Below are 144179 nucleotides of genomic sequence, written 5' to 3'. Positions count from 1 at the left end.
TACTGAACAGAACACTGATGGAGACTGTCGTGTAAAGCCCTGTCTCACAGTGCATTCAGGTGCATCTTTTTTTGTTATTAACTATTCCTTAATATATATACATCTATATATATATATATATACAATTATATTACATCAAAAATATGCTGTGCTGCCTGTATTTGCATTTGGATGTAAATGGTAGAAAACAGTGTTGGAAAGCATACCATGTGTGACTTCTGGGCAGGACCCTCAATATGCATTTAAAAAAAAATGCATAAATGATATATGCTGTAAAATGTCTATTAGTCATGTATGCCTTCCTATGTAATATTTGTCATTCAATAATTCAATAATTATTGAATGAAAATAATTATTCAATAAAAATCCAGTATTTGTCAATGATAAAACATGCACAGTGTTTTAATAAATGTTAATGATAAAACAGAAACCACTGGCACTGGTAAAGCCAGCAAGTAAAGAAAACACCTGCAAGGACTCACTCTTTAGCATAACACCCACCTACACTATTACTTACCAGCAAAGCCAGAGATGAGCTGATAGCAGGCATACACCAGTATGGGTTCAGCATGGGCTGTTATGAAAGCCTGATTATAAAATATCTTGATCATCTATTACTGACACAGTAGTTACAGGCTAAACAAGGGTATCAGATGATAAATCCAAAAATTCACCTTTTCAAAAGGCCTCCATTTCAAAGGGACCAATGACGTTTAGAGTTTTAGCTACAGTTTGTAGGGGTATGTGTCTTGTGGGCAACCAAAACTTTTGTCTAGGCATGTAGCCCGGAGCTGGGGTTCAACAACGTCTGCCAGATGTTTATTATGGTCCTTAACAGGGCAGCTTGAGATGGTTTCTACAGCCGGTGACAGCGATGAAGATAATGCTGCTCAAATGGAACAGAGCTCTCATCTTAACTGTGGGGAGCAATGATGGTTGATAGCCCAGGGATGCCTCAAATGGGGAGAGACCAGGGGAGGTGGTCATGGTGTTATGGGCATACTCAATCCAGTTAAGTTGCATGCACCAGGTGGATTGGTTGGCAGAAGCTACACAACGGAGAAATGCCTCCAACTCCTGATTGGTCCTCTCAGCTTGCCCATTAGTCTGGGGATGGAAAATGGATGATAAACCAACCCGGATGCCAAGCATGGGACAGTATTCTCTCCAGACACGGGACTTGAATTCAGGACCTCGCGTGGAAATGACATCTTGAGGAATCCATGAAGGCGGAAGAAGTGGTCAATCAGCAACTGGGCTGTCTCTAGGGCAAAAGGGAGTTTGAGAGCGATGGTTAGGTGGTCTGTTACCTGGGTCGGATTCATCTTTCTTGACATTCCTGACCCACGTGAGAGCCGATGATGCAGGATATTGGTGTTCTTGGAGATTACGTGAGAGGTGGAGAATTGGCATGATACAGTATCTAGTTTGACATTACGGGAGCCAGGCCTGTAAGTGATTGTGAGGTTTACACACAAACAAACAGCCCACCCGGCTTGATGAGTGTTGAATCTTCTGACTACTTTCAGGTAGGCAAGGCTTATGTGGTCTGTTGATGCCACAAATGGGCGCTCAGCTCCCTCCAGCCAATGACCCCATTCTTCAAGGGCCAGCTTGACTGCTAACAGCTCATGGTCCCCTATGTCATAGTTACACTCTGCAGGGAAGACACTTTGAGAGAAGAGAAACAGGGATGCAGTTTAACTTCCTTTTGTTGAAACAACACAGCTTCAATGCCTGAATCTGAGACATCCACTTTGATAATAAACTGCTTTGAGGTAACAGACTGGATCAGAACAGGTGCAAAGACAAACATTTCTTTTTAAGTGTTGAAAGCTTTCTGGGCAGAGTCATTCTAGTCAAAGGGGACCTTACATGTGACAGTTGTTAGTGGTAAAGCAATCTTGTTGTAAACTTCTATTGAAGGGGCAATAGAAGTTTGCGACTCAAAGGACTCGCTAGAGGAGTTTCTGAGTTGCAGGAATGGGCCAATTCACCACAGCTTGGACCGTTGCTGGGTCTGCTTAGATTTTTTCCCCTCTCTGATGTAACTAAGGAATAAAACAGTCAACATGAAATTCACACTTCTCACCTTTGACATAGAGTTTGTTTTTCCAACAGGCATTTCAGAACTTGATGACTGGTGCTTAGAGAGGTTCCTGGAAAAGATGAGTATATTGTCTTTGTTTATCTTGACGAATTGGTTCAGGTAATCATGGACATTATGAACTAAGGCCTGGAAAACTGCAGGGGCACTGGTGAGACTGAATAGCATTACTAGGTATTTGAAATGGCCAAAGTGGGTGTTGAAGGCCATTTGCCATTCGTCTCCCTTTTTAATTGAGACATCTTTGTCAAGTTTGGAAAAGATGGTGGCTCCCCGCAAAAGTTCAAAGATGGCAGAAGAGGTAATGGATACTTTTTTTTAAAATAGTGATGTCATTCAAACCTCAGTAGTTGATGCATGGAGGAAAGGTCTTGTCTCTCTTTTCTAAGAAGAAAAATCCTTCTCCGAGAGAGGAGTATGATAGCCGAATTATTCCTGCTGTTTTCCATGGATTCTTGTTACAGCTTGGTTAGGCTATATAATCTGCTAGTGGGGAGAGGAGCACCAGAAACCAGGTCAGTAGTGTAGTCAAAAGGGATGCTGAGGAGGGAGTGAGAGAACTAAGTCCTTTCTAAATGCTCCAAGATCATGATAAACCCGGGGAACAGATGACAACTCAGGTGGTTTTGGATGACAGACGGTGAAAGAATCTCCAGGAGGTGAAGCTGGCTTTAAGCAGTTCTGGTGGCAATGGCTGCTCCAACCTGAGACCAGTCTATGTGGATTGTTCTGACTTAAGCCAGGGGTAACCTAGGATCAGAGGAGTGTTTGGAGCTATGAACACATAATTGAATCAATTCAGACTGATTACCAGAGAGGGAGAGAATTACAGGCTCAATTTGGTGGGTGATGTCCAACATTCCACTGAATAATCAGTTACCTTGTTGCAGCATGAAGAGCCACATTGTCAGGGTTTGAGCTTCTATCAAAAAAAACTCCTGAATTTGGCCATAAAGTCAACATAGGAAAGATTAGGGTTATAGCTCAAAACTGTGCCCAACTCAGAGCACATCCCTGCGAGAACTCAGCCTGAAAAGTAATCTCACCACTGTCAGACGCGTATGCTTGGCTCTGTTGTCTGACCAAAACATATTAAATTAAGAATTCTCCAGTCTTATCTAACTCAACAGATAACACTACAGGTGTGGGGAGAGCTCTCTCCGGAGGTTCAGGAGGCGAAGATGGCAACAGCGAAGCCACAGGCTGGGGCTGGGAAATGACAGGTGAAGGGTTAGAAGACTGAGGAGGCTGAAAGGGAGAGGAAGTAAACATTCCATCGAGTTAAGTGATCTGAAACATCACATCCTGTTGTCCTGAGATGTATTCATGTCTGTCTGGGCTTCTTAGAGGCCTAAGTAGTCTGCTGAGTCCATTATTTGGCCTGATCGTTCTGTCATACTTTATAGATCAGATGGAACCCAGAAACAGACTGAATAAAAGCTGACGGGTTTATTTACAAAGACACAAAGACAAGATTTTGACAGCTTCCGGTTAACAAATCCAAGACTCCAATACAACAGATCCATAGTTAAATCTCTCCATGGGGAAAACTCTCAGTAACTCACTCAGAGTCAATGCTGAATTCCTGCGCAGAGGAGAACAAACAGGTGAGGCGAAGGCACAGAGTAAACATTCTGATAGAAGGAACCAACTTCACTGTTTCCAGATTAATGATCAGGCATAGACTGAAGGTCTTCCTTCCTCTAAAATAGCACACCGCAAATCAGACAATTACCATCAGGGGAGTTCATTAATCCCAGGTGTGCAGGACTGCAAGGCGAAGGCAGAGGTAGGGCCCACCCCGAAACACAAGGTGGGATTAACTCAAACACCCACACTCAGACACACATAGACAGAAGGAGGGGAGAGAGAAAAATTAAAGACCGAGGAGAAAGAAAGAATGGGTGAGCCAGAGCGGGAGGACTGGAGGGCCATGAACTACATATAGATTAATAATTTATGTCACATTTGCAGTGTAATTCAAGAAGTTCAGTTATTTTTCAACATTTCCTGTGTGCTTAACTGCTAAAACTATAAACTATTCTGGACCATTCTTTTTATTTTTTTATTTTTAACATTGCTTGTAAGCTGTGATTAAAATCTCCTTTTGCCAGTCAAACATAAAATACAGCCAAGAGGAGCCTATAGAGAATTTATAGAGCTCGTCTGGGAAAAGCACACTTGTTTGGTACAACAGTGCATTCAGATCATGACTCTGATTGCAAACGCTGCGAGAAAAGACAAGCTTATAAAAAAAAAATACAGATTTGTTTACACCAAAAAATACAACATTCTTCATCATTTTGTCCTTGTGAAAAGCCCCAGTGGAGTTTTTTTTTTTTTTTTTTTTTTCCTGATCAGGATTGTCAGCTTTCTCACCGTACCTGGTGGTGTAAGAGATTTTTGAAGCTAACTAAGCAGTCTTGCTTGGTGCAATACCCTCTGCTTGGCTGGAGTGTCTGGTCTGCTTGCTTGCTTGTTTTCTTAGTTTTGCTTTGTAACTCAACTGAGTGACATGTTTTTAATGGTGTTTATGTATTGTATTTGGATTATTTTCTTACAAAATAGTCTGAACTAGTTTTTCCATGTGGTTTTATCTGACCAAATTAAATTTCTCCCCTGTGTAGTTTTGCTGTTGTTTAAACTCAGTGTGAAGTGCCAAAAATGTTGACTTTTTCACAGTCGTTTTTTTTTCCCCTTTGTTTTTCTTTTTTTCTTTCTTTCTTTTTTTTTTTTTTGGCTTTTTCTCTTTTTGCCTTTTTGCATGCCACAGATGTTGCAATGGCCTGTCAAATTTCTGCTTTGTTGTTGTGCTTTTATGTTTTTGGCTTTCTCTACGCTACTGGACTTCACAAGCGCTAAATGACAGCACCAGGTACAAACCTAACAAGATGAACATGATGTGATGGTCTTTCATGTCATTTTCCACTAAGGATTGAAATTAACATTGCTGGTCCATCCAAACATCAGGCATTGTTAGTGAGCCTAATGTGGCTTGGATCATTCTAGTCCTCCAAATGATTCAGCTGACAACATCCAAGTTAGGGGTGTCAGAATAACACATTTTTCACAAAACAATTATTGTGGTCAAAGAACTTCACAATAGTGATGCCATCTTGACATCTATAGAATTTTAAAAATATGATAGCATAAGCACTAACAGTGAGAGTCATCTATAACTTTGTTTATTGTATCTGTTGTCTTTTTTGGCAAATTAAATCAGAATACAAGTGCAAGGATGTAGCAAAACAGTGTAACAATAACTGTACAAAAGCATGCAAAAAGAGTAATTACAGTCATTTATGAAATCAGATGAATATCACATTTATTGTCAACACATGGTTAATCCATCCCTAATACAAGTAAGACTCCGCTCAAAATATGTTCTTGTAGTGTCAAAGTTTAAGCTGACTTGAGCTTAAAAAGATTACTTTTGGAAATTCAACTTGAATTCATGTGTTCTACGAAGCTCTGAAATAGTCACAGGAAAAATACAAAAGAGAAAAATATTGTCATGCTTTTCACTTCAGTGGACACACTACTGAAAAAAGTGGGGGCTGTGTAGTAGACTATGTATCCCACATGTTCTTTGTCAGGGTCAAATTGAAAAAGGTGAATTTTTTCTTACAGTAAACTTAATCCATGTCGATCGCCCTTTTGATTCCACCTGAATTTGCACCTGGAACAAAGACAGTACACAATAACAGTCTAAAATTACTTGTGAATCACATTAAATTATCACAGATTTATCCTTTATACTTATTATAGCTGACAGTGATACTCAGAGGGGAACATTCTTCATGGAGGGTTTTGATATATCAGTTCTTGTTGTGTGGTATCCACATGTGGAGTGGGTCTTATTGCTTTTCCCCTCCTACATGGTTTGAGGGTTATTGGTTTAAATGATTCTCTTTTTGGAAAATGGCAAGCAGCCATTATTGCCTAAAGTGGAATCTTAGCCCATTCTCTTTAAGTTTATTTCATATACTGTGGCAGTCTTCATTTGAATAATTTAATAACAAAAATGCCTTTCAGTGGAAAGTAAATTAGAATGTGAGTAGGATACTACCAAGGGGCAGATAAGAACAGCCGCAGTCAAACACAATGTTCCTGTTCAGTGAGCACATTAAACTGGCAGATTTTTGCTGTATGCCTGACGAGCCCTGGACACTGGATACACTCGAAAAAACACAGCCTTGAACATTTGAGCCTGTGCTGTGAGTCTTTTCCAAACAGATTGTAAACTGAAGCAAATACCACAGAGACTCACACACCTCCCTAACCTCATCAGCCGCTACCCCCTCACCCCTTTCGCTCAAGCACACGTGTCAGCATCGATTCTCGGATGCAGTTTTAATTGATGATAAGCAGTGTACTCGCTCTGAACAGCTCAGGATATGTTGCTGATTTTGTGTAGCGCTAAACAAACAAAATCAGGCTGTTGGAAATGTTGATTTTTCAGAAAACACACTTGTTTGTGTTTATTAAAGAACAAAGGGAAAAATGTCATGGAGTAATTTCATGTAATTGTGCAGTATTTTAATAACTTCAGTAGCATTCAGTAATTAAGCTTCATTCTTACAGGCCTGGACCAGCTGGTGAGTGGTTACTGGGTGTTGCTGGGTGAAAATCTCCTTGTGATTGCTTTGGTCATTAGCTGATTGGCACGGTCACCTGTAGTTTGCATTGAAAACACCAGCTTGTCTGCAAACACTTCCAAACAACTGACTGAGCAGTAGTGAAATTCAAAAAAGTTCAATGCAAACCACAAATAGAAAATGTTAGCCTTCAAACTGTCTGCAGACAGGTAGTCATCTTCCATACAAACTACAGGCAAATGCAGCAGTCTGCTAGCCATCAAAGCAACTGCAAAGAAGATTTATTTGTAACATGTTATACCGCTTTGTGACAGTTTCACCAAGGGGATCGCTGGCAATTTCACTGCCAGCAACCTTCATCAACCATTCACCAACCGGTCAGGGAATATACATTTTTCTCCAGGGACTGGAGGTTGCCAAGGGGCTGCTGACAGGTCTCTAGATCTGTGTGAATGGGACCTCACTGAGACTTGGAGTGACGATAAGGAATGCACGATATGCAGTAAATAGTTTATTAACTAATTTATCTAATTTATCTGACCTTTAAATGTTCAAAGTGTTAAATTGGTGATACAGAACCTTTTTTTTTTTTTTGAGGTGGTCCACATCATCATCAGTGATGCTGAAGTCCAAACCACATAAAATATGTTAGGATTATGAGGGGTTTTTTGGTAGGGTTTCTCCCCTGTCAGAGGTCCCAGTTCATAGAACGTTTCAGAATGCCTACTCTGGAGAACTAAAGTAGTAAGAAAACCTTTTTCAGAATCACACCCGCATCTATTGAGACACAGCACCTCAAATCCAATAGCCCTTATTAACAGAATTTTGTGTGGTTAAATCCATTATCCCCCTTATTTTAGAGTTGAACAAATGAATTAAAGAGAGCATTAGGGAATATAATGGACACTGACAAAACCTGACACGTGTACTTACAAGGATGTGACCATGCTCCTTAATGGTGCATTTTAAAGAGGTTGTTTGAACTTCACAGACCCAAATAACAGCAACAGGTGTAAGTTTAAAAAGCTGAATATGATGTGGTAGCTTTTCATGTCATTCTCTACAAAAGGAGTAAAAATCACTTAGCTCCCCCAGCACATGCAGTATCAGGCAACCCACATCTTTTTTCTTTTTTTTTTTTTAACCAAATATAATGCAATCCCTAAATTAATAAATATCAAGCTTTCTGGTCCTCCATATGATCCAGTTGACAAGTTGAGATGTTCTGTACTACGTAAATGGAAAAATAGAATGCAATGATTTGTAAGTCTCATAAACCCATACTGTATTATATTCACAACAGAACACAGAAAACATATCAAATGCTTCAGGAGAGGATATGTACCATCTTAAGGAAAATATTAGCTCATTTTGAATTCACTGACAGCAGTACATCTCAAAAAAAAGGTGGGACAGGGCCATGTTGAGTAGCATCCCCTCTTCTTTTAACAACAGTCTGTAAGATTCTAGCTACTCAACAATCCTGGGTCATCTTTGTCATATTTATCATGTCATGACGTGCCAAATATTTTTGATTAGTGAAAGATCTGGGTTTCAGGCAGGCAAGTTTAGCACCTGGACTCTTCTACTATGAAGCCATTTAGTAGTTACAGTATGCACTTTAGCATTGTCTTGCTGAAATACACAAAGCCTTCCCTGACAAAGACATTGTCTGTTGCTCTAAAGCCTGCATGTACCTTTCATCACTGATGGTGCCTTGTGCAACCTGCCAGTTCCATAAGTGCTGATGCATACACATCCCATCACAGACCACAGAACCACAGAACAGTGGTATGTGGTCAGCCTCAGTCCATTTTAAATGAGCTGTGGCCCAGACAAGACAAGGGCGTTTCTGGATCACCTTCACATGTGGCTTCTTCTTTGCGTGATTGAGCTTAAACCTGCATTTGTGGATGTCACATGTTCACAGACAGTGATTTCTGGAAGTGTTCCTGAGTCCATGCAGTGATTTCCATGACAGAATCATGTCTGGTTTTAATGCAGTGATGCCTGAGGGCCCAGAGATCACGGGCATCTAGTATTGATTTTCAGCCTTGTCCCTTGTGCAGATGAATTTCTGCAGATTGACTGAATCTTTTGATGATATTATGTACTGTAGATCATGAGATATTGAAAGTCTTTCCAATTTTACTTTGAGGAACATTATTCTGAAATTGTTCCACAATTTGTAGATACAGAGTTTTGCAGATTGATGAAGCTCTGCCCAACTTTACTTCTGAAAAACTCTTCTTCTCTGAGATGTTCTTTTTACACCCGATCATGTTACTGACCAATTGCCAGTTGCCAATTAACTAGCTGCAAAATGTTCCTCCAGCTGTTTCTTTTTTCTTTAGTTGCTCCATCCCAACTTCTTTTGAGATGTTTTTCTGCCATCAAATTCAAATGGAGCAGATATTTTTCTTCAAATGTTGCATTTTCTCATTTCAAACATTTGATATGTTTTCTATGCTGTATTATGAATAAAATGTGGGGTTATGAAATACACAGTGTCCTAACTGTTACATGTTTGGGTCTGTATAACACTGATACATTTTACAGTAATTTGTTTCAGTAGGAATACTAAAATAATGCCCAACAGCTGACACTTCATACCTTAAACCATATATTCTATTCAACACAGAACCTAAATGCTTTTATAGAAAGAAACTATTGTTACAGCAGTAATCTAGATTACAGCACTGTAAACAAAACAGTTTGCTAGCAAATCTGGTTGCCAGTAATTTACTTTGAAATAACATAACTTGAAATAGTGAAACCAGAATCCAAGAACATGTCACGAGTTCATTTCTCTGTGCAGACAAGACAGATGCAAATTTGCAATTTTGAGACAGAGTAGCAATATTATGTAAATGGCGAGATAATGAGCAGATCAGTTGAAGCAAAAACAGTGCTCTACAATATACATATTGTGCATAAATGCAAATGTCTTTGATTACAGTGTTTTTCCATTGTGTTAAATATGAGAGATGTTCAAATCATTTGAGGTACCACAGCCTTTCATGAACTCTGTGCGTTTTTCTGATCTGTCATGAAGATACATTTTATTACCAAAAGTATTCACTCACCCATCCAAATCATTGAATTCAGGTGTTCCAATCACTTCCATGGTCACAGATGTATAAAGTCAAGCACCTAGGCATGCAGACTGCTTCTACAAACATTTGTGAAAGAACTGGTGCCTCTCAGGAGCTCAGTGAATTCCAGCGTGGTGCCGTGATAGGATGCCACCTGTGCAGCAAGTCCAGTTATGAAATTTCCTCGCTACTAAATATTCCACAGTCAACTGCTAGCGGTATTATAACAAAGTGGAAGCAATTCAGAATGACAGCAACTCAGCCACGAAGTAGTAGGCCATGTAAAATGACAGAGCACGGTCAGTGGATGCTGAGGCTCACGTGAGGTCACCAACTTTTTGTAGAGTCAGTCACTACTTCATGTGGCCTTCAGATTAGCTCAAGAACAGTGGGCAGAGAGCTTCATGGAATGGGTTTCCATGGCCGAGCAGCTGCATCCATGCGCAATGCAAAGCGTCAGATGCGGTGTGTAAAGCACACCGCCACTGACTCTAGAGCAGTGGAGACTTGTTCACTGGAGTGCTGAAACACACTTCTCCATCTGGCAATCTGATGGTTGAATCTGAGTTTGGCAGTAGCCAGGAGAACGGTACTTGTCTGACTGCATTGTGCAAAGTATAAAGTTTGGTGGATGGGGTATTATTATGTTTTGATTATTGGGTTTTTTTCTCTGTAATTATTGTATGTTTTTACCTTACAATAAAAAGTGCCTTGAGGTGACTGTTTGTTGTAATTTGGTGCTATATCAATAAAATGGAATTTAATTGAATGGTGTGGAGTTGTCTTTCAGGAGTTAGTTCCCATGAAAGGAACTCTTAATGCTTCAGCATACAAGACATTTTGAAAAACTTCATGCTCCCAACTTTGTGGGAACGGTTTGGTAATGGCCTCTTCCTGTTCCAACATGACTGTGCACCAGTGCACAAAGCAAGGTCCATAAAGACATGGATGAGAATTTTAGAAGAATGGTCAAGAATTCCCATAATTACACACCTAAACCTTGTGGAAAGCCTTCCCAGAAGAGTTGAAGTTGTTAGAGCTGCAAATAGTGGGCCGGCATCACATTAAACCCTGTGGATTGAGAATGGGATGTCACTCAAGTGCATATGTGTGTGAAGGTGGATGAGCGAATCCTTTTGGCAGTATAATGCATCACATCCTCATTCACAGACCAGATGTGCAACTGTTAGTCAGAAGCTTCAGGAATGAATGGAAAAAAATATTTCTTTTTTGCAACTGCAATTTCTTGTGAATCATTTATGACACTTTTTCATCATTTATTTCAAAGCAAAAATAAACAAAGAAATAACTGCACAACTTTTCTCAAAAGCAAAAAAAAAAAAAAACAGCCTTAGGGTTTCTGGAGTAAATTCAACTCACTGGAATCGTCTCATATTCATAAATTAAATGTCACACTTCAAGCCACCGTTATCAGTACAACCACACTTTGGTTTTAGGTAATTATGCAGTCAAACGTTAAACATTGCAAACATTCTAAATAATTTCATTTCCTTTTTTTCCCCCTTTTTCACCTGAGTAAGTCAAACAAGAAAACAGATTGTGTCGACTGGACGGAAACACCTAGACTAGATTAACTTGTTCTTGTCCTAAGTCAGAGCTAGTAGTTCACATTGGCCCTCCAGCATGCCAAACCGGGTAACATATTGTGGTAAGAAAAAGCAGTAATGGGCTGGAGAGGCAATTTGCTGCTGTTCTCCATTTTTCTCTGTGACCTTTTCTTACGTGTGCGCAGTGTCTCTTTGAGCCTTCTGTTCTAAATAACGCCAGTCAGAATCACAGACTAGACACCATTCCTGCACTCAGTCTTCACCAAATGCCAACCAGTCGTCAAACATAAGGACCGAGATTGATGAATGAATTTAGGGTGGCCCGCCTACAAAGACATTGCCATGTCATTGTAAAATATTGTGCACATTATGTCTAAATGAAAAACAATACCCAGTGGTCTCATGTATTCATCAACAAACTGAATAGCAGCCAAATGTGAGATTAATATTGCTACTGAAATCAGAAATGTTGGGTAAGTATAAGGCTGAGGTTCTTTTACATTTCAAACACAGATGCCATATACTGAAGAAGAAATAGGACTATTTTTTTGTTCTTTTTTTAAAAAAGATTTTTATTTTTAATTTTGTTTTTTAGCTTTGTTTCAGTCAGCTCCTCCAGATGCCATTATCATTCTCATCAAAGTGGAAATAAATCATAAAAAAATGACACACAGCAGCGCTGAAACACACAACCCAAAAAAACAAAAACGCAAGGCAGCTCTCAAAAGAAGGTCTGTCCTGAGATGAAGAATGCTAGTTGAGACCGTTTGTAGATTACAGATTTAATTTCCCTGGCTCAGCCTAAAATCTCTTCACAGTTTTTTCCCCCCTTTAGGAATATTAGATAAAGACCTCCAGCAACCCACATATTAAGAACCTGCTGCTCTGGCTGTCTTTTGGGGCCCTATCTGTGATTAAAAGGTTTCTTTGTCTGCTGACAAAACCTTTCTCAGTTGCTCTGCCATCATACACACAAGGACAGGCGACAGACAACAGAGCTCTGCTTGACAGGCTTCCTCCCAGGCAGCAATACTGATAGGCTACTGAAAAATTCAGTGCTGCTCAGAGACTGCTCTGAGCAGGAAAATTAAAAGCACCCATTCTCACAGTTGCCACAAGTGCTGTTTTATTCATTTATTGTTTTGAGGTTCAGCTCATGCTAGCTGCACATCTGGGATGAGAATGTATGTGTACTCACAAATGGGATCACTTTGTCACATCAAGTATTATTAGGACGCGAATCCCCTCTTAACAGTAGCGCATGGGTGACAACTCTCGGCTCTGTAAAATATGCACATCTTGTATGTTTCGATTGAACTTGAAATACAACCCTTTCTACCATTTGGATGTGGGAGATCTTACAAGCAGCGCTATCCTGTATAATGCAAATCATTAACTTACATTGTTTGTGGGGAGATGCGTAAATTAATCACGGCAAATTATCCTTTCAGAGTTTCGCTCCTCAGCACATTTTAAAGCTCCTACCTCTTTAGTGGAAATGTCGCAGCATGTTCAGTTAGGACCAAGTCATTAAATATGTAGTCGCCTTCGTATTTCTCCAGATTAAATGAGCTCCTTTGGATTTGCCTGGTGTTTAGGTGTACACAAATCAAAGCACTGCCGCTTTAATTGTCCAGGTTTTAAAGAATATCTGCAGAAAAGAACTAGAAATAATAACAATTTATACAGAGGCTTTGGGTATTTTGAGCCTTAGAAAGCGGTGACTAATAAGAACAGTCTCAAGCAAATGAAGGACATGGAAGCAGTTTAAATATGAGGCTACACTATGAATATAAAATTACACCAAGATTACAAAAAGCTGTAATGACTTCAAATGTGTGGAAAGTGCAAATCACCTGAACCGAAAGTTAGAAAATTATCAGGAGTTTCAAGGATGTTTTCTTCCTTCTGGATACAGTATAAGGCACACTATAATAACAGCAATTTCAATAGTTCTGCAATTAATTAATAACAGCTTTAACGTAAAAAAAAGTCATGATTGTGAAACGAAGTAGGTGCATCAACTGTAATTAAAATTAATTTGAAGGGCCCATAATTAAGTATTTCCTCAACTCTACTGTTTGATCAAAAGTACCATTTACACAACTAATCGTGGAAGATTAGCATGTGAAAGTGTCAAAACATCTGAATTTCACAGCAGTGAGCAATGAAATCCCATAAATCCATTTTATCCAATATTTTCTATAACATTTCTAGAGCAGGCACATGTTTTCTACACATGACAGATGACTGCTTTCATGGGAACTTATGGGGAATCTGAATCACATACTTGTAAACAGTTTGTTTTTCTAACTGCAGATGTGAGTTGGAAGATGTACTCCATAGGGTGTGTGTGTGTTTTCCAGGTGGCCTTGAGTTTGTTGGCTTCAATGGAGTTTGAAGGTGTGGGGTTATTTCTCCATGGACCACAAAGCAACACTGTAGAAAACTAATGGATGCCATTGAGTCCAGCTCCTGAGGCATCGAGGAAAAAATAACTCTCTCATTACCATTTGTTTAAAAAAATAATTAATAAATAACACAGGATGTACTTTTTATACTTTCTCCTCTGCAGTTTTCCCATTGTCCTTCAGAATAAATAAAGTGCACTTAAGTAGTTCAGCTGTGATGACTGAAGGACTAAATTATATCTTGAATTTTTCTTCTCATCTTGATCGTTTTACTTGAGAAGTGACTTGAAGTGTGTTTCAGTATATATTTAATAACTCTACATTTAATTATGTTGTCTTACACCATACCTCTGAATATCAATATTAATTGTTTAGAATATTTAATTCCTTAGCTGGGGTGCTACGAATGCCTTCTGGCTATTCTGATCTAATGAGGTGCTACATCACAGACCGGGCAGACAATCAGTGGCAAAAATTAACAAAGTTATTTGAATTAATCAGGTGATGTATTTGCGTGAAAATTTAAACAACACTAAAGGGCATGCTGCTTTTTTGTTTCATTTCAGTGTACGTGGCAAGAGCCAGCTGAAACTTATTACCGTTAATGAATTCATCAACCAAATATGCTCAACTATTTAGAAGGCCTTGCTGAGACCCATCAATATCCCTGACTTTAGTGACATTAATTCCATCTTGTATTAACTATTATATATACATAATTGGCCAAGTCTGCTCTCAGCCAGCACAGCAAACATGCATGGACTTAGATAGAATAAGTTAAATACTAATGAAGGTCATTAGTGATGATTAATGTTCACAAATACAAGACTGAAGACCATAATACAGCACCTTAATGTGTGAGAACAAAGAAAATGTGAAGCACTTAATATGTTAAGCACCCCTGAGATGAGAGCAATTTGTTAAAAGTGAGCCTTCTTTGCTGCTAATTATTCAAATTTTCTTGCTCAAGAGGTGAAGGGTCTTTCCAAAAAGACAAAATAATGCAGGAAGACTTGAGAGTGTGTTGGTGAGTGTAATCTAACAAGGGCGAGCAGAGCATACATGCACTGTTGAACACTGAATGCTGAGGAACCTGAAGGTGCTGAACGGTTACCAGTTATGTAACCTCTTACGACTTTCAACCAAAGGATGATGTTTCACTTTCAACCTGATGGAAATATTAATATTGCACAAAGTTCCCACCTTCACTCTGGTCTGATTTATTCTATCCTTCTTTTCTGTATGGCTATTTCATGAAATGATTCACACGACCATCTTTTGAAAAAGAAAAAGATCATTTAGTATGTATCAGTACACTTCATATATCATTGATTTAGAAATTGATTTGTTTTTTATTTGTTAAAACAGACTTTGTTTCCAGCACAAAGCTATTCTATAAACATAAAAGGGAAATTTGTCATTAAAAATAATGTACTGTGAATGTGTGATGTGGTATTTTTTGTGAAAATACTTCTTAAAATGCATATAATCAGCTAAAACTACTAAAAACTGCAATATACAGTATTATGTAAATAAGCACTGATTGTACTTTGAAAACCATTGAGGTTTATCTTTTTTTTTTTTTTTTTATTCATTTTTTATAAATCATATAGTTAAGCAGTCATTAAAAAAACAAGTGCATCGTTATACTCCTTATGAGCTAGTCAGACCACAGGTTGATTACACAATTTCATTAGCATGCTGAGTTTGTGTTACCTCCAAAGTATCAGTGGCGACTGTATATCAGCCTTGGGGGAGGCTTTTATGGGCTAACTATTGATTTGAATCTTTATAGGCACAGTACTACTGCCCTCTGTGTCTCTGCCAATCACAAAGAAGTGGAGAAGGAGCTTGTATTTGCTTCAAATTTCTGACATGAACAACTTCAACCAAGAACTTGTGTACTTCAGATGAACATCAGCACTTCAAAGACACTTGAATCAGTCCTTATGCAGTAAAGGTTGTTATGCATTTGTTAGAAATCTTTCTAATCGTTTACAAGCAAATTTCCTATGTATTGTTTATTTTTGTATGATTTCAGTAATAGGGAACAATTTAATCAAAAATGTTTACGGACTACAATTATAATTGAATGCACTTCTGGAGCACAGAAAGAAGTTCAGTGAGACAGAGTGGGGCGTGTCTTTAATTAATCTCTGCTTTATTTTCTTTGGAAAATATTTGAATCCCATGTCTTTCATAGAAAATAAAGCTATACAAACTACTATACATGGTGCCTTTGACTAGGATGTGTGGAACAAATCAGTGACCTCTTTCATTAGTCAAAAAAACAGAAAAACATAAAAGATTTTGTCAAACACTTTATAGCCTTGATAAATAAATGTCTTGCATTGGCGAACAGTTGCTTGGTGTATTGGCTGCTGTTATTGAGAAGTTAAATATAAATGGGAAATGGATGGGACTCTGGTCAAGCATGGGACTGCAGGCAGAGATTTTTATTTTATTTTATTTTATTTTATTTTATTTTATTAAGAGGGCTTTGATTTGAGAGTGATCTTTCAAATCCAGAAACTGCGGCTGGTGAATTAATCCTTAATTATTAATAAACAGTTCCAATCCTCCCAGATTACAGTCATCCTCTGCTGCTTTTGCAAAGTACCAGTTTCCCACTGCTATTTTACCATGGTCTTATTAAATAAACCATGAAGAAATCATTTAATCAACTATAGTAACTGGGTGGTCCTAACACACATGAGGTAAATCACAGGCCGTCTGACATTTTTCCAGAACATATGCTTTTTTGTTTGTTTGTTTGCTTGCTTGCTTGCTTTTTTCTCACTGTGATTTGTTTTTTGCCTCTGCTTCCAAAACACTTAATGGATAATGAATCGTAGCCCCAGCGGTCAATCCCACATAGCAGTGGTGCAACTTTAAAATGTCATGATAAAGACGCTTTTGAGCCCTATCTGTAATACAGCACAGCACTCTAGTGGCCACCAGGGTAATAATTGTATGTGTGTGTGTGTGTGTGTGTATACTTCTACAGCTAGCATTCTGAGTTTGACTGAGTCTTAGAGTGAGCAGAGTTTTGAACATTTAGGCTGGTACCACTTTGGGACAGACCTTTAAAGGCCTGTTTGCAGTTAATGAGTTGTTATTTTGTTTAGTTATTAGGGAATGCATTATGTTAATTAGTGTCTCTGGATATATAGATGTACAAACTTACAGTATGTGTGTATTTGTGATTCACACTGAGGCACAAAGGGTTCACGATTTGCTGCTCATCTTTTCAGATTTTACAAAGCACAACTGAGGAAAATGTTTGTCTGGCAGTACTGACGGCTGAATATTACCGTTTTTGAATAATAAATTCAAAAACTGTGCAAAGAGGGGGGGAACATATTAGTGTGTATATGCATTCAGTCTGCATTGAAGAGATTTGTTGAGACACACATGGAACAGTTTAAATGTGAAGATGAAATGCAGGATGGTGATGGACGGCCACTGCATCATTCAGCAAAGATGTTTTTATGTGGGGTGACATTTTGACACAGAGCGTCTGTGTGTGATACAGAAAAAACACTTGACTAGTCATACAGACAGAAGGATGGGATGTGTGTGTAAAACTGAGAACACTTAAGCACCAGTAACTCTTTCAGAAATGTACCACGGTCAAGCTTCACTTTTCTCTCTCTTATGCCAAATCTCAACTTGTTTACCCAGTGATTTTGAGCTTTTGGAACTTTTTTTTATTTTTTCTTTATTTAAATCTGTGATTCTTGGGTTTTTTTCTTGGGGTTGATATTCTTTCTTGTACTCATTTCCCTTGGTGTATCAGTTCTGTTCTTGGTCTCTAGTTTTGAGTATTAATTTCCCCCCCAGTGTTCTGTCTTCTCGTGCTAAGTCTCTGTCAGTGATGTTTGCCTTGTTTGGTTATTTCCTGTTTTGTTTTGATAACCTGTTTCTTGTGTGTTTGGTACTTCGTTTACTTCCCTTATCTGGTCTTTCGTGAGTAATTTCAGCTGTGTTCCCCTCCTGTTTCCTCTTCCTTTGTCACCTCTTGTATTTATTGTCACAGTCTCCCCTTGCCCTTTGGTGAGTTGTCTGACATAGCTGCGCCATTCCTAGTGGTTTTCCCAGTGATCCCTTGTGACTTTTGGATTTTGTTACCTGTTTTAGGACTGTAGGTTACTTGGTCATTTCATGCAAATTAATGCTCAACTTTATGTTCCCCAATTCCTCCATTGCATTCTGCATTTGGGTCCTCAGTCTACCACCAAACCTTGCATAGCTAAATCTGACACAAATTTCAGCTACAGCTGGTTTTGTGTTTTTATTGTCCAAAAAGAGATCATGAAACAACACGTTTTTAGTACAACTAAAAGGACACCTTATTCCTAAATGTAGCCATCTGAAAACATGGAGGGCAAATTCATATACACAGCTAGCAACAAAAAAAAAAAAAAAAAGAAATACTCACACTTATGTGATTTAGAATCAAAAACCTTGCTTTCAAGGACCTGCAGAGCATGTTCATTTAGTGCAGGTGCAAGGCTACTTTTAGTGACATCTTTGTGAAAAGGGAGCAAGTATAAAAATGAACGAAGAGAAGAATACAAAACAGAAAAATACACTGATAACATTATGACCCCAGACTGGTGAAGTGGATAACATTGATTCTCTTCATCATGGCACCTGTTAGTGGGTGGGATATTAAGGAGCAAATGAACATTTCGTTCTCAAAGTTGATGTGTTAGAAGCAGGAAAAATGTAGCAATTGAGCAAGTTTGACAAAGGCCAAATTGTGATGGCTAAACAACTGGGTCAGAGCATCTCCAAAACTGGATCTCTTGTGGGATGTTCCTGGTCTGCAGTGGTCAGTATCTATCAAAATTGGTCCAAGGAATGAACAGTGGTGAACCAGCAACAGGGTCATGAATGGGGAGAAAAGGTTGGCCTGTGTTGTCTGATTCAACAGATGAGACACTGTAGCTCAAACTGACAAAAAAGTTAATCCTGGTTCTGATGGAGTGCATTGCAGTTTGCTGTGTATGGAGCTGCATAGCTGCAGACCAGTCATGGTGTCCATGCTGACCACTGTCCATCACTGAAAGCACCAAAAATGGCACGCAAACATCAGAACTGGACCACGAAGCAATGGAAGAAGGTGGCCTGTTCTGATGAATCACATTTTCTTTTACATCACGAGGATTCCCGGTGCATATGCATGGCTTACTTGGGGAACACCTAGCTCCAGGATGTACTATGGAAAAAAGGCAAGCCAGTGGAGGAAGTGTGAAGCTTTGGGCAAAGTTCTGCTGGGAAACATTGGTTTCTGCCAGCCGTGTGGATGTTACTTTGACATGCACTACCTACCTAAGCACTGATACAGACCATGTACACCTTTTCATGGAAACAGTATTCCCTGATGGCTGTGACCTCTTTCAGCAGGATAATGCTCCCTACAACAAAGCAAACATGAGGAGCACAACAACAAGTTTGAGGTGTTGACTTGGCCTCCAAATTCCCCAGATCTCAATCCAATCGAGCATCTGTGGGATGGGTTAGACAAACGAGTCTGATCCATGGAGGCCCCACCTCACAACTTACAGGACTTAAAGGATCTGTTGCTAACATCTTGGTGCCAGATACCACAGCACACCTTCAGGGATCTAGTGGGGTCCATGCCTCAATGGGTCAGGGCTGTTTTAGCAGCAAAAGTGGGACCAACACAATATTAGGCAGGTGCGCATAATGTTATCCAGTGTATGCATAATGAGTGCTATCTTCACATGAATTTTATTGAACATGAATGAACAAAATGATTCCTCATTTTATCTGGAAACAGAAAGAGCCCTTAAACCCCTGGAAAAACCACTGTAGATATTAGTGTGTCTAAAACTCATTATTCAAAGCAATGGCTTTAGTAAGTCACATTTTAATATTACATGGACTGAGCAACTTGAGATCAGAACTCATTTCTTAGTGGCATTTTTTATCATTTAAAAAGCCACATCCCAAAATGCTAGAAACCTGTTGAGAGCTTCCTTTACTTTCCTTTTTCTTAATTTCTCTGGGCATTTACATTTGAAAATTTGGAGATAAAGTTAAAATCAATGATGTGGAAAAAACACAGTAGGCAAAGATTTCAGAAACAGCTTGGCAACACATGCCCGTGTTTTTATGACATAACTGTTGGTAATTAAAATAACAAGGACCCTGAGGACATATTTGAACTGATTAAAGACTGAAGAAACATTGCTGATGTGGCTCACTTAAAGACAAAAATAGACAAAACTAAAGCACAAAAAAATATCATTTGGATGCTAAAACAGAGACATTTATGAGAATCTTCAGTGACGGCACCATGTAGCTCAGGGGTAGGCAACTCCAGGCCTCGAGGGCCGGTGTCCTGCATCTTTTAGATGTGTTCCTGAGCCAACACGCCTGAATCACATATAGAAGTCATTAGCAGGACTCTGGAGAACTTGACTGCATACTGAGGAGGTAATTCAGCCATTTGATTCAGGTGTGTTGGATCAGGGACACATCTAAAACCTGCAGGACACTGGCCCTCGAGGCCTGGAGTTGCCCACCCCTGATGTAGCTGGTGCAAAATTGTTTTTTTGTGTGTTGATATTGAATGTATAAAGAACTTCCATTATGAAAGTGCAGATTTCTCCAAGCCAGTGGAAATACTAATGTTTAACAAGTAATGTAAAAGTAATGGAATCCACTGGTTTCTATGTAAACATATTCATTTATCTTGCTCTTGTCCTTTTTTTAATCTCCCCTTTGAAACACAACCTTATAGAGTCTGACCTTTATAAAAGAGAAGAACATTAAAGGACTTCTCACAGATGTGCTATCTTACTGCATTAGTCATGAAAAATGCAAACACATTGTTTCTGAGTTTCAGGAAAGGCAAACTCTCAGGAAATCATAAAGCTGAAAGCTTTATTTTGAAGCAGCCTTATTACCACATGAGGATGAATTTTAACATTCATCTTTTTAAGTCACGTATGAAAGTAGCACTGTCAATTTTCAACAAGGACATGTTCCTCTATTGAATGTTCAAAGTTTTCAAAAACCTGCACATGGCCATTTGACACTCGCTGCACTTGATGGCTCACAAACTGCCTTCTATTCATGCTGTGGAAACACAGCAGGTGATTTTTAACTCATAAATTTGACAGACAGGCTCCGCTGATTCCATACATTCATGTAGCAATCCTATGTATTGATATTTGCATTACATTTTTGTTTAGATCAGAATGATCAGTCAAGGACACAGATGGTCAGTCAGGGAGTATAGGGAACGGTCCAACCAATTTCATACCTAATGCTGCCTACTCAGAGTGCATAGCAATTCTGCTGAGCCCGTTCTATTTGACATTGTGAATGTGTCATGTTCATAGGGATGGCTCCTTTCGAATCAGCCTGATGCAGCACTCGCAAACTTCAGTCGAGCCTCACATCCACTTGAAAAAAAAAGTAATGCAAGCATTTTTGCCAACAGTGAAAATTCCTCGTCTGCCTGTATCTCCTTTAGCTGTATTAGCAAATCTGACTGCAGTGGTTGGCCAATCTGTAGTCTAAATGTAAAGGGCCAACTTAACTGTGCTTGCATGGCCTGCATGCAAGCACTAGAATACTTGTTAAATGTCAAGGCAATACATTTGCAGGTGGTTTTCATCCCACGTGTGGTAGCTATTTACAAAGAAAATTATGAAGTGTTAATACCACTTCTTGTATGTGACAAATAAAGCTCTTTCTTCTTCTTCTTATATTCTACTGTCCAGCCCTACCTATTGTTTTCATCTCCATGTTATAGTGCCATGGACATCCTTCTCATCAAACAAAGGGATTATTCACTGAATTACAGTGTAAAGTACCACTTTTTAATGAAATCCACTGCAAAGATAAATAAATAAATAAAATGAAAAATGAAAAGCACAACTTTATCTGCTTCTTTAAAGCTCCATTGACAGCTAATTAAAAACATCGTGCTTCTGTGCTTTCTTGCTTTTGAAAAGCTGTTTCTGTTGGCTAATATTGATTGAAATGTGCCAGGCCAGGGGATCCGATTTAATTTGAACTCAAACATATTCCTTTTCGAAAGTTCGGCTACATCATCCTGACTTCATCACTGTCATTTCTGCGAAAATGACTCCACAGATTAAGTATAATCATGCAAAGTGAACAGTGATTTATGAGAAAAACAAAACCCAAAGATCTCTTTAGGCATTAAGTGCTTTGATCCGTGAGTCTGTGGGAAACTAAACCTCACTTGTCCACAACATATTTGAGGGGAATTTCCAAGGAACTATTTTGTGAGAACAGTGCCAAGGACATGAAAAGGTAGTTCTTCTAAACCAAACCAGTCACAACATTCCTTGATGATAGCTTTTATTGTGAGACATATATTTGTTATAGCTATTCATTTTAGTTAAACACATATCTTTGCAGGACTTTCAAAACTATTCATCATGTTGATGGTAACAGCTGTGAACTTGGACAGCCAATAAATGGGGAAAGCATGTCTGTGAAGAATTTTATTCATCATCATAACGTTAGACATAGTCACAGCAGGTACGAAGTTATAAAACTTTTATTCGAACCTATTCCTAATATTCATGCCACAGCCAGTGCGTGAATGTCACGTTTTACTTATTAACAATTATTAAAAACTAGCGACTTACTTTACAACGACAAATAGTGTGAACCAAAAAATGAATTAGAATCAAGTCTCTGCACTGTATGCCAACTAACACTGTCTTCCATCCAACTGGACTAGGAGCGTTTCCTCTTTGCTGATCTGTTGCTTTTGCGTCCGCGGAGGGCCAGAGTATCAACCGGTTTATAGTAGTCTGTGCTAGGAGGTAGTGGCGATGAACGTGACGTCAAATACGTCATCACGCAGAGCGCTCGCCTTCAGCAAAACGAGGCACGTTCGTTTCGGTTTGCTTTCACGGTGGAGGCTGAATGACAAAGCGCAGCTGAAGTTGAGTTAAAAGTGTAGGGATTCTGTGAAGAATAAACTTTAAACCGTGGACAGCCGAAGATACAGGGTGAAGACTTTTTGGTTTTTTTACGGGCGCGGAAAAGGGGTGTTTAGTGCTATGTTGACACACGGTCTGAGCTCACAGCAGCTCTGCAGCTAACGTTAGCATCTGAGCATGGAGCATCCTTTCTGGGGGTGTTTATCTATCACGACTCGGTGGGGAAATAATAGATACGGTCGATGTTAAAATCTCGACTTAAGTGGTGGGATGTGGATTGTAGTAAGGGCATAATTCTTAAATTTGTCTGGAGTTTCCTGGCTGTACTTAGAAGCTAGCAGGGTGCTCCACAGTATCCGAAAACTCCAATAGCTTATTACTTTGAAAACGTGATTTACTTTTGAATCATGTGTATGGATGTACAGTTTAAAAACGAGCATGCACACAAAAGTAGCAGGGATGATGCGACACAGTATAAACCCTTTTAATTCTAAAGAAAATCTAAAGCTGACTGGAGTGGAGAGGGTTACACTTGCACAAAACTTGCAGAACTCCACAGTCCACACTAAATAAATACGTGACTGTATATATGGTAGATGAATCAATGACTTGATTGACAACATTAATATGTACTTACAGTATTTGAATAGTGATAAGAAAAAGTCCAGTTTGTCTTATGTGATTATAAACTGTAGGATTAATAGAAAATTCAATTCTAAGTCGTCATCATAGGCTTATGGAAAATTTTATACTTGGATGGTGTGTAGACTTTCAGGTCAGTAACGTGGCTGCAGGAAACTAAATGTATTGTGGACAAATGAAGTTTATTGTTTGGCAGATAACCAGTAATTTGTTACTGCTAAATGCTGGAATTTAAATATTTCAAAACTCTGCGACAGCAAATACACCTGTATTGTGTCATTCTGTAATCTGTTTTTGTCTTTCTTTTTTTCTGTGCAGGATTAAGAAAATGTCTGAGCCTGTCATCAAAACGAAACAAGCTCAGAGAGAAGTCAATGGAATTCCAACAGAAGTCATCTGTACAGAGTTCAGTAATTACATATTTGTAGTTCTCACTCAGTATGGCAAAATTGGGACATTGATCTCTGTCACACCCGACTCCAGATCTAATGATATCAGCACCCCAACATTCTCCACTAAAGTACTGCTGGGCAGAGATGAGGTACGCTGGCTGAAATTGTTCAGATAAATATTGTCAGTGTGATACAGACTTGTTCACGGGACATCAGGCAGACTTGTTGCAACACAGGGTATCTCATTTCATGCTGTTAAAGGGCAAATGAGATTGATTCTGGACTGCTCAGGCGGATTGTGGCGAAATTAGATGTGTGCGGTCCTGGAGCTCAGTGGTCTGTTAAGATTTACACAAGGAAACCTATTTCATCTCTGCATGAGCATGTCATTTTCTAGCAGTCGTACACTGCAGGAGATGTGTCATCAGTGCCTGAATGGATTAATACAAAGTTTGTTTGCTTCTGAATACTTTTTCATTATTTTTTTTCCCCCTCCGGTCATTTAAAAAGGCAACACTTGTAATACTTGTTTCTTGTAAAGTCAATAACTGTTTTATGGTGAAGGGCGCAGTATAGAGAGGTCATTACACAGGCTTTCTCTGCGTTCTGAATTTTACAGTCATTAAAAAAAGCATGTTGTGTGATTTCCCTAAAAGGGAACCTCAAAAAAATACATTTGTTTTAGTCATAATATGTGTGGTTAGAGTAAGCTCAATGAATAATCCTTCACAGCAGAAAAGGCAGATCTAATTGTTTACCACACACTGAATCGCAACAGCACAAAATTTAATTGGAAAAGTCTTTTTTTCAGACCACGATTGAAAGGTAATGTAATTCTTGTTAAAACTGTTAATGTTTGAAAACACTACTAAAACGATTTGCCGTAAGCTTTAAGCACTTCAGTGATGTGCAGTAAGATTCCACTGCATAGGAAAAAAACAAGTTGCTTGTTTATTACATTTATTCAAATGTAGACATGTTAAAGTGTTTTTTTGCAATAATCTAATTCCTGATTTGTTTTCTCTTTCCAGCCTCTGACACATGTCTGTGCCAAAAACCTGGCAATGTTCGTGTCACAGGAATCTGGCAACCGGCCTGTCTTACTGGGACTGGCACTGAAAGATTCCACCATAGATGCAATAAAACAAATTAAAGAGATCATCAAAAGCTGTCAAGTCTGGTAGGAAGTAATTAAAAGGGACACGAAGCCTGTAGGCGGGGTAAAATATCGTTCGTCTGGATGCTCTCAGTGTCACGTTTTATCTTTGCATCTTTTTTCCAAATCAAACTCCTCCAAAAATTAATCTGGTTTAAAAAAAAATGTATAGCTCCAAGACAGAAATTTATTAATCCAAATTAATCTCCTCTAATCTTTTTTTTTTTATTTCATCAGCACAGGCTGTCTTCCACAAAACATAATTTATGAGACATATAATTTACTGTTTGTAAAGAAAGATTTCTGCACGCCACATTGCTCTCAGAAGCTGAATGCGTGCTGACTAAGTGATGGTTTGCAAAATGATGGCCAGTGATGTCACCACTGTGTATTTTGGAAATCTTTTATTCTGTGCTTTATTATTTTTGTTTACAATACAAGTATTCAAGCTTGTTTCATGAGAAGCATCTAGCAGAACAATATATTTCTTAAAGAGCACCTCGAACCAGGCCCTTCTGAAATGTGTTTTCTTTAACAAACGCAGCTGAATTATTTCAGGCCGACTGAAGCGAGATATTGCTTTACATGTTATCATCCTCACAACTTTGTACTTTTGTAAAAGAAAAGCATTTGTAGAGCACATGATTCATTTGGATTTTTTTAACTGAACTGAAAGATGTATATGAGCTTGGTTATGATAAAAGCCATGGGGTTGTCATGTACAGTTTGTTACTTATTTGTTTCTATAACATCTTGCTACAGGAGCTGTTATATTTATTAAGTCTAATAAATATGGTTATTATTTTTGATTGGTCAGTTATTTGGTTTAAATGTCAGAGAGCAGTGAGAAAAGTCACATGAGTTCTGCCTTCAGATTTCTATGGACCAAACCCCTGAAATATTATTTTAATACCAGAGAAAAACAACCGGCAAATTTGGGAATTGGGGCTTTTTCTTAAAAGATTTTTTTGATTTTAATTGATTTTATGACAGTAACATATAAATACTGCATCTTTTTACATTGGTAATGCTTCTACATTTAAGTCCATACATTTTTGGACGCTGACACATTTTCTATCATTTTGCCACCACAGAGGATTTTAAATCAAGCAGTCAAGTTGTGACTGAAGTGCAGACTTGCAGCTTTAATTCAAGTGGTTTTATGAAAAGAAAAGGAAAAAAAAAATTGCATGAACTGTTTCAGTTATGGACATTTTTCTACAGTCTCTTGTTTTCAGAGGCTCAAAATTAGAGGATTTTTCCAAAGATTGTTTTAAAGTTTACATGAAGATGACTGCCTGCTGCTTTGAACTCATGGACGTCGCCAAATGTGTTTCCTCCCTTGAGATGCTTCATCAGGCCTTTACTGTAGCCACCTTCAGCTGCTGCCTGCTTGTGGGACTCTTTATTCAGTTTTGTCTTCACTGATGAAAAGAAAGCTCTGTTGGGTTGAAATCAGGTGACTGGCCATTGAAGAATATCCCATTTCTTTGCTTTGAGATACTCTTGGGTTGCTTTTTTCAGTATGCTTTGGGTGTTTATCTATTTGCACTATCTGATCAGTTTTGCAGCATTTGGCTGATTCTGAGCAGAGTACACCGAGCAGCCCACTACATAGAATAATAAACGGGCTTTAACTGGCATGAAAACTGCGTGTTAGTTATTGTCCAGTTACTCTGAGCTTCTGAAAATGGGGGACTATGTATAACATTGGCTACAGTTCTGCAGTTAATGTAATACTTTTGTTAATACCTCTTAAATTAAAACCAAAAGTCTGCACTTCAATCATATCTTGACTGTTAAAAATCAACTGTGGTGTACAGAGGCAAAAATACATGTTCTGTCACAGTTAAAACAGCTAAAATTTAAACATTCCAGATTTAAGAGCATCGATTTAACAACATTTGCATGTTTCTTATAACCAAAAAAACTTGGCAGCTTAATCCAAATCCTGTCCTAAGACCTGAACCCAAACTTAAATGGACTTAAATGGTTAATGATTAAATGTGTAATAAAGTGCATGCTGCATTCCTTTTATTTCTTATGATTCTAAATTTTCTTGTTTATATTTTTCTCTTTGTTTTTAAGTTCTAAGGCATCCTGGTAACGCTGTGTTTAACATCACAGTGCTATGACCTTCAGGCAGTTTCCTTGTACAAAGTCTGCATAAATGGGGACATAAATATCTGCCAGAGAACCCTCATGCACTTGGTTTCATGTGGTCTGTGGGGACTTACCTTAAAAATTTGTGGTTGTATAGTAGAGAAAAAAAAGACTGTCATTGAAATCAATGGTTGATGTGAGTTAGAATTCAAGACTTAAAATAAGTAAAACGTTTGCTGCACTTGCACTTAATAATATTGTGTTGAAACTGCATAGTCCAGAAGATGAACTACAAAAGGTGCATCTGAGAAATCCCAACCCATGTCTTCTCACTGTTTTGTTTTATGCCTGTTGCATATTTGTAGACAACTCAGTGAACTATATCACTTGATGGGATTTTCCTGATGTTTCACTCAACCCTAGTAGCACTCTGCCTAAGTCTGTGTGAGTGCATTTTGCAGTTGTGCCACACTTTCCATCACTTAAGCAGTGTGATGACAACATACTTTGAACCCAAGTCCCCTGTACCCTCCACCTGTACCCAGCCTTTTTATTGCCAGTTTCTCACTCGCCACCCGGGAATGCATTCAAAGCTCTGCTGTTTATACTAAAGGTTTGTAGTTTTAGTGCTATTGTGCAGTTAATTCCAAGGTCCACTTGTTTTCTTGAAGCAAGATTAACTATCTGATCCCCAGTGGTGTGGATTATGACCTCTGTGAGACACTTGCCTTAAATAAAGAAGTCTAGCCTGTTGAATGCATCATGAGTGAATTTATGAGCAGTATCTTGCACTTCCCTAAGCCCACATTACAAAGTGCTTCATACAGAGTAACATCATAACCTGCAGAATAGTGCTTGTAGTTTGCCTGTGGGTTAAACAACTTGCTGCAAGTTAAAAAAAAAAACTTTATGGTAAATATTATTGTTGTATTTTATTTGCATCCAAAATATAGCACAACAGAAGCACAAAGCCTCACAAGTTTGCACATGGACACTGGGATTAGGCTTTAGATACTCCTCGGTGAGAAACATAAGCATGTTAGCAGAGCTTTGTTTACAACTGCCACATCCCTGCTGTGAGTATATCAGGCCAAGTAAAGGATCAAACCCATTAAGTGCACTTTGAACCTTCAGCATTTGTTTAAATGCCTCTAAAATTGATATGAATTTACGAGGGGAAAACTGGCTTGTAATGTTTAGCAAAGCAGAAGGCAGAGCCCGTAGAAATGCAAAATTATTAACCAAACCGGACAGTGACATCCGAACTGCATCATCATACTTCTATGAACAATATCGAGGGGGGTATGAGACCAGGCCAGCAATCGCTGTCAGTACAATCCTCCAGCTCATCGTGGGTGTTCTTGGGGTCTGGAAGCTTTGTCAGCGGTGTCATAGATGCCAAAATACGCAGCGCTGTAGTTAAGGACGCACTGCAAAGACATGCTGAAGGCCCGGTACAAGCCTCTCACACCATCAGACTTCAGTCACCCAGACCCGTGAACTCTCCCACATCAGCAGCCAGAAAGGTACGCGCAATGTCTAGGGAGTACACGAAACAAGGACCACCAGAGGCCACGTTACGGCGTGCGCTTGTCAACGCCAACTAGGAAGAGCTTCTTGTACTTGACTTTGAACGCAAAGTTGAGGGCCCGAGTATGAAAATGCCTGATAACATTTATAAGGTTCCCTCTCCAGAAGGAAAGAATTCACTGCTCTTTGATGATACGAACAACATAGTCGGTGATGCCCTTTTACTGCTTGTCTGCTGTGATCTGCTTGCTGTCACGCTGGACCTGAAGGAGGCGCTTTAACTTCTCGATTGTGGTGACGGCTGTTTTAGAGATGGCAGTGGGGATGCCACCAGCCAAAAAATCTTTGACAAATGAAATAATTTCTTCACTCACGGTATGACGCTCCCGGTGTGCCTTCTAAATAACCAGTGAACCCTATGCAGCTCTCTGCCCAAGCCAGCGTATGTGCACTTTGCGGATGCGCCGCACTTTCTATCATTGAAGTTACGTGATGACGACTTGCGTGGAACCCAGGTCACGTGTACCATCCACCTGTGCCCAACCTGCTTATTTGTACCGTCGCCACCCGAGGATATATTCAAGTCTTTCCTGTTTATAGTAAAAGTTAGATTTTTTTTTTCTAGTGGCATTGCGCAGTAAATTCCAGGGTCTACTGCAGTATTTGCGTATTTTATTGAAACAAGATTTGTCTTTTATTCCCTGACTGTGTGGACTTCGACCTCTGTGAGACACCTACCTCAAACAAGGAAGTCTAGCCTGTTGAATGCGTCGCGGATGAAGTCGCCGAGCAGTTTGTTAATGGGACTAAATTGCTATGTTTAGCTTTTCTGAAAATATAATTCAGCGTTAAAGCTCGTCATATAACTTTGGCTTGTGAACGGTGACTTCTAAACGCAATACAGCTACTTCCGCTCCCTCCGGGACAAGGAGAGCTCTTTGTTGTCAGTAAAGAAGGTACGAGACGACAAGATCAATTGAACACTTGTTTCTTTTTCTTTACAAATAGCACTTCTAGTACAGTGTCTGCTAAACAAATAAATTATTGCCTATTTTGTTTTGTGCGCAATGGGCAGCATAAAATCACTCAGACAACCCCCCAGGGAAAGTGTGCCCTTAACTATCTGTATAAACTGTACCGATGTTTGTCGTTTTCTTTCTGTTTCAGATGAATATTTCTTCGGGAGAAATGACTTCATCAACCGAAAATAATTCAGTTGTTCACCTGGATGCACCAATTCTCCCAGACAAGTCAGACGTCTCCAATATGACCATTATTAGAACAGGCAACGGATCAATCATAGAGGATGGGATGTTTTTAAACACAGTGATTGCCCAGGTCCTTTCAGGGATATTCGTCTGGTCTGCCTTGCTCATAACATGTCACCAGGTGAGTTTGCACCATTTCACAAAAGGCTTTGATGTAAATCATTGTAAATACCAATGTGAGAAGAGCTAAAATCGCTGCATCACAAAGCACCGCACTCTTGCAAATGCGTAAGAAGAGTCCAGCTCACTTGCTCTCCGTGTAGCCAACATTGTAATGTAACATTAGCAACAGACAGGTTGGACTTCCCTGCCTGGAGGATAGAAACAGATTATTCTGTTCCTAAAGGCTTATTAGTGCAGTGAGTTCAGTGTCTCTGCTTACAGTGTTTATTTGTTTTTATTCTCACAGTTTTCTCATCTAATTTTAAAGTATTACTTTATTCCCAGGCAAATACTAAGGCCCCTAACTTGCTTGCACTCCCTCACTTCTTTGTGTGAGTGTTTACCTTTTAGTTTGTGAGTGACTATTAGATTAAAACTGACAAAAATCCTCTAGCTTATTACAGGACAGAGAATGAGTAGTGAGCCCTCTCTGTATGGGTGAAGGACATGGCCAGGATGAATAAATGGCTCACCACAGATTACCTTTACCTAGAAACCATTTTATCGCTGTTGTAAATAAGTGCTTCCACATGTGTGGTTGATGTACCCACTGTGCTGAGATGATAGCTAATCATTATGTTTTTTTTTTCCATTTACAGTGAATGTCAAAGGCTGCTGTGTTCCATCAGCAGGGAAATCAATTGATTTTTTTTTTTTTTTTATAACATTTACAGCATTATAAAGGAACAGTGTTGTTCCTGTTCACTGTAGCTGTAATAGTACCTCATATGATGATTTTATAGCTTAAGTAATGATTATCCCTCCATCCGGAATCCTTGGACTGTAATTTATACCGTGTCATATTTAAATTAGCTAGTGTAATTAATTAAAGACTTATTATTTACATAGATAAATAAGTTTGACATAGAGAGCAGTAAAAAATGTTCCATCCAGTGATCCAAAAACAATCTGTGTTTAGGGATTTGTGACTCAGTATTGAGCCACTTGGTTTTCTATCTTTTTAATATAGTACATGTTTGGCCAAACATTTGCCAGCAAGACATCTTAATTGAACAAATAAACAACAAGTGTTCCGCAGGGAGGATGCTGGCTTGTAACAGACATCCTCTGTGTCGCACAGGAGGGAATAAAACGGTCTGCAGGAGTTGTGTTGCAATGCTGGTGGTGTTTCGTCTGACTCGGCACCAGAGGATTGCTATAGACTCTTAAAGTCTCATTCTGAATACTAAGCACATATCGACAGTGACCTTAGATCCTCTGCTATAATGTTTCCAGTGCATTTTGGAGTAGCAATCTGGGGACTATGGCTCGTTTTTTTTTTTTTTTTTTTTTTTGTAGTGGGCTTATTGGTCCCTTTGCAGCTTGAAGCTTTTGGGATTAAGACCATCAGACTGAATTTATCTCATGCTTTACAACTGTATTATGTGTTGCAAGTGGCACTCTCCTTTAGCTACAATATATCCTTCGGATTCAGTCCTGTTTTACGTTATTTGTGTATTCCTTTTACCCTTACATATACTGTGGCCTGAAGCCAGTTTTCATCATTCAACTATTATTTATTTGCAGAATCAGAAAGGAAATGTGTTTTTCTATGTTTTAAAGCAAATTTAGAGCATCAGTTCACTACAAAAGATGACCACCACCCTCACAGTAATCAGGCTTTAATGTGTAGCCTCTAATGGGCATCTGTTGCGTAAAATGCTAGAAGTGAGTTTTAAACATTCAGACCAGTTCATGCTGTGTTTTGCGTTGATATGCCAAGAATTTAAATTAGTAACAATTTGCTCAGTTTCTCACAGCACTGCCAAATGCCTTTAAACACACCCATTACAATGATGAAAAATTAGTGCTGTCAATAGAGCACTCATCTCTTGACTTTGCATAAATTTGTGATAAAAGCATTCTTGGTTATGTTTTTTTGCAAAGGGTTATGGCTAATTTAAAGTAGAGAGAGAACTGGATTAATCTAGTTGTGTGCTTGTCTAAGGTGAGGTTGAAATTATTTTCTTTAGCAGTTAATTTATCAGTTATTTTCTTGAGTGACTGGAATTAATTTGTCTTTAAAATGTCACAAAATTGTGAACAATTCTCATCACAGTTTTCTCACGTCCATGGGTGTTGTCTCATGAGCGAGTTTTTATGCTAAACTGACTCGAGCTTGGTGTGATTTATTGGATTGCCTCTCATACACAGTTAGTTGTCATCAGTGTCTGGGTTGACCAAGGAAATATAAGTTGCCAGTCCTTTAAATAGTCGTTTTTTTTATGAAGAATTAATCTTGAATTGTTACTAGAAAAGGATCTTGGTCTTTGTTCTTTAATAAACACTGCATTTTAAGAGCTCTTTGTATGTGACTGTCTCCATTTTCAGCAGGAGTACAGCGATACTGGGGAGATAATTTGACTGATTTTTCAATTAAATGTGACAATTGTTTAGCTGATGAGACCCTTTGAGGATGAATTGAGCTCTTCCATATTTCCCAGCAGCTTTGCTGTAGATTTGTTAATGCTGACAGTATTAGCCACTACAGTTAAATGGTAGCATTTCATTACCCAAGACCCCTGAAAGGAAGAAGTTTCTTCAGACTTTTCTATACTTACCGAACACATCCGTGCTTTATTTGCTTGAGTGGTGACTGAAAAAGCCAACCCTTTTCATAACCTCATTACCAATAGTAATCAGTCAATGTGATTCACCGTTTGAATGGGACTCGTCGGTGCAATGACTGTTCTGTCAGGTGTTAGTTTTCTGTAAAGCTTTGCCTAAAGGCTACTGGTCACTAATAAGAATGATAATTAAATTTTCTGGGATATGGTGCATATGTTGGTTTACATGTTGTCAGCTGCCGTTGTCCGAGGCCACTCTGTGTGCATATGTGCGTGTGTGTGTGTGCGCGCACATGCATGTTAAAAGTACTGGTTATGACTTTTATCAGTTCATTGAAACAAAGTCCAGTTACTGATCATATTAAGTGTACATTGTAAGGTGTGGTTAGTAATTTTGAAGCAGGAATGTTCTGGGAGGTTGAGTGGGGTTGGGTAATCTCTCTTTATTCTAGACAACATGCTTCTTTACTTCTGTGTTTCATTGTGGCAGACAGAACAGTCAGGGCAAGATAAAATGTGGCAAGAAATAATACCACCCAGATTAAAAAGAAAAGGATGATATGGTTGCACTCAGGAGATGTTTCTGTATTCACTCTTTGCGATCTGTCATTTCTGTACTGTAGGAACACAGCTTAGTTATTATCAGTAAAAGAGTGTCTGATAGACGGAAAGAGTTGGCACTCGCAGCTCACCCACTCACTTTTTTTCAGACATTTTTTTTTAAATAAAGCAAGTTACAGTTTTATTAAGTTTGTTATCAGTATACATGACACATGACAAGATAAAGTATGTGAGCTCTATGGAATTACCCGGATTTCTGTAATAACTGGGCATAAAACGTGATATGATCTTCATCTGTGTCACAAATATAGACAAACACAATGAATTTAGGCCAATAACATACACCATACATTAGTACTTTTGTAATGTGGGACTCACTTCTAGTTAGAGTACCCACAGTACTAAATGGTCTCCATCTAGAGACAATCTGTCTAACTGGGCTGATAAGTAAATCTTAACTTTGTCCATGTTCATGCAAATGCAGTTTATGACCATAAGTCAAGTGACTAACCTGATAAAGAAATATCAACAGATGCTGTTTATTATTGCAAATTGGTTTTTTTGTGTCTCTTTTTTTTTTAGTTGGAGTAGCTCTTATCCACACCTGCAATCTCGTTTCGTTGATTGGACTCCAAGTTTGCACTTGGAGTCTCCTCACTCCACTATGCTAATGTGGATGTCACTAACCCCAGCTATTCGCACGCTTTTTAAGTGAACCGTGTAAATGTTTAAATGAGACTTTTAAACAAGAGGAGCTTTTTTTTTTGTTTTGTTTTGCTCCAAATTGTTGCTTATAGTTGATTAATTACAATAATTTTAACTTAAAATGACAAAATACAGATTTTCAGATTTTATTTTAAAACTATGAACGTGCAAAACTGTCAAATTAAAAGCTGAAATGATTTACTGAAAAAAATTTTATTGTGAAAAGTAAAAAATTATTGTATTTTTTTGCTCTAGACTTGCAGCATAGATAATTTTCTTTTTTATATTTGCTTCAAATGAACGTTAACTGAATGTCTTTTGTTTTTGCCTGTTGTCTGTGTACAAGGTAATTTTGAATATGGCACCACGGGTGCTTTCTAGTTATATTACATTGAGAAAATGATCCGTGTGTTAATCAAAAGTTAAGTGTCTTAATGTTGCAGCCTTACTAAAGTTATATTAGTCCTAACAGCCATTGTTTAGCTACACATTTAAGGCAGTGTATAAAGTATTCCATGTAGACTGAAGAAGATCATTTTAATCTCATATTATGAGTGTAAATGCTGGGATTTGTTTGGTTGATTTGCTCCTGTGAGTTCAATAAGAACACGTTAATTTGTGCAGTAATACAAAGTGTTGTAATATATCTTCTCCATATTTCCCAACTGCTTTATGTTGCAGTAGCTTTGCTGTGGATTTCTTAATCTTGTACTAGACAATACTTGCGTGGTAGGATTGCATTACCTTAGAGTCCTAAAGGGAACAATTTAACTGAACTTTCCTCACACATTTATGAACATATATCCAATTTACATATAGGTCATACTGCACTTTGTTTTCTTGACAGTAGAATAAAAAAGCCAATCACTTTCTTAGCCTTGTTGCCGGTACTACATTATAGTAGTAATTCAAGAAAGCGATTCGCTGTTTTAACACGACTCACTGGTGTAAAACTCTCCTGTCGGATGATGTTCTTATATAAAGCCTGAAAACTTCAGCTGGATTGTCTGCCATGTGATGTGTGTGTGTTGACCTGCATGTTGCCAGTTGCACTATGTCACGTTTGTTTATGTGTGTACATGTGTTAAAACTATAGGACTTTAAACAAACTCCAGCTACTGATCATATTGTTAAGGGCTGTACAATGTAAGGTGGGGTCAGTAACATTGAAGCAGGGATATTTTTGGAAATCATTAAAATGGGAGTTGGGTAATCTCTCTCTTTATTCCAGACAAGAATGCTTCTCGTATTTCATTGTGGTAGACGGAACAGTCAGGGCAAGATAAAATGTGGCAAGAAATAATACCATCCAGATTAAAAATAAAATGATATGGTTGCACTCAGGAGGCTGACATTTTAGTATTTACACTCTTGTGGTTTATATTGTTTCTCTTCCATAGAAAAACAAATTAGTTATCACCACTGTAGTCCCGTTCTGTACCAAGGGTATCTGATAACCTGAAAAAGTTGACACTTAAACCTGAAGTAATAACTTCAAAATCCAAAGACATTCAAAAATGGTGAGTTACAGATTTATTGTTTATTATTATTGTTTATTATCAGTATACAGTGATTAAAGTATGTAAGCTCTATAGAATTACCTGGATTCCTGCAATGATCTTCATCTGCGTCACTGGCATACACAAAAATAATGAATCTAAGCTCGTAACATACAGACATTTAGCATTCAAAACTTAGTTGTGTTTTTGAATCTTGGCAACCACTTCTAAGGAAAGTAACGACAATACCAAATCATCTCCACTTAAAGATGACCTATTGTGAAAAATGCAGTTCACAATCACGAGTCTAGTGACTGTTCTGATCAACAGATGTTGTTTGTGATTAGCAAATGTTTTGACGGTCTCTCCTTTTCATGAGTCAGAGCTCTGATTCATATCTCCAGTCTTGATTCATTGATTGGACTCTAGCTTTGCTCCTCTCTCCTTTTGCGGTTGCCATTAGCCTGGTTGTTCACACACTTTTCAAGCATAGTATGAGAGTGTTTAAATGATGCATTCAATATGGACGAGACCTTTTTCTTTTCCCTCAGTGTCTTTGCTGCTTTTTTAGTAGGACCATCATGAAACAAGTGAACGCTTTTTCACATGTAGGCCCACGTCACTTGTAAAAGTGTATTGCCAAAAAAGATATTGAATTCATAACCTTACTGTGAAGTTCTGTAACAGCGCTCACCAGGAAAGGGTCATTTATTTCCTAATGACTCTCACATGCTTTGTCTGTGTTTTTATTGTAGATCTATACACACCTTCGATCCTACACCGTCCCAAATGAGCAGCGCTACATCATCCGCATCCTGTTTATTGTGCCAGTCTATGCCTTTGATTCTTGGCTTAGCCTTCTTTTTATCAGCAACGACCAGTACTATGTCTACTTTGATTCTATTCGGGACTGCTATGAAGGTATGTATAACTACTACTACTACTCTGGCTGAGGATGTCCCTAATAGAGAGCCTTTGTTGTCTCCCTACCCTCATGTTTTATAAGGCTGACAGGACTAGAAACATAAGGAAGTGACCATACTAGTTTTTCACAGCAGTCATTGTTCTTATGCGGGTGGACCTCATTATTTCAGGTGTTACATTTCTAGGATGAGTAGGAGTATCCTTTTTTTTTTTTTTTTTTTTTTTTTTTTTTTTTTTTTTTTAATACCCTGGTTTGCAGCGTTTGTATTTTTTAGGCAGGATAATTTATTTTAGTGTGATATTGAAAATCCTGCAGCAACTTCCAATATGCAAATATAATGTAAACCATGTTCTCTTGTTGGTAGTTAGGTAGAGTAGCCGCTTTTTACAGTGGGACTATAATTATGAATTGAAGTCTTGAGACTAAAACACTTCACCGGTGGCAAAGGTGAATCATATGCAAAATGGATTACAAGTAATTTGAGAAAGCGAAAAAGTAGGAAATGCATTATTCAAGAGATTAGTTTCCAGTTTGCAGGCCAATTTTGTGGCTGATTGATAGTGCAGTGCATCAGGAAGCAGGAAGACTGGAATACCACCAGCGGCTACGGCTAAAACATAATGAACCTTCTCTTGACTGGACACCATCTGCATTAGCTTCATTTAATCCCTCTTTAAATAGCAACAAAGGATTAGGAAGGGATTTCTAAGACACAGAACCCTTAGAAGCTTCTTAATGTAAGGACTAAAACATTTATTGTTACAAAATGTAGGACTAATTATTTTTTATCATGTGAAAGTTTTTTTTTTTGCACTAAAATGATTTGACCTTTTCAGTGAAGTTATACTTGAAGGTGATGGAAAATTATCCTGCAGTTTAAATTATTCAGTGAAATATGTTTGATATATCAAAAGAAACATAACTTTTCTTTTTGTGTTACAGCGTTTGTCATTTACAATTTCCTGAGCCTGTCCTTTGAGTATCTGGGTGGAGAGAGTGCAATCATGTCAGAGATTCGAGGGAAGCCAATACAGTGAGTGCTCCAAGTCCTATGTTACATGCGCATGACGGAAAGCTTTTCAGTGTTAAATATTATGTCGACCTAGACGTAATAAATACATTAGCTTAACAGGAGCCAATTATGCTTTATTTAATGATCCCAAAAGGTGCAAAGTGCATTTTCTGGCCTTGAATTAGCATTTACTTTGAACAGCACAGTGAAAGTGCTGCCAGTATACTGCTGTGTTGTTCACAGGTGAGGGTTCGCTTTATCCCTCTGCTTTTACCCAGTCTTTACAAGCTGTGTTTATGGCTGACTCAGACATAAGGCAGCTGGTCTTAGCCAGCTTCTCGAGAGTACATGTTGAGCTGTTAAATAGTTCCCCATGACCCTAGGTCACATCTTCAAATGTCTTCTTCTGACAAAAATCTGCTCATTTAAGAAGCTTGAACAAACAAGTCTCGAGATTTTGCTTGAAAAATATCTTTGTACACTCTTTTGTTATCTGACATTTCGTTATTAAAAGCGCCTCATGTTCTGTTGACTTGACAGATCAAGTTGTATGTATGGTACCTGCTGCCTCAGTGGAATGAGCTACTCCATTGGCTTTTTAAGATTCTGCAAACAGGTGAGCTTCAATCATCCTTTTTATCTCCTTTGATCTAAAAATGCTCCTTCAGGCCTCTGAAATAAACTCACACAAAGTGAAAACAAGAATACATCAAAAAAAAAGAGAGAAAGCCTTCACTGTGAGTTATTATTCTCTTCAAATCTGGAGACTGCTTAAAAAATGACAGCTGTTATAATTGGCTATGTGTTTTTTTCAGAGGATAACATCCATTGGTTACAAAAAGGAAAACAAAAGCAATCGAGGCCAGGTGAAAACAGCTTGATAATAAACACAGAGAGATGATGAGCTGTCAGCGCAGCGCTTCATCCCAGTGTCTTGGGATGCTGCACAAGCTTCCTTTGTAACACTGATGGATATGAAAAGTGAAAGTTACATCCTCAAAACAAAATGCATAAAATGAACTTCTTTTTTTTTTTTTTTTTTTTTTATAAGAAGCAAGTGATACACACATTGTGCCTTGACGGAAGACATGTTTTTAAAGGAAAAGCTCTATGAGAGGGCAATTAAGACAAACAGCAAGAACATTTCATATATATATATATATTAGGGGTGGGACTCGATTAAAAAAATTAATTGAATTAATTACAAGCTTTGTAATTAATTAATCGAAATTAATCGCATTTTAATCGCATTTCAATATTTGACATGAGAAATATTAATTTAAGTGTAGTTGATGAATAAATCAATATACATAAGCTTAAACTTCAAAATTTTGTTTATTTTCCCACCAGTCTACTACACAGACCAACGAAGGGTGGAAGTGCTCCTGTGATAAGCAAACACCTGAAATTAAAGTTAAGCATCATACTGTAACTGGATAGTTTTATTCAACATTAATGTCTCACTTGTTATAGTTGGAAATTAATCATTCACTCAGCTGTATTCCTTGATGTTGAAATGTGTTATGCTTGTTTTAACAGCTTATTTTGAATTAAAGACTTAAAATTAAACCACAAAAAGGAGAAAAAGTTCGTTCTCCATTTAACCAGCTGCTCTTACACAGCTGTGCTTCGCACTCACGGTTGCTAGGCGACATGAGCTACGAAGAGGTGACGGCAGCTGATATGCAGGCTAGCTGCTCACTTCCGGCCTTTGTGGTGTTCGTGGGCTGCGAAAGACGTGGGCCGGGTCCTTCGCAGGATGCGGCCCCTAATTTGGACATTGTGCGTCGATATAATCTGTATGCCGGGAACTCGCGCACTGAGAAACGTTCCACGGTGCAAAGTGCGATTAAAATGCGTTAAAATTTTTAGCGCGTTAATTTCCCCATAATTAATTAATCGAAATTAACGCGTTAAAGTCCCACCCCTAATATATATATATATATATATATATATATATATATATATATATATATATATATATATATATATATATATATATATATATATATATATATATATATATATATATATATATATATATATATATATATATATATATATATATAATTAACGCGTTAAAGTCCCACCCCTAATATATATATATATATAGCCCAGAAATTATGAAATGCTCCTTTACTCATGCACACCAAAGCAAAGTGATAGGCAGCTGGATTCCAAACAGCCCTTAGTGACTGCCATACATATTAATTTATTTGAACTACATTACTGAAGCGCTTCATATTGATCACAGAATAAGAAAACACTAGTGTTCTCCTGTTGGGCAAGAACTTCAGGTTTCTTCGCGAGAAAGTAGTTAAACTGGCAGAACAGGAGATCTGATAGGCCTTGATCTGTGTTTGCGGGGGTGAAGAGCATTAAAATTCTTTGCACATTTTTGAGAAAGCGTCGGTGTGATTATAAGGGGGCTTAACAAATGAAACACTGATATGAAAAAGCAGCCCGGAGTTATGGTGTTTCTTGAAGATAAGGTTAGAGGATAAGCTACTCTTACATCCTAAACTCTTCATTGACATTTCAGTTTAAGGTCATTTATCTTATTGTTAGGATGCTTTGGGGAATCATTTTCTTCTAACTGAGCATAAGTGGATGCAAAGGGCAGCTGCTTTGGATCTAAATAAACAGTAAATAAAACTTTTTGTGACCTACAACATTTCACAGTTTTACTTTAATCGCATTGCTGTACATAACTATATCACATGTGTGAATTTGGAAGTGGAATTATGCTTATACTAAGTGATCCTCCACCACAGCCCTATTATAGAATTTTAAATATCTGGATCTGCTCCGAAATTAAATATTCTTCCTTGGCCCATTGTCATCCTCTGTACCAAGATTTATCAAATTCAGCTAGTAGTTGTTGTGTAATCCTGCTGACAAAACATCCTGCTGACAAAACATCCTGCTGAGGTATGTTTTCAGAACAAAAAGCTCTGAAAACATGCCTCCATCGCAGCTCTCGCCTTGGCAGAGGAATAGCATAAATCTTCAGCTTCCCTTGACTTTGCAGAGCTACACAACATATTTCACCGCACTGTATTTTTGTGTCTACAGCTTTACTGGTTGGATTCATTCTTGTCGCACTTGTCTTGTGTAGTATGAAATCTACATGGTCAGCACCAAACAGCAAATAGACTCGCTGTCGCTAGCTGCACGGGATAGTGGAATCATGTGAAGACTGCACGACTGTAAAGAAGCAGCACTAACTACAGTAATAATGCGTTCACATCTTGCTCATGCTTTCTTTGTTTTGAAGAGATCGGTATTTGAGGTCTGATCGTAATACGCTAAAAAGATGGAGACTGCTGTTATTGAGAATCAGTCATGTCCATGAAACATGATTTAATACTGTCTTGGAAAAGGTTGCTATTAAAATGGGAAGAGTGAAATGGAAAAAGATTGGCACGTTATCCTAAAATTACACAACCATTTGATGCCCCAGTTTGAACTAGAGTTGTTAGTCGAGCTGAAAAAACATGCAGAATTACAATATTCTCTTATCTCATGTATCATGGAGTGCACTCTGACATGTATCTGAGCTTAGTATTTAAGTTTATGACAAGATGTGGGAAGTCTCTGGATTGCATGGATGCTGGTACTGACTGAATTCATTTGAAGCAGAAACCATGGTTGACTTTTAATCTGCTGCAAACTATGGGCATGCGTTTTGTTTTGAATATCAAGCATATCAGGAAGTATCATGCAAATTATTTGCTTTGAGGATATTCTGAGTGACAGGGTAAGTGAAAGCTGCTGGTACTTCAAAGCTTCAAAGTAAATCAGTGTTATAAATGATTGTCAGTGTCATTTTGCCAAGCCGACTGTTGTCACTGGTCATTCTAAAAATGCCTGAAGTTGGAAAATACCTGGTCCGTTGGTTTCAAGCGTAGCAGCAGTAATGGGAATTTAGAGCAACCTCTGTCAAAATGGTTTGTTTTGGCTTCAATACACAACACAGAGAGCACCCGTCCTCCACTCTTATATTGCATGCGGGTCTTCGTCCTCTGTCTTCTTTGTTCTTCCATCCACCTCCCACCCACATCAACAGTAAAACATATGTATCCTGTAAGTTAATTTAAACAAAGACAGAAAGGTGTTTTAAGTCTTTTTAATAATTACTCCAATGATTCATTTTATGAAATATGCCTGTCCGTTTTCTTGCTGAGAGTCACTTATCAGTCATTTTAATGTGCGGCAGTTAGCTTAGCTCAAAAACTGGAAATGATAAATCTGTACAGAAAGTGATGTTTAAAGAAATTGCTTTTTTATGGGAGGATGTTGTAGGACCATTTCTTGGATCTGAGTAATTGCCCAGCAACCGTAAGACATTCCAGGAAGTTATTTTTCAGAGCCAAGAAATGGTCCAGAGCATAACCCTTCATAAAACGGTCATTTGTCTTTTAACCTGTTTATTACCATGTCAGGAGATGGATTTTCTTGTTGTTGGACAGCTTAGCTCTTTTTTTGCAATGATATTACATCATACATTTAATAGGTGCTCTAAATAGGTATGACATAATGATTATGAATGTGTATACAATATATAATGAAAATAAATACCTGGTTTAGGTGAGAAAATTACTGCTGACAACACTGAGGAGATTGTTTTCATCTATCAGACGTGTGAACAGATTCTGATGTCCTCCTTCATGGTATCCCTGTTTGTTGTTTTTTGATGTTTCATTCTGAATTAAAATTTCTTCTTCAGGCGACTCTCCAGTTCTGTGTTGTCAAACCCATCATGGCAGTCATCACCATCATCCTGCAGGCCTTTGGCAAATATCATGATGGAGATTTTAAGTGAGCACCACCTCTCTTTGCATTTCCTCCTCCATGTATCATATGCTTCCACATCATTGCCAGAAGGCCTTTTTTTGCTGTTTATGTGCATGGGGACAATTTGGAAATGGAGATAATTATATCACCTCTTCACAGTTGGCACGATGAAAATAACTAAATTAAAAGGTTTTCTTTTTAGGTTGAAAGTGATGGGTTGAAACATTCCAGGTGCCCTGTCCATTTGTCCCAGTTGTGTCACCTGTGTCGCCTCACAGTTTCCTGGTTATTGTTGATAATGCAACGAGTAAAGTTTTTGCTTATTTGTACTAAAGAGACCGCATTGCAACATCCCCCCCCAGATGCAGTGTTTTAAAATGGAAAGCCCTTCGTTCTTTTTCGGTTACACTTAGAGGAGAAGCATCGCTTCGTTTCATATTTTTACTTTGTCTGTCAAGTGGTACAAAAGCTGGGGATAAATTGCCGGCAGACAGATTTAATTACAGCATACTTCAGTGCCTCATATGTGACAATAAGTTTTTTCAACAAAGTAAGGAGAGGGTGATATATTCAATAAAATTAGCTTTAGCATGTAATCAAAAGCTATAAAATCCGCAGGCCATAAATTCTGCCTGACTTATTTTCAGGTGCTCTTCTGCGCCTCTTTGTCTCTTTCTGAAGATTCAGCTGTGACAACACTTGCTTCAAAATGAAGTACAGTGTTCAATGGGGGCTTTATATAGAAGTATCCAGTCAGCTTTATATCATCACCCACTTTTTGTGAAGCTTTAAGATAGACTTAATTAAATTCTTCTTATTATTTCTTCATATACTTCAGCAGGAGAAATAGCAGTCAGAAATAAGTGTCTTTCTTCACATCTTTCTTTAGGCTCTGCAGCAAGGCCGTAATGATTCGCAGATTGTTTACTTATACGCTTTCAGCCAACCGTGCACGATATACTGCATGGGAGTAATTAGTGTAGTCACAGCTGAGTCCTCAGAGAGGCTCTCTAGAATGCAAAAAAGGATTAAAAAAAAAAAAAAGGCAGGCTGACAATCAAAAATGCCTGTTTACTGGATGCATCCTAGAAATAAGAAGGCTGTGTAATATACAAGCCTTAACTTCTTGTTCAAAGAAGAGGACCAAAAGATGTGATCCAGCTAAAATGTCCTCAAATTTAGGTTGCTTCTTTTCAGTCAGCTCAAAGACACTATCGAAAAACTCCCAACAGTGGAAATATGTTTGGAAATTTACTATGAGGTTCTTCCAATTCTCTTTCTGTGCAGTGTGAATGGAGGATACCTGTACATCACAATCATCTACAACTTCTCAGTCAGCCTGGCCCTCTACGCTCTATTCCTCTTCTACTTTGCAACAAGTGACCTGCTCAGGCCGTATGAGCCGGTGCTCAAATTTCTCACAATTAAATCTGTTATCTTCTTATCCTTCTGGCAAGGTAGGTTCATTGTGTGGCTTCTTCTTTTATTTTTTTTTAAGTCTTTACCAGCACATAGAAGTATATAAATTCATAATAAAAATGTTGTGTCTTCTTGAAGGAATGGTCCTCGCTATCCTGGAACGCTGTGGTGTCATTCCCAATGCGCTTTTCATCGAGGGACACGAGGTCGGAGCCGGCACGGTGGCGGCAGGCTGGCAGAACTTTATTATCTGCATTGAAATGTTCTTTGCAGCCATTGCCCTCAAATACGCCTTCGCCTGCACTGTCTACCAGGAGAAAAAAAATGAGGTGCCAGGTGAGTGATTTGTACAGAGAGCAGAGGAAACCAGTTGAACTGATTGTTAGCCCTTGTCTGCACCTTGAAAATCTGTTGACATGTTCCCAGGCTAATTGCCTTTCTTCCATACAGAATAAGGACTGACACTGGCCTAAAAGTGTGAGAAATGAACGTAATTGCATTGCCCTGCACCCTTGTACACCAGTGACTTAGAGGAGTCTCAGTACCTCTGATTTAAGCAATATAGAAACTGAGCTGTGTGGCTGTATAGTTGCACATTTGTACTTGAGTTATATCTAGTGCCAACATGAACTATGTGCCAGATGGATTGTACGAGTTGCCGTCAGCCTGAAAGACTAAGAGCATATAATTTGACTAATAAGTTGGAGAACATTTGCCTTTGGAGCAAACCAGAAGAAGATGAGGGAAAAGCCACTGTACTTTCAAAAGCATGCAGTGAGTGATGCTACATCCAAGCTGCTTGCAAGAAAATTGCAAATAGGAACTAAGAGTAGTGCCTTCTGTCATTCTGCCATGTTTCCTGATATAGGAAGTCCTTCGTTCCTTAAAACGCTTCGCACACAGAATTACTGGAAATGCTGATGAAATGGGATATTTGAATTTCAAATGAACTTTTTTTTTTTATTTATTCAAAGAAAACTTGTTTCTCCTCATGCACAAAGGAAAGAAATCTGCTCCTCTTGGATATAACAGTGCTTCTCAGTTTTGAGTATCTGATTATTAAATTGCATTTTTATGTTTTGCTTAATTTATGAAGTCGGCCTGTTTAAGCTTAGAGCTGAATTTTTGGACAATAGCATTCATATTCCCTCAATTATTGATGTCTGTGTGATTGCAGGAGTTGCCTCTGGTTCACAGTTTCACTGAAACTCAGTCAACTATGCCTTAGACTGTAGCCCCCCCCAAAAAAATAAATAAATAAAACAATAATGAAAAGAATCTTGCCTATTAAGTTATTTTCTACATGCTGTATTTTGATATTATTGCTCTCTCGACAGACAGGAGCAATTAGATATTTCAATTCTTTGATAGGTCAAAACTATATTTTCACTTAACCAGATTGAAAAAGTTTTTTTGTCTCAACAACTCAGTCAAAATTCTGTGATCAAGCAGTCCTGATTGCACTGAATGGCTGATGTACCTCTGTCTTTATTCCTGCTTTTCTGCAGAAAACCTCCCTCCAATGCAGAGCATCTCCAGCGGTCTGAAGGAAACGATAAACCCGGGAGACATGGTGCAGGATGCCATACACAACTTCTCTCCAGCCTACCAGCAGTACACCCAGCAATCCACACAGGAGGTGACCCTGTCCAGCACAAATGGAAAAGTGGCCACAGGCACCAAGAGCTCCCGCAAGTCTGACAAAATCATGCTGATTACATCTGATGATGAGTTCTAGGCATTTTTCCAGCAAGATCCAGGTGTTTGAGCCCTTTCTACCCCTATCACTGACCCCCTGGAGAAACAACTTGATCCTATAGTGCACTGAACCCAGGTGTTTAATTTTCAGTATCCGAGTACTGGAGTTCCTGCTTCTATCCTGTTTTTAATGCTAACTTAAGGAAGGAGAAGGATTACATGTTAAAATGAATAGCTTAATATCCATAAATCTGATCTGTGTTCATATCGGCAGCAATAATCACAGGAAAACAACATGTCACCTTCACTATCAAAGAAGACTGGAGCTGTGTTTTATTTAAATCAAGCTGCTGGATTTTCAGCCGTATCCCTGATGCTGATTCTGTCATTATGTCACTGCTCGCTCTCTGGTCGTCTCAAGTGCGTTCCCTCTGATTCATGTCAGTTTCAAAGAGGAGATGATTAATATGTGACTCCAGGTTGGAAGCAGGGAAGCCAGCGATGGCTGGGAGTGGCACTTCATGGACCGTTTCCTGCATCTGCTTGTTTGAAGTATTTGCTGAGTGTTCCTCTGCACGGTTTCCTGACAAATGGAAGGATTCGTTCAAAGACACATTAGTTTTGGAGCAGGCACTTCACAATCCTTTGTGTCTACCGTAAGCAGGGACAAATTGGATAAACTTGCCTCCTACAGTGTGGAGTTACATTATTCTCATTAATTTCCTCTGTGTGCTAAAGAGTAAAACTCAGTGCAACTAGACAGCCGTTTACCAGATTCTAAGAGATTCTCTGTTTTTTGGGGGGGTTTTTTTGCAGTTGCTCCATCATTGTAAATACTTTAAGCAGAGCTTCTTTTTTTTTTCTTTTTGACTTACATGCAGATATCACTCATATTATGATTCCATGTTCCAGGGATTGTGAAATATGTACAAAATTTGATCAATTCAAATTTTGATGTTTTTAATATGTTCAGTTTCTCATTTTTCTATGTTTGGAGTATAATTTGAAAGATCTTACTGTATTTATTGTGTATGTATTGCTCAGGCCTAGATGAAACCAAAATGTATGTTTGAAGAAGAGGAACACAAAATGTATTTTTTTTCCACTCTGGCACACATGGGAGTTGTAACTTTTTGAAACAATAGTAGTCTTTTTTTTTTCTTAAGTTTTATACCCTCTTGTGCCAATGATAGCTCCCTTTCTGGGAAAGCAGAAATTAACAAACATTTGGGTATAAAACCATTCAAAATTGTTTAAAAATATTTTATCCTTGTTTCTTCATCAGACAAATAAAATAAGAGTTTTGCTTCTGTACCTCATGCTTGCTAATCTGAGGAGCTCATTTTTTTGTGTGTGTGTGTGTGTGTGGAAGAAGCTTTATTTGAAAAAGCAGACACAGCAACCCTTATTTATAGGAATAATTGACCATACTTTAAATCAGAGCAGAAACACAGATTTTATTTGTACATGAGGGTAGTTCATTAAGAAAACATGTAAATGAATGCAAAAAATAATTTAGGTGTTTCTTTTTTAATAAAATTACACAAATCATTGAAATAAATATAAAATATGAGCAGAGTAATGACAAGTCATGAAGGGGACGCACTCAGTTTATGCTGCCTTTTTAACCGTTACGCGACAGTCACTCTAAGCCTCAAGACATTTATCTCATACTCACAAACGCAGATGTTGCTGCTGTTAAACTAACCTTCAACGCATTTCATCCATAATTTCATCCACATCTAATCTGCATACATGCGCCATTCCTTCTATAACATTAAAATGACTTTCTACATGGCTAAAGCTAAATACTACAGCTTGTAGGACTGGCAAAGCTTGTGTGTCAAAGCTTATTTAATCAAAGACAGATTTTTAAACCGATCACCTTGAACGCTCACTCAAGCTATAGAAGCATGCACGTCTCTGTACATACATTTGCACTGCAATAATTAATGTGTGAAAGGTAAGAAAATATCTCAGTTCTATTACTGCTCCTTGGTATCACAAGTGCTGTTTTTCACTGTAGAAAGAAAGCTGTTCAGACCGAGTTTCGTATTCATCCATGGCAGGTTTTGGATTTTTCACCCATTAACACGTCTACATTAATCTATGCAAATTTTTTTTTTTTTTTTGAATAATTTTTTTTAAAATGTGTGTGCCTTCAAGACATTATGTTTTGGGTAGCTTAAGAAAACTTGTGTCTAAGAGCATGAATAGACACTGCTAGGTCATTCTGAAATGTAGAACTTAATTCACCCAGAGAAAGGTTTGTCCTTTTATTAGGCACTTTACATAAATATATACGTTAACATCTGAAAATGATTTTTTCCAGGTAATTATTATTTAGGTGTGCTTATTAAAAAAAAACAAAACAAAAAGTATTCACCTCAGACTCAAATACAGTAATAAGTGCTAAAATTAAAGCAGGCCTGATGTAGCTTAGTTTGGATTTTAAACTAAACCACAAGAGGTCACTGTAATGCTATGCAAGACATGCTTTTAGCCACACTGCCTTTTAAGTGAATGTGCTCAAGAAATAATTTATGTAAACAGGTAACATGTACTCATTTGCCCAAGACTTGACACATTCATTATCTGTAAAGAAGCCTGGGTGAACAGTCTTAAAACAGCTTTGGGTTTGGTTGGTTTGTTTAGCAGTTACAAAAGCATTGCAGTCATTTTAAACTACTGACTGACCATCTTTAGAAAAGGATATCAGGCTTAGTGGCCGCAGTGGCCGACTAGGTTTGCATGCAGGTTGATCTGTTTTAAGAGCAATTTTTCCTCCCATATGAAATATTCTTAACTCCACAGTTAATGCTGCCCAAAAGCCTATTTGCTGAACATTTTTGATAAAATTAGGCACTTTAAGTTTTTGGCAGTGTTGAATTATTCACTCATTTTAAGTGACAAAGTGTGACGCGTCTTGCTAGTAACAGCGAGCTGGCAGACTCATTTCCCTGTTCTTAAATGTCTAGTTCTTGCAGATGATTAGCTGCAGCCTGCATGTAACCCTAGTTACTGTCCAAGTTGTGCATTAGATACATAGTGAATGTGCTGAGAAGAACTATTCTTGGGCTATAAATACTCACAAGGCTTAAGTTATGAGAATAGCTGTCTCATTGTAAATGTGAATACAACTTCTTTTTTTCCTTTTTTTTTTCTTTTTTATAAAAAGGTCAGCATCCATATAATTAGACTTCAAAGACTGATTACATAATCACACCACTCCCGGCATAGTAAAAGACATAAATATAGAAAAATATGTACTATATACTGTATATTTATATAATGTATATGCTTATAAAACTAAGTATCAGAAAAAAAGAACATGGGCTGTATTGACACAAACCAAGTGAAAATATAAAATGAGAGTAAGAACACAGCAATGCCCCTGCTTAAAAAACAAAATAAAAATCACAGCAGGTTGTACAGCAGCAAAGTTCCCCATACTGTTCTGTTTGCAGCTATGGAACAGGGGAAGAACAGTCATGTCCTCTTAGCCAAGAGAAAATCCTGACATGAGCAATCTCTACTGACTTCACTCCAAATTGGGAATGGATTCTCGGTAAGAACGGCTTGATTTCAAGTGAATTTCATATTTAAATATCACAAAATGTACAATGAGAGCAAGGTCTTTACTGCATTTAGTTATCACGACACCACTGTTTCTAGAGATGGGTGTCAGGAGTTCTCTTGTAGAAGAGTGTGTCAAAAGAAAAGTAAATGGTTACTGTTTCAGAAACACCAACACCGGCGGCGGCACTTCTTGTGACCCAGCATTAGGAATGATTTCTATTTGGACGGAAATCTCAATCTGAGGGACAACAGAAGCAGTTGGAGCTTTGTCATCTCTAGTCTGTAATATACAGTAAGTAATGTGAATTGCATCATACTTATAAGGTCTGCTCTCATATCCAATATGGATTACCTACCAAGAGTTGCATTCAAAGAAAGAGAGGTTAAACATCACCCAATAAGTGCCTTAGTAGACTGTACATATCAGAGTTCACCATCATTAGTTACTTTAGGCATGACTTTCCTGTAAGTGGTTAAACCACATTTTATTTTCACTTAGTTAACTTCCTTCTTTAAACAAGTGGCCCTGTCAGGGTTTGTTTTTTTTTTATCCTGTATCTTAACAGTTTTCTCTAAGTGCTATTCAATGAAAGGCACCATTGTCAAACCTTCTGAATCCAAACGAATGTCCCAAAATGTTCCTTAATCACTTTGCAATTTTACAATTTAGTCTTACCAAGTCTACCATTTAAATAGAATTAAAATTTGTTACGCCTATATATTAAGAAACTTATGAGTCAAGGGGCTACACACATCAGCAGAATCACATGCAACCGCTCCAACTGCCTCTACTGTCTTCAACAACATAACAGCCCGACTCAGCTCTCTCTCTACAAGAATGTAGTATAATGGCAACTTCAGGATGCATCAAGTATGCCTTTTTGAAATCTGATGTGACATGGACATGCCTTTTCTCAATGCCAATAGGAGACAAGAAGGCACATTTTCAATATTTCACAAGGGAACTCAGTGTAGTCCAGCAAAGACTTACAAATACAGATTCCATCATAATGGTCAAGTTTGAAACTTTCCAAATATTTAAGGTGTTTCCCCAAAACTGCCAAATTAGAACACTTTGAGCTGTTCTGTAAAAGACTCTCGGATTCTTCAAACTGCTAATCTCTGGTATTGCTTTCTAAAAACTAAATAGGTTATTTGGCATGAGGGATGTTGAAATTTTTTTGACCAAGAAAGACATACAGGGCCTTTTAGGTAAACGTTGGTCAATTATCAAAGGTATAATGCAAAGATCCCACAGAGAACCATTTCTAGGCAAGATTTCATTTTAATCAAACACCCAATCAGGTGACTTTACCGCTTAGCACCTCTGAAATGTGAAGAGGAGCATATGAGTAAAACCATCTGGTGCATCATTTGGCCACCTCTCAAAGGCATCTGATAACTGTGGCCTTGAAGAGGCGTCCATTTGACCTCACAGCTGGAAAGATAACGCCTCTATGTGTTAAACTACATGTGAGATATAGTGTAGATCACGTGTTGTACTGTTCGAGCCAACAGACTCAGAGGCTCATTAATATTTATACAAAGAAAACATGATTTGGCAAAGGCTTTAAAAATATCTGTACTGTCTCATATGCATTACTTAAACCTCATGTTGTATGCTTTACAGCACTGAGTATCAGAGGTGCCCTAGACCATGTGCTGCCACATTAAGGCACGTCAAATACTTAAAATTGGAGATAAAAGCAAATCTCTGCTTTCAGTTATGGAGGTCGGGTCACAGAGGCCCAATAACCTGCCGGTGCTGGGGGTCAGGGAGGGGGTTTGCACAGTGCACAGACAAAGATTGTGTGAAAGAGACACAAAGAGGGAGACAGAATTGTGAACGCAGCATAACATCACATAGAGCTTGCCACCCCAGCCATCCCTCAGTCTAACTACTGAGCCTCCTCTCAGTGTGGGATGAGTGGGTTCAGACCAGGTCAGAAACAGGAAGGACCAGGCAGGCAAAGGAGAGCCCAGTCCTGTCAACACTAGGAAGGTGCTGAGAAAGGAGATGGGCTGGAGTTGTTTTGGCTGGCAGATTTGACGATGGTGATGACGCTGGTGGGGGCAACTTTGCCTGGTGAGAGAGGTCCCCGGGTCACAGTCCGGGCGAAACACTGCAAAGCCTCATACTTGGCTCGCAGGGCATCCAACTCCAATCTCATGCTGGCATTCTCACGGGCCAGCTTGTCCACCTCCTGCTGCAACTCGATCTTTTGTCTCTCCAGCTCCTCCTTTTGGGTAACACGTTTGATGCGGCAGCTGGCGGCATAGCCGCGGTTTTTCAGGGTCCGTCGTCGCTGCTTCAATCGCACAACATCCTCCTTGGTGAGCCCACGCAGGTGCTGGTTGAGCTCCCGCACAGACATGGCAACCAACTCATCATCACTGAGCACTGGGGCATTCTCACCTACTTCCTTCTTGACCTGTGGGACATTGATTGATTGATTAGAACTTTATTGATCCCACAATGGGGAAATTACATGAGCAGTGAATGAAGAACCATATGTGGACGTGAACCAATAAAACATTTCTCTCATGCTTACCTTTAAAGCATTGCTTGGTTTAAAATTAGTCGTCATTCCCTGCATGAAGACAAATGACCAGAATCTCACAGAAGACACTGAAAAGCAAAAAGTATGACCTCAATTAAGTGAAACACAACATAATTATATGTGGTTGAAAATAACTAGAAATACATAAATTTACTCAGCTACATAATTAGACAAATATAGACGGCTACAGTTACTTTTTATTTTATTTTATTTAGTATATTTAAAAAATGTGATACTGCTATTTTTGTTCAAGAGTACACATTATTCTATATTTCAAATATGCCAGGTGAGCGGAAATGATACCTCTACTGGCACTCCTCTGTAAGACACCATAACATCCCAGGGTTACATCACATGTGAGTACTCATGTTTGTTTGTTTGTTAGTGACATAAATACCAGCAGATGGCAGCATGACTCTATTAATTAGCAGCACTGTGGCCTGTCCGTCTTCACATATTAAAAGAGGAGGGTCCTGACAATGTAGTTCACTAGACCAGGCAAAATTAGAAACAGGCAACCTCTCTCCTGCTCATCACAGAACTTTGCATTTAAGCTCTCAGCCTCAGTGATTTTGCCAGGGCAGTATTTAGAAAAGCCTCTCTGTACTCATTACAGTGAGCCACATGCTTTCCAGACTGCTGCAATGGCCAAAAAAAGCGAGAGCGCTGAGCTGCGATCCTGTGAGAGGCACACATCCCCCCAAGGCTCCATTTCAGGACCTACAGACCAGCTTGAGTACGAGTGCACTGTTCCATGCTCAACAGCTACCATGGAAACGCCCTGCAAATGGGCGTGGGAGTGTGAGTCACATGGTCACCAAAAGGGTAAACAAGTCTCATTCATAACCGCAACACAGCCCATGCATAGTACAAACTAAAAGCACCAACTTGTGCTGGTAACTTCAAGGCAACCTGCGGACAAAATGCCTCAATTCTCCTCTAAAATCCAGCCCGTGTCCCATCATTTATCTCCCGATCTGACATCTCTGGATTTACAGGGAAAACAGTCCACAGCACTCTGCCTCCTCATCAAAGCAGATCATCCCATCAGTATAACATTTATAGTTATGCTGAACTTTACAGGGCAGCATGTGGAAAATTCCTGAAGATAGAGTGTCACAGAGAAATACTTTCCTTTATAGTCACTGATGTATTTTTGCTGGGAGACAATGTAGTCTATCGATTTAGCGCCGTCTCTCTGTGGTTGGATCTGCTTACATTGGGCTTTCCTGAGCTGCCCTGTGCCCTTACTTAATGCCGGTGGATATATTTAGCTTGCAGTGCTGACACAAATTTCTGCCAACTAAACAATTTAAAGGGAGCATGCGATAAGTGATACCCTCGGTAAGAGGGGAAATATTCTCTGTAGACCTATTAGCTGAAGCATTCATGGAAGAAAATACTCTGGGCGTGGCTGTTCATTTTGTGATGTTTATCAAGTTTTTACATCTTTGGCTATATATCTGTTAATGGGGGGCTCCAGGGGATTCTAACTAAAAGCAATAGAGCAGTGAAAATAAAATTTAAAAAAAAATGCTTTCTTACTTTCAAACATTAGTCATTGTCCTGAAATAGAAAAGCAAGTCAGAATCCTGACTTGGAAAATAAACAGTCGACAAATGCGTGTAGTGAGCACACAGCTACAAACAGAATCCACATAAACTTTGGTGATTTAAAGAACATCTGGTGCGCTCTCTGGTGTCCTTTATTCATTTGCAAAACATGCTGCAAAGAATTACATAACTGAGATTTTAGAAGCATCAAATAAAGATGAAGGACTAAAATAAAACATTCCTCAAAAGCAAGTTGGCCCAAACAGTCTAATTTAAGTGGTATTGCGTCAGAGGGGGGTCCCTGGGTATGTTCCTTACAAAAAAAAAAAATATCAAGGAAAAGCAGTGTGGGCCTCCCCGATCTTTATAAAAGAGGCCCCCAGTCTGAACCAATACACCAAATTGTTTCCCTGAAAGTTTTTAGACATGCGCTTATGTTTTTGCAACTTGCACAGGGACACGGCTCTCTTGATTAAGACACCAAAGTTTTCTCAGGAGAAAAACAGCAATCACGCAGCCAAATTGCACCACACAGAGAAGACGGACAAACAAAACACGTCCTCTCTCAGTATAGTCAAGAAAACAACTCATGTTAGGGTTTTTTTTTTCTTTTCTTTTTCATAACAGTAAGAAAAGGAGTCTGGGAAAATACCTCAAAGAAAAACCACAGTTGGCGGGTAAAGAACAAAACCACATTCCTGAGTGAACACACATGTGCAAACCCTCACATGCACACAGGCAAACCTTCACTGAAGAGGGAACGTGGAGTCTGAATATATCCTGCGATGCGCTCGGCGGCGGGGGTGTAGTGGAGACAAACCCACTTGTAAAACAATGGCTGCAAATTTCACAAAATGTCTGGAATTCTGAAGTGTTGCACATCTGTCACTTGGCCAAATAAATGGAAAACAGCCTGTGCGTGCCTGTGTGGAAGTGTCTTTCTTCCTTGTTGCTGTCTTTCTTTGTGGGACAAATTGCAAACACAGTGCTCCACTTTTCAATTCACTTTCCTCCTTTTAATACGCAACAGGCAATACTGTTTCGTTCCTAATGATGCTCTGATGACTGATAACCAAATACATGCTCACTAGAGTAAATGCTCCACTGTCTGTCCATTATAAACACAAACATTTCATTGCTCTGTTTATTTGCTGGGGGAGTTTAGGAAAGCAAAATGTTGCCTGCTGCATTCCTCGCGTGTTATTTGAAGATGAATAGATGCATTCTTTGAATGCTTTTAACAAATTCAAAAGCAAAGCAATCCACACCAGAAGTGAGCAAACTATGTAAATCACCTCTAGGCAAAGAACTGTAGAAGAAGAAATTAATTACAATCTTACACCTTTGAGACCAAACTAGTTAAATAAATCTGTGTATCTTTTCTTCACCGATGTCTAGTGATTAAAGTATAGTTTACTGTTTTTGAAGCCAGGGATCAGGTCAAGTTCATGGCTGCTCTTCAGTTACAGCAGGTAACTGTGGGGCCCAGCCTTTCCCTACAATAAACAGCGTATCAAAGACTTACACTTCACTAATAAATGCAGAGCTGGCTTGTCTAGACTTTCTGCTTTTCTTCTCTTTTTGTGTCCGTTTGGGAGGGAGGGGGTTCAGTGGAAAGCAGACTTACTGCTGCCCTTGACATTCAGCTTTACTCCTCATGAGAAAGCTTTTCTTGCACTTTTCTGAGGGGAGGTGGAAGAGATTTCTTCACAGACTGAGGAACGCAGCACTCTGCTCTTTCTCCAGCGCAGCACATTTGGTGGGATATTATGTGAAGGAAATGGAGAGCATAGCTGAGCAGTGAGTCATGCTGTTTACTGGTAAAAGCGACAACCAGCAGCAGGGAATCACACCCTCCTGATCTGACATTTCCTGGAAAATCCCGTTGTTTCATGGAGAGGAAGGAAAAGTACAGAGAACCTCAGAAATGGCTGGCATGACCAGCGGAACTTTCTTGCGGAAAGGGAGGAGATCTCACCGAATATCTGTGAGAAGATATTCTCCCAGCCATGGACACTGGTTTTCAGAGAAATGTCAAGAATGAAAAAAATGGACACACCAGTCCAATTTTTAATTAGAACTAATAATTGGTGAATAAAAGGAGACATATTAATATTCTGTCACTGCTAATAATAATCCAGAAGACACAACTGAGACAGACAGGATATGACAGAAAAGCAAATGCTTGATATGACACTAAGTTTGAATCGCATCAGAATCAACAAGCTGCATCCAGCTCCATTAAGAATCAACTAAGAATTCCCAACAACACAATCCCACAGTATAAATAAAGGAGTATGTCTCACACTTGCCACACCTCTGACCATAATGAGGCAGAAGCAGTGGTTTGAGATCCAGTCATTCTAACAAAAAAGACGGAAAACACTGGATGCAAACCACTGCCGGTGACAGAGGGAGCAATCTCAAACACTACATAACTGTCAGGGAGTCACGTTTGACAGATGCAAGGAAGACCTGTTCAAGCAACTGCCTCTTATTGCCTGTATCCGCTCTGGCTGGCATGTTTGCCTGTGTACATAAAAAAAATAAATAAATCACTTGCTTCCAAAGTCAATAATCAAAACTTGACATCCTTTTTCCAGTAAGAGGAGCAAAACACATCATAGCGAACGTGCTCCCTGTGAGTCATAGCATCACTAACCACAAACATTTCACTTTCACAATGCTCCACCAAAAAGGTTTTGCATTCTGCACTGCTTTCATCCATCACCACTGTCCAGTAAAATGAAAAATCAAGTGAAGCCAATTCGACCACATGCTGTGTGTCTTCAGGGGAATTTTTTTTACCCCCCATTGTGCCATATTGGTAGGATGAGTCAGCTGCTGTAACTTCTCCATCCCAAAAAGATATCATCACTTTGGTGATTGAACCACATGTTAACCTCATGACAGGAGCACACCCGCTCCCACTGCTTCAGTCTGAAAGTCACTGTGCACCCACCTGATACAACACTGAATCACAACCCCCACCCACCCACCCCGTCTCCGACACAAATCTGTGACCATCTAAGTGGAACAAGTTACTCAGAGACAAATATTTTCCATACATTAATCACAAAAGGTCACAAGTTATTAAGAAAATGACAAAGGGCAAACTGAGAGGTGGACATAGAAGACTGTGAAGAAAATAATTATGAGATAATTTTGGGCCATGGTCAAAAATTCAATTAGGTCATTGTAATTCCAGGACATGGTTTTCTTATCTTTACCCGCCATTAAGAATTATGCAGAGCAGAAATAATGGCTGAACACGGTGATAAGATAAAGTCCTTTTCGTCCTCCAAAGTGATTTATTGTTTTTGGAAATGTGGGTTCCTCCTGCTGTTTCTCCCGTGTAGGCTAGTCAACCCTGGTGGTCTACCTCCACTCCACATCGTGCCCTTTGTCCCACATGTCTAAAATGCAGACCACGTGTTGATTCCAATGTCAAAAGCAGGCTGGTATTTTTGCGTTTTTAGCAGCCTATATCAAATGCCACCTTGAACTGAACAAGAGCGCTAAAATTAAAGAGGATGTGAAACTGTTTTAAATTAGTTTGTTTCAATGGGCCAGTGAGGGAGTTTATTTCACTTCCATTTTTCCGAAAAACTCATTCAAGTCACAGAAATAAGGCTATAAATAAAAATAAACAACAAAAAGGTGTTTTCACCCTAAAAATAAAAGTTTTAATTTAAAGCCTTAAAGTTAATGGGTGCTCAGTAATAATATATGAACCGATTTTGTAACTTTAGTTTTATGTTTAATGTGCGGTGCGAAGAAATAGTCTGTGATTTTTATAGCGTTAAATAAATTCCCCACGATCCTGGTGGAAAATGTCTCTACTGTGTGTTAGTTATACACTTTATTCAATTTATTAGCTGTAATTTGTTAAAGGGACCGTATTCAGTAGGTATCATAATTACATAATTTATTTTTAAAGCGATATTTCAATCTCAGGAAAGCGGCAAATGAGAAGTTTAAAAAAAATACAAATTTTATTTCCTTTACACATTTTTACATATTTCATAAGTTCCTATATGCAACTACTCGGAGGTCTGCGCCACTTTTGGGGGGCACTGGATTCTGTATCACCAGCACAACACGTGTCCGCCCGAAAGCAACAATCTCCGAAATCAACATGAGATTTCATAACTGGGATCCAAACTTATCCTATAAGATGGATGCGTGTGGACAACACAAGCCTGTTTGCGTGCGCCAATATGTCACCGTGAGAACTCGAGTAATTTAGAAAGGAATGTCAAAACATCTTCCCGAAAAAAAGGAAAAAAAAAAAAAACTCACCTCTGTGGACGCAGATATCTGTGGACCGGAGTGCGTAAAACTGACAGAGTACGTTTCCTCAGCAGCCGGCGAAGTAACTTGACAAAGTTGGTATAAACCGTCCAGCGCAGGCGGGCAGCGGCGTATCCTCGTACTAAATTAACTACAAAACAACAACAATGTACCAACATTCCACGCTCTGCTTCCGCAAGCACTCACGTCACCGATTCCTCGTGACCGCCCCCTCCATTCATGAAAATAACTTTGTGCTGACGTCAGTCTGGGAAAGGTGGAGGGGGGGCGAGAGGCCATAAATAGAAGACAGATACTGCTGGCGACTGCTTTTGCTTACTTTACAAAACTAATCTGCACAAAGTCAAATCACGTTGCCAGCATTAGCCAGGAAAAACTTTACATTTCTAAAGGAAGTCATAAACCTGTTGCTCTCCAAGCCTGCTCACCACCACTCTCTCCTCCTCCTCCTCCTCCTCCTCCTCCTCCTGCTATAAGTGCGCTCTTTGAGAGTCAGCTCTGCACTACAAGGTATTTCAAAAAAATACCTTAAGTAAGGGAAAAACAGCGACCTCCTCCCTCAGACTTTGGGAGCAGCAGCAGCAGCATTCCATTCCTGGGGAAAATATGTAGTGTAGCAGCTCAGCGGTCCCAGGATTTCTCTTATTTTAACTGCACTGCTGCCAATAACGTCACCGTTCATTCTGGGTAATTAAGTACTGAATGTAAATATGTTAAGTCAGTAGCCTTTTAAGGCCTCTGCTTCTATGGCTTTCCCTCTTCAGTTATATGGCCCTGGAAGATCTCAGCTTTGACCTAGACTACGGTGCCTGTTAAAATCAGATGCTGTGTGCTGACACTATAAACACTGGGAGCCGAGCAGCTGAAACTGCATGGAATCTTTTCTCTTTTTTTTTTTTTTTTTTTTTTGCTGGCTGGACCAGCATGTTTTGGATGTTTTTAGATTACACTTGTTAGACACAACAGAACAAAAGCCTGGGGAAGGTAAACATCGGGCTCTGAAGCCTCTGTGGCAGCACAGATGAAATGAAGACACAGCGTAGAGTCTGGTTGCTTTTACTGAAGTGCATACTCAGCCATTTGTGGGTTTTCTTTTTTTAATGGTCTACCTAGCAAAAACATCAAGCTGTATTGTGCGTTTAGCAGACATGTTTTCGAAATCTAAGCGTGGACATGCTGCTGCTGAAAGTCTGCTGAGCCTTTTTTTTTTTTTTTGCTTTTTCTTTGACCATTTTAGGCCAAAAGCAGCGTCATTATTGAATCATTTTTTTATTCATGATGTTTTAATGGTGCTATGTTTAGCAAGCGGTGAGACAATTGAGGAAACAGAGAAGCGCGCACGCATAGCGTCAGATGCATGATGAAAGTGTGACCTTTAGATGAAAAATGAGTTGTAGTTTATCAGTAAATAGGTAAGAAATGCTGAACTGGGCTCTGACGGTGCGATTCAGTCAGCTGACGTCTTTCTGTTGGGAGGAACGTTTTAGCATTTACAGTTTTTCCATAGTACCGGACAAAAACACTGGATACTGACAATTGTGAGTCAGAGAGGAGTAGTCCCTTATACAGTCTGCAAAGGCCTGCGTCCAGAAAAACTGACTAACTCCTTAGAATCCATTTTTTCTAACCCTGGGTTTGTGCCAGAGAAGCAGGCCGGCATAGATTTAGAGTGAGTGTCATCATTTATGGCAAATGACTCAACAAATCAACATTTCCCCAGAATCACATATGGAATTAATTGTTTACTGAAGCTGGTTGCCTGAGTTCTTTCATCTGCGCTGGATCCTTGCTTCGGGTAAAAAGCAAATAAACCAGATGAGTAACCGGCTTTGTGTACAGGTTACTTGCATCACAAACGACAGCACAGATTAAAGATGAGACGAGCAGCAGATGAGCTATTAGAATAACTGTTATTAAAGAGGAGCTTAAATAAACAGGGTTACATATTAGGTGAAATGAGATGCTAAAGATGGGATATGGCGCAGAAAATATAAATGAAGTAGAAAAATGTGATATGTTGTTTGTTTTCTAGAGAATGTGCCAGCAGACAGAGACAAAAAAAAAAAAAAAAGAAGACAGAAACTGGTGAGACAAAGTCTCTGCAGGACCACCGCGAATATTCTGCATCAGACTGACATCCAGCTGCTCAGTCAATGCCACAACCCTCAGTCACTGTCCATCTGGCAGCAGCGTACGCCGATGACCTGAAATACACCCGTTGTGTGAAACAAAACAAAAACAGCAAACCATGTGCGGCAGACTTGTCGGGGGTTTTGTTAGATCGACATGCTGTGGGGTCCGGGTCCTTGCAGGCGGTTTTGAATTACAGGAAGTAGCCCTGACTCACTAATCTGGGTTCTTTCTGACTCAGACTCCTGAACTCCTCAGAAATGTGATCTGGTACGAAGAGGCCCCCTGTTGTAAGGGGATCGTTCCTTTTCTTCCAAATGCTCCAAATGATTTGTTAGCCGAAGAAAGATTTTGAGCTATTTACAGGATATTTTAAACTCAGTTAACTCACACGGCATGAGCATATTAATCCTGTTTTTCTCCCACTAGACGCTTCCACATTGTCCAGGCACAGCTTGCTGAAAATACTTGACACATTAGACAGTCGCCTCTGGCACAGTTTGAGCTGTACGTAATTTCAAATGCTGAAAAAAAAAAAAACTGTTTTTTGCACATTTGTAGACTTTACATGTGACACAAGATTTAATTTGGAGCATTTACTGAACATTCCACTGACTTCACCGAAATGTGTTTCATATGAAAACACTTTACGTAACCAGCTGGCAGCTTAGAGCAGCATGGGAATGACTATGGAGAGGTTACAGTGATGGCAGTACTAGCTGGAGCAATCATTGGTGAACTGTTTAAAGCCTAATTGTAAGATTCTCTTTTACGCTTTCAATGGCAAAAAAAAAAAAAAAAAATCAAGTTTTGTAATGTGGAGACAGCAAGCAGAGAGAAGTCTTTTTAGTCTTGTCACAGCTGAGTAATGCTCCAGGAATGAGCAAATCACAGCTGCTGACTATGGGAGGGACTAAATATGGGCATTACAAAGTGTGGTAAAGCTTTGATGCTCTCATTTTGTTTTCCTTAAGCCATTGATAGTTGTAAATAATAATAGTAACAATAATAAAAACCAAAAATATGGAGGGTAAAAACACATAAAATGGACATTTTGAATCCTTCAAATTTAACTATATGCAAAGGAGATCAGCGCCTCTGCAAGTGTCCATAAGCATAAAATCAGACTCTCCTTGAAGTGACAGGTGGAACCTGTCTCATTTAAACCCACGACATCTGGAGTTTGCTGAGGCAGGTGTTTGGTCAAACTAACAGTAGACATAGGCAAGATTTTCAAATGAACTGTGACGTGTACTTTATGGCAGAAATGGTATGGTTTGGGGTTGCTTCCCTTCTCTTGGTGACTGGGTATTTATTCATTCAACTATGAATTCTGCACCATAATTAAGATTACCTGAATATGAAATAAGGCCACTTGTCTGAAAGGTGAATCAGAAGGGGACCTTTCAGCGGTGTAATAATTAACCACCAGTCCACCACAGAATGACTCAAATGTAAGGTTACTGGATGGCCTTAAAGCCCAGAATTAAAAGAGAATTTGATGGAGGAAGTACTTCTTGAAAACCCTCCCGCCTATGGCCATCTGGCAACTGAAGGAATTTTGCATGGAAGAGTGGTTCAGAATTTCAACGGGCCAGTGCCAGATAGTAAACAATTATGCAAAAACTCTTACAAAAGGTTATTTTGGGGGCAAAACAAGCTCCTGCAGCCCTCCACAGAAGAACATTTCATCTACTCGTATTTTTGTTGAACAAGTGATTGACCTGCATCTCATTCTAGACCTGTGGCTCCTCTGTTTTTGAATGGCTATGTATTCATTCCATTCTGCTTAAAAGCAGCCAAAGTTTTGCTAGAATTTAATTTTTTTTAATTAATTTGCACAAAGGCTGAAAGTAATTAAAGACATGATGAGAATCAAATTAGTGGATGAGAGCCATCATGCCATTCAATTCAGAGTAAAGCTCTTAAACCCCCAGTTCAAATGCAATGTTTACCTTTTTGTCTTCATACACAAATGGGACTAAAAATGAAGGTTAAATGATAAAGTAGATGGGTAATTTTTCTCAAGCTGGACCAGTCTGAAACTGTGGGAAAGAACAGTGTGCAGAAATAATGATGACTATGATTATGAGATGGCAAAATATCTGCAGACACTGGCACAAGCAGTGATGAAAATGCTTTCCAAATGCCAAAGTGATTCACAGTTTTGCAGCATTTCAGAGTCAAAGTGATGACATCTGCTGGCCATTTCTTGATCTTGCACTTGGAATTATAGGAAAGCCCTTATGAAAAAGCTGAGTCAAACTATAAATCATTATAGAAAACAGGGAGATTCTGTTTTAAAAAGCTATATTTAAATATTGTAGACAGTTGTGAAGTGGTTATTTCTGTCTCTTTGAGAGATGCTGAATTGAGCCTAATTTTACCATAAACCATTTCAATTAACAATTATACACTGGACTTTTTGTATAAGTTAACAATCAATAATTTTAGTAAAAAAAAAATCTATATTCACATAATTTATTCATTATTTGTTATTTATTTTTACGTTCATATCACAAAGGCAGGATACAAAAAGTATGAGACCTTAGCGCCCTCTATCGGTCATAAGGCGTAATTACACCACAATTTGTTTTTTAGTTTTTTACTTAGGAGGTGTTTTATTCTTTAAAACAGTACACACACACACACACACACACACACACACACACACACACACACACACACACACACACACACACACACACACACACACACACACACACGTTTAACATCAACAACACTTTATCTAAATAAAATTACACAGCAAAAAAATATGTGGTAAATTCACTTTCTACGACACTCTTCATTTTTGAACTTTTTGTTTTGTTTTGTTTGTATCTCCCTGTGGTTTAACAATCGGAGGAACATATCACATCTACGGTAGCTATGAGAAACTGGAGAGAGCAAAACGTAGTTTTGTTGTGAATATTATCCAGGAGTGTTAAAGATCACTGGAACACTTCACCATTTTAATCTAGAAAAGTCATCAAACACCAACGTTTGCTGCATGGATAATTAACGATATAATGTACTATTTTATTTTGAGCAGATTACTCTGCATCTCGCCCTATGACCGCTGGGATAGGCTCCAGGCCCCCCGCGCAGCTGAACAGGATAAGCGGAAGAGAAGGGATGGATGGATGGATGGATGGATGGATCATAATTGGAAATGCATTAAATATTAAAATATTAGGAGAAGGAGAAGGAGAGCCAGCTAGTCCGCAGCCCGACGAGCAAAGAAAACTCTCTGTCGCTGTTTCGACTGTACTTGACCCTCCCTGTCGCTCGGTGGCGCTATGTGGTTCCTTAACTAATAATTTCAGTCTAGAGAGTAAGAGGTCACAATGGCTCAGTCCGTCTGATGGCTTGGAGGTGGTGAATGTCTTTTTTTTTTTGTCTGTGTTTGAAGTACATCATTCAAATTAATCAGTAGGACTTTTATTGAACATGTTAATCAAGCGACCTAAGCGGCATTTAAATTAAATGAAACCTAACGCCTGTTAGTGTTAACGTTTACTGTCGTGCTAATAGCCATATTAGCCAAACTTTGGGTTGTTAGCCTAGCATTTTTGGCTTGTGTGTTGCAAAAATGTAATTAACATGATGCAGAGTGCTAAATGACGTCGAAGACAGACTTTCTTCTGCAATGATTTATTATTTGTAGAGATTTAGGATCCTAAACTGCTATTTTTTGTTAGCTGTATTTACGAACTTTGTTTTTATTTATTGTTTTGTTCTACAGGCTACGCTTATGTCTCCCTTTCCACTTTGTTTGTGATTGTGCCTCTAAGTAAATATGAATCGTCCAAAGCCTACAACTCTTAGGCGCCCCAGTGCTGCAAAGCCATCAGGTATGACTACCTACAGCCAAATCCATTTTTATCTGAGCGCTGAAGAGAACCTAAGCAGAAGAATATAAAACTTACATTTGCATTTTTGCAGGCCATCCTCCTACAGGGGATTTCATTGCTCTCGGGTCTAAGAGCCAGGGAGGAGAGCCAAAACCCCCTGCTGTCCTCCTGAAGGCAACATCCTCAGGTTTACCTGCTGACCGAAAGAGAGAGACTTCCTCCACTCTGCCATCGTCATCAGGGCTGGCCAACCTCACCAAGCGGCCCAAACTATCCACTACCCCTCCAGTCAGTGCCCTTGGGCGACTAGCTGATGTTGCTGCAGTGGACAAGAGGGCTATATCGCCTTCGATAAAGGAGCCATCAGTAGTACCTATTGAAGGTAAGGTTGACGTCTATATTTCTGAAAGTGTTGTAAAGGTTGTGATAGAAATGGCAGCAGATCCGGGAACTGACAAGGAAAGTAAAAATTTCTGTTTCTTTATGGCAGTTTCTCCGGCGGTGCTGCTGGATGAGATTGAAGCTGCAGAATCAGAAGGAAATGATGATCGCATTGAGGGGTTGCTGTGTGGAGCAGTGAAACAGCTCAAGATGAACAGAGCCAAGCCTGACATTACACTTTACCTTAGCCTCATGTTTCTGGCCAAAATCAAGCCCAATGTTTTTGCCACTGAAGGAATTATTGAGGTAATCATTTTAACACAGTCATTCTCCAATACATATACCCAGAGCAATAATGTATAAATGTTTTTTGTTTTTTTTTTAAAGTTAACCTCACAGATTTAATAAAAAAAAATTCCTGTAACTTTCTACGTGCCACACTCTTGTTACCAGGCCTTGTGCAGCCTACTGCGTAGGGATGCTTCTATCAACTTTAAAGCAAAAGGCAACAGTCTGGTCTCTGTTCTGGCTTGCAATCTGCTGATGGCAGCATACGAGGAGGACGAGAACTGGCCAGAGATATTTGTCAAAGTGAGAATGTTTACAAAGTTCAAACACATTTCTGTCATGCATAAGCTTTTATTATAATTTGTCCTTCTAACTTGTACTTTCAGGTGTACATTGAGGACTCACTGGGGGAAAGAATTTGGGTAGACAGCTCTCACTGTAAAAATTTTGTTGATAACATTCAAACTGCTTTTGGAACAAAGATGCCCCCAAAGAGTATGTTGCTGCAGGCTGATACTGGCCGCACTGCTGGAGATCTGAGTGCAGGTATAGTACATTTAAATTACCCCCTGGCCTTCTGGGAGCCAGGATTGCTGATGTCAGAAATAAGTGCTGATTAATCATGCTGCTTTTGGGTCTTTAGGTAGCAGCCCTCATCCTTCAACGCCAGATGAGGATGACAGCCAGACTGAATTGCTGATAGCAGAAGAGAAACTCAGTCCTGAGGATGAAGGGCAGGTTATGCCAAGGTATGACAGCTACCAATACAGATGTGACAGCCATTGCGTACAGTCTGTATTCTCAGATTTACAGTTGGTGTAGATGACATAGTTACATTTTCGCAGCTGAACTATGCAAAATGCTCCTTGCAAAAATCCACAGAGTTCTTTGATCATTTTTTTGTATTTGTTTTTTGTTCATTGGAAATCTATAGGTATGAAGAACTTGCAGAGAGTGTGGAGGACTATGTGCTCGAAGTCCTCAGGGATCAGTTGAACCGCAGGCAGCCGATGGACAACGTGTCCCGAAACCTGCTGCGTCTGCTCACAGCCACGTGTGGCTACAAAGAGGCGAGACTCATGGCGGTGCAAAGGCTGGAAATGTGGCTCCAGAACCCAAAGGTGAGACATTTAATACTGGTAGGTGTGTTAAATACATTTCTAGTGTGTTAATTTGTAAAATAATACTACTAATAATGTGTCACAGGATTTGTTTGAATAAGAAGTGAAATGTAGCCTCTAAAAATCACAAATATTGCGATACATACGTGACTGTGAGCATTAACTTTCTTTTTTGTGTGCTCAGCTGACTCGACCAGCTCAGGACCTCCTCATGTCTTTGTGTATGAACTGCAACACCCACGGAGCTGATGACATGGAGGTGATCTCCAACTTGATTAAGATCCGACTCAAACCTAAAGTCCTTCTTAACCACTACATGCTGTGTGTCAGGTCTGCGAAGTCATACTTTTTCTCACACAGCTGTCTTGTCATCACAGTTAGTAATTCACACTAATTGGAGCTTTGGATATATCTTTGCAGGGAGCTGCTAAATGCACACAGAGACAACCTGGGAACTATGGTGAAGCTGGTGATCTTTAATGAGCTGTCTAATGCCAGGAATCCCAACAACATGCAAGTTCTCCATACAGTGCTGCAGCACAGCCCAGAGCAAGCTCCAAAGGTGAGACTAGATAGTTGTGCAACATTTCAACAGAAATCACATTCATTTTTAATAAACTCCGCATTTGTTTTTCAGCATTTTATCAAAATCAACTTTCTACTTTATATCTTTGTGTCTGCAGTTCTTGGCAATGGTGTTCCAGGACTTGCTGACGAATAAGGATGATTACCTCCGTGCCTCAAGAGCTTTGCTGAGAGAAATCATCAAACAGACCAAGCATGAGATCAACTTCCAGTCCTTTTGCTTTGGTTTGATGCAGGAGAGAAAAGAGGCCAGCTACGTGGACATGGAGTTCAAAGTAAGCGGATATAAACATTCAACAGGCCTACTTCATTTCAGCTGTTTCCTTCATGTATTTAAACTTGGTTATTTCTCCCATAGGAGCGATTTGTCATCCAGGTGACAGATTTACTGACCGTCTCCATGATGTTGGGCATCACTGCTCAGGTCAAGGAAGCTGGCATTGCATGGGACAAAGGAGAGAAGAAGAGTGCGTGATGTGTATTTGTCCTCAGGCTGTGTTTATAGTAACTGGACTTGACTTGGGTTAAACATTGTTCTGGTTTGTTTCAGATCTGGAGGTCCTGAGATCATTTCAAAATCAGATTGCCGCCATCCAGAGAGATGCTGTGTGGTGGCTTCATACTGTTGTTCCTACCATCAGCAAACTTGGTGCAAAAGACTACGTTCACTGGTCAGCATCTGTATCTGATGTGTTCATTATCCACATGGAAATATTTTCTGCTACTTTATAAATGAGGTATCTTTTTCACATCTGCAGCCTTCACAAAGTGCTTTTCACAGAGCAGCCTGAGACATATTACAAGTGGGACAACTGGCCTCCAGAGAGTGACAGAAAGTGAGCAATCCTTATGTAATCACAAATAATTTGCTCTCTTTTTTTTTTTTCAAAGCTTTTGTAACTTTCTGCACTTTTTTGTTCCCTAGTTTCTTCCTTCGCCTTTGTTCTGAGGTTCCTCTCTTGGAGGACACACTGATGCGTATCCTGGTGATTGGGCTGTCACGTGATTTGCCTCTGGGCCCGGCGGATGCAATGGAGCTTGCAGATCACTTGGTTAAGAGAGCTGCTGGAGTTCAGTCAGATGGTGTGTGAAGACCCATTTTGGCTGTAAAAGTTAAAGTTGTTTTGATAAACTGTATCAGAATGTTTGTACATTTGTTAAGTGCTCATGCCTCACTTTGATTAGCTGCCTTAAATCATTATAATAAGTAATACTAGGAACAACGGCGATACTATTTTCGTTGTTATAGTTTTCTTGGCATGGTTCTTCCTCATAGCTCTGAGCTCTCTGCCTGTTTCTTGTTAAGCAGATCTCGAGGTCCTGAGAGTGGAAAGGATCCAGCTCATTGATGCTGTGCTGAATCTGTGTACATACCACCACCCAGAGAACATTCAGCTGCCAGCTGGGTATGTCACTTCTCCTTAATGGCTTTTAAAAACACATAAAGGTCATACTGTTTGCAGACTTGAGTAACAAATGAGTGCTTTTGTTTAAGGTACCAACCACCAAATTTGGCAATATCTACACTCTATTGGAAGGCATGGCTCTTGTTGCTTGTTGTGGCTGCATTTAATCCACAGAAAATAGGTACAGCTATCATATTTATATACATGTATACGTAAGATAAATTGTTATGTGTATTTTTTGACAGATAGGGTGTCTAACTTTTTTTTTCTTTTAGGGTTGGCTGCTTGGGATGGATATCCCACCCTAAAAATGCTCATGGAGATGGTTATGACAAAGTAAGTAAAGGTTTATCAATAAAAATTAAACAATTTAAATGTAATAACACTGATCATCTAACACACTTGTCTCTCTGGTTTCATAGTAACTATACATACCCTCCCTGCACCATTGCGGATGAGGACACAAAGACAGAGATGATCAATAGGGAGTTACAGATCTCCCAGAGAGAGAAACAGGAGATTTTGGCCTTTGAGAGTCACTTGGCAGCAGCTTCGACCAAACAGACCATCACGGAGAGCAACAGCTTGCTCTTGTCTCAGCTTACCAGTCTGGACCCACAGTAAGATACCAAGAGAAGCTACTTGAGAATGGACATCCATACTAGCGAGAAAGATTTGTGCTCATATATTAGGACCTTTGAAATTACAGATTTCATTGAAAAAAGAGCATTATACAAACTCAGTATATTCCCATCATGGTTAGCTCTTCTATATAAAGTCATGTTTATCACAGTAAAATGCAAAACATGTTAATAATAATTGTGATTGTGTTAAGGGGCCCTCCTCGTAGACCTCCTCCTCAGGTCCAGGAGCAGGTTAAAAGTCTCAACCAGTCTCTGCGTCTTGGTCATCTCCTCTGCCGCAGCCGCAACCCTGACTTTCTTCTCAACATCATCCAGAGACAGGTAATGGCCATTTACACAGCTGTCCTAAACTCAGCGTCCCCCCGTCTCCTTAAAAATAAAACTATTTCCTGAATTTTCAGTTTTTTTTGTTGTAGTCCCAGCGGTTCAGCCATGGAATAGAAATAGAGCCACTGTTCATGTTGCATTTTCAGTTAAATATGTCTGTTACTGCTCACCTTTCTTCAAACTCATCTTCAATTATTGCCAAACATTTACCAGGTTAAAGGTATTGCATATGAACAGTTCTGCTTTAAAATGTCCAAAATGACCTGACCACTGTTATGTATTTAGTCTCCTTGAGTATTTACCTAATGTGTCCAAGAACATCCAATGTTTTTGTCTGCAATTAACATTACATTACTAAAAATGGCAAGATGTTTGTCTCTCCCCAGAGAGTGCACCAGACTCTCTCTAACTCCCTCAAAAACTGTCTTCATAACACAGATTAAGCCGCAACAAACATGATGTGCGTATTAGCTATATTAGCCTGGCTTGGGGCTTACAGCCATATCACCCTGACCATGCCCAATCTTGTCTGATCTCAGGAGCTAAGTAGGGCTGGGCCTGGTTTGTAGGATGGGAGACCACCTGGGAATACTAGGTGCTGTAAGCTTCAGCTTAAAAAGTGCTGGTGGTTAGCACCGTTGCCTCTGGGTTCAAATCCTCTGGCTGCCTGGGGCCTTTCTGAGTGGAGCTTGCCAAAGACATGCCTGCTGCATTCATTTATGATCCTAAATTGTCCGTAGGTGTGAATGTGAGTGTGAATGGTTGTCTGTCTCTTTGGGTTAGCCCTGCAAGCTGTCCAGGGTGCGCCCCACCTCTCACATCCAGTCCAATTGGATGGATGGGCCTGGCTTGGATAGCAGGAAATGTGAATTCATTCATGTTGCTGTTGTAATGTCAGCATGGGTCCTTTTACATTTTCAATCCTTGACAGGCTTCTTCTCAGTCCATGCCCTGGTTGGCTGACTTGGTCCAGTCCAGTGAGGGGTCCTTGGATGTGCTTCCAGTGCAGTGCCTGTGTGAATTCCTTCTGCATGATGCTGCAGATGACAGCTTGCTCATAGAGGATGACGAAGAAGGAGAAAGCAAAGAGCAGAAAGCCAAGAAGAGACAAGTATTTTCACTAGTTTTTGTTTTTTTTTTTAATTACAAGGCTTTATCTCAAATGAACATCTTACATGTAAACTTTATACATGTGCTTAGTAATACATATTTACATCTTGGTACAAACTAGGACTTGATGACTAATCATGATTTATGATCTTTGTTCTTGTCAGAGACAACAAAAGCAGAGGCAGTTACTTGGGCGCCTCCAGGATCTTTTGTTAGGTCCTAAGGCTGATGAACAGACAACATGTGAAGTGCTGGATTACTTCCTGCGCCGTCTCAGCTCTTCTCAGGTGGCATCAAGAGTCTTAGCCATGAAGGTATGTACAGAAAGAAGAACAAATGTTTTTTTTAGGTTACAGGTAAAGCATTGTTTCATTATTTCATTTACATTACATATTTGTATGTAGGGTTTGTCTTTGGTGCTGACTGAAGGAGGCTTGAAAGATGGAGAGGAACGAGACCAGCCCATGGAAGAAGACTCTGCAGATGCTGAACTCTTGCCAGGATACCAGTGGCTGCTGCAAGACCTCCCTAAGCTCCCGTTGTTTGACAGTGTCAGGGGCATGACATCCACTGCTCTGCAGCAGGTCAGTCTGTCTCAACAGCGGACTGGAAATAAATATAAAACCTTAATGAGAATTAATAAGTAAGAGTTTTGAAGAGTGTTATTCCTGTCTGCTCTTTAAAGGCCATTCACATGGAGACAGATCCACAGACGATCAGTGCCTATCTCATCTACCTATCCCAGCATGCACCAGTGGAGGAGCAGGCTTCTCATAATGACCTGTCTTTGGTAACCACAACGTATTGCTTGAGTTTTGACACTGCATTCTTTTCTTCACCCAGTTTTGTTATCTCTGAGCAGCGCTGACATGTATTTGGTCTTCCTCTTGCTCTCTGTAGGACATTGCCCGGCTCATTGTTGAGCGTTCCACCATCATGAACAGCCTCTTTTCCAAACACTCCAGCAGACCTGAGTCTGATGCCGTGCTCTTTGCTTTTCTCAGCATCTTCTCTACCTATATCAAGAGGATGAGAAAGACCAAGGAGGGCGAGGATCTTTATAGCTGGGTGAGCACTGGCAAGAGATACTGTTCTCTTTGTCTTCTCGCTAGCTCATAATAATTTCAGCTTTTAAATTTAGACCATCCCTTATTTTCTGTCATCTAAACACTGTTACAGTGATGGATTCTCATCAAAGATTAAAGATGGTCTGAATTTCAAATAATGATGTGCAAATAATCCCTGTGATCCAACAGCTCAGGTTATTGACTTATCTAAACACACTGTTTTAAAGGGAGGGGAGCTAAAACCACCCAGTATAAGGCTGCAGTTTACATAAATAGGGATTATTTCTATAACTGTGAATCATGCAAAACTGGCATAATAATAATAAAAATATGACTAGAAATTTTCAAAATCAGTTCCCTTTAAAAAAAAAAAAAAAAAGCTTATATCCTAAAATTTTGGCCCTAGTAAACTGGGTATTTTGCTGTGTTCATTGAACAGTCTTGAGTGAAGGAAAAACTAAATATTGTAATAAATGAGCAGGTAAAGAAAATATTGAGCTTCCAACTCAAAGTCTTTCTAAACTGATGAGTAATTCACATCTTATAAATCTAAGTATTCACCAGGGGTGGTGGATTTATTTTGTAACTTCATTCTTTGTTGTGTGTTTTCCAGTCAGAATCTCAGGACCAGGTGTTTCTGCGTTGGACTACAGGGGAGACTGCTACAATGCACATTCTTGTAGTCCATGCCATTGTTATCTTGCTGACTCTGGGTCCACCCAAAGGTAGCGCTGTTCACTTGAAAGTTGTTTTTTTTTTAGCACTGTTAAAGGGCTGTAAGAACAAGTTCACCATTCTGTATCTTTACAGGAGAGAGTGATTTCCACATGCTTTTGGACATTTGGTTTCCTGACAAGAAACCTCTGCCCACTGCCTTCCTGGTTGACACCTCAGAGGAAGCTCTGCTGCTGCCTGATTGGTTGAAATTGAGGATGATCCGTTCTGAGGTCTCACGGCTGGTCGATGCAGGTACAACTGCTCGTGTAAATAGAAATCGTTGTTTCTCACCAAATAATTCATTTTTTTCTTTTTAATGGATCTGTGCATGCCCTTTCCTCAGCTTTACAAGACCTCGAGTCTCAGCAGTTGCTGCTGTTTGTTCAGTCTTTTGGGATTCCAGTCTCCAGCATGAGTAAACTTCTGCAGTACCTGGATCAGGCCGTCTCCCATGATCCACAGGCTCTGGAGCAAAACATCATGGACAAGCGTAAGACTTGTTTTCTTTCCACATTCTACTTTTTGCAGGATTTTCTTTTATTTGATTAACTTAAATTCTTTAACATTGACCTTACTGTGTATTTCCTTTTTCACAGACTACATGGCTCACTTAGTTGAGGTGCAGCATGAACGAGGGGCCACTGGGGGGCATACTTTCCATGCTTTACTTAGTTCTTCTCTTCCTCCACGCAGAGGTCAGTGACTTTATCCTGCAAAAGTAAACATTTAAATGGATAGACCAAATGTTTCTCCACATTATGCTTTGAATTCTGACAATAGATAGACCTGGGCTTTATTGTGACGTAGATCACAAAAGTATACAGGGAATGTGTTACATTTTCTTAATTACTGTTTGGTTTCTGATTGCGTTGTTCCCGACAGATTCGTCTGAAACGAGCAAGGCCAAAGTTACAGTGGAAACTCCTCACAGCTCCGTGAAGATGAAGGCAGCCACTCAGCTTCCTGCAGTCGGGCCTGACGATGACCTCACTGGCATGTTGCTTCAGGTATGATGTACTAGCCATTTATTTCTCCAGTCCACAAAAATTATTTGACCACACAATAGACAAATCACAATTTTGGGGGCTAAATTTCATTATTAATTACAGTTTTGTATCCAAATAAAAAGTTGCAGAATTGATCTGTTTTGAGACTTTTGCATCACCTGTTTTTTTTTTTGTTTTTTTTTTTTTTTTCCTTCTTAATCTCTACAGATTTTCCCTTTGAAAGTTGACCCCCGCTGGCATGGTCCTCCTCCCAGTCAGGTCTCCCTGGCCCTGCAGCAGGCCTTAGCTAAAGAGTTAATGCGAGCTAAGCAGGGCCAGATTCAGCAGGGTGGTTTGGCATTTCGACTCCTGCAGGCCATCGCAGCCCTACTCGCTTCTGCTCATGCAGGGCCTATAGTCATATCAATGCACCGGAGCCATGCTTTATCCTGTCCTCTTATGCGGCAACTTCACCTCTATCAGGTAGAATGCACACACACACACACACACACACACACACACACACACAGTCACATATTTCTGTGCTTCTTTGTAAAGCTTCTAATTACAATGTTCCTGTCTTTTGCTTTATGCATGTTCTTTGCAGCGTCTCGTTTCCCAGGACATCACTTTCTCGTCACTGTTCCTCAAAGTTATTGTTGAGATGTTAATCTGGTTAGACAACCCAACGGTAGAGGCCGGACCACTGAAGACTCTGCTCAGATCCTTTGCTGGACAGAACTCTCACAAGCACAGGATGAGTGATGGTGAGGATGCCAATAATTTCTTTTCAGATGCCGGTTTATTCATTTTCTATAAACTATGAGTAATACGGTCTCTGCTGTGCAGTGCGTACAGGTTTCCTTCACCTGGCTGAAGCTTTGGCGTATCGCAGAGATACCGAAGTTACACTGAGAGCTATCATAGCGATGCTGAAAGCTGGAGAGAGATGTAATGCAGAACCTGAACTTGTTGGCAAAGGTAATAATGGAGTCATTGTTTGGATTTGAATGCACAAAGTGGGTTGATCAGGTGTTCCAAATATTAAGCAATAAATTTGATTTAAAAAAGGAAGTTAATTTTTCTTCAGCGATTAATGACTTTAGTAAACTAATAAAATATTTATAGTAGCACACTCTGTTTTATTTCTTCACTTTAAAAAGTGCTGAATCATCTTATCTAAATGAGAAAAGATTGGAATGTCCACTTGAAATTCCAAAGTATTTGCTGATTGATTGATTGATTTAATTGAATTCAAAATTTAAATGCAGGTCAAAAATAATACCAAGATTTTTAGTGGATGGACTTTATGTTGCCAGCAGGGGGCCAGTGTTGTGACTAAAATTGTTAGTGAAACTGTCTGGACCAAATGTAAGGATGTCAAATTTCAAATTAGGTATATAAAAGTAATAGGAAAGACTCGTGTTACCATTTTTTTGACATGTGACAAAAGACAAAATAAGTGCAATACAATAAAAGAAAACAACAGCAGTGTTGTGACAAAAGCAGCAGCTGCTGCTGTCGTGTTTAACATTTGGTTATGTCTTATAGCAGTGCTGTAAAGTCCAAATCCTAAATGTCCCAATTATTATTATTATTATTATCTTTCAGTGCTACAAGGGCTGATGGAGGTGAAGTCACCATATTTGGAGGAACTGCTGTCTCTGCTGATGACTGTTGGTACACAGAATGGGACGGCGGGCTCTGTTGCCATAGTGATTTCTTTGCTCCTTCAGGAAAGCGAGGAGCGAGCTGTGAAAAAGGAAGTGGATTCTAATAAGTGAGCGCTGCAATTCTATTTTCCTCTCAAGTCATGCAAGAAACATTTATATTTGACAGGACTAAATGGCAAACGTGTCTGCCTGGGTCAACAATTACAGAACAGCGCCTGCTGCTTGTGGTTTTGGACTCGTAAACTCCATTTGGATTTTTCATTCAGGAAGGTTGAATTAGCTTTGCAGCTTTATGGTAGTTTTTGAGATTCACGTGCTGTGAAAATGAAAGAAAATTGCATTCAATTTTTTTCTGCCACTGAGACGTTGCTTACTGTCTTGGGCATTGGCTGATCCAAGGAGTACAAGTAGAATAGCACTGTTGAATGCTGTCTCTAAATTACCAGAAAAGGGAGCTTCTGTATGTGTAAAAGCAATGTTTACCAGTATTAATTGTGATTGATGTGATTGTTGAGGCTAAAAATCATAATTGAAGGTGACAAAGACAGGTTCCGTGTGGCCTAACCTATTTAAAAATGGATTTGTTGGTTGTAATTGAACTCTGAACATAGCATGTTATAGTATTATAGACATATTGTTCTTTGTTTTTGTCTGAGGTTGTTAGTAGTTAACAGATGCTGAGTTGCATTTATTAAAATAATCCTTCGGTTTGATCTTTGCCAGTGGCTCCGAGGTGACAAAGTCAGGCCTTAGCTCTGGGCTGCTGGTTGATTGGCTGGAGCATCTTGACCCTGAGGTTACTTCAGTGTGTCCAGACCTTCAACAGAAGCTGCTGTTTGCCCTCAACAAGGTAAGATAAGGCTTATGTGCAGGTAGTATTCTTGTTTTATCACAGCAGAGTAGGTGTTTGCCTGGCATTAGTGATGCATCCTTTCTTACTGTTGATCTGTTTCAGGCACGAGGCACCCCAGCTTACAGACCTTATCTTTTGGCCTTGCTTACACATCAGTCAAACTGGTCCACCCTGCTGCAGTGTATCAGTGCTCTTCTCAGCAAGCGTAGAGACTACAAGTATGTAATTTTATCAAAACATTTCTCTGCCCACAGTCTTGAGGTTTTATTGAAGATTATCTTTCCTCTGTTTAGAGAATTCAAATTTTCACTTTGCTGCTATTTTTTAGACTGGACCCATCATCAGCCTTGGACTTCCTGTGGGCGTGCAGCCACATTCCTCGTATCTGGCAAGGACGTGACCAGAAGATCCCTCAAGTAGGATAAAAAGCTTGCATAGTTACCACCTTTTTTTTTTCTTTTCTCCGTAATTTTTCTGCTGAAGTCGGCGCTCTCCTTTTGGTCTGTTTAGAAGAAAACTGAGAAGTTTGTGCTCCGACTGAGTTCAGAGGAACTCATCAGCCTGGTGGACCTGATATTGTCAGAATCAGAGCTCAACAGCCACGACTCATCCCATGATGACAAAAGCAGCATGGACCAGGCTTCCTGCTCCCTCATCCAATCCAGACTGCCCCTCCTTCACTCCTACTGTAATGGAGATTTAGAAGATATCAAGAAAGTATCAGACTACCTCATCAACTGCTCAAAGAAATGGGAGGACAGGTAAGGTTTATATTAGTTGAAATCTGCTGTATCAATTAGCAATTTCTGCTCCATTTTTTTTAAATCTTTTTGTTCTTTTCAGATTTTTTTTTTTTCATCCATTCTCAGTTGGTGATACATATGTTTATTACTTTTAGCTGTGGCTATTTTACCACAGTGCTCAACCAGTTTCTTATTGTGACACATTGTATTGCTCTCACTAATTGGCCCCAATACTGAAAGTCATTTTTTTCCCTCTTATGCTGTGCTGATAAACTTGGGGTAAATCGCACAAGATTTTCCTTCTCAGTGCAGATGAACTTTTCAGACTTCCTCTGTCAGCCACAATGCTGTGGACCAGGGAAAACTTGATAATTAGGTCTATTGGTGTGAAATTAAAACCAGCAGAAGTCGTCTGTACTGTGATCTCTTTAAAAGCTCAGTGTATTATAATGAAGGCAAGAGGATTAAGGCTGAAGCTCTAAACTTGCCTGTGTTGTGAATTCCTGCACTGACTTAGCTGTCAGAGATCAGGGTGCAACTCTTTGTGGAGGCAAGCCCTCCTTTCATGAATATGTCTCTGGTTATTAAACCACTTTAATGAGGAAACTTTGGCCAAGGTCAAGGAAAATTAGCTTCAGAATTACAGTAATTTAAGTGCAGCTAAGCTGTTTGGTGAAATGGTTGCTGGTGAAAATATGGCAGGATAAAAAGATTTTGAAAGCAGAGGGTTTTGGCCTTGTGTTGAGTAAATACTTGATTGTATGTTAAGCATTCTTCTGGCGAGAGTTTGCTGGCAGATAAGCTGGTGTTTATTCCGATTACACACAAACTATTGAACACCGAGCCGATGCTTTACTCTTGGTCAAGGTCGCTCTGATTTGCTTAATGCATAGTTGTAATAAACTGCTCATTTAATAGAAGTGCATCATTTGAGCCTGACAAGAGCCTTAGCAAGTAAGCGGATTTTAGGAAACTGCAGTGACTCGAAGGTGAATACCTCTGAATTGCATAAAGTTATTCATGTCCCTAGCTTGTATTAATATGCATTAATTATTGTTGCTTATACACATAAATGATGGGCAAGTACTATATCGTGCGGTCTTAACTCATATCATACCAGCTCTGTTTATAATCACTTGAAAAAAGATTAGTAAGTGAATTTGATAAAACTTTTTTTATGAAATTACATTATAATGTTAGAGTGACTCTAGCTCACTTGAGCAGAAAAGCTGAGACAAGTTTTCTGTGACTGCATAATAGTAGGCACCCATTTACTGTCAATTAAAAAGATTCAAGCTACACAGCTCCATAACATCAGGGATTAAAGTCTTGATTATTTTCTCGCTAAGCTTGTGGCTTTTGGATGGACAGCTCAACTGTCCTAAGCCAATAATATAATAATGTTTTTTTTCCGAAAGTGAACCATGGTCGATTGCCCGTAAACCATAACATACAGCATGCTTAGCTTTTTGTTTATTTTGGATTTCAGTGCAATGAGCAAGAGGTGCCAGAACCTGCTGCTGCAGATCTATCTGCACTTCCCTGAGGTCATCCAGCACGTTACGCTGCCCGAGGGCACTTTCAGCAGTGGAGGGGCTGCAGATGGCAGCAGCTGCAAGGTAAAGATGTCTTGCCTGTGTCATAGATCACATACACTAATCAGCCACAACATTAAAACCTCCTGCCTAATCTTGTGTAGGCTCCCTTTGTAATGTTTGCATGCAACAGTGTAGGTGGAATAAGATAATATGAATAATATCATATGAGTCCCAGGACCCAGCAGTCTTCCAGCATAGTCTCAAGATGTTATTCACTTAAACCTTTTGTGGACCTGAATGCTTAGGCTGATTGGTGTAGTTCTTACTAAATATTTGTGATTGCATTGTATCTTTTAATTGATATATTTATTTCTGTTTTTGCTTCCACTGGTGAATATTATTATGGATATTATGCCAAAGGCTCCCCTAATGTGCAGAACACATGGCTACATTTAGTAGCATACTGCATAATTGATGGATGTTATTGAGGATTTTGTTTTTTTTTTAGGGCTGTATAATTAAACAGAAGCAGTAGAATGCAATGATTTATTACATTGTGTACTAGAAATATATCACACTTCACAACCTGCAGCTTTTATTAAAGGTTAAACCATCTCAGATGCCCCCACTGAAAGTTCTCATAGTGCTGAGTCATGTTTTTGTAAAATATTTTGTCTCTGTCACCTTAATAAATAATCTTTTCTGAATTCTGCCAGTAATACCATTCTTAAAACCACGATTTTACCATACCGCTTACTGCATAATTTTGTGTTTCTCAGCTTGATGTCCTGGTCCATCGCCTGGTCACACTGCTTGCTGATATAGGAGACTCAAAGTCTGCTGAGAGCCGCGTATCTGATGCCAACCTCGCTTGCAGGAAGTTGGCTGTGTCGCACCCTGTACTGTTACTCAGGTGAAAAAGAAAGATTATAATGCAGTTTTTGGTTCACGAGCTTGTAGGTTATCTGCCACTGCAGATGAGTGTTGAAGCTGATTACTGATTTTACTTTCTTTCTTTCTTTTCGCCTCCCAGACACCTGCCCATGATTGCAGGCCTCCTACACGGTCGCATGCACCTGAACATGCAGGAGTTTCGGCAGCAAAACCACATGACATTCTTCAGCAATGTACTTGCTATTCTGGAGCTGCTGCAGCCACTTGTTTTCCACAGCAATCACCAGAGGGCGCTTCAAGACTGCCTTCTGTCCTTTATGAAGGTCCTTCAGGTGGGCAGCGCCACATGTTTTCAAATCTTCATTAGAGGATTTAGGATCGGGATCCTACTTAACAGCTTCTTATAAGTAGCTACAAATCAGATTTTAATAGTGTCTTTTTATGTTTCTGCCTCTCTCTTGTCTTGTAGAACTTCCAGAGGACTCGTTTGCCATTGGTCTTCATTAACAAGTTTCTTCAGTTTACACAGAAGTACATAACACACGATGCAGCAGCTGCCATTCCTTATCTACAGAAGCACTCTGACATCTTACAGTAAGCGGCAGCAGTACCTTTAAAATACATTTCTGATGGTTAAACACCGTGAAAAAAGTCGCACTTAAAATCTGTACATTTTGCTAATTTTTTATGTTCTCATTTCAGGAGTTTGTGTGCAGAAAATCCAGACTTGGTCCAGCTGAAATCTTTGCTAGCCGGACTCACGTTGCCTGTAAAAAGCTTGTCTGCAGAGGTATCTACAGAAGAGAGAGATGGTAATTATCAGCATTTTATCCTCATCTAATTAAAATTGTTTATACATTTAAGCTACAAGTGATCACCTTGTGCCCGCTGGTGTAGTGAACGTCTGAATACATTGTTTCGTTTTCAGTGATACACCTTAAGAGCGGGTTTTGTGCTTTGGCCATGCAATTATGGTTTCTACAAAGGCATGTGTTTTGTAAAATAATTTGTTTGCTCTTCAACAGATGATTTGGCTGCAGGTTCTCTGCCCCTAGTCAACATATCAGCCTCATTTTCACTGAGTGCTGCAGACATGACAATGTACCTGAAAAAGATGTCGAAGGGAGAGGCAGTTGAGGGTAACTAAAACACTTTTGTAGCAGTTACTCCTCTGTGTCCCAAATCATACTGAGTAATGTACTGTTTTTATACCTATAGTGAGTAAGATTTTTTTTTTTTTTTTTTTTACCCCTCATACTGTTATAGATGTGTTGGAAGTGTTGACAGAGGTGGATGAGAAGTCAAGGAGGAGCCCAGAGATCATACAATACTTCACTGTGAGTCACAGACAATGGACACAAAAAAAAGGTCAAGTGCAGGATGTGTCAGCGTGAAGCACGTCAGTCACCACTTTGCGTTTCTTTTGGTAGAATGATCTGCAGAGACTCATGACTTCGCCCGAGGAGTTGTGTCGGAACATGGCCTTCAGTCTTGCCCTGCGCTGCATTCAGAATAATCCCTGGTAGGTTCAAAGCACTACAGGACAAACCACTTAAAAGAAACTTATATGATAGAAACTGATATCACAAGAAAATGTGCAGCAATAACTGAGAGAAACAAGGTAATAGTCGTTTAAAAAGCTGTCTATCATCGTTCTTTAGTTCACATATTTCTATAATTAGTTACCGTTTACTTTTCTCATGTTAGCGCGTATGTTTTCTGTGCTGTAGCCTGGCAACAGACTTCCTGCCAACTTTCATGTACTGCATGGGCAGTGGTAACTTTGACGTGGTGCAGACCGCCTTGAGGAATCTTCCAGAATATGTGCTTCTCTGTCAAGGTAAGCAGATACTTCTGTGCCCGTTTAATATTACAGTCAACCCACGAATGTAAAATTTTAAATGGTGTGTTTGTAATATTTTCGGTAATTTATCGACGCATGCAACAGAAATCTTTGTGTTTAAGAGTCACACGTTTGTAGTTTCACGATGCCGTGTACACCCCCCCCCCTCTCCAGAACATGCAGATATCTTGCTCTACAAGGCGTTTTTGGTGGGCATCTATGGACAAATCGACACCAGTTCAATGATCTCAGAGTCCATGAAGGTCCTTCACATGGAAGCAACAACCTAACGATGAAGCGTACGACTCCACATCTGCACATCTGACTGAAAACGGTGTCAGCCATTCTTTACATTCCAGACCTTGATTTTATTTTTTAAATCCCTTTAGTTCAGTACAGCAGTGTGACTTCTGGATAATTTCTAAACTTCAAGGAATGCATTAAAGATACCCCCAAAAAAGTTGAAAATATAACAAAATGGTAAAATCTGTGTAATTGTAATAATGCAACAGGTAGTGCTGTGTTATATTTTAAAAGATGTGGATTATTTTAACTGTTTCAATAATACATTCACATTTTTAATAGTTTGGAAAAAGAAATCCTGAAATATTATTTAGCTCCTGCTTTATTTTTGAGTTTCCAGAATTTGCAAGAAACAGTTTAACTTATTTTCTTGACTGTCGGTTGAGTTCAAGAAGAGCTTTTCATTCATTAACTGGTTATTAAAGTTTTCAAACAGCCAAAAGTGTTGTTGCTTAAAGAGTGCTGTGAATTCCTCACAAGTCTGAGCACCAGTTGTAAGCATCCTTAGTGTGAACTTAATAAAAGAACTTTTGGAAAAATACTTTTTATTTCTCATTCAACTCAACCCGACAGAAAGTGAGTAGTGTAACATTTCAGTAGTTTCAATGCAACTTAATATGGAAGGCAGTTTAAAGTTTAAAATGTAACAACAGAAATTTCACAAGAACCCATTATAAGCTTTCAAAATAATATTTTTGCACCTCAAAAAAAGATTGAAGGGGGAAAAAATTAATGCTGTAAGGTTTCATTTCATTCCAATATTTCTGTGATCCTGATAAAACTGGAAACAGCTGTCACATGTGCGCTTGCTCTTCACTGGGGTGTAACAGACAAATTAAAGGCGTGATGCACATGCTGTGATAGAAACCATTTTGCCATGAAAGTGTGAGTTGTTTTGCCCAGTGCCAGTGACTTCATCTGGAACCCTCTTGATGGAGTCAAAGGGACAAGTTAAACAATGTGCAGGCATGCCGGTAAACTACGAAAGTGGACGTCTCCATTTATGGTAAATTAACCATGGTGGTAATTGTTCAATCACACAGACCAAAGGCTTCTTTGAAAATGGGATGTGGGTAGACCGTTTTGCAACGTAGAGTGCTCCTGGTGTTTTGTTACATAGTAGGACATGGAAATGAAGCCACAGCGTGGTTGAGGATCCTCAGTGATTGTGAGACATGCCCACACTGGCGGGTCAGTGGAATCTGTCATTCAGAAATGTTCAGTCATCCAGTGAGATACGTGGGTCAGGCAGCTGAAAGCTGCTTTTCTTCAGACCACAATAATGCCTTTTTTCTTCTAAAATATATAACAACCAAAAATATTAGAGAAGTTCTTTAAAATGTTTATTTTACCTATTTGGGAAGAGTAACTGGTAACAGGCTAACTTGTGACAACAGTCATGTACTTAATTCACAACTTTCAATTCACTCATTTATATGGAAATGCAATCATTTCTTTCCCATTATGCGCCTACTCGTCTTTTGCTGTGTGATGTGTTAATTGCACCTGTATGGTGTCCTATAACTCACCAAAAATTCTGTTTATGGTCATCAATCAACGTACTACACAAGTCCAAGCAGCTTGGGCTCTTGGTCCGGCGCCAGCATCCCATTGGCTGGACAGCAGTGAGGCGGAACAGAGATGAGTGACAGCGAATGAGGAAGTGGGGGGGGGGGACCTATTGCTGAATAGCCTGATGGACCACTGACAAGTTAACAACCTCTGTCTTTATTTGTCATACCAGCCCAGATGCCCTCAAAGGCAGCTGCAAAGAGCTAAATGCTTGTGTGATGATGGTTAACGTTTTGCTTTATGGTAAAATAAAGAATACTTTATTAGGAAATATCCACTACAGGAAGTAATTATGCACTAAATGTAATTTTGCACCATCTCTAAATATTGTTTTGAGGGTAAAGAATTCAGAATTAAAGTAAATGTTATTCTTATTTAATGCAATAAATGCCAGCTTTGACTTAGGGTCACGACCCCTTACAAAAAAAACCCCCAAAAAACCTAGTGGCTACTTGGGGCCCCTTGTCACATTTCAGATTTCTCTCAAGTTGTTTGCAGTTCCTACAGCGAGACTTCTAATATGGTCTCCAGCCCCCCAACACACTCACCCTTGTGTTTAGCTCCTGACCTTGTAGAGGGGGGGGCTTATACATATGTTAGGGACTGCTGGACTAATCTACCAAACAGTATAAAGAGTAGTGGTTAAAACAGGCTCTATCTCAACCTGCTGTACACATTTTTATAACAAGTACTTCTTGTATTTACAGAACATTTTGCTGATAATTATTTGGTCGGTATTTTCATTTGAATATAGACTCTTAATACTTCTTCCTGACTATGTAAGTGTTCAAAAAAAAAAAAATCGTTGGTTCCTCCTGCCCATGTCAAAGTGGACAGTAAATGAACAGCGAGCAGGAATGCCGACCAGTGGAGGCCTCTTGGTCTCCCTCTCAGCTGCAGGAGGGGCCCTGATGTGCCACTACCTGCCCTTGCACATCTGTCTGCTCTCCATCTTCCTCTCAATGGCACCCTCGTCTTAGATCATCTCCTTTTACTCCACGCTTGAGTTGCACTTGGCTTGCATGGAAAAAATGTGGACCGTCTCTCGCCTCTCTTCTCCCTGGCACTTTGATGTCTCAAGTGTGATTGCTTTTGGATTGTGGCTGCTTTCTCTTGAAGGTTTTGACATGAAAAGCAGGCTGGGCTCTCAGGTTTATCCCATGGCCAGTGATCCAGGACTAAAACAATCAACCTGCTCGCTGTGGGATACTATTACCAGAGAGAGTGAGGCACCAAGCATGGGGGCTTCCTCAGCCATAAAATACAGGTTTTTCCTAAGTAACAAACATTTCAGGTGTGTTGATTGAATTAAACAAATCCATGCTTCCATTAATAGATTTTAGTCTTAAGTTTATGCTGGCAGTTGACACTAAAATATATATTCAAGCAAACAGAGACTATATTAGAATACATTACCAATGTGTTTGCAGAGGTAGACAACTGAAATGATCCAACATTTTTAATGAATTAAAAAGAAATGAGGCTCGTAATTGCAGTTAAAATTGACCCAATCAGATAAGTATGATAATGTGACATGTCATTAACAGCAGAGGCATAAGTGACAACCCTTAAGCTTCACTTATACTTTCATTAAATATTGAATCTGTGCTCATTGCTGCTCCAGCCTGCAAATTACACCAGATAGATAAATTCCCATGACAGCGGAGCTGACGATAATCATCCATCTTCACATGACATTTGGCAGAACTCTTATTTTATGAGCTAAAGTGCCACTGGAGTGGATCAGAAAAAATAATAATGTGCAGTGTTCACAATCTCTATTATAGCAGATGGTATCTTATGACACTGAGGGCAGAGCGTGACAGTTAATCCACTTCAGCCATGTCTGTCAAGGAAAAAAGTGGGTAAATAGCCTGCTTGATTTAATTTAAATTTCGGCTCAGTGGACGTGTTTATTATGCAACAAATTTGAAGATAAAGTTTCCTGCATCAGTGAATGAATCTTGTTAATAGTTTTATATAAAGTAGTCATGTATTATATGGATATTCAGATTATCTCATACATTCTTATTGTTAGCCTTATTTGGAAGTATTCAGATTCTTATTTTCCTCTGCTGATATTAGAAATGCATCAGATGATGGTGTGAAAGGGGTTTCTCATAGTGAACCTACAGAGAATTGTTACCTAGAAAAGCAGCTCCTGTTCATTGATAGGTTTCACGTGGCTCACATAGTGTTATTTTTGGCTGCAGCCAGGAGCCGGATTCAGTTGTAAAGCTTAAAAAAAAAAAAAAAAAAGGTTTACTAAGAACAAACCGCAGACAGTCACAGCTAGCAACTTCCTGGTGTGGCTGCCATAGAAAATTTATCTAGACGCTTTCTGTAAGAGCTGGAGCAGACCAAAACTGAACACTAAGAGAGTTAATTTGAGACCCAGATTTATCAGGTGGCTGAAAATGCAATTCATAACTACTGACAATGTCTCTTTTTAACTGGATGTACTGAGAAGCAGCTGCTTGTTAAAATGTTTGCCAAAAAGAGCTACATCTCAGACTCTACAGAGCTCAGTGAGCATCTTAAGTGTTAAAAGTTCATGACAGTACAGTTAGAAAAAAGACTGAACATGGTTTGTTCAAAAGGGTTGCCAGCAGAAAGCCTCTTCTCTTTTAAAAGAGCATGGAAGCACAGCTTAGGTTTGCAAAGCTGAACAAACCAAGACTTCTGGAACAATGTCCATTGGACAAATGAGACCAAAGTGGAGACGTTTGGCCATAATGCACAGCGCCACATTTGGAGGAAACCAAACACAGCATATCAGCACAAAAACCTCAGACCAACTGTCAAGCATGATGGTGGAGGGGTGATGATGTGGGCTTGTTTTTGCAGCCACAGGACCTGGGCACCTTGCAGTCATTGAGTCGACCATGAACAACTCTGTTCAAAGTACTCTAGAGTCAAATATGAGGCCATCTGTTCAACAGCTGAAGCTTGGCCGAAATTGGGTCATGAAACAGGACAATGATCCCAAGCATAGCAGCACATCTGCAACAGGTGTTGCAGTGGCCAAAGTCAAAGTACAGAATTCAACCCGAATAAAATGCTGTGGTGGGACTTTAAGAGAGCTCTGCCCAAACAAATGTCCGTAAACCTACATGAACTGAAACAGCGTTTTAAAGAAAAGCCACCCAAAGTCCTCCACAACAATGAGAGAGACTGATGAAGTCACACAGGAAATGATTATTTCAAGTTACTGAATCATGAGGTGTACTTAGTTTTTCACACACTTTTGCATTTTGGTTCAGTTTTTGTTAAAAATAAATAATAACATGGTATATAATATGTCATTTGTTGTTCATTTAAGGTTATATTTACCTAATTTAAGACCTGATAATGATAAGATAATTTTATATTATGTCCTGATATATCAAACCTTAGAACTGACAGAGGGTGTAGTTTCTCTGTAACATGATTGTACAGTACCAGTACCAAATTTGGACTTCATTTAATGTTTTTATTTTTTTTTTCTACCTTGTAAATTAATACTGAAGTCATGAAGGAACACATAAGGAACCATCTAGTAAATGTAAAAGATTTTAGATTCTTCAAAGTTGGCACCTTTTGCTTTGATCACAGCTTTGCACACTCTTAGCATTCCCTCGTTCATGAAGTAATCACCTGAAATGGTTTTCCAACAGTCTTGAAGGAGTTCCCAGAGGTGCTGAGCACTTGTTGGCTGCTTTGCCTTCGCTCTGCTGTCCAACTCATCCCAAACCATCTCAGTCAGGTGACTGTGGAGACCAGGTCATCTGACGCAACACCCCATCACCCTCTTTCTTGGTCAAATAGCCCTTACACAGCCTGGAGGGGTCATTGTCCTGTTGAAAAACAAACGATGGTCCCACTAAGCACAAACCTGATGGGATGGCACGTCGCTGCAGAATGCTGTGGTAGTCATGCTGGTTAAGTGTGCCTTGGATTTTGAACAAATTGCACACAGTGTCACCAGCAAAGCACTGCGTCTTCCAAAGCCATGGTGTCTGGAAGCAAAAATCTCGGTAACTCTGAAGCATTTAGGTGGGCTCTTATCTGGGGTGCTGTTAACTTGCCGTTTCTGAGGCTGGTAACTCTGATGAACTTATCCTGTACAACAGAGGAAACTCTTCCTTTCCTGAGGTAGTCTTAAGATCCAGTTTCATCATAACCTTTGATGGTCTTTGTGACCGCACATGAGGATACTTTCAAAGTTCTTGAAATTTTTCAGATTGACCGACCTTCATTTGTTAAAGTAATGATGGACTGTCATTTTTCTTTACTTGGTTCAGTGGTTCTTGCCATAATGTGGATTAGTCTGTAGGTCTCAGTCATCCAGGTCATAGTAGTCTCTGGAGCTTAGAAAAAAAAGGCGACTGGACTTTGTTTCACCTCTCATCCGAAAGGTTTCTTCAGTTCTCCGATTAGATTAGAACATTACTCAAATAGAGCTGTTCACTGTATACCAATTCTGCCTCTTCACAACACAACTGATGGTCTCGAACACATTAAGAGGGCAAGAAATCAAGAAATTAACTTTGAGAAGGCACAGCTGTTAACTGAAAGCCATTCCAGGTGACTACCTCACAAAGCTGAGAAAATGCCAAAGCTGTCATTTAAGCAAGAGGTGCTTACTTTTTTAAGAATCTAAAATCTAAAACATATGCTGGTTACTTTAACACTTTTTTCTTTGCTAAATAATTCCATATGTATTTCTTCATAGTCTGAATGACTTTACTATTAATCTACAATGGAGAAAAACCACTGAATGAAGTGTCCAAACTTTTGACTGGTACTGGTAATTTATTTCCACTGCTGCCGGGTGGCTAAATAACAGTTACGCCCACTTTTATGTATATGCAAAAAATCAGATCTGAATAATAATTTTTGTCTAATATGGTTTCTCTACTTGTTTGTTGGCTATAGGTGATGATTGGTTTAAAACTGAAGTGTGACAGAAGTAGAAGAAGCAAAACAATTTTCTTCACTTCATGAGACCAAAAAACAGATTTTATTACTTTTTTTTTTTTTTTTTTTTACTTTTACAATGAATAATTTCAAGCTCAAACATGTCCATTACAAGCTAGAGACACATGAGGAGCATCCCACTGGTGTCTTCCTAAAACTTCAGATAATATGCATTATGTCCCCTGACTTGAAGGTCTGCTAATTACACAATGATTGCCACTTTAGCTGTGGCTCTCCAGTGTTGTCATTCAAGAAGCTGGAGCTCCAATACAGGCTGGCATTAGCCATTACTATTGTTGTCTTAATGCCTCCTTCAATTATCCACTATCAGGCTTTTTGAGCAACTACTGTCAGAACCTCCCCCACTGGTTTTTCACCAATCTTGTCCCTGATTATCTGGATCAATGGGCATTAAAGGACCCAGGAACAGACAAACACAAGTAGTTTGAGGGTGAGGAAAGGGGGTCTACTTTCAGACAAACCAGAAATCCCTGTAACTGTCTGTGTGCCAGGGACAAACGAAATGGCTATTCAGTCATCAGTCCCGCCACACACAGTGTTTGTTTAGCCACAGCTCAAACCAGACACTTCTAATCTATTTTCTTTTCCCTGCAAACCCAAGAAATTATTTCTTTCAATCTCTCTCTGTCCTTTCCCCCTCCTCCCCATATGCGTATGCTTCCACACATACAGAAAGTAGTGCTAAAATGTGTTATTCACGTCTCTGACTCACTTAAAACTGTAGATCACTGATTTTAATTCATTATACATTTACAGAAATGTTCATTTTTATGTAATAGTGAAGTTAGAACTGCTTTTTCCTGAAGTCAGAGGGATTTGATCATTAAAGAGATGCCAAACGCTTTGTTAGCTGAAGTTTCACTGATGTTGGGTTTTTGTCATTAAACCTTACTCCAGGGAAAACAGGCAATCTTTGTCCGCAACTCGATACAAGACACTCCACTTTCCCTAAACATTGGCTTTCAGATACAACTCAGGCTTTAAAGACATCCGAATTGCTCAACCCCTAATCCTGCCTCCTAATTTAGTGTTTGAACAGGTGCAGATGAAAGGGCCACACAGGTGACGGACTTTCCGTCCTCACTCCGTGTATAGAAATGACCATCCTGTGACTCACCTCAGCTCTGACCAGCTGCCTCTTGCAGAAATCCCGGGCTGATCAAAGCCACCTCAGCCTGCCAGCTCTGTGGTGACAACACTGACAGCTGAGTGTTTTCACCACCATTTGAGCTGATGAGCAGTTAGTGAGATATGTTGTTAGGTGATGTGTAACTTTGGATTAATTGACACACCTGGGTTTAATTCACACAGACAGTGCTGGAGATCATCTCATCAGAGAGCCATCAACACTAAGCTACAGCTGCCTTGCTTAAAAAAAAAAAAGTGTTAATAATCTTCGTGCCTTGGCTGTTAATGTGTTGATGTGTAAGCTTTGATCTGAGATGGAAGAATCCCATGAGCGTTTGACTACTGACTACATACTTTACAGCTGTGGAAGTAAGATTATCATTACCAAACACATGTGACAAAATTATTTTACTGCAACTGCATGAAATGTTAAGATTTATGTCTCACTTGTTAGCATCTAGCACGAGTTTCAAAAAAAAAAAGTGACAATACAAATATACAAATAAAAAGTGCCTCCTCTTTTTTTTTTTTTAGAAGATTTGCCATCGGGGATGTATCCTTTTGATGCAGTGTCTTTTTAACATATCTTTGGCTGCTCTCTCAAACATGTATTTCATTATATTTGAAAAAAGTGCCAATATATGATTCTGGGCTAGTGAAAAAAAGTGTTGGTTTTATCATTACTAGCGTTGTCCATGTCCATAGGCAGGTAACCCTGACACAGTGAGTTACGGTACTCATGATCACCATCTAAAGTGTGCTAGTATTTCAGCCATCCATGAGGGACCATTAATGTGTAGTAGTCTGATAAAATTTGATGGCAATTCATGGAGCAGTTGATGGTGCACTTTGAAAAGCTGTAAACTTTTAAGTTTACCATCTTAAATGTGAACTGTCATATATAGATTACATTCTTATTTTCTGTCATATATATTCAGTTTCTATGCCAGATATTCATATTAAAGAGATTCATATTCAACAAATATTCAAGTAATGAGGTCAGTGCATGTACACGTAATCCCTATGAGCGTAAAGCTCAGACTTCAGATGGATCTAAATACTCTGTTTCAGACTTCTTCTTTTTGTTCTAATCTTGGGTCTGATATCAGTGAGCACGTGTATCCTTACTATGGTCATCTCAGGCAGGGACACTCCCCCCACCTGCTGATGAAACCTGATGTTTATTAAGGGGCCGCCAATCAGAATATGGGCTATACAAATAAGGATTGTTTTTGAACCATGAATCATGCAAAGCAACTTGAGTGAGTCCAAGAATCAAAGTATAAAGCAAGAAATGAGTATAATATATCCCTTTTAACATTTCTTAACTCAGCAGAGTGCAGAGTTCAGCAAAAACAAGTTATTATTTTGATCTTTGACCATCCACAGGGAACCATTTGTACATTTTCATGAGATTTCATGGCAACCTGCCTAGCTATAAATTAGGAAATCAATACAAATAATTAAAAAAAAAGACCACCAGATTAAAAAAAAAAAAATTGACACCCATGACCTATTTTTAATATTTAAATAGTGGATTTTATTGTCATGTAAAATGGATTTGTGATACGCTGCTTAAACTGGGTATGTGGAATGACATGACATACAGCTATCCTTGGTGTTGTAAATTAAATAAATAAATAATGATACCATTAATTTACTAAAAAACAATCAAATCAAATCAGCATGGCTGCAGATGATCCACTGTGGAGAGCCCTAAAGGGAGCAGCTGAAAGTAGAAGTAGAAAATCAAATCAGCAATAAAAACAAAGAGTTATCAGAAGAGATTAAAACAGAAACAGTGGAACCTGCTATTCAGGTTCAACTACCTTTGTATTTACTTCAATTCCACAGAACCGAACAACTGCTTTTATTATGTCCCCTTTACAGTAATTTGTTGCTATTATATCTGACAACCGTTCAACTAGTTGTCTGAGGTGGATGCGCCTAAATGAACATAAACATCTTTGCTACTTACTGAGCTGCCATTTGTCTCACTCACTGAAATTTCTGGAGCCAAAGATGTTGCAACTTGTCCCGGGTAGGCATAGAGAGAGAGAGAGAGAGAGAGAGAGGTTTGGGGCATGTCTGAAAAAGATTGCAGGATCCATGTGGTTGGGAAAGACATGACAAATGCAGTAAACAGTGATACTATTAATTCTCTGAGAAACAAATCATAGGTTAGATTTTTTTTTTTTTAGATGTCATGTGACTGGGAAAAGAGGGGGAGATGATTGGAGGAGAAGGGAAGAAAGCTAAGGTAAGCCCACCTCCACCACTCAAGTCTTACCTTTCCTCTTCAGGCAACACCTTGTACCTGAGCTGAGCACCTCAGCAGCAAACAGCAGCTTTAACAACCAAGTGGATGCATCTACTGGACTGTCATAGATCTTTAATTTTCTCTTCTTCTTTTATACTCCGGACCTTGGAATGCATTTCACATTCTAGCAGCATACCTCTAGAAGTCAACCAGGCCTTTTTTTCAGTGGATTGACATTAAATATTGGACTCGGACATGTTTGGTACAGGGCAACTGGTGTCCTCTCTCCTTCCTGCAGTTTTCCATTCACCTGCAGCTCATTTTTTTCCTGCGTTCCCAACCAGACTGGGCTCTCAACCTCAGTTCCTGATCCCGGGGCCTTTTATCAGCTACGAATCCCTGAGGAATTATCTGCATCCAGAGCCATGCAAGGAAGCTTTGCTCCTGGCCACACAAGCAGTCGGGATTGGGCCACTCACAGAGAGCATAGGTGAGTTCAAACCACAGCTGCTGCAGCCAAAATGGGACTGATTGTATCATACTGGACTTGTTCAGATAGAGCGAAGCCAAACTGGCACAGTACAACCAATCTCAAAGACAGTCTGTGAGCACCATCTGATTGCAGTGTAAATGTTTACAAAAGACCGAGTAACAGCTCGTAACTAACAATCAATTATCAAGCAGTGTTAATTTGGGCATAATGATTGCTGCACTAATTATCCAATCTAGAGCCATTAGTTCCTTGTCACCCATTGGCGATTGTGTAATTGGTGCTTGTGCTACGCTTTCCAGATGAACAGAGGCCAGTGAAGCAGCGTCGTGCACGGGCCAACTACAGCAGCTGGCAGCTGGAGGAACTGGAGAAAGCGTTCGAGACCACCCATTACCCGGACATCTTCATGAGGGAAGCCCTGGCCCTCAGACTGGATCTCATTGAGGCCAGAGTCCAGGTAATTGGCATGCCGAACTCCTGCTGGAGTTGCTAACTTCATACTCATTTAGCCTATATTAATTTTTATGTACAGTGTGAAAATTTGCCTTCAGACCTACTGTTTATTTTCCATCATAGACATCAATTATTTTCAAGATTTCAGAGTTTTTGACAGTAATAATAATTTACAGTAAAGGGTATCATCTTGTGACATGCCAAATAAAGGAAAATGTCTGGGGAAAAGTATTTTTTGCGTATGTAAATACAATTAAAGTATTATTATTTTTTTAATTTATAGGACAGGTTTGTATTTATCTAGGCTTAAAACAACTCACATTATTATACATTTTTACTGACAGACTTAGAGATTGATCTGTACTTCTTTTCACCATCATAAAGCCAATGAAAGGATTCCTTTCTCTCCCAGCAAAAGTATAATCACAATTTCAGCTGAAACTAACATGAAAGCAATTCTTGCATAAAGATGTCTCTTCCAGTGCCTTTTTAATGTAGTTACACTGCAACTGCACCAATAGAAAGTCATATATATATTTATTCCCTCATCATTTACATTGATATATTGCATCTCTTCCATTTGTTTCAAGGTTTGGTTTCAAAACCGCCGTGCAAAAATGAGGCGGCAACTGAAACTCCAAGGCCAGTCTGCAGGGCCTTATGTGAAAAGGGACAATGATGAAGCATCTGCAAACGCGAGCAAAAGTTTTAAACACACAGAGAGTTCAGATGGTGAGCACTGGGAGAAACAACAGGAAGCTGACAGTTACCCACGGACAAAAGCTCCAAGTACTGTGCTGAGTGTACGCATGCAGCCCACAACCCAGAAGCTGGGGAAGTGGGAGAGGCCGGAGGGGCAGAGCTCAGAGGAGCTCCGCTCTTGCAGCATTGCCAAGTTGCGGGCCAAAGCCAGGGAGCACGAGGCTGAGATCCACAGCAATGTAACCATGTCAGGAGGCACCACACAATCACAAACACAGGAAACTGATGCCACGCACAATGACTGATCATTTTCATTCTTCCTGTTTGTACATGATAATAAAAAAACATCGTAGACACTATTTATATATAGGAACATACTTTTGGAACTTTTTGGGGGAAAGAGGAGCTTAATAATTTAGCCATATTAGCTGAATATGTATGTCTATATATTCTGTAAGATTTTCTATTGGAAAATAAATGTTGCATAATCTCATTGCACCATAATCAGTTTTCAGAGTTTAGGTTTTATCTTTAAAGTACATTCCAAATAACTTGTTTTAAACATCTTTTAATATATTTTATAGAGGATTTTTTTTTTTTGGTATTGAAAATAATAATTTTGTTTGTTTTGACGCAAATGTAGAAACTCTTCATTTAGTGACTGGTGGTTTATCTCATGTGCACTGATCGTGTGTTTTTATGTGCTGAACACAGTTTTCAGTACACTTTAAAAATGCCTGATGGCATCGACTCACAGCGAATGATACACGCTCTGTGGCGGGGCTTTACTGTGTAACAATGGCAAAGGATAAATTTGGACATCTTATTGTGTCAGTCAGGGCGAGGCTGAAATGGGATACACTCAAGTAATCTGTAAATGATTTCAGTATGACAGCCATCCCTGACCTCTTGGGTTACTCCACAGACAGGCAGGATGTCTACATGCAGCCACACGTCCTCGCAGGAAACAATGGAAATAGCTAAAAAATGAAATCATGAAGACTGACTGCAGTATTTACACTCATTCATTAGGCATCTAATACAATCTAATACAACAATTCTGATGTGCATTTTGAATTTTAAAAAATCTACATTTATTAGTTTCTGATGTCAAAAATGTCATGATTTTACCTCATGTTTATTATTGGGGTTATAGCAGATAGCAGTGGCCTACAATACATTTAAAAGCTTTGCCTATATTTGCTTTTTAGTGCTCATGAGGGGGGTGGAATAGTTTGGTTTGCTTTGAAAGATCCCTGAGGTGTTTTTGGAACAACAAACGCTGTTGTTTATACTAATTCCTCTGTACTATAATTACAGCCTATTTATTTTGAATTATGAAAATTGTGCGCTGATATGCTGAATCACACACACAAGTGTAGACAGGTATATGCTAGGCGCCATGTGCTCCACGCTGCCTTAATTGTAGTATAAGAGAATGTCCAAACTTCCACATTTAAAAGATACTAATTCTGTTGTGTGTGCATTGTTTATGGGTTTGACCACAGGTTGAAAGTGGTACGACAGTTTTCTAACAGTGCAGCGTGTCACTGCCCCCTTCTGGGCACGGAGACGTCTTTAGACAGGACAAAAGAACATGCAGTTTTTTGTGCTTTTTTCCCCCTCACATGCACAAACTGAAAGCATTTCTTTATTTCACTGGATTGTAGTGAAACGTCTTTTATTTGTTGTCTACAATAATTTTAGACTTTGCTTTAATTTTCTGAGCCCCCCCCCCGTGACAGTTAATAAACAATTCATGTCTTACAGTAATTGTGGCCTGCATCGATGATGAGGTCAGTGTGGGTTCCTCACATTTCAAAGACTCAGTTACAGCTCCGGTCTCACACTAATTACTTTCTCCGTGTCAGAGGTTTGAATCCACACGGATGAGGTCTGTGGGTCAAATTTGATTTGGAACTACTTTTCAAAATGGGTCAGAGAAGCACACCGAGTTATGTTGTTTCCAGCTGAGGTGGAAGGACTCTGCAAGCTGTATTTGTAAATCTTGTATAAATGTCTTCATATTCATTTTCTCCTGTCCTTTTTTTTTTTTTTTAAATTACCCAGAAATCAACTTACAGGCTTTGGCTAAGATTTGGGGGGACATGGTGACATGGGTTAATTGGGTCAGAATCTTTATATCTGGCTTGCTGGCCTCAATTAGTCCCCAATTAGGCCACGCACAAAGAACAAGAAGGTTTAAAAAAAAAAAAATGCATGTAGAAGAGTTTATTAACTATTATTATATGCAGACTGTCTGAGGTAACAATATTGGGGTTTTACACTCCAGAAATCCTGCAGCACACCTCTTTACTGGAGCTCAAATGATACTTTTTATGTAGAATTAAATTAATATATTATGCCCTGAACGTTTATGAAAATGACAGCTGAAATTTCAGTCCTCAAACAATAATCACGCATACCACTTAAATGATATAATTAAAAACGGGCTCATTAGTCAACAGTGGTGTGAACTGGCAAATAAGTCTAACACTGTTTTACCAGCAAAATAAAATAAAGATGGGAACCCCCACCCCCCACCCGTCATTTTTGGCTATCATATAAGTCTACTGAAGACAGGAGTTAATAAACACAGTTAAGACTATTAGAGAAGATGATTCAAATGTGCCATAATTGCGCCAAAAGGTCACGTGAGAAAAATCACGCGGGTTTAACAAAACTAAATTCCAACACCTTCTGACTACAGGTTACACTGACTGAATCTGACTCCACATACTGTATACTTTGGTTAAATGTCGTGACCAGAACATCATTTCTAATGAATATATATCTTTATTTATTTTTACCCCCCAAATTGTCTTCTATAAGGACTGCTGCGTTGAAAAAAAAAATAAGTGAACAGGATTCACTTCATGTGATTAAAAGGTGCGTGGATAATGAATATCAGAGTTAACCTTCTATTTACTTAGCTTTATTCAGCTGTAGTGAGAATGACGAATCAGCAGCCACAGTGATTAGTGCGACGAGCTGAGAAACACACAGCAGCAGCGGCAGCTCGGAGAGCCGGCGGTCAGTCAGGTGAAAGAAGGAAACAGGACGCAGCTGCAGTCCGCAGATCACCGTCAAACCTTCAACAGAGAGACTTTGTTTTACATCTCTTTCCTCTGACTCCTCCGCGCTCAGACCTCCTGCCTGTTGCACACTCTGTCTGCAGTCTTGCTTCTGTCGCGCTGCAAGCATGGCTGCCATCAAGGCGTTGGAGCAGTGGTGTAAAATGCAGTGTGAGGGCTACCGAGATGTGGCCATCACCAACATGACGACTTCATTCAAGAACGGGTTGGCTTTTTGTGCGCTTATACATAAGTACAGACCGGACCTGGTGTAAGTATTGAAGACTAAAAAAAAACAAAAAACTGCTGGAGTTTAGTCAAGTGCTTTAAGAACTGTGATATATGTTGGGCAGCCTGTGCCTTCAGATAATTTCTTACCATTTTCTGAAATATTTGAGTTGTCTTGTGTAATAACTACCAATTTAAAAGTGATCCTTATTCTTATTTCTGTTTTCTTAATAAATGGTCATTTGTTATTCAGTTAGGTATTTCTGTTGTTTTTAAATGCATATTTTTCCTTAAAGAGCTCATCTTGTAAAAGAACTATTTTGGGTAGTTGAGGTAACTGCTCTCCGTTCATTGTATTCCTGTTTTCCCAGAGACTATGACTCACTCAGAAAGGAGGATGTGTTTGAGAACAACAGACTGGTAAGATGTCAAGTTGTTCCACCTTTGTCTTACTGAGAGACTTCACACAGAAGCTGCAAAATCTGATGTAGCAGAAAACATTCACTTCATTAACCTCAGATACATGGCGGGCCACGCAGCAGCACTGTTTGCTCTTGCCTCGGCATCTGTGCGGCAGGTTGGACAAATATTTAGCTGCTTTCACATTTTAACAGCACAGCAGTTTAAGCAAAAGTCGTGTCTCTCTCTACTAATTTTCAACTCTCGTCAAACCTAACCTATCTCAGTCTTTGCTCTTCCTCTGTCCATTTGAACTCATCTATTCTGTTAACCCCTGCCTGACATGAGCAGCACACCTGGGACCTCTCCATTATTTAGTTTTCTACCCTCTTGTCAGCTTCCTCTAAGGGTTACAGGCCCTGCAGCGGGCGATAGGATGCACTCTGTATGACTTCCTTGTTTTCGAGCATCCTGGCAGTGTCAACAACAAACCTGAGCTCGGGGGAGAGGCTCTCAAGTCTATTCATTTTGAATGAGACTTGCTGTCATCTGCCACTCGATCCTGATGCTGACTGTTCTCTTGAAGACACTGCTGATGTGTACGTCTTGAACGCTGTACAAGAACAAAGCGATTTGGGGGCAAAGAACTGTGTGTTTGGTCCAGGTTAAGTTTGATGCACTGCTGAAGATGCTCCCTCTACTGAAATATGAGACAACTAGTAATTCACACCCTTCTATATTTCATGAATGGTGTCATGCTTCTTACAGGTAGGGCTGGATGATGAATTGGCTTTTTAATTTCAGTTATAATCTAGGCTTCCAACAAGTATGAAATTGCATTTTTAATTTCATTTTCACCATAAAGCTCTAATTTTGTTTTGTGCTAGAAATAAAGCGCACACCTTTCCTTCACAGTGATGTTTTTGCTCCCTAAAAGCCCAAGCTATTTAGTTCAGCTCAGGACAAGCTGATGGAAAGTGAACCTTTGCTCAACAAGATTTATCTAAAAGGTTAAAGTTGAATTAAGGGTTCTGTAGCTGAACCTGGTAACTGCAGATCCCAATGGTTTCCTCCAACTGCCTTTGTGCCCAGGGTCTCTCAACTGGTCTATAATGAAGGCGTTGGCTTTGGCTCTCTGTTGCGCTCTGGGCCTCTTGTTGTCCCAATCTGCACCCGCCCACAGACATCTCACGGTGCAGGCCAGCAAGTGGTTGCTTTAAGGTCAAAAACACCCACTATCCTGCGCCTATGGGCCTAACTCCTGACCAAACACTGTGCCCCCCCCACCTCCTATGTGCCTTTTTATTTGAAAATATGTATTTATTAATTTTAAATTTACTGAAGCTTTAAGAAAATCCCATGTGAGGAGCTGTTTTAAACCTGAATAAATTCATCATGATAATGAATAACTGTTAAATATCAAGCTTACAGAACAGACCAGCATAATAGTGATTTTGGTTTTTGCTATAATCAAGCACTGTTCCTTGTTTTTTTTTTTTTAAACAACATAAGAGTTGAAATGTGTGTTTTTGTCCACTTAAACTCCTCAGAATCCTCTTTTTTTATATATGCACACTTGGTATTCAGTAAGGCTTTTTCTTTAAATTTAATGAGCATATCCAGGCTGATCCTAAACAATGCACTGATATCCCGCTCTCCCCATCCTCTTTCTTATCCCTACAAGCTCACAGGAAGAGTGCCATTCGTTATACAGCCCCTTTCAGACCCCTCTGGGCTGTGCCACAGAATACTGCCAGTCTATTTAAAGTAAATTGTATTGTGTGACATATTTACACATGCTGCAACAGTAGGATGCTGTGTGCCTAGTGAATGCCAGGTTGTTGCATGGCAAAAGTGCTTTCAATCTGCTTACTTTGTCATATTAGTTGGAGTTGGGGGCTGTGTGTTAAACTTGAATTTTTTTTTTCTCTCTCTTAGGCTTTTCACATCGCAGAGGAGAAGCTGGGGATCCCGGCTTTGTTAGATGCAGAGGACATGGTGGCTTTAAGGATCCCAGACAGGCTGAGCATTCTTACCTACGTCTCCCAGTACTACAACTACTTCAAAGGACGGCCTCCCAGTGAGAATACGTCTGCTTTAAAAATCCCTAGTAACTACATTTGAGTAGTTCATCCTCTTTAATTTTGAGCTTTTTCTTTATATATTTATTTTTTTATGTACATGCTGAGGTATTCTGTTTCTAACTCTTTGACACTGATGGTGTTTTACTCTCCTCAGTGGGAGGTGTGAAAAGGCCAGCAGAGGGCTCCAAGGAGGAGCCATCAGAGAAAAAAAATCTCCCAGTGGTTGCCAAAAGCTTTGTATCTAAAAATGCCATTGAAAGCTGTTTACCTTCCACTCGCACAGCTCAGACCTCACCCAAATTAGCCACAGCTGCTACTGAGGTCAGTAGTCATGTCAAACAGCACGTCTGCACGCTTTTGCTTTATTGATAATATTTAAGATCGAGTATGATAATTTTCAGTGGGTTACATAAATATTTCTTGGGGAAATAGGATGCCTTTCTGGATAAATGTTATCTCAGTCATTCTTTTTCACAGAAGGTAGTTTTGGCCGAAAACATCAGCAAAAATGGAACTCTCAATAGCAGATGTGTTGCATGCAACGGCCATGTTCATCTTGTTCAGAGGCACTTTGTGGAAGGCAAGCTCTATCACAGAAGCTGTTTCAAGTAAGTATTTGATCTATATTCATAGATGCTACTTTTCTATGCACTGGGGTTTATTCCATTAATAATTTAATATTAATAAACTTCTACCAACAGGTGCAGTGAGTGCTCCAGCGTGCTTCATGTAGGTGGCTACAAACCTGGGAAGAATCCAGACGCTTTCATCTGTAACACCCACCAGAATGGCTTCAAGACTTCCTCCTCAAAGGCGCTGATCAAAAATGGTCTTACCAAGTCAGCTGGGCAACCACCAAATGATGCCAGCCTAAACCAGCCTTCACCACGCCCTCCTTCAGTGTTGTCAGCCCCACTGAATAATGTTGTGAAACCAGTCGCCCCTTCTCCAGCTTCACAGTCCTGGACAGCCTCAGCCCAGAAGACGCAGGCTGCCCGACAGAAGTTTTTCCAGGCTGCGCCACAAGTTACTGAGACCTCCAAAGATAACAGGAAGCCAACAGAGCAGTCAAGTGTTACAGGAAGGCCAAAGGTCCCACCTGATGATGAAAAGAGCCAGGCGAGGGTAATGATTGGAAAGAAACTAGCAGAGGAAAACTGCAACAATAATAACAAACGCCCATTTACAATCCGATCAGCAGAGAGATGGTGAGCATTGCATTAGTATATGATCTGCAGCCATGAATACACTGTCCTTTTTAGTAAACTTTCCCACAGTCTATACAGTCTTTTAAAGCTGATGGTGAGGGCTCTCTCTGTTCACAGGTTTGGTGATGAGTCAAGTTCAACTGTCAGCTCTGGTTTGAGAAAGGAGAAACGGAGCCAAGGCCCAGCAGGAAACTGGGCAGGACAGCCCTCCACCAGCCAGGCAAACAATAAGGAATTGCTATGTCTAAAGGCCATCAATAAAGACAACACAGGGCCAACAACTGTACACAAAACTGCCAAAGGCGAGCCCCACTAAATTCATTTCACTTGTTCCTGATCCATTATTTGACATCCAGCCAGCATCCACCCACCCCCACCGTCCTCTCTGTCTCATACATTCCTAGAAAACAAAACCCTTTTGTCATTTTTTGCCCTATTTATAAAACCAGTGCATCTCACATGCTGATAGCTGACATTTTAATTTCTGTCTCACACTAATGAACTTTCATAGTTGAACTGTCATTCCCTTGGGATGGATGTGCATGCATGGGTGTCACATTCTGACTGTCAGTGGGTTTCTAGACAGAAACACAATTACTGGTGGGTTTATTGTGAGTGGTTTTCAGTCACTTTTACTTTAAGCATTGATGGAAGTTTTCCAGACATGGAAATGAACTCTGTTGCTTTCTAATATTAACCATATGTTGACCGGACATTACTTCAAGGTCAGTGATTAAAGCATCATTTGGGTCTTGCATGCAGATGAGAATGTGAAGCTCAGTCATTTTAGTGCAGCGCCGCGAATACACAGATAATGAACCAGTAGCTGCACACTTGACAGCTGTTTAGATGAGTGTGACACACAAGAGTCAAGGGAGTTTTTTGTTTATTGTGTACATTAACTTGGAACTGCTTTGTGTGTGCCTCTCATTGACAAAGCAGATGTCTCATAAGCTGTAATGTGCCATCTTCTCTTGTTTTAAAATGAGAGATTTCAGTAGTTACAAAAAAATGACAAGATAAAGTGTAGGCTTTGCCATTGTGCTTTTTTTTTTTTTCCTCCGCCAAGGTGAGAGCAGAAGTCGATGTGTGTGATCATTGCCATTTGTGTTATTGTTGTCGGCAAGATTATGCAAAAACTGCCAAGTCAAATTTCACGAAACTTGGTGGAGATGTGGGTCGCGGGTGCAGGAAGAACCTCTTAAATTTCGGGACACTTTAAATTGTGAGTGGGTGGCTGTAGCTCAGGAGGTAGTGCCATGCCATCTACTAATGGGAAGGTTGGTAGTTCGATTCCTGGCTGCTCCAGTCTGCAGGCTAAAGTATCCTTGGGCAAGCTACTGAACCCCAAGTTACTCTTCGATACTGTTGAAATGGAAAAAAAAAAACAGTGCTTGTGTGTGTGAAAGCAAATGTGCTGTATAAGCGCTTTGAGTGCTCAGCTAGAGTAGAAAAGCGCTATATAAGAACTAGTCCATTTACCATTTAAAGTGTGAAATGTAGCATTGATCATTGTGGAGGACGTGCTCTCCAAGTGACCTTCTGGTTAAGAGCTTGCAGATTAATCAGTTGGATTAAATCTTAATCAGGGTTAATTTTAATGTTATTTCAGTTAATTAGCAGGCAAAAGAGCCACATGTTTGATTCCCCATTTCTTAAATGTGATGATTTGTTTTACTTTTTTTTTTTCTTTTTTTAATTTAATCAAATTAAATGAAAATGATCTTTGGACACTGCTGATTGTGCCCTTACTTTTTCATTTTGGGTTTTACTGTCTGTCATTTTTCTGCAGATCCAGTCTACTGTGAGTGGCAAACAAAGTGCAAACCTGTTAAAACCGAGCTTGAGCTAAAGTAAGTATTCTCAGTTCTTCACCTGAAAGTTGAAAAGTCACACAAATGAACTAAAATGTCTTGAAACATACCTGACCTATCAGATTATTTACTCTCCAGAATGCAGCATCATCAAGCTTCGTCCATCTCTTTTATTGCTGACTGGCTCAAAGTGCAGCCGCTAGCTCTGTCCCCCATCTTAACAAGTCCCAAGGAGTGCAAGGCCTGAATTCCTACTTTCCTACTCCTTAACTCTAGAATTTCTCATTTCTAATCCCTGCTGATGATTCCTCAACTGTTTTCATCACCCTTTTAACATTTCAAAATTTAAGGTGAGGCTGTTATGATTCCAAATATCCGAGTGCATTTTATTATATATTTAAATATTTTTTTAAGTTTATTTCATTGTTTATTTCTTACAGAGATGGTGAAACTCAAGTCCTTACAGAGAATCACGCACCTGGATTCATGTCCACACCTCCGTCTAATGTCTCAATTAGTCCAACGAGGCTTCCTTTGGCTCAAACACCTGCAGTACCAGCAGTTAGCTTTGCTCTGTTTGATCCTGCATGCTTTAGGGAAGTCAGTCCCCAGAAACCTCAGCCTGCGTCTGAAAGCCTAGGTGAGAGGATTCTTTGCATTCTAATGAGAGACATTTGTCTGCCAATATATAAAATTGAGTGTTTGATGTTAAAGTGAACCAGAACTAGTTTGTAAGGAGTCTCACAGTAAAGGTTTTAGTGCTTCAAGCAATTTTGTCCTGGCCATTTTCATGCTTAAATAAGTTTACTCTGGGTTAAGTGACTCTTTATCATGGAATCAAATAACATTTATTTTGAGAGCAGCCATACGATGTAAACTACAATCTAGACTGAATTGTGCTGCTGGGTAAGAAGTCAGAGAATCATCACAAAGATTGAGGTTCATTCTTTTTTGTCTGTATCAGATTTCATGCCAATCTAATTAATAGTGGGCTAATTTTGCTGAAAACATCAAATGTGAATATTATGGTTGTTCTAAAGGCAATGCTGATTGAATCACTGGGGCCAGTAGGACCCATCCTGTCAATCTTTTGAATGTCCACAAAACTATACCAATCCTTTTTTCTTAATTTCAGCAATAAACAAACAAAGGTGTTGTACACTGCTCAAAAAAATAAAGGGAACACTTAAACAACACAATATAACTCCAAGTAAATCAAACTTCTGTGAAATCAAACTGTCCATTTAGGAAGCAACACTGATTGACAATCAATTTCATGCTGTTGTGCAAATGGAATAAAAAACAGGTGAAAATTATTGTCAATTAGCAAGACACACTCAATAAAGGAGTGGTTCTGCAGGTGGGGACCACAGACCACTTCTCAGTACCTATGCTTTCTGGCTGATGTTTTGGTCACTTTTGAATGTTGTTGGTGCTTTCACACTCGTGGTAGCATGAGATGGACTCTACAACCCACACAAATGGCTCAGGTAGTGCAGCTCATCCAGGATTGTACATCAATGTGAGCTGTGGCAAGAAGGTTTGCTGTGTCTGTCAGCGTAGTGTCCAGAGGCTGGAGGCGTTACCAGGAGACAGGCCAGTATACCGGGAGACATGGAGGAGGCCGTAGGAGGGCAACAACCCAGCAGCAAGACCGGTACCTCTGCCTTTCTGCAAGGAAGAACAGAAGGAGCACTGCCAGAGCCCTGCACAATGACCTCCAGCAGGCCACAAATGTGCATGTGTCTGCACAAACGGTTAGAAACCGACTCCATAAGGATGGTATGAGGGCCCGACGTCCACAGATGGGGGTTGTGCTCACAGCCCAGCACCGTCCAGGACGCTTGGCATTTGCCAGAGAACACCAGGATTGGCAAATTCGCCACTGGTGCCCAGTGCGCTTCACAGATGAAAGCAGGTTCACACTGAGCACATGTAACAGACGTGACAGAGTCTGGAGACGCCGTGGAGAACGATCTGCTGCCTGCAACATCCTTCAGCATGACCGGTTTGGCAGTGGGTCAGTAATGGTGTGGGGTGGCATTTCTTTGGAGGGCCGTACAGCCCTCCATGTGCTCACCAGAGATAGTATGACTGCCATTAGGTACCGAGATGAGATCCTCAGACCCCTTGTGAGACCATATGCTGGTGCGGTTGGCCCTGGGTTCCTCCTAATGCAGGACAATGCTAGACCTCATTTTGCTGGAGTGTGTCAGCAGTTCCTGCAAGATGAAGGCATTGAAGCTATGGACTGGCCCGCCCGTTCCCCAGACCTGAATCCGATTAAGCACGTCTGGGACATCATGTCTTGCTCCATCCACCAACGTCACGTTGCACCACAGACTGTCCAGGAGTTGGCAGATGCTTTAGTCCAGGTCTGGGAGGAGATCCCTCAGGAGACCATCCGCCACCTCATCAGGAGCATGCCCAGGCATTGTAGGGAGGTCATACAGGCATGTGGAGGCCACACACAATACTGAGCCTCATTTTGACTTGTTTTAATGACATTTCATCAAAGTTGGATCAGCCTGTAGTGTGTTTTTCCACTTTAATTTTGTGTGTGACTCCAAATCCAGGCCTCCATTGGTTAATAAATTTGATTTCCATTGATGATTTTTGTGTTATTGTTGTCAGCACATTCAACTTTGTACAGAACAAAATATTCAATGAGAATATTTCATTCATTCACATCTAGGATGTGTTATTTGAGTGTTCCCTTTATTTTTTTTGGGCAGTGTATATTGAACTCATGAACTGCATATCTACAGCATGTAAAGCCTCTTCTCCTTATTTAGATTTTAAACTTGGGGGTTGCTTGCCTGTGAAATCCCCACCCAGACTGCCAGCTGTGAAATCTATTAGCTCTTCAACTACTGTTCCTGCCAGTCATGGAAATCCATCAGGTTGTTTCCCATCTTTTTAAAAATGATCAAAGCCAGATATACTTGTTCTCAGTCTTGTTGATTTCATATCAAAAGTATTTTTTTTTTTTTAACTGAAAATCAGGTGAAGTCGTATATGACAATACTTTTTTCTAAAAGGCTGTCATGAAAGGACTATCTAATCCTATTTTATCTACCTCTTAGCTGCTAAAAAGGGAAAGTATTTGTCACCCACCAACGCCTCCAGGACTGAAATGAGGTCACCCTCTGTAAGTTCCCTCCATTAAGTCTCTTAAGAGATTAATTAACAGCTCTACAAATATGCTTTCATTACATTCCCAGCAAAAAATGGATGACCTTCTTTACATTAAAGTGACCAAAGTCGGAATTTTCAAATTAAAATGATCTTTACTCGACAGTGACTCTCAAGTTCTTTGTTTTGCACCAGGTGAGGTCTTATCATGTTCCAATGGAGCAAATTGAAAGGGAGCTGAATGATATTGAGACAAACTTGGTTCACTTGGAGAAGGAGGGTGTGGAGCTGGAAAAGAAGCTCAGAAGCTGCGAGGAAGGTATTTTGTGTTTGTTCCACTTCCTTGCTTTTTACTTATACAGACGTACAAATACAAATGAATACAATCAACAGTCCACTTTCAGACAGCAGATGTGTATGACATGGGTTTTTCACTGTCAACTCTGCAGTGTAGTTCCATACTACTCACAAATAAATGTGAGGGTAGCACTTTTTATTACAGTTCGGTAGTAATATGGTAATAGCGCAGTAATAAGCTGGAAACGAAGGTAATGATAGGGAAATTAAATGATAGGGTAATAGCAAGTAAAATCTCATATCAGTGATGCTTATACTTTTGAGTAATATTACACTGAAGTGTCTGAAACTGGGTAATAAGGGGCCAAAAACTAGGAGTGATAATATGGAAACAAACACATGCCTGTGAGGCAAAACCAATCAGTAATAGTATAGTATAATACTGGTAACAATGTAACCTGCTAGCAATAAAATGGTATTTGTGCATTTGCATTTATATACTGACTTTAAAATTGTAGTAACCTCATAATAAGGTAATATTTGGTGGTGCTTTGACTATATTTAGGCCATATTAGAATATCATGTTATAATGATGGAATTAATCCTACCCTATGTTTGAAGGTTACAGTGTGTTTCCTGCTATAGCTTATTACCTGGAAACACCTGTGGTAGTTTCTGTGTAATGATCAGCAATCAGGGCTGCAAAAGTGCCTGTTGCTATTGAATTACTGCACTATTACCACATTAACCAGTTAAAGCAAACTTCAAGTAATGTGATGATCACTTGTGTGGCTGTTTGTGTGCAATAAGTAGTATTTCTTGCAGTTGAAAGCCTGGGACCAGAAAAAAAAAAAAACATGTCTGCCATTGCGAGAATTAAGTTTTTTCCTTAAATTTCACTTTTCATATGCATGCTGTTTCACTTTATTATTGTGTGCACCTTTTCTCTCTTTTTTTTTTTTCTTCATCCTGTCCCTTAAATGACAACTTAACATCTGTATCACTGAATATGACCGATAATGCCATCTATATATGTGAATATGACTGCTCCAATATGACAAAGCTAGGTAATACAGAACTCCTGCCCATGCCTGGCCAAGTCTGCCAGTCCCCCTGCACCACTTTGTTGGTTTGAATGGGGTAATATTCTGAAGCAAAAGGCATCTGGCAATAACCTCAACACAAAATGTGACATTATATTTTTGTTTGAACTACTGAATCGCTCTGCTGCATCGGTGAGTTGTATCGTGGTTGCTTCACACATTCGCTCACCATCAGCTGAAGGTTTGTGTGTGTGTGTGCTCACACATGCAGGGGAATTACCTGCCATTTCTATTAGTGTTTCTGCAGCCAAATGAGGTGAGAGGCACAGCTAGCCCACAGGGATGTTGCGTCTCCTTTGAGGTAGTAGGAGTAGGGGGCCTGATTGCTTTGCTCAAGGTCAACATGACTTGGGTATAGTAATATATTCTGGTCGATTGCTTAATTTTTTTTTTCCCCCTACATGCCACCCAGGAAGCCTGAGCATGCAATCGCTTGGCCAGAATTTAACATCATTTCCACACTACCTAGGAGATCATCTACTTCTCAACTGGAATTTGTTGGCATAAAAACTAAACCCTGGCACTCAGGTTCAGTTCAGAATTAAATCACGTTTGTTCTGGTGATGACAGGATGTGTAGGGCTCTGTCCTCCGTCTCTGCGGCTCACTCTCGGTTTTAAATGTGACTTGATTGATTGGTCGGTAATTAGGATTAGCAAAATATTCAGCCTAAAATCAATTGATCCACCTACTCGGGTATGACTCGGTGAAGCAGCAAATTTAAGCACTGTTTCAGTGTGTCAGAATACTGTAGTGGACCAATAATGAAAGGTATACACTGTATCAAAAACATTAAACACTGAATCATTGTGGATGTTAAAGTGCCCTTGTTCCCCTGATTATTTATCTATAAATCAGCCATTTTGACAGCTTCTCTAAAATGTGAATAATATCATTTCTCAGGATTGAAAGTTACTTTTTTAAAATGGTTCTTTATGTATGTGGTCAACAGTTTAACCTCACAAAATGAGAGCTTTGAAAAACGATGTGTAGCACTGTGGTGAATAATTTAATTAGTGATTTATTATTTTAACTGTTTTGGATTTTGAGTGAATTAAACAAGTATAAAATATGTCAAAGAAACATCGTTCTCTCTCTATTCTAAAGTTGATGCCGCAGCAAAGATGACTGACACAAACTATACAGTAAATTATAGACAGGGTTTTTGTAACCTCCTGTTCTGTAGCATACATTTTCATATTATATTAAAAAAATAGATTTGGATTTGGCAGTCGAAGCCCCTTTTTAATATTATTGGCTGTGACATAGTGTCTTAATAAAGGTGATGACATGGTTCCAGGAAGTGAGTCACCTCTCCTCTTAACAAAAATCTAGAACCACCTACCTACACACCAGTCAAATGATCTTAAAAACCTAATTTGCACCTAATGTTATTTGGCATACAACAGTTTTGATTCTGCTCAAACGTGGTTTCTTGATTTTAATTATGTAAAGTTTATGTAAAGAAAGTTGATGTATTTTTTTTTTTCAAGTTTCTCTTTGCAATGTAACATTATGTGTCAGAAATTTCAGTATTTCATTTACTTGCACTGTCGACACATTTAGTTTAGTTGAGATAATAAATGGACACGTTCAAGAAACTTCTAAAGTCACTGCTGGGATTATGTTTTAATGCTTGATTGATTCCAATACGTACACATCAGCGATTGTATATCAAGACCATTATAGAAGAATAACATGCGTGATGTTTTTTTTTTTTAAATAAAATTGTGTATCATTAACCTGTTTTTCAGGTGGAGAAGGAGACATTTTGATGGACCCACTGATGGTTGACTGGTTTAACCTCATTCGAAAAAAGCAGATGTACATTAGGAAGGAATCAGAGCTTGTTTACATGTGAGTACTGAAGGGCAGATGAGAATATTAAATGACCCTTTCTTCATTATTGGGGGATTTCTTTGTTGGTTCCTAGTTTGGATTGTATTTGATTACACCAGAAAGGCTTTTGGTCAGTATTTTTACTTTGTGTCTTGTATGTTGCATTTCTCTTCATGTATTTAATTATATTAATTCCATGCCTCATTTGTTGTACCTCCATATTTTCAGTAAAGCTATTTTTTCTCATTGTTTCTATTCATTATCACTCTTTAAATTTTTGTTTCCATTTAAATCAAATTTAACTAACTCCAGGATTATAAGTTTTAGATACAGTGTCCTTTGTGAATCAGCTTTGCCTCTTCTTGGCGTTACTATTTGGTGTTATTTATCAGAGCCAGGACTCAAGAGCTGGAGCAGCAGCAGCCAGGTGTTGAGGGGGAACTTCGCAGGTTGCTGGAGAAGCCAGGTAAGTGCTCAAGTATCTCTGCCTGTCAGCATCTCTTGTACCTCCTTTTTCCAACATATGTTTGTTTACTTTATGTCACAGATCATTTAAAGTCCAGAGAGGAGCAACAGCAAGAGAAGAAATTGATGCAGCAGCTGATGGAAATCGTGGATGGCAGAAATGCGATTGTGGAGGTTCTGGATGAGGACAGGCTGAGGTAACGTAATCAATTTTATAATTATTTTTTAAAATTACAATAGGCATAATTTCAGTACAATACAGATAATCTACAAGTTTCCTATGTTAAAAAGATGAGATGGTGCTTAGTTTGTTTTTTTTTTTTTTTGGTCAATTTCAGGGAAGTGGAAGAAGATCAGCAGTTGAATAAAATGATGCAGAATCTTGGTAAGCAGTGTATAAAATGTCTTTAAAATGTTTTCAGCTTAGTTTGAATTTAGTTTTTAATATACTGTTTTTGTGGTGAACAGGAGTGAAGAAAGCCAAAAACAAGAGGAAATCCTCCATCTCAAAACTCTTCAGGCGAAGAAGTAAAAGACGCTTTGAATAATCCTTGATGGGTTTTTTTTTTTTTTTTTTACTAAATTGTCATTATTTCTGTTGTATTAATATTCCCTTTAAATATTTAAGTTTTTGTGAAATGTGCAGTTCTCTGTGTGCTAATGTGAATGGTAACAGAAGAGATCTCAAATTTGGAAGCATAATTTTTGTTTAAAGAATCACTTACAGTTTATTGGTTTGTTACTTAAGAGGAGGGTGAGTGATGTGTTTTTTTTTTTCTTGTTTTTCCACTATTGTCACTGTTAGTAGTTCATATATTATAATTTCAATGTCACTAAGGTAAAGTAAATGCCACATTTTTTTTAACAGATAGATATTCTTGGATTGAGGTAACCTTTTAACACTTTTAACATTGCACTTGGTTTGAATCGACTGTCGTGATGTCTAAATTATGAGGGAACATTAGCTCTTCAACGTGCGAATAGGAGTGAGGAGCATAAATGTGTAATCCTTCGCCAGTCTTGAGTCAAAATGAAATTATTTCAGTATTTATTTAATAATGGATTTTAACAAATTTCCTGTAAGGATATTAGAGGGAGCCTTGACAATTAAGTTTGAATGGCTGCGGAGTGTAAAATGGGGAGCCACACATGTTGAACTGTTAGACTGTAGTTCCTCTCTCACACTGTACTGTAGGTGGCAGCCTGGGTATGCTGTATCACAAGGCAAGAACTTGGAAATCCAATTTGCCACAGTACAGACAGTTAATTTCTTTACTAATTTTATAAATGCTGCAAAAATGTTCAGCTGTGCTGATGCAATAATGTTATGTGAAAGAGGATTAGGGAGAGCAGTAGCTTATGGCTGGCGAAGGCTTATAAACTATAGGATGTATTGAGCTCTTTATCTTCAAACCTGGTTTAATTAAACATTACTCTTTACTAATATCTGCATCAGAATTGCTCCATACCTGAGCTATTAAAATGTTGAAATGACATGCGAGGTCACTCATCTGTGAAAATGGCATTTGCTGTGTTTGTAAGGAATGCTCTGTAATGTTGCATTTTAGAAGTGTTATTGAACGGTATGTATATGTTCTCTATTTATAGTCTTTTAAAACTTGAAATCTGTTGTCCAATAAATCCCTTTGAAGATTAGAGTGTACAAGAGATTGAATTATTTACTTAATAATCACTTCCTTTGGCACTCATCTCTCCGTTTAAAGAGATCCCCAAACTTTTTCATCTCCCCACTCCCCATGTTACGAGCTTCACCAGTGACTGTTGATTCAGTGACTGCCGAGATCACATTGCTTTCAGTAAGAAGCCAACAACACTGTAACTCCTTTGCATTAAAGCTGTGCAGCGATCGCAGAGCGGCATCGATGTATGCTTCTAATAAAGCTGTTTAAAGACGGCATCAAGATAATTCACTGCTGTAAATATATTGCAGCTTCTTATAAACTATGTATCGTTCATTTTGAGATGCATGAAATTGTGATCATGAACTTGGAACACAATCTTTCTAGCTGAGCAGAGTTGAGGATGATATTGGTACAAAATGCCATGCGTGATGTGGGTGACAGTCGAGACTGAATGTGTGATATTAGAGTTAATTAAAGCTTTGCGCCCCATCTACTGCAAATGCTTGCACTTCTGCAATTAAGAATCAAAGGCGAGGGCTTAGTGTCAGGGGGGTGTCTAATACATGGTTTTAACAGGAATGGGACCTGATTTGCCGAGCTCCTAGCGACAAGCATTAACAACAGCCTCAAATTAGAGGGACATTAATATTCATAAGTAAAACAATTCATCCTGTGAATGTGTGATGAAATGGAATCCTCTGAGGTGAGCTCTTGTGTCCAGGCTGCCATCGTTCATTAAAATATGCCATTACCCATGAAGTGCTTAATCTTTATGAAAGGTGGTAAAAATCAGTTTGAACTGCTCCAACAGAAAGGTGGAAATCGTAATATTGTTCAGAACCTTGCATTATGATAATCTTGTACATTTTGTAAAAAAACATGGTGGTGTCGAACAGTGTGTTTCTGTGTCTCATGAAAATGTACAAAGCATCTTTTTTTTGTGTGTGTGCGCGTGCGTGAATGCCCACTGACATCAGTCTGTTATTCTATTAATAGGGTATGAGTACTTTGTGATGTCTTAGGTTAGCTGTTAGTCTGCCTCTTCCAACACAATCTGAATTCTGTGTGTGTGTGTGTGTGTGTGTGTGTTTTGTCTTATTCCAGTCACTGCCAGAGTCTCTGCCACTAGCCTGTAATTATGATCCTCGAGGTAATTTTATCAGGCTCATTAGCTCTGATGAGTAAACGAGAAGCGTGCCTCTAATTTATTGGCCATCCAGGCTGGAGACTTAATTCTCATCAGAGAGATCATAATATTTGTATAGAGAGTGAGAGTGAGACTGATACAGTATACATATACACAGTTAGTTGCAAAGCTCCATGAACAACGCAGAGGCCAAGACTTTGTGACTTAAAATCAGTAATTACACTCCTAATATAAGTCTGTTTGGATAATTGGGCATATGCTAAAATTATTTCCAAAGATGTTACTGTGATGAGCAGGGCACAAAACATAGTCTCCTTTTTTTGATTCAGGCATGATTTCAAATGAAAGCCATTGTTTGCATTCCAGTGAGTCTTGAGAGTTTATCTTCCTGCACAAAATTAGATTCTCACACCTCTGCAAACAAAATTGCATTGTTTTGTTCCCTGTTCAATAGAGATTATCCATTTTCTGTGTCAGAGAATGTGTTAAGGGAGCGGTGTAAATATGCTCACAATTTTCAGTGTGTAGAAATTTGCATTGAGGGGAAATTATGCATGCTGGCTAGTGGAAATGAAATGTATAAAGTGCATGACTGGTAGACTTGACAAGTGCAGCTTTCATCCATCTCAAATGAATAATTTTCACTTCCCTTAAACATCCTTAATCCAACCATGTTATCAGCGGGCATGCAGGATTCTGCCAGACTTTCTCCTTAACGGCACAGCAACTTTCAACTTGCCTGAGATTTTGCTCTGCAGTTGCTTACCACATGGTCTTAGGGACTCACTCTTATCCTCTCCTGCTGGTTTTGTGGATCAGTAAAATTCCTTCAAAACACAATATATACATAACGCAAGTATTAATAGATAGCAGAATGTCTCACTCTACCCTCCTCTGTGCTGCCTCAGAGGTCGACTTAATGCACTGTATTTTACCTCTGATTCACATTGGCAGAGAACTCAGAGGATGGTGTCTAAAAAACCTATTTGCTCCATGGCCCTTTGTCCTCTATTTCAAATTTCAGTGACAGACCCCTCCATGCTCCTATAATGTGGTTTGGAAACTCATATGGCTGTAAAGGGATAGAGAAGGATATTCATGGTAAATTACTCATTTACAGCCCAGCATTCAGCATTTTGACTTGTTATTTAGGGACATTTTCTTGTCTTCTTCACTGAAATACATACTTGTAATGATACTGTACAGCTGAAAAATATTCCTCACCCCACCCACATCCCAAGTGCTTTTAATTTAGGCATTGTAGCATGTTTTCAAAATACTAACAAACAATGAAATGTGTAATTGGTGTTTATGCTGCTAATCCGTGTGATAGCCTCTAATATGAAGGGGTTACCTGGCTATTTTCAATATCCACTTTCTCAGAAGCCTCAGTCTGCGATAAGAATATTAACCTCATCAATTTCAGGTAACTTTCAACGCTTTAACATCTTGTCTTAAAGACCTACGTGTTAGCAGGAGTCTCAGCCTTGGCATTTAGTGACATTTTAAGCCTTTTAACAGAATCCAGACAGGGATTTGCCGTTTCCACCAAAGGAAAATAATTTATATCCTCCTTTCTGAGAAACTGTGGGTAGAGGGATTAAATGCACCAGAGAGATTTGTATGTGGTGCAAGTAAAACAATATTGTGACTCAGTTAATATATTTCCTACCATCTACTTTCATGCTTTGAGGAAGTCGGGAGTTGTTACTCATCGGGCTGAAGTTGGCTTTGATGCTTTTCTTGTTTAATTTTCTCACTTTGGAGGTTTTAAGTGTGTAGGTCATAGTGATGACAGTGCTGTGTACCTGAATTCTTCCTATGATTATGCAATGAGACAATGCATGTTATAAGTAGCTGAGGCAATGAAAAGTCCGACCAAGACCAGTTATTTTGCATTGCTCACAGTCAAACTCACTTAAAACCTTTGGAACAACCAAATGCTTTTGCTCCACCCGGAGTTATATTTAAAATATAATGATGCCACGTGCACAAGAACAGAAAAAAAAAAAAAACACACATTTGTGAATGACAGTTTGGAACACAAAAGGTCTTTTCTGAGAGTTGGATGGGTTGTGGACTGTGTATCTGCTAGTGTGTGATGGCCGCTGTGTAGTGGAGACATGCAGGGCTCTGTTCTCTCTGTGGGCTGGCAGCTTTGATGCACTGCCTCTCTTATCTCATGCCTGGCAAGGTTAATGAAGTGGTGGCACTTTTGGAGGAAGTAGAAATGGGATGAGTAGCAAAGACCAGAGGAAGCTTGGAGATGAAACGTCCTGCTCTTAGCGGCTGTAAGTGGCAATTTTGGTGAATTACATAGACAATGAGAAAAGGGGTTGTCATCCTCTTAAACACAACAGTCATCCAAATCAGGAATGGTTGATTGCATCTCTTTCAGCCTGGTTCATATGAAATTACATTAGCATTTAGGCATCACTGCATAACTTGCAACTTGATCTGTCAAACACCTCCCTATAAGGCCATGTTAGTGTTACTATGCAGCACTGAACCAACATTTAAATAACTTTTTCTTCTTTTTTTTTGCTTGAATTATAGTCAAGTAGAAAAATACACAAAAGATATTATAGCACCTTAAACTGACTTGAATGCACTGCGCTAAAGAGAAGTTGCCTTGTGGTTTTTGAGTATCAGATCATTCCTCAATTGAATCAGAGGAGTTCATATAGGTTTCAGCTTGGTTTAGTCTGTTCTAGCCCTTTGAAGGACTTCTAAAAAGCTGCAGTGTCTTTGTCAGGGGCAACAAGTCCCACTTAAGTGAAAGAGTTGGCTTATTTCATTTGGAGTCTTGAATTGTGGCTCTGGTTACAGCTTAAACAAAGGGCAGAAGTGCCACCGCTGCTATAAATATAATAACAGGTGATGTGCTGCTAATGCTCTGTATTTTTTTTTTTAGCTCTTTTTATTTTAATATACCAATTCCCTTTGCATCTATAAGAGCTAATAGGTAAACAGCCCTGAATGGTAGAAATGAAGCAGGTCTACATGCCAATGAATTAGCATATAGATGAGTTCATCTCATACAAATAGTGCTCTTTTGCCCAGAACTCCCTGTGCTGAGCAAAGATCATGTATGTAAAGTATGCATGCTGAAAATGTAAATTAATCCATTTCAATCATCATTCAATCTAATAAGATTTTTCCCCATCCCTTCCCTCATTTGTCCTGCATTGCTCAAATGTCCAGTATCATTAAGAGGGCAGTCAAGCCATTCCACCCAAAACAGCTTAATTGTTTAACAGAAAAGAAAAAAATATATATATACAAGCAAGAAACACACATAACATGTATGTAAACTGCAAATAAGCATTAGGACCAGATTTTACCTCTGTGTTCTGCTGAAATCACATAACGCAGTGATTTTCTAAAGCAGAGTCGCCATAAAAGAAATGCCATTGACCGGATGTTTTGTATTTGATCCTCATTATTGTAATTCCATAAACAAACACCGCCTCTGTGAAACATTACTATTTGTTACATAGCTCTTGTTAATATGCTGAAAGAAGCTTATAGAATTGGGTCAGCTAATTAAGCAATTAGCTTATTCCAGCTCCGTGGTCAGGCTGTTACTAATCTATGGCATTGTGAGCCCAGATCTGCCAAAACTGAGAAGCGCTCGCGACTGTGTCCCCTATCCCGTCTGACAAAGAATCATGTTTGAAGCCATCCTTCCCCTCAGCAGAGAGGCAGAAGACTCTTCTCTGTTCGCTAATGCTCACGTTTCTCATGCAAATCCCTGGAATTGAATGGGTTGTTTATTGTCTAGTTAAAATATTGAGACATTTATGTAGTGTTGTTGAAGTGTATGCTCCCTGTATTTGTAGCTGTGTTAACACGCATGAAATCCCAGACAGATTAGAGCTGGATAGCATTAAGGCCATGATGAATGTTGGTGGCTTTTGGCAGAGCCCACCACGTGGCTTCTTACCAGCATCCTATGAGGGGTAGAAGTTAGGCGGCTTGACAGGAGAGCGGTAAATACATCACTGGTATAATTTAATGAAACTTTCTTTCTGTGAGCCAGTTTATTATCCTGGAACTTTTCTGTCTTGGAGAAATTGCTGTTACTGTTGTTCATCTTCATACATTTATTAAACATATTTTAAATATGAATGAGTTGTTCAGTATTTGGGATTTCTGTTATCTGTGTGCTCTTTAGGTCTTTATGTGCAGTTTGAAGGAAGGCACATGTAGCAGGCCCACGTGTAGTTGGATTAATATCGCTATTTATGTATGAAACCCTAAATATTAGGTAATTAGGTTTCACTGGATATTGATGTATTAGGAGCCTGTATACATCGTGGCAAGGAAGTTTTGATGTGTTTTGTATGTTTATGCAGTCACATCTGGCAAAGCTTCTTCACTGCAATAGACGATAATTCGACCTTAACAAATGTGCCATCTTTTGTTCTGTAGTTGCAGAGTGGAAAACTTACAAAGAGCAAACGCATTGTGTTTTTATGCATTATTTTTAGCTCTTGTGCAAATGCTAATTTCTTGACTGCTTGAGGGCAGAGGTAATAAAGTGTAGTATTAAGTTAAGTTAAAAAAAACAACATTAGGTCCATTTGGAAATTTTGCTCTCCTGGTGAATGTAAATCTCATATAAGGATTATGAGGTATCTGTTACCTTAGCTGCTTTATCTTCTGCAAAGTAGATTTATCAAAGCAGTTTCACTGAACACTGCTGCCTGCTTTGGGTCAAAATAATAACAACAATAAAAACACTGATAGATGTTTTTTTTTTTAAGTAAACCAAACATGTAAATTTGAAACTGAAAATCCAGATAAAAATGCTGAAATATGCTCTGTTACACACAGTAACATTAAGTAATCTCAATCAAATATTTATTATAACAGTTACTGAGCTTGAGATATTTTTCAAGATTAGCCTTTTTCATTTGTATTTCAGACATACCATCACAAATCACAGTATTATAAATTTTATATACACTTCCATAGCCATGTTCCACGTTTTTCCATATTTTTTAAGCACAGATTGAGTTTTACCATTTACCACTGCATTTACCAAATGCCCATAAACTTCCATAAAAGTACTACTAGCACTAGCATTTGTAGTAGAAAATAACCAGGACATTTTCCTTGGTTTTTTTTTTTTTTAGTTTTTTTTTACACTGCATATTCTAGTCCAAAACTCCAGAACTCTATTGCATGGACATAAAACATGAATAAAATACCCGCTTATGTTTACATCCCCAACAGTTTGCTATGTCTTTTAACCCAAGTCTAAAAGCAATGCACAGTGTTAAATTTAATCAATCATACGCTTGTGTGAGCTTGAGGTATGAGAATTGCAGTTTCAGATTGCATATCTAGAAAACAAAATATCAATCCAGCTATAAAAAGTAATTTGTCATCAGTGCGACTGACTGAATGATAATTTTGTCATTTAGAATAGTTAAAGGGTTGTGCTGCTCTATAACGCTAGTGTATTTTTAAGCCATAGTATGCTAATAATATTTTGATGAGAGAAATCTGAGGGAGAAGTGTACCTAATTAAAGGAAAAGGCTTGAAATGCATTGTTAACGGGTCATAGAGACACCACTTATGGTCATGATGATGATATGCAAGGTGTGGAAATGAATTTCCAATCTCCCTGCCTTGAGCCCATCAGTTTCCATTCAGAAGTGTGTGCACTTGTTCATTAAGCTTATGCATATCATCAACTGGTGCACTCATTCTATCAGGCAGATATGGCAGGGATAAAACGATGTGAAGGATGGAAATTCAAACAACCATTCTCATTTGCAAAGGTCATTAAAGCCTGCCATACATTAGAAAATCTGCTAATTATGAAATGGCTTAACTCCACATTCAGTGGGATTATGTCTGCTCATTTAGAATATGTTGATCCCCTCCCTTACTCGCCACAAGACAGTTGATGTGAGGGACTTGTGGCACAGAACTAATGTTCCCAGTGCTTGTCGGTCATCTTAACTGACTGTAAGAAGTCCATAAAAGTGGCCGTCATGCACTGAATGAGTCTTCATCAACACCACAAGTCAGACATGAGTTTTAGAGCTGCTCAGAAAATTTGTTGCACTGATTATGCTGGACTCAGTTGCTCATTATCATTATTTAACATGAGGCATGTGGTGTAAATAAAGTTTTTTTTTTTTAAATAATCAAATAATTAAAAACTTTTATCTATCATACCAGCAATGTTAGTCAGGTACAGAGCTTATCTTTGTTTTCACCGATCAGTCCACATACAGATTAATATAGTAAGCACTTATAAACTTCTTCATTCATAAAACAAACGTTGACACTGCAAGGGATATGATACAAGGCCAAACAATTATATGTGACTTTTGAACTGTAATGCATCAATATTCAGTGAAACCTAATAACCTACCTTTTCTAAAATGATGTAGCAACAGAACTGTGATTAATATGAAGTTCAAAATACAATCAAAGGCAGTGTTTTGCTCTGAAAACAGCATTAAAAAAGCACTGTACTGTAATTGCTCCAGTTTAGGTCATTATTATATCACTGAATTAACTGGCGCAGATAAAATGCACTCAGTGTCTCCATGACATCTCTTAATGAATTCAGAATTATTTAAAAAAGCTTTTAAAAAGACAACCTCTGGAAACTACGTTTTAGGAATTGTAATGACACATGTAAATTTGCTTGACTCGAAATAATTAACAAGTTTTGTTAAAGGCTAATCTGTATTTATTCAACATATAAGTGAAGGATCTTTTTGTAAATGTTCAAAGTGTAATTGTTTGTAACTGTCAGTATCATATGCTGTGGTATAATTCTTAATATGGCGGCAACCTTCATGGTTGCATCGTTTAGTTTATTTCAATTATGCGCTAATGAGTTGGATTAATACCACCACTGGAACCAACAGTTTGCGTGCAAAGAAAACAGTTGATGAGGATCGAGTTCAGACTGATCAATCCGGTGTCCGTCCTTTGTTTTCTTCTACTGAAATCGTTTTTGCTCTGACTTATAATTCATGGGAGCAGATTCAAACTGTACTAGTGACAGTGTAATTCACAGTTAACCTAATGACTTACCTCCAATAAGACTTGTTACAGTCCTGTAATAGATTGAAGATCTCAGAGAATATACTTTAGACGATTGAACCACACACATGGGTTGGATGCAGACATTGTCACAGACTGGACCTTCCAAAATAACCTCCACATCGTAGACCTTGTTGGATCAAATCATTCTGAATTTGGTCTGTTGAATAGTCCAATTGCCAATTAAGACAGGCGGCAGTGCTTAGATCTATAAAAGGTTAATAAGCCTCAGCTGCAGTGTGTTTCTCTTGGGTAAATGTCACTTAGACATAGGCCACCATGGGTCAAGATCTCCCTCCAGATCTAAATTTAATCACATAGCCTTGCCTGGCCCCGTCCTCACCCTCATTAGTCCTTGGCTTGTGCAGGAGTCTGATCTGCCCTGTTTTAGCCCTGGCACTCTGCTTCCAGCCCCAGCTCTGACCCAAACGTGCCAGCAGCATCCACGCAGACACAAACTCAAAGCTGAGAGTCCAAAGCACAACTACTCAGTAGATGTACAGTATAGATTTGCATACCATGTGTGTCTGAAGGACTGTCTAGCACCAGGGGATGCTATGAAATTTGCCCATACCAGCATATCATGCGATCTGCTGGCTTAGCTGTCACCTGATGCAGGCCTGTGCCACCTGTCGGTCTGCCCCAGATAATGGCAAAATGACCAGAGTGACTCAAGCAGCCGTCTCATCTTAATTATCTCCTCAGAGTTTAATTAACTAGCTCATCTATTGGCCAAAAAGAAAAAAAAAATTGCTTTGAATCATATGAAATCACAGCCACAGAGATGGCATGGATCATCATAAAATTATTGTTTTGTTTAAAGCTGTTCAAACGCACGAGGTGCTTCATGACGAATAAATCCTGAGAGGCTGTGTATGATTAGAACGGATACATTTCCATATTGTTTGTGGGAGTACCGCAGGGAAAGTGCTGTCATACGCCCTGTGTGAGTGCTATGAATGTGTCCCCTTATTTTTCCACTGTACGTTGAAAAGATGTCACGGTGTAAGGAGCCCATATGGAACAGAATGCAAAATCATTTAGTTCTGAATGTTAATACGAATTACGTACAAAATGGGTAATAATTATTTTGCCCTACAGAAATGATTAACATAATTCTGATAAATAGGCAGATGGCAGAATGTGTGAATTGAGGTAGATTTATCTTAATTAATATCTTGAACCTACTTGGAGAAAGGTAAATGGCTCCACCGGGGCCAGAGATGTTCCTCTGTCTTGTGTGTGTATCTTTCTCATGGCCTGACATGTAGTAGTGGCCCGAGGATATTAAGTTGCTCTCCAGGTATGCATCAAACCCAGGCAGCCTGCTGATAATGAACATATACGCAGGCAAGCAAGCAAAGATACACGCAAATGGATATATGTATAATCACATCCCCCACTTTTATTACACACACACACACACACCCACACACACACACACACACACACACAGATGCAAAAAAAATACATTTTAACATGTTTTTTTTCTTCTGCAATGAGCTATATGTGGCTAACATTTATCATAATTTTTCAGCTAATACCATGAGCTTGAATTCCTTGCTTTATTGCTGGTGTCAAATAAAGTGTGAATTTCTTTTACTCATCACAAATTAAGGCAATTAAAATGTTAATTATTACAAGTAGGAAAGGGACAAAGGAATTCAAATAAATTGATGTATTGACGTTTTTTAATTAATTCATTTGGGTTCCTACTGTGTTGGATAATTATGCTTAAGTGTTTAATTACATATTTTGATGGGATCCTCAATTACTCTGGCTTAATAAAATATCATTAGCCTGTCTCCCAGGTTGTAAGCTGTGGAGACGTACAGTATTAGTTGGTGTATTTAAATAAAATATTAAATTACTGGCTGGTTGGGATGTGCGGCAAGTCTCCAGCCATCAATCTCCGCTAAATCTCTGCTAACCTGGAAGCCACTCTTCACATCAAAGTTTGACACAGTGGCAAACAAACAATGCTAAATTTACATATTAATTAGAGACAGGCTATCAGCACGGGTTATGAATTCAAATGTGTGGCCCTTTGCCGTGGCCCTTCGCTGTGACTTTGCAGGGATCCACAGTCACAGTGCCGCCTTGCGGGAGGCTCAGTACTCAGCCCAACAGAACAATGAGAAATTACCTTGACTTAAAGGCCAAAGAAGCCCTCCTCATCAGAGACATGATAGGTTTTATTACTCTGCGAGTGTACATATTCAATATCATTCCACTGACTGTGTGTCATACAAATCAATTTGCAGTGTCGCAACATCAACTGCAAAATATGCAAAGCACAGATAAGTACCTAGTTGTCACCCATCCAGTGTTGCTCAGTCAACCTCCTCTGTCAGAATGCACATAAGGAACGATTGCTGCCATCTGGGTGCTGTATGAAATTATCTTGTTTGAATCCGCTAAAGGTTATTGCAGTTATGCAAGTGATCCATCACTTTCCCAGCTCTGCGTTACAGAGCAATGGAAGCGCTGAACACATTTCCACTCTGTATTCTGTAGGCTCTACCATTTCAACATGTTTTTTTTTTCCTCAAATGTGTTTTACATCTTCTTGCAAGGAAAAAGGATCTTTGGCAATGGCTCAGAGGCAAGATCCTATAATTAGAACACAGTTCAGTTGGTTAGCAGGTAATTTACCTTTAGGGTGGAAGTCTAATTATTGTCTTTGAAAAGCTAATTTAGCGTCAAACACTTCAGGTGTCTTTTCCCCTCTCTTTAGCAAAGGGAAAGGTATCCTGAAGCACTGTGGGGTCAGAGCCATCTCTTGTGCATGGTGCTATTACTGCTTTATGTTTTCACGGCTGATTCCTGGAAGAAATGAGTTGCTGTAAAAGCAGCGCAAAGCAGCTTCTTCTTTTGTTTCCTTCAGCAGGTGTGTAGGCTTTTTATAAAAGGAAATCACCACTCCTTGACCCACTGATAAATGCTCTTTGCAACAGACCCGATTCCTGGCAGATGGTGTTTGTGAGTGACACTGGTTCCCAGCAGAAGCAGGCCCAGGGAAACAATCACAGTTGAGTCTCTGTAGAGCATACCGGCCTGGTTACCTGACGGCATATGGTCTGCTGTGGCCTACACCTGCTGAAAGATGGCGTTTACACCACAGTCCCTGGACTCCACCTACGAGAAGGCTGTTAATCACAGCTCACCACTTATTCAGGCAGTTTTAAAAACAGAAAATAACTGAGTAGCAGAGAGGGGTTTCTCAGTTAGACTTGCTTTCTTGTTAGTCAGAAATGACGTTTTCTGCAGGTACATTTATTTCAACATGGAATAAAGGTGTACCAGGACACTGTTGCACATTTTTGAAAAAGCAATAGAAAAACTATTAGGCCAATTCCACAAATGAATGGTTGGTAGTTCATGCTAAGTGACAAAATTAAGGGCGCATGGCAAAAACAAAAACATAAACCCTTCATTATGTAGCATGCTTTTAATGCATTGTTCCAAAATGCAGTGAACAGTGAGTGCTATACTATGCTATTTAACCCCACCAACCAAAAAGAAAAGAGAAGCTGCTCTTCTTCTCCTTTATCTTTGAAAGTTAAGTTGACCGAAGCATCTTATGTATTGCTTTTTTCCCCCTTATGTCTCCTATGTTTCACTTGCTTTCCCCTCCTCTCCCCAACCAGGGGCTCCTTGAGCCTGGTCATGCTGGAGGTCTCTTCCTATTTAAAGGGAGGTTTTCCTTCCCACTCTTGCCAAGTGCTTGATCACAGGGGTTGGGAAATTGTTGGGGTTTTCTCTCTACAGTCTTTACCTTACATTATAAAACACCTTGAAGCAACTGTGTCATGAATTGGGGCTATGTTAATTAAGCTGAACTGAATTCAATCCTAAATTTGTAGTTTAAGTGCTAATTATTCTCAGTTAGTAAAAAACTGTAAAATATGTAGGTTTATTCTTTAATGTTGGCAAAAAGTATAATGCAGTACATACTTTATGTAGTAAGTTTAGACATTAAATGATATCACTGGCTCTAGAGAAGTTGTACTGCTTGTCACTACTGCGCAACCCCTCGCCCTCTTTCAGCACCAAAAACAAATGTTTTGACTTCCATAGAATGCAAATTTCAATTTCAGGCACTAATTGTTCCATAACTTTCCAAATGCTCCTTTGTTTAGATTATGTTTGAATGATAAATGCATCTAATTTATCCATTTAGAAATGTAAACATTAAATATAAAGCTGCAGCCACATTTCCCTCTGGCTCTAAGACTGTTTATTCCACACTGTGGTAAATTCCAGCCACACCAGCAGGGACAACAGTGTCCACAGCCACAGGGATCAGTAACAGGTCTACTGCTGAAATATGTGTAAAGTGTCAATAGTCTGGAGCCCCTCTGTCCAACTGGAAGCCATTGAGCTGCTAAAATAGAACTGGTGATTAGGACGCAGTCACCCCAGTCAGTGCCAATTCAGATGTCTTAGCAACCCTGGGCACGGCAGTTTGATCTGCCTTGCTGTCATTGATTCACAAGGCTTCCAGCTGGAGCAAAGATTCCCATTGAAGCGTGAGATAGAAACCTCTCCATCTTGGCACATCTTGGCTGGCTCAATCCCCTGCAGGCCATTAGGGATAGAATATGTTGTTTTCTATTTTTTTTTCTTCCAGAAGAAAAATACAGTCTGTCTTCATGCTATAACAGCCATTACTTAATTGTGCCGGATTTTCCGAGCAGAGTGTTGCTTTAATTAAGCAGCTAATTGCAATGTAGCTCTTGATTAGCTTTGGGGGATGGGAATGTTCAGACAGGCTGATATGTTGTGCACACTTCAGAATCATTTACAGAAATTGAAGCTAATTTCGCTCTCTGTCTATTGCTGCATTAATTTAATTTGGGTTGCTTTTAGCTCATTAACACTTCTAATTAATACGTTGACATCACTATTAAGATGTCTCTTTGAAACTGGTGTCTCCTGATAATCAGGATGGAGGAGGCTGACGGATGGAGTGAGAAGCTGACTGGGGAAAATGGAGAAAACTCTTTCAGACTGAAGGGGAGGGAGACACCATCCTTATTTATAAACCCCTAATACTGTATCATAGTGGACACTAATAGGAGACTGTGGCAGGTGACTAAATTGGAAATGAAAGGGATGCTGATTGTTTTAAAATTTGATTGGGATTACTCTGTGTGTGTGTGTGTGTGTGTGTGTGTGTGTGTGTGTGTGTGTGTGTGTGTGTGTGTGTGTGTGTGTGTGTGTGTGTGCAAATGTGTGTATGATGCTCTGGGGAGTTGGGGGCGGAGGTGCGTCAGGGCCAGATGCCATACACAGCTGAAGATCACGCCTGAGTAACTGTGTGTTTGGGTTTGTCATTTTAATGAGCAGAATTTAGTGACTATGGGCTGGTAACGCTGCGTGAGAAGCCCCATTGCATTACCATCACTTTAACCAACCTCCACTGACTAGTATGTGGGGGATTTTCTTCATGTGTAATCTTAGAAATAAAAAATGTCACTTCTGGAAAAAAATTTTTTGGCCAGTACATTATTTCTTCCTTTTTTTGTTGTTTGCGTGTTTAGGGTAGTGAAGTTCCCACATGTGTGAAGTGTATTTGCTTTTATCTCAAAGCATCTAACAATAAGAAAGCATACAGTATATCCCATTTAATACTGTATTAAATTCATTAATGGAGCTTCAGCATGTCAGCGAAATTAAAGCTAAATTATTGGCACCGTTACCATCAAGAGGTAGAAATCTGCAGTGGTTTGTCTCCACATGACAACCCTGTACTCATTCACGTGCCCTAAGCAACATAACAGCTCTCCCATTGACTTCCTCTCATGTTGTCTTCTATTAGGTTCCATAAATAAGCATTGATTGGGAAAGGATTCAGTTATTTGGCATGGCAATCAATAGGAGACCTTGCTTTCCTGTGAAGTGCTTTCTTTGCCGTGTATTCCTGAGGATGGACCACACTGTAGGAAAGCCTTCTGTTTAGCACTTCATTAAAACTGCCTCTAATAGGAGCCACCAGGGAGATGCTCCCTGCATCGTGTGTAAAAGCGATCAACATCTGCATCAATTAACCCCTTCATTCTCACGGGACCCATTAGGAAAGAGAAACACCCTTTAAAGCTGCATATGGCTTTGGCTCACAATGGAGGGTGAACAAATATAATTGCTTGTTTGCTTTACTTTTTTTTTTTTTTGTTTGAGTACTTCAAGAATATGTTCATGTAATATTTTTCCAAATTAGGCAATGGCTACAGCACATGGAAATTTGGAGCAGTTTTAGGAGTCACAGCAGCTACAGCTCAGTGTCTCAAGTGGTGAACTTAACACAGAGCACTTGATGCAGGCTGAGAATATTAGTCTAAAATAAAGCAAATTCAAGTTTTGGTTAAACTATTTATTGCTTCTTAATAAGTCATTTATCATCACCTACCATATCACTGCACCCAGCTGACTAATTAGAGCATATTTTTGAGCAGCAAGAACTGCGTGGACCTCTAAAGTCACTAATGTTAAGATCTAAACAGGAATTCATTTGTAAGAGTTTAACAAACAAAAGATTTGAGGAGCTGCATTTGACTAAATAAAATGTCTTTTCATTTACATTATGATAGATTGTAACATAAACACAATGTTTGACTGCTGAAGTGGTTTCTGCCATGATATTTTATAGCTCAAATATTATCAGAGCAATTTTTTTTTTTATTTGTATGAAGGCGTTATATTACAGAAGTGCACAATATCAGAAATTCAGAATTCCAGCAACATTCCAGCAAGAACATAATGCACACCTGTTTAATTATGAGCCCAATAAGATATTATGTTTAAATTGTGAGCAGTTCTTTGCATTGCAATGAGTGACATCAGTGAGGAGTGTGACCTTTGTGATTAGATATGAATAAAAAAAAAACCCCAAAAAGATAAGAAATACAGTTAACTTCACCAAAGTAAGAAAACGCTGTGTGGCTAAAGAGCAACAAGGTGTTTTTAAATTCAGGGTTTCATAATTAGTGTCGTGGAACGAGATGTTTTTCTCATCACCTGTCCGCATATGCCAGAAGTGTTTATCCCTCAGTAAACAACGACAGCTGGGCTCTGATATGTTTAACAAACCCCAAACCAAATCAAGAGTAATAAAATCACTCATTTTGGTTAATGAGTATATTAACAGCAGAGGTAGTGTTTAAGCACAAACAAGAACAACAACATTAATAATTGCAACTCTCTAGTGCCTGGCTGATGTAAGCTTTAATAATTAACAAGTCTTTGTCTTATCCCCTTGAGGCAGTATTCCTATTATCCAACTAAGTTACAAACAAGTAATTGCGCTGTCACTGAATGGTCACAACTGTTTATCTCACAATATCCCCCTGGTCCCCATTTGATACCGACTTTCAATCTACACATATCCGGCTTACCTGACAGATGCCTCAGTTAAAGGCAAGGCATGGCATTTCAACTTATTTATTTCACTTTTTCTCCTCTCATTAGAGGATTAGTCCTCTTACCTCCTGTGTTTACATATTAGTGCTAATCCAATTGAGTCAACAAGGGCACTTAGTGCAGGCTATGAACTGAGTCTGAGGGACTTAAAATGGGAGGGGAGGGGATATTAATTTACTTCTTCAGATTTTAGGCTTCCAGGGAAAATAGTTTTGAACATCTGCTATGACAAATGAAGCATTGCAAGAGAGCATGCTGTCAGTAAGAGACTCAGCTGCCTGCTGTTGGAGTTAGCCTGTAGAGGGAGCCCCTGGTTATGACTATGCCTGTGAACTACACTGGCTCTACTGTACAACTGCATATATATATATATATATATATATATATATATATATATATATATATATATATATATATATATATATATATATATATGACAAATTTTTAATAACCTTTGGGGAAACATTTTATACTTTAAACTATTCTATTCTAAACTCTATTTTTGTCTTCTTTATGCAGTGCACACTGAAGGCAGAGGGATTCACACGAGCAACTCAAAGTTCAGATTTTTTTTTAAAGTCTAAAACAAGTTATTAGAATAAGAAATATATTCGCTATGTTAAGGTTAGCCTGGGATTTGATACAAAAGCAACAATTTCTGTTTAATGAGGATTCAGATCCCCTGGCTCGTCGCTGCTTCTCCCTCTTTCCACCATCATCTCCATAACATCAGTCATGATCTTTGACCTGAGGGCCATACCCCGTGTCAGCTGAAACTAATTAGCCTTTGATCGCTGGTGAGTGCACACAACACGAGTCACACCCGAGAGGTGGTTTTACCACGGGATCTGGTTGCTACACTGACATGAGCACAAAAAATACCTCGGTGTGAAGGTTAGACATACTTTTAACTGTAACTCAAAATCCACATCAGTTCAGGCTTCAGGTATCTGTAGAGTATATCAGTCACACTGGTTCTAGTTGAACACAGTGCCAGGTCTAATACAGAAGAATAGCCTCATATGCAGAACTCAATTAAAATGTCTTGCTAGACATTGGCTCATTATAGAGCCTGTATTTGTCCAGTTGAACCATTTATCTTCTCCTAATTAGTTATAGATCAATAAAGCAATTTATTTTTCCAGCATGCTCAGATATTCGGTGGAGGAGTTAAAGCATGAAAAATGCAGTGCAGCCTGACCATACAGACAGAAACATGACTCTTCAGATTTCCCCTCAGACTGTCAAAGTCATGAGCCACAAAAATGTCATATCAATTACAGACTGTAAGAAAGAAAATGATTTCCATGTTCCAGTCTGTGTGCACATACAGTACAAGCTTAATCAGCATCAAAGAAGGTAAATAACAGTACTTTGTGTTGCGTCAAAGTTTTTTTCCCAGGAATTTTTTTTTATCATTAATCATTAGGCTGTCCTCCTTTCTCCAGGGCTCAGCAATGATGGCAGCTAATTAAGTAGTGGCTGGTGTCAAGCGTGCTAGGAGACCATGTTAGGCAGGGTGCTGTTCCCTCAAACCACTGACTTAAAGACATTTGTTCTTGGAGTCTTTCTTCTTTCTTAAACTCATCTTTTGTCACCCATTTCTTTGAAATGTAGCAATCCGCAGTTCTTTTCCTTCAAATTCTCTTGCTTCAAAATAAAGACTGTAAATTATGCAGCACGAACAGTTCAGACATGCACACATGCAAAATGGTCTGGCTTTGTTCACAGTAAAGCTGGTGGAAGACAGAATTTGGCAGTATGTGTTGAGGCATTTCAAGTGTAGCTGAGATGGAGCAGAATGTCATAACAAAACGAATAAGCTGTTTCTTTTTTTCTCTAAAGTAGAGCTGCTAATGTTTGTATTTTATTTTGGCTGAAATTACAACAAATTGTAATAACTATATATATATTTTTTCATTAAAAAAAAAAAGGTGGAGGAGTAACATTGAGTGAAATGGCTTTGTGTGTGGTACTACCAAGATGGTAAAGTAACACCCATTAAAACCTAATTTGCACCTTTAGGCAGTTCATTAATATACTGAATGGTAGAATCACACCAATATACTCTGTCCTCACCTTAGGGCACCATCTCTATTCATCAAAACACACACAGAGACACACACGCACAATTTTCTCATTTTCACTAACATTAGTCATCATTGTTGAACTAAGGAGCAGCACTTGTGAGACAATAGACACGCGTGTATGTAATGTCCTACAGTCTCTGTCAGCCCCTCTGAAAGCCCTCGTTATTTATCGTGTGGATGCTAAACATGGTTTGGCGTGATCTGTGTGTGAAGCAGTGACACATTTAACACTTTCAAACATTCATTCCTGCCAGTTTCCCTCTGCTGCCCCCCAAAATGACATCAAGATAATAGAAACATTTACTCTTAAAATTAATGTCACTTTATCAACATGCTGCAGGTGTATCCTAGTTTTCTTGAATGCTTTACATTATCGTTTGACTTGAATATCTTTTTCACAGAGACTATCACTTCAGCAATTGCCAGAGGCATCAGTGATCCAATCAATCCGTGTGACTGAACTTTGTACACTTCAGTATTCCTGACACTCAGACGCAGGCGTTCTCCTCAGTGAAGGCCACACATAAACAAATATGCCTTTTACACACACACACACACCCTCGGGCTAGCCTGAAGAAGCTGCAGTTCTGCTCTCCACCAGCAGATGACCAATTCTCTGTCTTTTCCCCCAGTGGACTGTTCTGTCTGGGTTGTCCATGAATTTCCCTTTCTTTTCATCACTCTCTGATGTCCAGCTGCTCCTGTCAACACCTTCTTACAGCAAGCAATTCATTGCAACATACTGGCAGCTGAGACCCCTGTGATGAACTTCAATCTGCCGTTTGCAGTGGGGGCTTCACCCTGAGTCCGGCTAATCAAGGGGAACACCCCCTTCCAAGAGGGAGGGCGTTTACAGACAGATTGAGCCCAAGTTACCCCGTAATTACCCTGCCACTGCCCCTCTGCTGCAAGCTGCTGCATCTGAACCGAGTCAGCAGAGGAACAGACACTTTGGTGATTACTTTCCAATCTGTTTAACAGTGAACAACAACAACCTATGTGCTTCCATTACGCTCATAAACCACAACTTGTTTTTTTTTTTTCTTGAAAACGTTTTTTAAAGGGTCAGAGCACTAGGCATTTTGTTATGCTTCCTACGGTAACACAGTGCAAATGTCTTTTGCCTCAGGTTTCGATTATTTCCAACTTGGTACAGTCCCTAGGGGGAAGTTCTCGGGGCTTTCTGAATTTTATTAAAGCCTCTACAGCTGATTACTTGGAGTGAGGTGCACAGGTTGGCGCATTTTAGGAGTGGAGTGGAGGCCTGACAGGGTCATGTTTAACATGTCCACAGGCAATCAATTCACCTTAACCCCTCCTGGTACTCCAGCCCTCTCCACCTAAGCTGTCCTTAATAACCAGGCAATGGTGAATTACTGATAAGGCACTGGGGTCTGTGACCTATATATCCCTCCCTGTATGTATTGGAAAAACTCACCCTGAAAGAAGTGTACATTTATAATGCAAATAAGTGACAAAATTTAACAATCATGCATTAAATGGCTGTGAACTGCACTTTATTCCTCGGTTTGTGCCTGGTACTAGCTCGGTGAAGAATGGGAGTGTGTTGTCTGGATGTTAGATGTTGAGTGAAATCCTGTATAAGCAGCTAGATTCTGAATAATTCCAAGAAACCTGTTTTTGTGCATATGCTACATACTAAATTACTCATAAATAATGTAAATTCTGAGGAGGGCTAAATGTAATGTTAACAAGATGGGGATAAAAAAAAGCTAACTTTTTTGTTGTTGTTGTTGTGTTTTGCTCTACATTCATTAATTCAACCACTTAGCATACGGTTATTAAGGCTATAATAGATTTTGTTTTTAATAACACAGATTTAATGTAATGCTGGACTTTTGTCTTTAACTCTGAAAATGGTCTATATCTCAGTGGTTACACTGCATTTCTCTTACATGTCAGTGACCCCTGTGTAAGTTTTTACTTAACAAGCATGCAAAGGGTTCTACATTTGCCCTCATATGACAGTGACTAATTGCCCTGAGGATGCGAGCTGCTTGTTAGGCTAAGGGAGGATTCTCTTGCTCTTCAGCTGGCTAAATTCATTATTTCTCCTTTTCAATTCACTCTACCTCATCTTATAAAGGTTAGAAGCCAGATATGAAGGTTTTCTTTTCTCTAATTGCATGTTGCTAATTTTCCATGTAGACTTGTTCCCGGTTGTGTTTTTCAGCATGGAAAGCTCGCACACACTGCAACTCTCAGACCAGTTCAGTTGTAATATGATGATTTTTAATTCCATTTTTCCTCTTTTTTCAAGCTATCAAATTAATAAGAATCCCAAACCAGTCCAGCACATTCAATATAGTAGAATCATTTCTTCTGAAACTGTGCTATGATCATTTTTTTTGTCCTGCTCAAATGTTTTGTGCAAGAATTGAGTGTTGCAGGATTTTCAAAGCAACTGTGTTTTAAATGCTACATTAATTGTAAAAAAACCCCCAAAAAAACACCTTATTTCTCATAAACCTAATTGTGTAAAGACCACTTGTGTCCACTGTCTCTCCTGCTCTATTTGACATTTTGTTGCCAGCTGTCCTGCCTCATCTCTCTGGTCAGATCCTTGTCTTGTTGTTCTTCTGTCGAGGTACCTGTGCAGCTGTCGGGGTCACGGCTGTTTAGACAATTAAGAATGTTAGACAGAGGAGGTTAGTGAATCGCCGAGAACATCAATCTGGCTGGACATTGTGCTCTCACATTATCACCCTGCTGTTTTGGTATTTATGCCCACTGTTTACACAGAGCACACAGAGGGGGGTCCTCCAATCAATGCCATTATCTTTGCTAATACTATTGGTGCAGGTCTGCCAGACTCTCATCCCTTAATGATCAACATTAAGGTGAACTGCATCACAGAAACTTTGCTCACATAAAGCAGTTAGCATTAATCTATTGCACCTCCTTCCTGTTGTGTTATACAACAGCTGATTTTCTGCATCGATGCTTCTTCTCAAGGATCTCCTCCACTCTCCACATATACAGCGTCTCAGCCACCTTCCCTTGTGCTCGGCACCATTTCACCCCACCTTCTTCCAACCTTTGCCGCCCCTTGCCTGTCCCTGGACAGGTTTCAGCATATAAATTTGAAAATGATTTGTCCTGCCCTCTTAATAATAGATGAGAGAGCAGAGTCAGGGTCCCTTCAATAAACTCCATCCTCGCTTTAATTAGTGAACAAAAACGCCAGGCCTGCTGAGGACTCTGGCTTGGCTCTGTGTTAGTAATTAAAACTGAAACCACCAAAAGGAGAGGAGAGGAGAAGGCTCTATTTTTAACGGGCAGGCTGTTTGGTGCCGAGTGCCCGTATAAGGTTCTGCAATAAAGAGTGATAATGAAGGTGTGAGACCTCTGGGGGCTGACTGGGCGCTCGCTACAATGGCTGCTCTCACACCAGACTGAAATACAGGGAGCAATTAGAGGAGGCACTGCATAGACTGGCCACCAGAGATTAGTTAACACCTCAGGAGCTCCGCTTCAGGACAGGCACATGCTTGTTTTCTTTCTCTCTCTTTTGCTTTCAAGATAACGCACTAAGGCCTTAATGATGAGATTTATTTTATTCAATTGTCATCTTAGACAGAGAACATTTTAAGTGGTCTTGTTGCAGGTAGTGTTGGTAGAGATAGGGTCATTGATCTTTTAAGAGATAAGATTTGTAGTTTGTCTTTTAAATTATTCACACGTATATATATATAAAAAAAAATCCCTGTCACAAGCGTTTTCTGCACATATGGATTTTAACACTATGACAAGCCTGAGTTGGAGGAGACCTTAAGCCGAAGAACCAATCAAGAGGACATTGTTAATGGAGGCCACATATAAGCCTTTAAGCCAGTATATGCATAATGTTATTTAATTGGAGTCATAAAAAGCCAATTAACCCCCCCACCCCCCTGCTCTTTCTCTCTCTCTCATTCTCTGTCTCTTTCTCTGTCAAATCACTATGAGCACGTGATGCTAATGTGCAAATGTGTATTCTTAAAAAAAAAAACAGCATTATTTTTAAAAGCAAATAAAAGAGCTAAAATAATTCCTGCAATATTCAGATATGTATGGGTTCTTATAAATAGGCAAATAAAAATGGCTTTTTTTCCCTATTGAAATATTTGTAAGAAGGGGAGACTATAAAGGTGAGACTTTTCATGTGATCACTCTTTTTTTTTTTCTTTGGTGCCTTCTCATTCTCTGAATATACGGATTTTGACAATATATTTGCTCCTAGGAAAATAGCAACAGTGGGTCGCAATATTGGATCTGTCAGGCTCAGGCCATTTAAATTTCAATGCCAGTAAAGTGGGGGAAGCAGACACTGTTAAATATGATGCTTGAATGAAAATCTAAACCCTCCAATACCTCTAAGCAATGTAACTCAATGAGATGAATTAACTGTAAATGCCTCATTCTCTGTGTGAGTGTCTTCCAATTTAAAATCTCATTATTCATATAAGATCCTGAACAAGGTGACTCTTAGGATAGATCGAATAAGTGAAGATAATCTTACCGGACAGTTTTATGCAAATAGGAAATGTATTGAATCAACTATGAGGAGAATGGGGAATCAAATAAGCTAATAAAGTAGAGTTAGGATGAAAAACACCATGAATAATGTTTCCTTCCTATCTCAGCTCAGTGCTTATATCGCTGCCTGTGAAGTTACAAAGTGTATTAATTCAAAGGATGCTGTCATTTAATGTGCATTCTCTTTTGCGAGTAGTATTAACAGTCTGCTTCAATAAGCTTTTCAATGACACTGAATCAGTGAGCTGCTTAATCTCTGTTGCCACAATCTTCAGATCATCACAGTAACAATATCTTAATATTTATTCACAGCAATACATTTTCTGTGAATAGTAGTGTAATTTACACCTTGGGTGCAGGTAAAAAAAAAAAAAAGGAGTAATCGTCATAATAATGATTGCTCTGTTAGGTTCCCCCGGACAGACTTGAAAGAGTAACCACTAATAAATGTTTGTTGGAGAGGTCCATCAGACAAGGATTGATTACAAGCCATCCCAGTCAGGGCTGCACAGGTCTGCACAAGTTCATCCATAATTCATAGTATAAATAATGTAACATTCATTACACTGAAAATATGAACTTTTGTTATGGTTTGTGTAGCAGACATTCTGCTTATATAAAGCTAACATACTCAGTGCTTTAATTTGTTCCTCACCCCAAGGCTGCAACCAAATGACAAATGCAATGATATAATTATATAATATCCTCACAGACAAGGCTTGTAGATAAAGGAACTCTGACATGGCCATGTGTGCTATTAAGAGGGGAATGCGTTGTATTTATTAACCTGCAGGATTAACCCTGTCCAGTGACTATACGTTAGAAGTCAGATTTGTTTACTTATTTACATTTGGGCACACGCGCATTATGCTTGGCGATCTTAGGAGTAGCTCTATTGGACTAAAATGATTTGCTCAATAATAATTGTGTATACTGGAAGATTCGCCCTACACTTTCTTTCAGAGCTGAAGTAATTTACCACTCAAAGACGTCTCAAGAGACTTTTTTTTTTTTGTGGATTTGTAAGATTTATAGCAAAGACAGCTGTGTGTCAACGGCTCTGAGGCTACTGAAGGCCCACCCATCAATCCACATTAGGACTCCTTTGAACATAAGTATATTTCACTCTGAGTTAGTGACTAGTGACATGCCGTGTGAATCTGTGGATGTGAAATTATACACATTCGAGCAAACAGTGGTTAGGGAAAGATAAGAGTGGAGGAAAAAGCTGGGAATTATAAAGGAGATCAGAGAAATTATGTGCAGTGCATTTTCTAGGCGTGAACTAATTTCCTAGACAAAAATGCACATGATTTGCTTTGGCAGTCCGGCGAGTACGAGCACTTTTGTCTGATGAATGAACTACATGTTTGTGAACATGGTACGTTGTTCCACAACCTATAATGCTTCCTCTGCAGCCCCTCACAAAGAAAATTGTCCTTCATTCAGCCACACAGGTAAACAATTTCACTCTTACTCAGAGGAATGTGACAAAGTTTGGGAATAGGGTTGTGAAAGGAAGTGAGAAGAAAGACTGTAAATCTCAAACAGAATGTGCCTGGCAGAAGGTGAAAACAGATATAATAGATTTGGTAATGCTGTAAATCTGTCAAAATAAAGGGAAACCTGTGGTGAGAACAAGAAGACCCTCTCCTTCCTCTTGTCTCATCTGTTTCCACTAGACTGACCAGGTCCAACTGAATCAAAGCTTCGCACGCAGGTGTATCGTCTGCAAATCTCTCCACACAAACGTTTCCTACATGATATTTATCTCTCCCCTTGAATAAATCAGTCTTATAGCCTCCCATGTTATCCTAAAATTAGTTCTACTTCAAAACTTCTGTGTCTCAACATATAGACTAGACCATATTTTCTCTGCACAGAAGCACTTCCTGGCTGACTATCCCATTTGATTTGATGGGTTATTAAACACTTCTGTCAATAAAAAGCGTGGTGAATGCTAATTTCTGAACCCTCCATCGATAAGTGACCATGAAACCAGTGCAAATTAACCTCTAAATGTCATGGGAAAAGCTAGTGCCACAATCATTACAGTGTGTGCTTTAGAGATAAATCTTGGTGACTACACTGTAGTGGACATATACATCCACATCACAGGCACTGAAGTATGTATTTGTGTATATATCAATATTAATAGGCTTTTATACATATTCAAATTCAATGCATAATTAAGATTGATGCTTTATCAAAAGGTAAAAATTTCTTTGGTGGTTCATCCTGGTTGCAAGGATGGTGGGAGCAGTAAAGTCCCACTACGTTACTGATACTGAGTCTGTGATATGTACGGTGTATTGTTATAGTGCAAGTAAACTGTAGATTATAGAATAAGTCAAATTCCATGAAAAGACCATAATAAACAAATCATCCTATTAATGAGTTCTGACTTAAGAAGCACACACACACACTTTGTCCTGTTGCTGCTGTACGTAGCCACTATGGTTGCCACTTCCTTGTTTTAAAATAGTTTTCACTTATGCAACTTGCTGAGGTGACCTGTTTTTAATATTCTTTTTCTTATCTTCAGTGGCAGGGACACTAAGGCCAAGACCTTCAGACAGAGTTTAGATGCTGATTTGGATTAATGGCCTGGTGAAATTCCTTCTAATTATTCTGAGGTAATTATGGGAGAATTTAATCAAATTGTTTGGAGGCATTGCAGGGTTACAACACATTCACTGTAGAGAGTTTTGGCCAACTTTTCTTTACAACATCACTTCAGTTTATTGAGGTTTGCCAGCATTTGCTTATGCACGGCTCTCTTAAGGTCCTGTCCGGCCTTTGACTGAACCACTGCAAAACTTTGATGCTTTTTCCAGATTTGCTGGTGTTCTTGGGATGATTGTCTTATTGCAAGACCCATTTTCAGCTAAACCTTAGCTACTGACTCTACTAACTTGACTCTAGAATACTTTGGTATACAGAAGAGTTCATGGTCAACTCGATGACTGTGAGATGCCCAGGTCCTGTGGCTGCAAAACAAGCCCAAATCATCACCCCTTCACCACAGTGTTTGACAGTTGGTACGCTGTGTTTTGTGCTGATATGTTGCGTTTGGTTTTCATCAAACATCGTGCTGTGCATTATGGCCATTTAGGTCTCATCTGTCCAAAGGACGTTGTTCCAGAGGTCTCGTGATTTTGTTCAGATGCAACTTTGTAAGGCTAAACCATGTTGCCATGTTCTATTTAGAGAGGAGAGGCTTTCTCCTGTGAACCCTTCCAAACAAGCCATACTTGTTCAGTCTTTTTCTAATTTTATTGTCATGATCTTTAACATTTAAGATGCTGAGGCCTGTGGAGTCTAAGATGTAGCTCTTGGGTTTTTTTGTTTTGTTTTGTTTTTGGTTGTTTTGGGGTTTTTTTTTGCAATTTCTTTGAGCACTGATGTGAATTTGCTGGGACATCCAGAAAGATTGTGCCATTGTGCTAGCACACCCCTGAATGTTCCAGACCAGCAAACTGCCAGAACCTCTGCTTTTATAGAGGTGGTCACACTTGCTAATAATCAGTTAATCAAGTGCATTTGATTAGCAGCACCTGGCTACTCATTCCCTTCTTATTTCCTATGGAAGCTGTAAGGGTGTACTTAGAAAGACCTTCTTTTTCACAGCACTGTATATATAAAACATCTGTGTGTTTGTGGGTGCAGTCTTGACCAGCATTGATGGCCTGATGCATAAAAATAAAATTGTGTGCATCATCTAAACCCAATGACACATGCTGGATTTGTGTAACAAGATCCAAACAACTAGAAATTTATTTCAGAGTAAACTATAATACATTATCTCCTATGCTACCACATGGGAGGTGTGGAAAAATGGTCTTAATTGTGCATTTTTGGTTTTTAGTAATACAAAAATTATCTATTCATAGTCTCTTAAGTTGTGCTTTTAATATTGCTTTGTATTCATGAAACACAGATTTGCTTCTACACAGAATTATGTATGCTTTCAGATAATATTCAGTAAAAATAAAATCCATTAGGGCAAAAAAAAAGCGAGGGAAATGCAAAAACTGTGGTTTTAATGCAACAAATCATTTGCCATTAACCTCACCTGTTATTTTATGGTAAGTAGGGTCTGCGCTATTCTAATAATAACTTCTAACAGAAACCAATCAGGTTAGGATCCAACCAAAACATAAAAAAAACACTCACATTGTGACCCTCTATCCATTACACATACTACTTTTTGACATGCAGCTCTACAATAGGGCTTTTACATTTTGCATTTGTGATGTTTCAGCTGTTCCAGGTGTCAGGCCTGACCACACAACTGTGATGACAAAGAGAAAACAGCCCTAATGTATGATCCTGGTTTGTCACGACAGGTCAGTACCACAGCTATTCACTTGCAGATGACACGCCATGTTCCACATAGCACAGGCCAACAAAGAGGAAAATACAACTGTTTGAGTCCTGTAAGCACTATAAGTCTCTGCTGTTACTGTCCTTTTCACTGGCAATATGAACAGAAATGTCAGCAGTGAGTGTCTGTCAGCACCTTGTGTCAGATAATCACAGGAAGCAGGACTTGTTATAGCTGAATTCATAATGCTCACCTAAATCCCGCACTGGGCTTCAAGTGGGGCAGTATTACTCTCTGATAAGCCGATAGAGTGTTTTACCATAAAACGATTATCAGTTACAACTTACTCCAAAACAAACATTGGCTGAAAAGTGATCATCAAAGGCTCACACGTGCTTACTAAAGCTCATGCAGCAGATACACAACATGCTGCTGAGCTCAAACATATACATGGAAATATTCACTTGTTTATTATACCTTGACATTTAAAAAACAACCAAGTGTGTCTTTTTTGAATGTTAACATCTATGATTCGGGAATATGAATCGGCCGACTGTGGCTTCTGTGTGATGTGCTCTTTAGAGTTATATCTGAGCGCAGAAGTAACCATTTATTTGCAGAGCGGATGAGAGTCTGGAGCAATATTAAATTTCTTTGCATAAATTGTTCACAGGAATTTGATAGATCCAAAGTTTGTTTCCTCACTACTTTTTATAGACCGTGAATAGGTAGTGGTACGATACAGCCAAGAGATCTTTCACAGTAGAGCAATCGCTAATCTGGTTGATATTGATACTGATATTGTCCCGCTAGTATCACTACTATGGTGTGAGGGAAAAAACAATCCAAACTTTATCCCGTTATGGATGCTAATGTTTTTGTTTCATGTTTCCTTAAAGCTCTTATACTTTTGCATGGAAATTGTATACAGACGAATATGATTCAAAGGTTCATGATTGTCACTAAATTTCCAAGATTTTGTACATATAGATGTCTTTCTTCCTTAGGGGTCCTGTAGTATTTATAGTGACATTTGGCAGCACTGTTTGAAAATGTTATTTTTCAACAGTCAATTATCATCTATTTATACTCACTGGGTTTACGTCATGGCTTTGGTGCATTGTTGATATCCAGCCTGGCAAATCCTACATCTTGTTGAGACTTTTGAGACAGCAATAATCAGGTATTTGAGGAGAAGTACACCATGATGATCACTCTATACACCTGTGTTCATTTTTCCAGGCCGCGCCATATTCATCGGGATCACCTGCATGTTTGGTATAACCAGTCAAGGAGATGCTAAATCAACAACTATCACAAAAATAAACCTGAAATACATACATATATAGTACCTAGAGTAAGATTATACATTTGAACATACCTAAGAAAGACCTGTAATGTGCATTTATCTGCAATGTGATATTCTATTAATATTCATATAAAAGGTATAGTTTGATGGTAATTCTACTGGAAATATAAACAAAATGCCTAAATATGCCAGAATGTTTTCTATGCAATAGTTGATTAAAATTGAGTAGCAATACATGGCTAGATTAAATAAATAAATGAATAATAATAATAATAATAATAATAATAATAATAATAATAATAATAATAATAATAATAATAATAATAATAATAATAATAATAATAATAACAACAGACTAACAAAGCTGGAAAAAATCATTTTAATCTTATTTTGTAATTTTTTTATTTATAAGAAAAACTTGTTTTTTGTGCACTGGTGTGAAAAGAAAGGGGAAAAAATAATCAAACCATTTTATGGATAAAAATAGACACTTTATAATACTATAAATTTGGAACACAAGTTGTGTCCAGACCTCAGAATTAAAAACACCACAGTGCTTCTGTGACACAAGCTAGCATACTCTGTAAATAAGGGTAAGTTTACCACAATTATTGTCTGAAAGACTTGTTTGCCAGAGACAGACTGATACTGCACAAATCAGCTTGGTAAAGCACCCTTGTTAACATTTTAAACCTATGGCATCATAAAAGGTGATGCCGGGGAATTTTGGACTCCCGTTCTCCCTAAATCACACACTCTTGATTTGCAATTCCAAATCTAGAACATAAATAGGGCTTCACGGCAACAGCGTGAATCCAACTAAAAAAACCTTGAATAGATTTAGAATTTTAAAAGCTAGATCAAATGAAAATCACACAAAGGCACCAGCAAGTGGAATTGAAAGTGTGATACAGATGAGGGGGGTGTTGAAGGGGTACGGATGAAAACAGGATTAGACTCCACAGGCCTGGTTCCCACAGATTGCCTGAAATGGGGAACAGATTTAAAGCAGGTACTGTGTGTTGACAGGTTTGGAGGTTTTTTTTTTTTTTTTTTTTTTTTGCTCAGGCATTTCCCTTTCCTTTTTTTTCAGCATGTCTTACACATTTAACTAGACCCATGTCAAAACCTGTTTACATGTCATGAAAAGAAGCAGAACATGTTCAAATCGGGTAAGCTATTGAAGAAAAAAACTTGGATGATTTGACAGTTTGAATCTCTTTAATATTGCCCACTTTGAGGAGGCTGAAACAAATAATGTACGCTTTCGCTGTTCCTGCGCTGCTAAGTGATGCTGTAATTGACGGTGATTAAAATAATGCTGTTTCTATGTTGAGGCAAGTGTACAAGTATAAATTCTGCTCTTGTCTACGTGTGTTACGCACATACAGACGCGTACAGTAGTCCATGTTGTTGTACCTTGATTTTCTTCTACAAATCAAATGCGAGCTGCATGCTTAAGCGTTTCCCCGTATGTCAGCAAGTTTTAGAGATTAAACTGTTTCATGTTTAATGGGATAAGGAGGAACATGAGCTTCTATCCAATCCTGGCCCAATTGAGTGTTTTTAATGCAATTTGTCAACTCCCTCTGCTAGTGGGATTTGTTCCATACTGTTAGATGTGGAGTCAATTACATAGTATCTCTGAAGAGTATTTTGCTTGAGAGATTGCTCATCTGGCAATATTAAAGCTACTTAGTATATGTTTGGCTGGAATGAAGGAAGTACAGTTAATAGGTTTTTAAATTCCAAGCAGCTTTTTTTAAAAATATAATTTAGTGGATGGTATTTGAAAATGTGCGATTTACCTCCTGTTGTATGACTACGCATTAATATAGAAGTATATGTGACAATAATAACGTGAATTGCTTCCCTCAAAACTGAGAGCAAGTAAAACATTCACTTAAGACTATATATGATTTTGAAATGTCCAGTATGATTAATTATAGACTCCAAGTATTACAAATGACTCACCAGTTAATGTTAACAAATATTCTCCCTTAAGGGCCCCTATTAATAATTTCATATTCTCTCCAAATATTATTCTATCCACCTGCTGCGTGTGATCCTATTTTCCTTTTTTTTCTTCTTTTTTTCTTTTTTTCGTTTTGTGATCATACATAATTTAGTCCCTGGCCACATCTAATAAATGATGTTGACATATGCTCTTGCAGAGAGCACTGCCTGGAAGTGTTGGTTGATAAGCTTCTTTGCATTCTCACTGGATCCAATTTTGCCCTATCAGTGCATGAGTGTGTGTGGCTCTGCTCACATGGTCCACCAGGCCTCGAGATGTCCCGAGGCTTCCGATTAGTGACAACTGTTCAAGGGGGGAAAAGAGATTTGTGTAAAATTCAAATTTGTCACCAATAGTATGTTTTTTTTTTTTTTTTTTAGTGGTCTCAGTTTTCCACTCTCACCCTTTTGTGAGTAAGGTTACACTCAAAGTCACATATATGTGAATTTTCACCTTTTAAAAACCTCTCTTCCTTATGTTTGTTTTTAAAAATAAACACTAAGGAGAGTATTCAATTGCATCCCATTGCATGCAATGGAGAATCACATAAAAATTGGTGTTCTTCAGGCGTGGGTGTGTGGGTGTGTGTATGTGTGTATGTAGAGGGTTTGGGAAGGGCTTGTTGTGCGTGGGTGGGGGGTCATGAGCCACTTTCACGCCCACCCAATACTGCAAGCACGCTGCGTATAAACTGCGCCCACCGAGCCACCAGAATGTGGAGATGGATTAAAAATTGAAATTGCTTTAAGCGCTTATATCCAAATATTTGTCCATTCTCAGCCTGAAATGAATTCCTACAGTTCCAACTCATCTTCACCCCTCCCACCTCCCCCTCCTCCTCTTCTTCGTCCTCTCCGGCCCCAAGCATTACGTGAGAGAATCAATTCGATCAATTCCCCTCTACCAATTGTTTGTTGTATTTTTTTTTTTTCTGCTGACCACACCTCAAGGATTAATATTTGATTAGCCTTTAGGAGGGGTGGAAAGTACTTATTAACCTTATTTGTCAATCTGTCAGTGCCACTGTGTGAATTATGCCTTGCGGCAGGGAGCGCAGGGCTGGTGGTGGTGGGGGGATCACTTCAGGGAATATCATGTCTTCCAATGACTGCTCTCCTCTGGATGTTTCATCATAATTATCCTTTTTAGGCTGCTGCCACAAGCATGACAGTCATTTCTGCATTTTGAATGCATTTGTTAATTGATAGTATGAGACGCTGTTCCACAATAATATAATGGTATTGATGTTTAGCTGCTGTTTCCTTCCACAATTTGCTCAATTATGCCAACTCCTTTTCTCAGTGAATTACAAGATGGGGTTATGGTTGCTAATTTCAATTCATAATGATTGTTTGTAAACAAAAAAATGGAGTGTGTTGCCATTCGGGTCATTTTCATCACATTCCATGAAGACAAAGCATTTAGTCATTTTGAAATTGACAAGTAAACTTCCACACTGTAAGCAGTTTTATTTTTTCATTAGTAATTTTAATTAAGTCTTCCACACAACACTGAAATTGACTTTATGTATAATTGTTCAGTATATGTCTTGTTTTCCACAATGGGGAAATTAAGGGGCCTCAAACGGATGAATCTGAGACATGATTAGTCTTGTTCATCCCAAATGTATAATTTTTTTAATGCCTGGCATGAGCTTTGCTGCAAAGTGAAATTGATACTTGGTATATGAAAACATTTAATGAATTGCCAATTTTGTTGTCAAAATCAAGCTAACAGATATTCTTCGGGGAAATTTAAGGGGGGGGGGGGGGGGGGAGTGAGATGCACTTGAACATTCAGGCTTTGCGGTTGGATATTCAGATTGATTTTTTTTTTAATTGACAATAAAAAAAAACAGTGTTTTCCCATAGTTTAAAAGAATAAAAGATGCTCAGATGTTTGTAAGCCAAACACACAAAAAGCACATACACATTATTTAATAGCCAATGGTGTTATCTGTCTTTTGTTTATGGAGTGCAACTCTTGCATCACAGCCTTTGCACAAGAGTCTGACTGTCTCTGTTTGGGTCTGAGTCTGCTTGTGTCTAAATGATAACACCTCTCCATGCTCAGTGGAGGCCTCCCAGATCCATCTCCTCAACCTCTGTTTTATCTGTGATCATACGCCCCCATGCTATCGAGCTCAGTCAAAGACCATCCCATGGTTTGCAGTGTTAATTACAGATCCTTTGATGTGATAGAACATAGCCCTGTAGAGATTGATTACTCTTTGAGCTAAGTTGTCTTCCAATTACTTAGACAATTAGCCAACTAATTAAAATACTTACCCTGTGCATTGAAAAAGGAAGAGGAGTACTGCTGTGAGGATCTCCCTTGATATATGAGCTGCCAGGGATTCTCAGAGTGTCTCTGCTGAGGAAAAGTAGGCCTGGTGTGCTGACTGCAGCTCAGGAAAGGGGCCCAAATGAGCCACTGCACACGATGGTAATAATAATGTGGATCAAGCATTTGGAGACGTTTATCACTTCTTGTTGATTGAGGATAAGGATGTTAGATCAGGGGATGAATTGATGTTTGACAATCCATTTTAGAGCAGTTTTTACCATCTGACAAATGCCAACTTCTCAATGACAAGCTCAAATATTGAACATATCTAAATAGTTATTGGTTCTGTTGATCATTTGAATTATGCTGCAGATAGAAAAAAAAAAAAGTAAAGAAGCAATGTTGAGCTTCTCCTGACAAATAATAAGTCAGTGGACATGAAGTCAGTGAAGCATGTCTGAATATTTACACTCCAATCATTTGTAATTAGTCTGAAAATGGCAGTTTGGGACTCTTTCATTAATGGAGCTGTTGAAGAATTTGGTCCTCTGATAAATAAAAAAGAAGAAAATAATTTATTAATTTCTCAAGAGACTTAAAAATAATTCTACTTTTTGATGGCAAACTGTTAATGTTCTTTCACTGTTATTAAAACATTGAACAAGGTGCTCGTTCATCAGCAAGCAATAGCTGTAGGCAGTGTGCAAAATAACAGACTTGGACTATTTTCATATCTAATGACTGACCAGTCTATCTGACTGACCTATGATGCTCCTAACACACAAAGACAGAGGGTTTTTTTGTTTTTGTTTTAATGATTTGTGTCTTTATTTGATAGATGCATTAGAAATGAACACATGCAATGCAGGAAGGATAGAGATAAGGCATCACAATCAAAATTAAATTAAAATTAGTTTTTTATGTGTAATTTTCTCATGGATGCTGTTGATTTTTAGGGAGAGGTTATGGTAAGATTTGATCAGATTCTATATCTACACCTGTTAATTTCAAAATCTTTATTCTAAGACTGGACCTGGAAGTGGATAGTGCGTAAAATAAAAGTAAGTGGTGACGCAGACGATTGATCGCTGCTCTGACAGAATGGTGCTCAGTAGTTTTCCAATAGGCCCCTTTCTATGATTAAACTAAAACATTAGCCCAGTAAACATTACTGTAGATTTGTATTTAGGCATTGTTTCTTATTCTTCCAACTCTTGTATACAAAGTGACACGTGATACATTAAATACAATCCAAAGGATCTCTCACAAATGTGTCTATTGCTACACTGAAGTTCTCACAGATTTCTTTGCTACTGCTGATCCTTACTTACTGTTTTGACTTGTCTCAGGGTGAAAAATGGCACATTTAAATTATCTTCAGACTACTGAGTATATTTCATGTTGTTAATTCTCGCAGTTCAGCTCTTAAACCATGATGTCTGTGAGTCCTTTGACTCTACAAGACAACATTTCAGTGGGTTAAAATTATTTATTTTTTTGCACCCTGCATCTAACTGAAGCTTGTCATGCCTATTGTCACGTCCCTTTAACCCCAGCTGGGCAACTCCATTATTGCCCCTCCATTGTAATGTTAATGCTGCGTTATCTGTGCAAGGGACAAATATGCCAGGGACAATGGGGGTGTAGACATGCATTCAATTTATGCTTCCATAATTGCTTTTGATAATGTAGATAATTATGTTGTACTCCGGAGAGTTTTTGCACTGGGAAATTTATAGAAAAAAAACTTAAATCATTTGTGTTTGCTGTACAAGTATCCCATGTAAATATTGTTTTACCAAATTTCCTGTCTTCCAGATTTAGTTTCATATTGTGTCAGACTTCAAAATGGGTAAGTTACTCACTGAGTGAAGGTGCCTCAATCACCAGGGTTTACAATATTTTGCAATAATGATGGCTGCAGAGTTATCAGAAGTAAGTTAAATGCCCGTGGTGACAGCTAGAGGAGCCCCTTTGTATGAGACAATATGATTTGTACTCATCAGATTTATGTTCTGACATTTCAGAAGGGAGTTAACCCTCAGTTTGGAAACCTCTGTATCCAACAATACAACTGCATTGTATATAAAGCAGTTGGAACCCATTCCACCTCAACCAGGTATAACAGCAAAATACTGCATACACCATGGGATAATCTAATAATCTAATAATGTCTATTTCTATTTCATAGACTACTCTTTCTCTCTCTCTCTCTCTCTCTATATATATATATATATATATATATATTCCCCTATATGTATTCCTGTAATTACTTGATCCAAAAACATTGATTTCTTGCCACCGTTAGTGTTTCCTTTTCCCTGCTGCCAGTTTCAAACTCGCAGAGTGTGTCTGATTGAAGTTGTTGGTGCAGGCTGGATCGAAAGACCCCCTGTGATTAGGAGGTCAGCAAGTCTGAGGGATCAAACTCTCCGTCCTCATCGTCTAATCACAGATTATATAAAACAATCTTAGCACCACTTAACCTGTGCAGGAGCCCTGATATGGCTTGGCATGCTCTGTCTCTATTAATCAATCAGCTTCATGCCTTCATGAGATCTGGGATGCAAATTTGTGTAATGGCTCTGGTCCCATTTCTATGGATTTTCTCGGGTGCCAAATTCCTGTGACATACATGTAACTCAAATCTGAAGCTACAACAATAAATAGCAGCAGCAGAAGAAGAAAATCTCTCAGTTTAGGAACTTACAACTCACTCTGGTTACATTTGAGAAACACCAAGCATGACCAAATATTTAAATATTGCAACTGCTAATGACTGAATTGGCTTGCAGATAGATATAACTGTGTGTTTAAGGATTTATAATCAAATAAGATTTTCTCTGTTTCGCTGTACAACGGCATCTTCCATGAAATTCATCCCGGTGTCTCACTCTGTCAAATCTGTCATTTCTTTCCCAGTTTATTCTCACTGGAGAGGTGTAGTGTGATGATACTGACAACACGATTTAGGGAGCAGAACAAACTCAGCTGTTTTGTTTTTTTGGTGGCAGCTGTGTGCGCTCTCTAATACACACATAAAGAGTGAGGAAAATGATAAATATGTGAGCGTTTATATTCAATATCATTCACCTCTGTTGTCACACCAAAATGCATAAATGGTGTCTTATAATCTTTGTCAACATGAAGCACGTGGATATGTTTTTTTTTCTTTAATATGAAACTATTACAATTAAAAGAAAAATTATGTTTTTTCAACCAGATCCAGTTGAAAACATAGTATTTCAGTGGAAAATAGTGATATTATACTTTTTTTTTTAAATTAGCACCACATTGTGAGTAGAGAAAAATCAAATGTTAAGATAATTTATATTAATGTTACACTCAAAGAGGCTATTATTCTACTGCAAACACAATAAGTGTAATAATAACAATGTACTGACTTTTACTTTTTCATTTTGGTTTTATTATCGTTTTAC

The 144179-nt window shown here is 39.1% G+C and overlaps 6 protein-coding genes and 1 pseudogene across 7 annotated transcripts; 5 read left to right on the top strand and 2 right to left on the bottom strand.

Annotated features, from left to right (window-relative positions):
• Positions 1-22672: 22672 nt before the first annotated feature.
• Positions 22673-26953, top strand: psmg3 (proteasome (prosome, macropain) assembly chaperone 3). Its single transcript, XM_030734934.1, has 3 exons — positions 22673-22811; positions 23703-23925; positions 24808-26953. Exons 2-3 carry the CDS (start codon positions 23713-23715, stop codon positions 24958-24960), a joined length of 366 nt encoding a protein of 121 aa, XP_030590794.1. The 5' UTR covers positions 22673-22811; positions 23703-23712; the 3' UTR covers positions 24961-26953.
• A 1278-nt stretch (positions 26954-28231) lies between these two features.
• Positions 28232-29196, bottom strand: LOC115785184 (ADP/ATP translocase 3-like; annotated as a pseudogene).
• On the top strand, positions 29092-45850 carry tmem184a (transmembrane protein 184a). Its single transcript, XM_030736628.1, has 9 exons — positions 29092-29521; positions 29733-29954; positions 36083-36248; positions 37195-37285; positions 37805-37880; positions 41994-42085; positions 43349-43518; positions 43619-43816; positions 44989-45850. The coding sequence occupies exons 2-9, from the start codon at positions 29733-29735 to the stop codon at positions 45216-45218; spliced, it is 1245 nt and encodes a 414-aa protein (XP_030592488.1). The 5' UTR covers positions 29092-29521; the 3' UTR covers positions 45219-45850.
• Positions 45851-46615: 765 nt separating this feature from the next.
• On the bottom strand, positions 46616-57358 carry mafk (v-maf avian musculoaponeurotic fibrosarcoma oncogene homolog K). Its single transcript, XM_030735988.1, is given in 6 exon segments — positions 46616-51189; positions 51310-51386; positions 55603-55604; positions 57174-57209; positions 57211-57278; positions 57281-57358. Coding segments are annotated over 6 exon segments (684 nt in total). The 5' UTR covers positions 57344-57358; the 3' UTR covers positions 46616-50751.
• Positions 57359-62570: 5212 nt separating this feature from the next.
• Positions 62571-79635, top strand: ints1 (integrator complex subunit 1). Its single transcript, XM_030736153.1, has 48 exons — positions 62571-62690; positions 63061-63169; positions 63261-63551; positions 63660-63856; positions 64004-64141; positions 64225-64384; positions 64482-64587; positions 64773-64959; positions 65144-65289; positions 65380-65521; positions 65643-65819; positions 65903-66011; positions 66095-66215; positions 66303-66380; positions 66470-66627; positions 66854-66950; positions 67040-67131; positions 67226-67286; positions 67373-67570; positions 67786-67915; positions 68853-69032; positions 69196-69345; positions 69436-69615; positions 69717-69821; positions 69932-70099; positions 70712-70823; positions 70909-71067; positions 71159-71305; positions 71412-71510; positions 71698-71822; positions 72030-72284; positions 72409-72568; positions 72651-72782; positions 73413-73581; positions 74198-74324; positions 74430-74545; positions 74656-74743; positions 74838-75088; positions 76560-76689; positions 77388-77521; positions 77642-77834; positions 77972-78096; positions 78205-78314; positions 78528-78641; positions 78769-78839; positions 78933-79024; positions 79233-79342; positions 79520-79635. Exons 2-48 carry the CDS (start codon positions 63115-63117, stop codon positions 79633-79635), a joined length of 6561 nt encoding a protein of 2186 aa, XP_030592013.1. The 5' UTR covers positions 62571-62690; positions 63061-63114.
• A 10002-nt stretch (positions 79636-89637) lies between these two features.
• On the top strand, positions 89638-91624 carry LOC115785238 (paired mesoderm homeobox protein 2). The gene is made up of 3 exons (XM_030736756.1): positions 89638-90078; positions 90381-90538; positions 91125-91624. Exons 1-3 carry the CDS (start codon positions 89844-89846, stop codon positions 91539-91541), a joined length of 810 nt encoding a protein of 269 aa, XP_030592616.1. The 5' UTR covers positions 89638-89843; the 3' UTR covers positions 91542-91624.
• Positions 91625-94290: 2666 nt separating this feature from the next.
• micall2a (mical-like 2a) lies at positions 94291-108507 on the top strand. 2 transcript variants are annotated; one of them, XM_030736085.1, is made up of 17 exons: positions 94291-94581; positions 94910-94958; positions 96876-97017; positions 97176-97342; positions 97499-97629; positions 97723-98229; positions 98347-98531; positions 100022-100082; positions 100484-100683; positions 102839-102946; positions 103130-103194; positions 103374-103497; positions 106332-106434; positions 106809-106882; positions 106964-107078; positions 107220-107266; positions 107350-108507. In XM_030736085.1, exons 1-17 carry the CDS (start codon positions 94439-94441, stop codon positions 107427-107429), a joined length of 2301 nt encoding a protein of 766 aa, XP_030591945.1. In that variant the 5' UTR covers positions 94291-94438; the 3' UTR covers positions 107430-108507. The 2 variants fall into 2 exon arrangements, with proteins under 2 accessions (XP_030591945.1, XP_030591944.1); XM_030736084.1 differs by having other exon boundaries at positions 96876-97047.
• Positions 108508-144179: the final 35672 nt, after the last annotated feature.

This window comes from Archocentrus centrarchus, chromosome 8 (assembly GCF_007364275.1).
Source record: "Archocentrus centrarchus isolate MPI-CPG fArcCen1 chromosome 8, fArcCen1, whole genome shotgun sequence".
NCBI classification, from domain to species: domain Eukaryota; kingdom Metazoa; phylum Chordata; class Actinopteri; order Cichliformes; family Cichlidae; genus Archocentrus; species Archocentrus centrarchus.
Note: the sequence above shows the minus strand (reverse complement) of the source record. Positions and strands in the feature narration are given on the sequence as shown.

Coding starts and splice junctions, on each gene's coding strand:
- LOC115785238 (XM_030736756.1), top strand. CDS start 89,844: ATGTTTGGTACAGGGCAACTGGTGTCCTCTCTCCTTCCTGCAGTTTTC. Junction 90,079..90,380: donor GCCACTCACAGAGAGCATAG/GTGAGTTCAAAC, acceptor TACGCTTTCCAG/ATGAACAGAGGCCAGTGAAG. Junction 90,539..91,124: donor TCATTGAGGCCAGAGTCCAG/GTAATTGGCATG, acceptor ATTTGTTTCAAG/GTTTGGTTTCAAAACCGCCG.
- psmg3 (XM_030734934.1), top strand. CDS start 23,713: ATGTCTGAGCCTGTCATCAAAACGAAACAAGCTCAGAGAGAAGTCAAT. Junction 23,926..24,807: donor TACTGCTGGGCAGAGATGAG/GTACGCTGGCTG, acceptor TTCTCTTTCCAG/CCTCTGACACATGTCTGTGC.
- tmem184a (XM_030736628.1), top strand. CDS start 29,733: ATGAATATTTCTTCGGGAGAAATGACTTCATCAACCGAAAATAATTCA. Junction 42,086..43,348: donor TATCATGATGGAGATTTTAA/GTGAGCACCACC, acceptor CTTTCTGTGCAG/TGTGAATGGAGGATACCTGT. Junction 43,817..44,988: donor GAAAAAAAATGAGGTGCCAG/GTGAGTGATTTG, acceptor GCTTTTCTGCAG/AAAACCTCCCTCCAATGCAG.
- ints1 (XM_030736153.1), top strand. CDS start 63,115: ATGAATCGTCCAAAGCCTACAACTCTTAGGCGCCCCAGTGCTGCAAAG. Junction 67,287..67,372: donor ATGGAGATGGTTATGACAAA/GTAAGTAAAGGT, acceptor CTGGTTTCATAG/TAACTATACATACCCTCCCT. Junction 71,306..71,411: donor GCAAAACATCATGGACAAGC/GTAAGACTTGTT, acceptor CCTTTTTCACAG/ACTACATGGCTCACTTAGTT.
- micall2a (XM_030736084.1), top strand. CDS start 94,439: ATGGCTGCCATCAAGGCGTTGGAGCAGTGGTGTAAAATGCAGTGTGAG. Junction 97,048..97,175: donor GTCTGCTTTAAAAATCCCTA/GTAACTACATTT, acceptor TACTCTCCTCAG/TGGGAGGTGTGAAAAGGCCA. Junction 103,498..106,331: donor GCTCAGAAGCTGCGAGGAAG/GTATTTTGTGTT, acceptor CCTGTTTTTCAG/GTGGAGAAGGAGACATTTTG.